This window comes from Stegostoma tigrinum, chromosome 29 (assembly GCF_030684315.1).
Source record: "Stegostoma tigrinum isolate sSteTig4 chromosome 29, sSteTig4.hap1, whole genome shotgun sequence".
Classification (NCBI taxonomy): Eukaryota; Metazoa; Chordata; class Chondrichthyes; order Orectolobiformes; family Stegostomatidae; genus Stegostoma; species Stegostoma tigrinum.
The window spans coordinates 32926702-33070880 of record NC_081382.1 but is presented as its reverse complement, the minus strand read 5'-3'; the positions used below and the strand labels follow the sequence as shown (position 1 = coordinate 33070880).

The 144179-nt window shown below is 43.1% G+C and overlaps 1 protein-coding gene across 26 annotated transcripts; it reads left to right on the top strand.

Annotated features, from left to right (window-relative positions):
* The first annotated feature begins 24988 nt into the window (after positions 1-24988).
* On the top strand, positions 24989-130116 carry LOC125465462 (netrin-G2-like). Of its 26 annotated transcripts, none has more exons than XM_048559026.2 (14): positions 24994-25238; positions 25535-26108; positions 39734-40377; positions 96824-96996; positions 99875-99901; positions 102951-103019; positions 107133-107183; positions 107523-107558; positions 108965-109000; positions 109903-109989; positions 119464-119535; positions 121900-122067; positions 127419-127553; positions 129263-130116. In XM_048559026.2, exons 2-14 carry the CDS (start codon positions 25881-25883, stop codon positions 129487-129489), a joined length of 1953 nt encoding a protein of 650 aa, XP_048414983.1. In that variant the 5' UTR covers positions 24994-25238; positions 25535-25880; the 3' UTR covers positions 129490-130116. The 26 variants fall into 26 exon arrangements, with proteins under 26 accessions (XP_059494147.1, XP_059494148.1, XP_048414983.1 ...); XM_048559024.2 differs by having other exon boundaries at positions 108962-109000; XM_059638154.1 differs by having other exon boundaries at positions 107520-107558; positions 108962-109000.
* Positions 130117-144179: the final 14063 nt, after the last annotated feature.

The following is a 144179-nucleotide window of genomic DNA, read 5'->3' as shown; positions in this document are numbered from 1 at the left end:
ACTCAGCTGGAACTGTTGAGATGCAGCAGTAGGAAGAGCAAGATTAAAGAATATTGAAGTCACTCTGGGTGCATGGACATCAATCTTTTGTACAATCTGACACTATTTACTTACAAAAAATGGTAAACAAATTTAAGAGGTACAAAGCATACTGAGGGCAGGAATACCCCTGCACAATAATCGACATATGTTAAGGCAAAGTCATTCACCTCCAAATCTAGTCAGTATCTGATGCTTTTGGACTTGTCTTCATTTTTCTATTGCCTGGATTCTTTGACATCCTCATTTCAGCATTTATTCCTCATCATCTCCATCTGTTTCCCCTTCTTCCTTATCTGAGGAGACAGGTAGCTTGCACATTTCAGCCTCTTTTAATTTATCACCCCATCATTGAATGAGGTTGTACAGGGCACTGCAAATGGCCACCCTCCTGGTGACCCTGTCCTCTCAGTGCTGGAGTGTTCCTTATGAGTCGTCCAGGCAATAGAAGCCCATTTTCAGCAGAATGATTTTTTTGTTCAGTGATCCTGGTGGATGCACAGGTGGTGTTGTTATACTGTTTAGCATCAGTTTGCAGGTTAAGCACTGAATCATTAACCATCCCTTCTGGAGGTACCCTTTGTCTAATACAAGGGGTTCCTGGGTCCATGCTGAACTGGACAAAGTGTATTGCTTTCTGTAAAAGCTATCAGTGAATTCACAAATGCACCCAGTTTTGACTGAGGGATGCCACATGTGTCCTCATTTGAGGTTTTTGAAAGCAGCTAGTGCCCACAACGTCAATGTCAATGTGATCTTCAATGCAATAGCATAGCGTTGTCTCTTCCCCACCTCTTCCTCCATTACATTGATGACTGTATCGGCAGCTATGCCTGCCTCTTTGTAGGTTACGTGGAACAGTCCCTCTTCCGCACCTACACAGGCCCCAAACCCCACCTCTTCCTCCGTTACATTGATGACTGTATCGGCGCCGCCTCTTGCTCCCCAGAGGAGCTCGAACAGTTCATCCACTTCACCAACACCTTCCACCCCAACCTTCAGTTCACCTGGGCCATCTCCAGCACATCCCTCACCTTCCTGGATTTCTCAGTCTCCATCTCAGGCAACCAGCTTGTAACTGATGTCCATTTCAAGCCCACCGACTCCCACAGCTACCTAGAATACACCTCCTCCCACCCACCCTCCTGCAAAAATTCCATCCCCTATTCCCAATTCCTCCACCTCCGCCGCATCTGCTCCCACGATGAGGCATTCCACTCCCGCACATCCCAGATGTCCAAGTACTTCAAAGACCGCAACTTTCCCCCCACAGTGATCGAGAATGCCCTTGACCGCGTCTCCCGCAGTTCCCGCCACACATCCCTCACACCCCGCCCCCACCACAACCGCCCAAAGAGGATCCCCCTCGTTCTCACACACCACCCCACCAACCTCCGGATACAACACATCATCCTCCAACACTTCCGCCATCTACAATCCGACCCCACCACCCAAGACATTTTTCCATCCCCACCCTTGTCTGCTTTCCGGAGAGACCACTCTCTCCGCGACTCCCTTGTTTGCTCCACACTGCCCTCCAACCCCACCACACCCGGCACCTTCCCCTGCAACCGCAGGAAATGCTACACTTGCCCCCACACCTCCTCCCTCACCCCTATCCCAGGCCCCAAGATGACTTTCCATATAAAGCAGAGGCTCACCTGCACATCTGCCAATGTGGTATACTGCATCCACTGTACCCGGTGTGGCTTCCTCTACATTGGGGAAACCAAGCGGAGGCTTGGGGACCGCTTTGCAGAACACCTCCGCTCGGTTCGCAATAAACAACCGCACCTCCCAGTCGCAAACCATTTCCACTCCCCCTCCCATTCTTTAGATGACATGTCCATCATGGGCCTCCTGCAGTGCTACAATGATGCCACCCAAAGGTTGCAGGAACAGCAACTCATATTCCACTTGGGAATCCTGCAGCCTAATGGTATCAATGTGGACACCAGCTTCAAAATCTCCCCTTCCCCCACCGCATCCCAAAATCAGCCCAGTTCGTCCCCTCCCCCCACTGCACCACACAACCAACCCAGCTCTTCCCCTCCATCCACTGCATCCCAAAACCAGTCCAACCTGTCTCTGCTTCCCTAACCTGTTCTTCCTCTCACCCATCCCTTCCTCCCACCCCAAGCCGCTTCTCCATCTCCTACCTACTAACCTAATCCCACCTCCTTGACCTGTCCGTCTTCCCTGGACTTACCTATCCCCTCCCTACCTCCCCACCTATACTCTCCTCTCCACCTATCTTCTTTTCTCTCCATCTTCGGTCCGCCTCCCCCTCTCTCCCTATTCATTCCAGAACCCTCACCCCATCCCCCTCTCTAATGAAGGGTCCAGGCCCGAAACGTCAGCTTTTGTGCTCCTGAGAAGCTGCTGGGCCTGCTGTGTTCATCCAGCCTCACATTTTATTAGCATAGCGCTGTCTCCCAGTTTATACGGCTGCAGATCTGCCTGCAGGGATTGGCAGATGTAGGTGAATAGTTCCTCTACTCATGTGAACGTGACTCTAGCTCTAGTCCGAAATGTCAGCTTTGGTGCTCCTGAGATGCTGCTTGGCCTGCTGTGTTCATCCAGCTTCACACTTTGTTATCTTGGATTCTGCAGCATCTGCCGTTCCCATTATCAATGACTCTAGCTCTGCCTTTCACGCATCTGCAGGTAGCTGCTTGCCTTCAGTACATCCAGTCTTGGTACACTGTTCAACAGTGCTGAAGGTTGGGGATCCCCTGTTCAGGCACTGCTTTTACATCGACAGATAGAGCCTCTTGATCTTCATGTTCTGTTCTGTTGGTTCTGGACATTACCTTAGCCTTAGCTATGCTGTTCAGTAGCAATGTTAAATTAGCCAAACATCTGGCTGTACTGATTGTGAAGAAATATTAGATATGAGATGTTAGTTTTCCATCTGAGATTTTGACATAGTCAGGCTACCCTATGGCCTCTTATCAAGCTGCCACATGTTGGGGGGAAACCTACCGTACAGCCACCCCTACCAGATGAGTTTCATCCTCCACGACCAATGACTTGTTTTCATTTTCCTCATTCCACCACAGCTAAGATCTTTGTTTCCTTGAACTTTACACTACGTGCAACAATTAATTCAATCTAACTCGAATGTCCGGGAGAGGGGGCCTTCAACATCCTTTGTGAAACAGCCCTACAGCCTGGAAATCTGCAGCCTGCATAATGCTTTCACCTCTATTTCCTTAATGTTGCGATACACAGGGTTGGGATCCCTCCTGCCCTGCTGAATCTGGGATTAATCCACTCACCAGCATCACCACCTGTTGGTGAGTTTTATGAGCTGTTTGTTTTGGAGTGAAATGAATTCTGGGATATAATGTGGATATTGGTGTTGGGAACTGATAGCGTTTACTCAGCTTTATTCCGAAGAGTCTGCTTCCCTGCAGTGCAAACACTTAACTGAACACTCATGCAAATGTATGTTTTATTTCTGCTTTGATTCTCTCCGTCAGGTGAGCAGGGGCTGTACAGGAACATGTGAAAACAGATCTTATTCCCCTCCCACTTGTACTGTGTGCTTTTTTGAGTGGCTATTTTTTGAGGATAGTGATGGAGATTGCATTTTTTTTAGTTATGACCTCTCTCTACCATCTTCCTTTGTAGTTCATCCATCTATCCAGTCACTGAAAGTAGCCATTTTATTTTCTCTAGCCATTTTTTCCTTCCTCAATCTCCCCCGTCTTTTCACTATCTCCCTTGATATCCTTGCTCTGTTCTCCGATGTAGATCCAGATCGCCATGCCCACTCATAACCTTACATTGTTGCTTCTTCTTCTTCTTCTTCTTCTTCTTCTTCTTCTTCTTCTTCTTCTTCTTCTCCTTCTTCTTCTCCTTCTTCTCCTTCTCCATCCACAGCACACCTAATCACCTACTGCATTTCCCAAACTAATATAGAGCTCCCACCCTTTCTTGTCCCTTTGCCCTGTCACTGTGCTTCTCCCCTCGGCATACCAGTCTCCTTCCTCCATTACCCAGGACCTTTCCAGTGCTGCCAACAACCACGCCTTTTAAATTCCATTCCTTATGTTGAGCTTCCTTTTCAGATGAGTCCTCTTTTGAATTCAGCCCTGCTTGCCTGCCCCAGTCAATTCTGACAACATCAACCAATTGCTTCACTTGGGCAGGCTTGTTGATCCAATGAGGCTTCATGCCTTAAAGGTTTTTTTGCAAAAAATATACGTTATTGATTTTTTAAAAAAATCTTTCCATCAAACACAGTTACTAAAGCAATTAAATTCTTGACATTCTTTGCATATTGAGAGCAAACAAACATTGGGATTTGACTTTCTCTAGAGTCACAACAAACCAAAAGGCATTTCTTAAAATGCAAAGTGTTGTTTACATACACTTGAGGCACTGGGAGGGTCCAATAACAAAATGGCCCTCATTAGACTCTGTTTGAAAAGCTTTACATGGTGGCCTTTCCCTACTGTGCCTTGGTGGCAGCTTTAGTCCATCCCTTAGCACTTAGTCCTGGATCTTGAAGTGTGCCAGTCTGTAACACTTGGTCGAGGTCAACTCCTTGCTCTGGAAGATTAACAAGTCTTGGGCAGACCAAAGAGTGTCTTTCATTGAATTGAAGGTCCTCCAGGCACAGTAAATGTTTGTCTTGGTGCACATCCCAGGGAACAGATTGTATAGCACAGAGTCCTATGTTACGGAACTGCTCGGGATGAATCTCAACAAAAACCATTGCATTTTCCTTCAGACTTCCTTTGCAAAGGCATATTCCAGCAGCAGATGTGTGATAGTCTCAATACCCAAAGCCCACTGCAGCCACTTTGAAGACAGCATGCAGTGGCGCAGACTGACCGGGCATACATGAAGGATCTCACAGATGGTGCCCTCCTCACCACCAGCTAAGCAATATCTTGGTGCTTGTTGGAAAGTTCTGGTGATGAGGCATTCTGCCAAATGACTTTGACAGTCCGCTCAGGGAACCATGTAACAGGATCCATCCTCTCCTTTTCCATCAGGGTCTCAAGGATGCTATGTGCTGACCACTTCCTGGTGGACTTTGTGGTCAAAAGGTGTTTTTCTTTATGAATTTCTCCATGAAGGAAACGTGATACGACATGGTCCAACTACCTGAAGCATTCCATGCAACGAGGCCAGTCCCATCCTTCGCAACACCGGGGACAGATAGAAACTCAGCATCTAGTGACACTTAGTGTTTGCGTACTGAGAGTATATGCACAGTTTGGTGCAACCACACACAAAGGTGGCCATCTGGGTGAGGGCAATGTTGGGTACATTCTTTACCCCCTTATCCAGAGGTTTGTACATGGTTTCCCTGCAGATATGGTCCATCTTAGAGCTCCAGGTGAAGTGGAAGATGGCTCATGTGACTTCAATGGGAAAGGGAACAGGCCAGACCTGCATCATGTAAAACAGCAGAGAGAGTACCTCACACCTGATGATATTTTTACTCGCAATGGAGACAGGATAGTGCACACAAAAGCCCAGTTTCTGTCTCAACTTGGCAATATGCTCATCCCAAGTTTTTGCACATGCTCCAGCCCCTCTGAACCATATTACCAGCATCTTCAGGTGAAGGAGATAAAGGATCATTCAGCCAAATTCCCAAAGAACACAGCCTTGCTCGATTTACCTTGGCTGTCAAGGCCAGTTCAAACTGGTTGCAGATGCTCATGAGTCTGTGCACAGACAGCGAATTGGATCAGAAAATGGTGACATCATCCATGGACAGGGAGACTTTTACCTGCAGGGCTCCACTGCCTGGAACAGTGACCCCTCTCAGGCTCCCATCCTTCCTGATGGACTCAGCAAGAGGCTCTATACAATACTCAGACAGTACTCAGAAAATGGGCAGCCCTGCCTGACTCCAGAGCTGATCAGGAAGTTTTCTGATTCTCACCCATTGATTCAGACTGCACGAACCATGGTGCTGTAGAGCAGTCAGATCCAAATGTAGATTCCCTCCCCAGAGCCCATTTTACAGAGCGCATCCCACATGCAAGTGTACAATATCCTGTTAAAGGCCTTCTCTTGGTCCAGGCTGATGAGGCAGGAGTCTACCCCCCTGTCCAGTAGGTGATCATATGCCTGAGGAGCGCAAGGCTCTCAGAGATCATCCTGTCTGGTATAGCACAGGTTTAGGCAGGGTGAATCACCGATCCCAGAACAGGCCTGGCCCAGTCAACGATGACCTTAAAACAGGATTTTGTAATCTACATTCAGCAATAAAATTGGTCTCCAATTTCTAAATTTCCTCCCTCTTCCCCACTTCTGCTTGTAGATTAGAGTGATGACACCTTTCCTCCTGGATTGGCACATGCTACCTGTGAGTAGCATACTGTTGTACCCCTCCAGCAGGTCCTGGCCAATCAAGTCCCACAGAGCTAAATACAACTCGGCCACAAGCCATTGTTTCCAGGAGTTTTACTCTTTTCTAAAGACTCGGGGGCCTCAGTCAGCTAAACCAAAGATAACAGCTGGTCCAGCCTCACCCATGTGCTGTCACCCAAGACCTCCATGATAACAGACAGGAATGACTGGGAGGCCAAACTCTCTGTGGGCTTCATGTCACACAGCCTGGTATAAAGGGATTCGCTGATCCTCCGTACATCAGGCTACTGATCACAGAGCTCTCCTTATGCATCTTATAGAAGAAGAAATGCGAGCACGTTTCATCTTGCTCCACGGAGCAGACCCAGGATTGGAAGATTACCTCGGAGACCTCCAAGGCAATTCACTCCATGGAATATTTCCACCCTGAACAGTAATCAGAGGATTATTTGAGCTGTGAGTAAAGATGTTTAGACACACAAATACAAAATTATATTTCTCTCACACTCCTGAAAGCACAGTAGGAATGCAGCATTGACCAAACTGTGTTCTCTGCATTGCTTGAACCTCATTATAAAGGCTACCTTCAACTTAATCAATAATACAAAAGAATACTTTATTAACACAATGCCACAGAATACAAATCACAACTGGACTTCAGATTTAATTTTGGTTGACTGAAGATTAATACTTAGGTTCCCTTTGTTGGTGAAAATTGTAACATGCCTAAGCATGGACTACATACATATCTATTTCAGATAGGGCTGGGCTATATAAAAAGACATGAACTTCATTAACGAATCAAGCTGATGAGAAATTGCCTATCAGTGGTCTTATGATGGCCATCAAGATCTGATGACCTGATTTGAATATTTTCTTTGGAAAGTAACATAAATCCACAAAATCTAAAGTTTACATTCAAATCTACTTTCCAACCTCATGCATTTTAAAATAGTTGGGCGAATTATTTTCTATCTGCAACTTTGTCACTATTTCAATGCTAGTATGCAGGTGAGGGAAGTCTTTCTCTCAGTTTTTGTTCCCCCTTATGAAACACAGCCTATAACCCTGACCTCAACAAGGATGTGTAAAGGCAGCTGATGGACATTCCCTATATCTACAGAAATAAACCAAGTGCTGATGATAGTTATGAATAAAATTTGCACATTCAGCCCTACTCATACACTCCGATCAGGGAATATAATTAAGTACGTAAGCGATGGCATTTCAGTTTATTTATTTAGAGTGCTATTTAGTTGATATTATCCCAAATTTATAAACGGGAGTAAGTGGTATATTTCCCACATAAATTTTCATAAACCGGACCCTAACCATTTATGACTGGAGTACAGTCTGCCCTCCGTCAAAAAGAACAAAATGTCCCAAGAGATGCTATTATTATTACATCTCCAGCATTGATACACAACATGGGAAGGGAATTTGGTATGAAACCATTTCATGTTTGAAATGATTATGAGCCTGATTTCTTTAATGCCAACTCAAGACTGATTTGAATTGTGCAGAGAATCCTTGGCTTGATTTCGTCATTTCCTTCCAACTCATAGATGCTGTCAATTATATTTTAACAGAAACTTACCAATTTCTCAACCTTTTCAAATAGCAATGACCTTTGAGAGCAGAGTCATGGAAAATATTTTGTTACAATGTTATTGCTTTCCTTAATGAATGAGTGTATTTTTCCAATTTTCCACCCATTCCAAAGACAATGATTCCTCCAAGGGTGGAGCTCCGCAGGACCAGCTGCATGTAGTATCCTCTCCAAATGCCTATACTTTTTAAGTGAGATTGTTAAGCTATATTTCCATGTGTTAGGAACACAGGAGCACAGAAGAAGCAGAATATCATTCACCCACTCAACACAGTTCTGCTATTCTGGATCATGACTGATCATTGACCTCAATGACATTTTTCTGCAATACTCCCATATCCCTTGATGCCAATAGTTTCTAGAAATCTGTCCATTTCTTTCTGAACTTACTCACCGGCTGAGCCACCAGAGCCCTCTGGGATAGAGAATTTCAAAGATTTACTACTTTCTGAGTGCAGAAATCTTTCCTCAACTCAGTCCTAAATTGCTTGTCTCTTATTCTGAGACTGTGTTCCCTGGCACTAGACCTAAAACAAGGGAAAAATTAATTTTTGCATCTAACCTGTCTAGCCTTCTAGGAATTTTGTAAGTTTGAATAAGATTTCCTCTCATTCTTCTAAACTCCTGGATATATAGGAAAATCAGAGAAATCAGGGCAGGACTTGTACATTATGTAAGGTCCTGGGGAATGTTGCTGAGCAAAGAGACCTTGGAGTTCAGGTTCATAGATCCATGAAAGTCGAGTCCCAGATAGTCAGGGTAGTGAAGAAGGTGTTGGATATGCTTTCCTTCATGGGTCAGAGCATTGAATATAGGAGTTGAGAGATCATTTTGCAGCTGTACATGACACTGGTTAAGCCACTTTTGGAATACTGCATTCAGTTCTGGTCTCCCTGCTATAGGAAAGATATTGTGAAACTTGAAAGAGTTCAGAAAAGATTTACAAGAATGTTGCTAGGGTTGGAGGTTTGCATTCTAGAGAAAGGCTGAATAGACTGGGGCTGTTTTCCCTGGAGTGTCGGAGGCTGAGGGGCAACCTGATAGAGGTTTATAAAATCATGAGGGGCATGGATAGAGTGAATAGCCAAGGTCTTACCTCTGGAGTAGGGGAATCCAAAGCTGGAGGGCATAGGTTTAAGGTGAAAGGGGGTGATTTTAAAGGGACCTAACGGACAGCTTTTTCAAACAGAGAATGGTGTGTGTATGGAATGAGCTGCCAGAGGAGGTGATGGAGACTGGTACAATTACAATATTTAAAAGGCATCTGGATGGATAAATGAATAGGAAGGGTTTAGAGGGATATGGACCAAATGCTGGCAAATGGGACTAGATTAATTTAGCATATCTGGTTGGAATGAGCGAGTTCAACTGAAGGGTCTGTTTCGGTGCTGTACATCTCTGTGACTCTGGCTCTAATACAGACCCAGTTTCTTCAGTCTGTCCTCAGAGAACAGTCTGACCATCCCAGGAATTAGACTGGAGAACATCCACTTCAATTCTTCCACTGAAAATATATCCTTCTTTAATCAGGGGGATTAAAAATGCACAAAATACTCCACATGTGGTCTCACAAAAGTTCTATATAATTGGCACAATGCATCTTTACTCAAATCCTTTGTGATAAAGGTCAACATATGATATGTCTGCACCTGCATGTTAGCTTTCAATACTCATGAGCAAGGAATTCTTTAGACAGCTGCATTTCCTAATGTCTCAACTTTTAAGAAATACTCTGCTCCTTTACTCCCACTGAAGCGCACAACTTCATATATATCCACATATCACAGCGACACTCATACTTAACAATAAATATCATTTTGTGCTCTGTAGTCCAAGGACACTTATCCAAATAAGGCAGCCCTACTGACACAGGCTATAATCAGTCAGCTCAGCACATAACTGCAGTTGAATTGGGGACTTTTTGGATTGTATAGCTCACTTACATGCTGTTATGCCAACTAAGCTATCTAGAGTGCCCTGACAACACTTTTTGTGTAATTCTAACTAGAGCATTTCCTTCAAATTTCACAGCAGCATCATCTCCACTTTCTTTTCATATTCAAGAAAGAGACAAGCTTTAGCATTGGGAATTGAAGCATTTTCTGTGGGAGGTATCAAGCATTCCTAGGTGGAGTGTGAAATTGACAGCCACAGAGTGAGCCTCTCTCTGCTTTGCCCAGCAATGCACCATAAAATTAAAACTAGGAAGAGCATTTCCTATGATATCAGTATTCCACAGACATCAAGCCAGTTCACAATTGTGTTAAACAGTCTTTCCACCATTAAGATATCAACGTGTGGATGAGATGATACCTGCACTAATCAGATTCACTTTTGCAGTTTCTGCAAAAAAAAAGTTACACCTGGCCAACCCTAATTTTGTCTCAGTAGCAAATTTTGCTATCATTTTATGGCTAATATCTAAACCATACAATTATTATGGTCATGGCCTTATGTGGTAAATCAGAACTGGTTCTCAATCCTTCTCAAAGTTAAATGAGTTCCATGGATTCCATGGAATGAGTTCTTTATAATGCCTTGTACTATTTAATTTCTTTTCCATCTGGACTCCCAACATTAAAATCTCATGTATTTGCACCTATTGATCTCTCTGTTCTTCCACCTTTTACAAGATACAATGTTTGTAGTATACTTTTTTCGCTTTTTCACAAAATATGCTATCTCACGGTCTTTGGCTTCGAATTGCATCTGTCACCAAATTGTCTCCTTTGCTAATTTGCGTATATCCTGCAATCGTCCTCAAAGCTGTCATGTTTCTAATTATACATCGTCAGGAAATATCAATCCCATTTCCCTATGGTTGAAATCACTCCTACAAAAGGCAAACATGGCCCATCACAGATCCCTAGGATGTATCATTATCAAACCAACATTCTGGCAATCCAAATAACTCGCACTTACCACATGTTCTCTGTTTTCTCTGCCCTTGCTCTATCTTGACTAATCACCTATTCTTCATATCATGCATCTTTGTTTTCATGCGTCTTTTGCACATCTTATGAAACACTTCTGAAAATTCACTTGCATAATACATTCACAATTTTCCCATCAGTAGTAATTTCCTATGGAAAAAGAATCAATTGTATTTGTCAATCACAACGTGTCTTGATGGTGATGGATAAATAACAGCCACTCTAACATCAGGAATCCATAACCGTTTAACTGGGAGTAAAGTACTTCGAAGGCCATTAGAATGGGATAGAGATCTACTCTTTTAAAAATGCTTGAAATTTTTATTTGAACTTATCATGGTGAAGGAAACCATTGCTGGCTAATGAAGTATATTTCTAATATTTCATGTCCTGTATTAATGTCACTCTCTCCCAGTTCAGATGTAAAGCACATAAAATCCCAATTAAAGCTCATCCTAGTCTACATAATTCTCACTATCATAATATCAACCCAGAACGACAATTTTGATATTTACTCATAACCTATCCATTTTGATTATGATTATCATTGTGTTAATTAATGTTAAACAGGAACACACCTTCATTAATAAATGCATTGTTTGGTGTGGTACTGAGTGCATTGAAAAGGCTATGAGACCCAGCATTGTTTCTTTATACTCATGCAGGTCAGAAGCACATTCTTCTCTTCCCAATCACTAAGTGGGATGCGCCTTAAATAGACCATAAATTCCCAGTTAAAGGGGGGATTGAAAACAAGTAGGTGCTTGAGGAATTACATTTCCATATGGGACTACCAAGATGAGGGAATATTTGACAGAATTTAATGGAACATATTTCATTTACAAAAAGGCTGCCTTGAGAGTGCCTGACTTATTCACAGGTGTAAAATTCCAATAAAAACAAAAGCATTATGTTGCCTCCATGTCTTCCATTAAATTGCCATTTTTTTTCCACTGTCACTAGGTGATCATCCAGAAATTCTCTCCTTAACAGCGCAATGAGTGTACATACATCACAAAGTCTATACCAGTTCAAAAAGGGCAGCTCATTACCTCTTTTCCAAGGGCTATTAGGGATGGGCATGGAATGCAGATCTTGCCAATGACACTATCACAAACTTTTTTTTAAATTGCCTGTTTAATAGAGCATTGCATAAGAACGGCCAAATGTATGATGAAATCCAATTTTTCACCTTTGTGGCCAATGTCCTAACTCAGTCCCATTTGAAATGTATGTAAGCAATCTCTATTTAATTCCAAATTGCACATGTCTAGACTACAAGTCCGTAGAATAACTGACTTTGGAAATGGAACATGTCACACAAATGCACTAGAGAATGTTTTTCTAGGGTTGGTGCTGAAGTCTCAGTTCAATCACTGTTGACCTATAATGCTGTGTTTGACCTTAAAGTGCATACATCTGATGTCAAGCAGCCAAAATGATAACTGTTCCATTCACAACATCAATATCCTTCTGGAAGCTGAACACAGAACTAAACAATTATTTTTTAAGATGTTGTTTTAATAAAGCATGCTTCTGATGTCATGCACGTTTTACTGTTGCTTTACAATGCAAGTGACCTATGCATAGGAGAGGTTGAGCAAAAAATCTCTTGGTTAAATTTATACTGTACACTAATTGTACTTAGACAATTTAAAGCTTCTAACTTGATCAACATGAAGTATGGAAGGTTAATATGAAAGGTATTGTTCCGATGGAATCATGATTAACATCTGACTGGTACCCAGGTAACTCTTTGTGTAGCCTCTTCCATTATTCATCTCATAGTTCAATTGAATAAAACCAAAAGACAACACAATTTACACAGAAGTGATCATTCTTGTAAACCATACTTGATGCAATGTTTAATTTAGTGAGGTGAGAATGGCTGGGGAGAATTTTATACAATCACTGATAAGGCTTTCCACAATGCACCATGGGAAAGATGTCTTGTTCCAGAGGGCTGCATATGTCAGCAATGACTTACTGAGAAAACCTGAACCTCCTGAGGCATCGGTGCTCACACGCATGAAGAAAGCTGACCCTGTGCCTATAGATTGTGTCTTGGAGATTGCTCAGGTTCCAGCGGGATTCAGTATTCATTTTCTCTGTTCTCTGCAGGTAAGGAGTGGACTAGCAGCTAGTGCTACAGCTAATGTTTCTCTGATTGCTTGTGTTGCTTCTGCTCTTGCTCCTCATCAAAGATGCAAGCTGCAGAAGAATAACAGGTTCCCAGATTGAGATGAAGGCTGATAGCAGGGCAAAGAGGCTGACAGTAAGTAAAATGCCAATGGGTAAATACTTCTGAAAATATAATAAACAAGCAGTGATAACAATCTCTGAGAGAAGTGTTTTGAGTAGGAGTCTTTCAACTGCCTATGGATGGAACTCTTCAGTTTTGCGGATTAAGGTGTTCCTGGTTGGTCAGTTTCAGTGAAGAAACTCCTCACATTGTGCACTTGGTGATCTAGCAGTCAGCCGACAGATTGAAAAGTATCTGCCCTGACTTCCTAGAGCTTTATTTACATGCCTGGCAGATCCAAGGTGATTTCCCATTCCCCTTCAATGCCACTTCAGTTGACCCTGGAAGAGAGCAGGATGAAGTTGGAATCCTATTCTGAAATCAGGATCAGAAGATTTAATTCCTTCTGTACACTAAAAGATTGTTTGCAAATACTTTCCCTGAAGTCCAAAGTTTGAACATTTGTCTCATCCAATTAAAAACACCGAAACACTGTAAAAGTAATGTTAAGTGCTGTTAATATAAATTGTGTACAAGATAAGTTCTGCTAAAGATTTATAAGTTATAAGAAATAGAAACAGGGAGAGGCCAATTAGCCCCTCATGCCAGCTTTGCCTTTAATTTTTTATTGTAATTCTAAATAATGTACCTTCACCACCTTGCACATTCTACAAAGTACCATTGTTAAAGGACCTGTTGTTCATCACATTGCATGTTATCTTACCTATGCCATTCATAAGGACCGATGTTTCTGTTCAGATGACATTATCTACTCATGGAAATCTCTTTTTCACATTTGGGCACAGTGAAAAAGAGTTCAGAAAACTCCAAGTTGTAAGAATGCATGATGCACAATTGTAGTCTTCTTCAAGGATTAAAATTATAAAGTAAAGTTCATAATCTCCTTTTAATGATCCTATTTATCCACAATGATACAAAGAACATACTATATCCTGAGGAGATCCCAGCTACACTATTAAAGATCTTTGCATCAGAAATAGCTGACCCCTATTGAAATATTGTGTACTGTAATTGGGGTGGGATTGTTCATCACATTGCACATGTTCCCACGAAGCCTCATGCATCTTTTGAAAGGAGGTTTGGTCCAGTCATTAAGTAACTATGGCATTAGTATTTTTTTGAGAATGTGGAAAATTGCCAAGGCACACCTTAAACGTATACAGGTCCATTCCAGCTAATTACTGATGACCATCTTTCATCAACAGAAAAATGGACAAAAATGACATTTAGGTGACCTGCTAACAAATAACATTTCTACTGAAGCTCACTTCAAGCTCTACCAGAATTATTCATCTCCATGTGTATGTCTTCACTGTCTTGATCCAGACATAGGCACAAGGGCTGAATATCAAAGAAGAAGTGAGAATATATTTCCTCACCATCAAAGCAGCAATCACAAACTCAAGCAGAAAAATGTCCTATTAAAAGGTAGGTGAATGTCAAGCAATTCATGTGAGTGAAGCCATGCCAAACTGTCAGGTAGAATGGTGCTGTGGCTGGTGGAGGCTATAGCAGGATCCACATGTCACCCAAGCACAGATTGGTAAGAGGCCAGTAACACGTCAGCTTAATGACAAGCAATTATCACTCTGAATATGAGAATATCTGAACTGTTCCTTATAGCCACCATTAGTACCACTAGCAAAACTAGTATTTATTTAACACCTTTAATATGATAAACCATCCCAAGGCACTACACAGGAGTGTATTAAAAAAAGACTTTGACAGCAAGCCACAAAAGGAGATATTCAGACATAAGTCTAAAAGTTCCATCAAAGAGAAAGGTTTTAAGGAGCATTTTCAATGAGGAGAATGAAGTAGAGATGCAAAGAAGTTTAGCAGTGGAATTCCTGAGTTTAGCGGTACTGATGAACGAAAATTTTAATGGGACCACCCAAAAAACAGACTGGTAACAAAAGCAGGGCAGATTCTGGGTAATGTGCAAAAAGTGGCTCATTGAGCTCAGTGGCAAAATTACTCAATGTAAAGCACTTTCCTTGACTGGTACCTGCAGTTTTGGACTCAATATCCATCCTAAATATGTTAGCTACAGGATAGAATGCAGCAGTCACAAAGTTTGCCAGACAAGTATTTCAGAAGAGCTTTTCTCATATTTTTAGGGTTCTTTCTGTTGTTGCAATGTCAAGAATGTCTTAATTTATCTGATGGTGTGTACATGGAAGTTTTCGTGTAAGTCTTACAATTCATATTTCAAAGGCCTCTAATGTCTTCAAAGATCTTTAGTTATCACCTAAGCTTCTGAGGCATATATGAAAATCGGCAGACTGCAGCATAGTACGGTTTTTTCTGTAACCCTCTTGAATTTTCTTATAGTTACCACATTCTTCAACTTCACAAAAGTATTTCTGCTACCTTTATCCTTCTTTTAACTCTTGCATCACATCGTCCATTTACTGTTATCGTTTGTCTTCAATGGACGTACTTATTGACTTGTTTCATTGTGGCACCATCCACTTCAATCTTCACTCTAGTTTCTTCTATTATAGTTCTCCTAATTACCATAATTTCTTTGATGTCCATACTTAATCCATGTACTAATCTTCTAGATTTCTCTTATCTACAATATTTTGTATAGCCTCTTTTGATTCTTTAAGTAACAGCATATAATCAGCGTAGGTTTGTTAAATTCTTACTGCTGATTTTTACCTCAGAAGTACTTCTAATTCTCTGAATATTCATTGTGTATATACATTGAATAATTTCGGTGAGAGGACACAGCTTTGTTGTACTCCTTATTTCTCTTGAAACATGTCTGGTTGTTCCTCTTCCAGTCTGATGCTTATTACTGTCACATGCAGCTAAATGTCTATCAGCTTTTGATGATAAACTCAATTGAATGAATTTTAAGAATTGTTTACGAAGGATAGGCAACCGCTCTTGTTTACTTCTACATGTTTATAGAAGATTGATCTTGGGTTTAACATTCCTTCTTCTATTCTTACTTCAGGTCAAAATCCAATCTGCATTTCACTAACCTCATCTTCAGTAATGTTATTCTTTCTATCCATTATGACTTTCAATGACACTTTATTGAGATTATCATTAAGCTTAAGTTTCTAAAATGATTGCACAAATAATCTCACAAGAGAGGTAACCTTTTGAACCCATTGTTTTCAATGGAATGAGAACTCATGAGAATAGTAATATGGAATATAATGACACTGTATCAGGCAGGAAAGTTTGATAACATTGACTTACTAGGATAGTTACAGTTTGATTAGACTCTTGGAAGTTGAGAAACATAGGAATGTAGCAGGAATCGTAGCAAGTATAAGATACAAGAGATCAGTTCAAGGTTACTGGCCAATCTCGGATATAGTGATCATGAATAAAATTGAAAGAAAGCCTTTTGAACTTGGTTTTTATACACATTCACACCCAAGACAAGATCAGTGAACAGGAAATAGATGTATTTTATGGTGACATCCTGAAGTGTTATGATCAAGGTAAATATCAACCAGTGTGGTAATTGTAATTGGCAACATAAACAGTAAAATCAGTGGATGAACATCAGCGTTACATGTCAGTCAATAAGGCCTTGGATCAAGAAATGAAAGAGAAGAGAATGTTACAAGTTTGTCAAGAAAATAATCTGATGATAGCAAACACTTCCATTAAGCAATCAAAAAGATGACTATACACTTGGAGAAGTTCAGGTGAGGTATTTAGAAATCAATAGATAATGTAATGGTGAAACAACGTTATAGAAACAGTGTAAAGAAATTACTTATCAGCATGGATATAACTTTAAATCATATCTCCTTGAAGCAAAGTAAATAATTTAAATGTACAAATATAAATAAGGTAAGAAGAAAGATGTACATTTATACAGAACCCTTTATAAACATGAAACCTTCCAAAGTATTTTAAAAGCAAAACAGCATTTTTGAAGTTTAGTCACTCTTGTAATGTGAAATATGGAACATCTAATCTGTGCACAGCAAGGTTCCATAAACAGTAAAATGGTCAGATTATGTGCTTTTGTGATGTTTATTGAGAAATTATTATTGGTCAGAATAGCACCATTAACTTTTAAGGTCTTCTTGGGAATAACATCTGGTTGTTAAAAATCTAATTGAAATTTGGCATCTCTGAAAATGCAGCACTCCTTCAGCACAGCGTTAGTGTGTCAATCTAGCTTGTGGTGCTCAAGTCAAAGAGTCATACAACATGGAAACAAACCCTTCAGTCCAGCCAGTCCATGAAGAACATTATCCCAAACTAAACTAGTCCCCCTGCCTGCCCCAGGCCCTTAACTCTCCAATACCTGTCCTATTCGTGTACTGATCCAATTGTCTTCAAAATATTGTAATTGTATCCACACACATCACTTGCTCTGGAAGCGCATTCAACACGCGAACCACCCTGTGCGTAAAAAGAAAGCCCCTCATATCTTTTTTAAACTTTCTCCTCTCGCCTGAAAAAGGTGCCCTGTAGTTTTGAAATTCCCTATCCTAGGGAGAAAGACAACTACCATTAATTCCATCTCCACCCCTCATTGTTTGACACAACCCTATGAAGTAGCCTGTCAAACTGCTACGCCCCGGTGAACAAACTCCCTGCCTATCCAGCCTTTCTTCACTTGGGGTAAAACTTGAACAAACTTCCCGACTACAGGTCACGTTCCTGTTACCGGACATGTAACAGTGTTAGCGTCAGACTGCGGAACACGGACATCTCAGCTTAAAGAAATTATAATATTAGGACAAATTCGAACCCTACAGCAACAGCAGTACCGGGGATTTTTTAAAAAACTATCCTCGCCCTTGGGGGTTAGCGGATTCCCGTTGGTTTTCTGTGGGGCGTTGGTTGCCACGAGTATAATACATGCCAGTCAGACTAACATGCAACAGATCAGAAGCATTGTACCACGGGCTTCGTTGTCTTTCGATGGTATGGACTCAGAACAAGGATATAAACGGCTCTAATGCTTTTCGTCTTTTTTTGTTCGTTATTGTCCACGTCCCCTCCACCTGACAGTGAATGACTGTGACCATCTCCCGTCCTGGAAAAAGCCGCTCCTTCTAACTCTCCAGAACTATAGCTGAGGCCTCTCCTTTACGCTCCACTTCTACCACCACCAACCACATTCGGTTTGCCTCTTGGGCTGCTCCCCGCTCACACCTTTCCGAAGGTGACCCTGTGAAAGGATAGACACTTCTGTACCTGCGGTTTGCTGGAGGTTTCGAACAAGGTGATAAACCAGGAAGGATTTTGACTGGCATAAGACAAAAATAATTATTCGTCCCTTCAAGGCAGTACTAAAAGTAAAATACAACGAAGAAGCTAAACAGCTTCAGATGGATGAGAACCGAATAAAAAATAGACACTATTCAGAAATTGGGTCGAGCGAAGTAAAGAGTCGTGGGAAATGACAATGAAATAATGGATAATTATTGGAAGCTGCTCGGTGAAATAGCTCTTGGACACGTTTAAGATACACAAAATAACTATAACGATCAGAACAGCTACAGCACATTATATCCGAGCAGTCATCACTCATACATTTTAAATCAATCGAGGTGACATTTTACTGCAGGTTTCAGTGGATCTGTTGGAATTAAATGCCTTATACCCAGTGACCTTGAAGGTCTCTTGCCAGGAAACCACAAAAAATACGATTGAACAAATAGTACAACATCCAAGCTGCAAACCACCTGAGGTCCCCACCCTCTGTATTGATTTATTCTGTGTTACCAGGGTGTCAGTTGTAAGGGACGCTGTTTTATCTGTAACCGTCTTTCAGACATATTATGCTTTTAAAAATACCCCAGCAAGATCCCGACAAGTGTAAATTCCGAGCCCATTAAATGGTGAATGACATGCCTATTCTTCTCTTTATTAAAGTTAATGTTTGTGACTTGTTTGCTCCAACCTGACTACAGATTTTGCAAAGTGTTGATGACTAACATGATGCTCTTTGGCTAACTGCACCTCAACAGCAGTCGGATCTCACATTTATCACAGATGCAATCAAATATGAACTTTACAATCAGAAATAAAACTCGTGAGACCACACCGTCGGAGCCAGAATGAAGTCTCAGAAGTTCAGGTTAATTTGTCAGGATCAGATGAAGAGATCGGTGACACTGCAATTATTTGAAATTCCAATCTCTAAGTGGAACAGTCATCCAGAAATCAGCCACACGGCAGTTACAGAAACAACCATTCCAATAGTGACCATAATATGAACAGTCACCATAACGACAAAAACAAAGCGCCCGGTACTGTTATGGGGCGGGGGGTGGGGATGTATTGAAGCGATCTCTTTAGAGGAAATACTTAGTTATCTTTCGAAATATTGTCTCAAAGCAACACGAGAATCTCGAACGAAAGACACGCCAGCGAACCCCTATTGGAAAGATTGTAAGAACAATGAAAATGATCAGCATAATTTTTGGAGTAGAAAGTATAACTAAAACCAGATTATGATATCGCTGATACAGTTGAAATTGTGGGTACCCCACACAGACACAGATTACACTGGAGGACTGGTTGGATAGATTAATTTGCAGTCAAGTAAATTACTAGATTAGAAAGATAGATAGATGGATAGATAGATAGAATCTGTGAAACATATGTTGAAGATAAAAGATTTTCTATGATATGATGCAAAGGGACAATAGCATATCTCATGTAATACAGTAATAAATGTTAGTCTGTATATTTTTGATAAGAACATAAAATCCAACAAGATAAGAGGCAATTCTTCTCCTGTCCCTAACTCATCCATCCTGAACCCCAACCTGCTGAAATCCCTATCTCCTTCCTGCAAGGATAATAGAGATAAGAACTTAAAGTGTTTTAAAATACTTAATGTAGTCATCCATTTTTGAAAGTGGAAATTTATTCTGACATAGTTGTAATTAATTTTTACTTATTTATATTTCTGACCTTTCAATCAACTAGGCAGCCCTATGTTAAAGCAAGATTTTGATTTTACTTAACTAAGGCACGTGGAATTTGCATACTCTAGTGAAACAATATTCTTTTTCATCCCTTCAAAATATAAAACTGTTTTATATAAAACTGTATTTTCCAAAACCCCCCTAGTAACAGCTCATTCGCACTGGAATAATTCTTACTGATCTTCTTGCCCCTTCTCCAGTCCTTGCTCACTTTGACCTTGTTCCCCAATGGTGACCAGAATTGTACACAATGAATATTCAAACAAAGCCTTCCACCGCCTACTATGTACAAGTCAGAAATGCATTAATATTCTTAGAAAGCAAGGTGTAGAGCTGGATGAACATGGCAGGCCAAGCAGCATCAGAGAAGCAAGAAAGCTGATGTTTCGGGTTTCAGCTGACATTTCAGAAGTAGGGTCCAGACCCGAAATGTCAGCTTTCCTGCTCCTCTAATGCTGCTTGGCCTGCTGTGTTCATCCAGCTCTACACCTTGTTATCTCAGATTCCCCAGCATCTGCAGTTCCTACTGTCTCTGCATTAATACTCTTCACCCGTTTGGAGAAGTGCAACTCCAATGAAATTCAAAAGAACTCAAAATCATTCATGGCAAAGCAGCCTGTCACATTGGCACACCATTCATCATTTTCAACATCCATCCCCTTAAACATGGGTTCACAGTTAAAGCAAGTGTCTACAATCTGTAAAATGCAATTCAGCAACTCTCCAAGGCTCCTTCAACAGTATCTTCCAAACATATTACCTATATCACCTAGATGGATAAGATTAAGAAGCATGGGGTAAATTCTCCTCCAATTTATCACCTAACTTAGACAAATATCATTATTCCTTCATCATCACTGAGTCAACATCACCTAACTCCATTTCTTACAGCACTAAGTAACTCCATCATGCAGACTGAAATGGCTCAAAAAGACATCATATCTGCATCTACTCAAAGTTAGGGATGGATAATAAATGTTGGCCTAGTAGAAAAACCCACAGCTGACAAATGAATAGAAAACCATATAATTTCAGTCAATGCGTTGTAAGCTTCTACATGTCCTTGGTATTTGTATTTCACTGTATGGGTCACTTTGTTATTTCTTGAATTTTATGTGATACAAACCACAATATATGTGGACTGTGAAGGAGGTCTCAAGTCTGAGCACAAGTTGGGAGCTAAATTATATCTTGACTTCATAAAGTGGCTGTAGAATCTGATTAACATCCCAGACTCATTGTGCTAAAAGGGAGGCTTCTAGAAAGATTTGGTGAATGCTACCCTCTGCCTCCTTCAGTTTCCATGCTTCTTCTGTGCCTCACCCATTTGCTACAGTGTCCTCCCACACTCGGCAAGTGCCCACTCCAAGACAACCAGTAGCCCTTAATATGCAAATATTGCCTGATAATGAAGGCATCTTTCTCCATACATGTAATGAATCAGATACATGAGCCAATAAGTTATACCAAAGCCTTGACTTCACATTTCCATAATTTAGGCCCATTTTAGAAGCTTTCTGTGACAAACCTGTTCCAGTTGTGTGCTTCTTACTCAATTTGTATATATATTATATTTGTTTTGTTTAAGTAAAACTGCTATTTTTACAGCATTGCCTATTTGGACAAATGATCCAAGTCCCCCTTGATGACAACCTCCCTGTTATCAACAAATATAATCATATCCTAATGTTTGACAGAATGTGGAAAAGATTGTATGTGGTCTGAGAATTAGGTCTTCAATCCCAGTGCGTATGGCCCAACTCATAGGAGATAACAAAGTTTGGAGCTGGATGAACACGGCAGGCTAAGCAGCATCTCATGAGCACAAAAGCCGACGTTTCGGGCCTAGACCCTTCTCTGATGAAGGCCCGAAATGTCAGCTTTTGTGCTCCTGAGATGCTGCTTGGCCTGCCGTGTTCATCCAGCTCCACACTTTGTTATCTTGGCTTCTCCAGCATCTGCAGTTCCCATTATCATCAACTCAGGGGAGGTAAGCTTTAACAAGACGATGGCAAGTCTGCTAACTTTAATGGAATGTGGGTGGCACTGGCAGGGCCAGCGGTTGTTGAGAAGATAGTGGGAAGCAGTCTTCTTGAGCTGCTGCCGTACCACCCACAGTACTCACTGAGATCTACTCTCTGGTGCACATTATCCCCTACCACCAATCCCTCTTCCTCAAATCTGCATTTTCTGAATCCTTTCCCTGAATATGTAATTGCTGGAAATATACTATCAAAATGGAAAATATTGAAAATTGGCAGCAAGTTAATGGAACGTTAATGAAGGTTTTAGGACAAAAATCTTTATCAAAACTGGTACATAAGCTACACGACGTTTCTTTATAGCTCCAGGGCACCGTGAGAAAGGGTGGAAAGAAGAAGTGTTGCCATGTTGACGTTTGATTGATCGATCTTATGCGATAAATGGCCCCGACCAAATCGTTAACCTGTCAGTTGATCATCCACCGACTCTGCCCAACCGACGTGTTAAATTTCCTCGGCAGACCTAACTGAAGCGTTAGAAACATGACAAAATGCTGTTTTTGCCCTTGTCTGCTTATTTGCTGGACAGCAAGCTCCTCATTAGCGCTACCTCCCAAATAAATTGTTCTGATATTTCATTAATTTATCCAGCTCAGAGACTCAGCACAGAACCCAAGTAGAGTAAAGGACAGCATTGAACTGGGTTATAAGTGAATCAAGCCCAATTGACACCTCCTTCAGCACCAACAGGATATTTTGCGTTGGTTGCTATTTTAAAAAAGCATGTGATAGGCGGGTGGGCAGATTGTTTATGTGGTTCAAGGACTGAAGCTCCGTAGAATTGATCGCCCATCCATCTTTCTGGTGGATTTGACTGCAGTAAGAGCGGTGCAAACTGCTTTAATCTATGATTTCTCCCGTCGGTTTGCATGCTTCAGATTGGACGGCACCGCGCCGGGGCCCATATTTGCAATAAAAGCGTCCAGCACATTACTGCGACACTCCACTGAGCCCCTCCAGACCTTCCTATGAGACTGACCTGACCGGAGGGGTCGGGGTGGGGAGAGATAGGAGAGTCACCAGCAGTATCACAGTAGAAATAAAGACTGGAGGGCTTTTGTGGGGCAATAGTAGGGCGGCACGGTGGTTCAATGGGGACAGGGGCCCGGGTTCCGTTCACACTCTCTGGCGACTGTCTCCGTGGAGTTTGTGCGTACTCCCGGTGTCTGCGGGAGTTTCCTCCCCGTGCTCCTGAAAATTGGCCATGGTAAATTGTCCCGAACTGTCCGGGCATGTGCAGCCCAGGTGGATTAGCCATGGGAAATGAAGGGTTACGGGGATTGGGTGGGATGCCCTTCTGAGGGTTGGTGTAGACTCCATACTGCGGGGATTCTATGATTATAGTATCTATATCTCTCAGCCAGGAGGCCTGGGTTCCAGTCCGTCTCTGCTCCAGAGTTGTGTCATGACAGGTTGTCTGAGCAGGTTGCTTAAAAAAATGTGGAAATAAAGTTTGCAAACATAAATTTAGTTGGCTTGAATTTTCCAACATGGTTTCACAAAGGCAAATCTTGCTTAACAAATTTGTTGTGGTTCTTTGAGGATATAACGGGCAAGATGGATAATGGGAATCCAGTGGATGTGGAATATTTAGACTTCCAGAAAGCATTTGAGAGTACTGCAAAAAAGATTGATCCAGAACTTTAGATCCCAGGGGGTTGGGGTTAGGGATAGAGTATTGACTTGGTTAGAGCTTTCACTGACTGACTGAAAACAGAGTATTGGGATAAATTGGCCCTTCTCTGGATGGCCAACCGTAACTAGTGGGGTACCGCAGGGTTCAGTTCTCAGACTATTTACTATATATATAAATGATCTGCAAGCAATGTGAATGCAACATAGCAAAAGTCGAAAATAATATTAAAATAGATGAGAAATCAGGCTGTGATGAGGAGATAAAGAGTTTACAGAGGGATATTGATAGGCTAGGAGAATGGGCCAGAATCTGGCAGATGGAGTTTAATGTGGATAAGTCCAAGCTTATCCGTTTTGGCCAGAAAAATAAAACAGCAAGTTATTATTTAAATGGGAGGCAGTTTCAAAGAGTGCAGAGGGATCTGGGTGTACTTGTGCCTGAATCACAGAAAGTGGGTATGCAGGTGCAGCATATAATAAGAAAGGCAAATGGAATCCTGGCATATATTGCAAAAGAATTGGATTATAAAAGCAAAGAAGCTCTGTTACAATTAATGTGAGGAGTTGGTGAGTCCACACCGAGAGTATTCCCTCCCGTTTTGGTCTCTTTACTTGAGGAAGGATGTGGCTACACTGGGGGAAATTCATAGGAGGCTCACCAGGTTGACTCCTGGGATGAAAGGGCTGTCAGGCAGACTGGAAGGGCCGAATGGCCTCCTTCTGCTCCTATCTTCTATGTAAGATTAACTATGACCGTGTTCAATCGCGTAGCAGGTTCTTGCAAGAACCTGCTCCTAATTCCCATGTTCCTATGAATGTGCTCAATCCAGTTTTTTTTACTGGTGCATTGATCTTCAGGAATCCATTAAAATTGTTCCTTTCTGTTTTTTTTAAATGAGGGTATTTATCAGGACTTCCGGCGTCTCCCTATAAATTGAGTAAAAGCTTCACACCATCCCCCACCCCCTTCCCCATCCCATGTGGGTGGCCCACCCCTGCTCTCTCTCTCCTCCCTCCCAGCTGGCATGAAGCTGCCTGAAATAAATTGACAATGAATCGTTGGCGTCCTTCAAATCGGTAAAGACAGAAAAGAGAGAGGATTCTCAGGAGGTGAACTCAGGAGACCTGTACCTTTAAGAGTGCATGGGAGCCCTGTGCTTCGCCTTTAAGCTGATTGGGGAAAGCGGTGCCTGAGACTATGCAGGAGGAAGTTGCGCAGACTTGAGGCAGTTCTGACATAAAAGCACAGATTGTGATTGAAAGTGATGTTAAAAAGGATTTAGCCTCCGCATTAAGTTGGACCAGAGCATTAACCCAAAGTCCTGGCCATCTGCCCTTGAAGGTGCGAGTGGGGGGAGGTCAGAAACAGGGAAAGCCTTCAAGGCAAAACACACACAGGCTGCCGCAAGCGTTAGTTTCAGAATCCGGATCGCATCTTGGCTGCAGGTTTGTTCTCTCTGTTAGTCATTCTCGCAGTGTTTCTGTGACCCCCAAGCCGTCATCCTCCCCGCAGTAAATTTCTGTGTGTGTGTCTGTTTGTGTGGGAGGTGGGGAGGGGTGGGTTTCTGTTTTGTGGGTGGGGTGTAGTGTTGCTGGGTAAACCTCTGGGAGATGGCAGTAACGGGAGGTGGGTGGGGTGGGTGTGAGAGCGCGCTGGAGTCGCTTTGCTTGTGGGTGATCTTTGCGTTTTGTATGTTCTCTGGTCATTTCAATTACCTCCTTTTTATCTCCGTTTCCATCAGCTCTTGGTCATGATAAAGCCCCCAGTGTGGAGAGGACGGGACAGCGGGAAGAGATCGGATACCTCGCCGCAGAGCCCCGGTTGGATTTAGGAGGATTTCGAGCGGTCGGTTTGAAGTTGAGGCGAGTGAGTGAGACACAGAGAGAGAGAGAGAGAGAGAGAAAGAGTCGGACAGAGGGAGGGAACTGAGTGCCCGTGGCCGGACAGGAGCCATGGAGCTGCTGGGATGGTCCGCTGCCCGGCTCAGGTGCCAGCTGTGCCCATGCTGAGTGCGGCGCCGTGCCCGCTGCGCCCCCGCCAGCCGCCCGCCCCGGGGCTGTGTGTGTGTGCGCTCCGCCCGGGGCACCATGCGCTCCGGCCCAATGCTGCAACTCGCCGCCCTAGTCTACTCGTTGCTGCCGGCCCGGAGCCAGTACGACAGCTGCAAGTCGCTGGTGAACACCGATGAGGCCGGCCCTTCCTGGGAGTTTTACGCCTGTCAACCCCGAGCCATGGCCATGAAGCGGTACCTGAGGGTGAAGGTGGAGCCTCCAGGGGTGACCTGCGGAAACCCTCCGGAGCGGTTCTGTGCGCTGGTAAGGAGAGCCACGGGGAGGCGCTGCCGCTCGCTCCGCCAACAAAACCCGAGCCGTCACCTCACGAATCCGACCCAGGGGCGAAACTTCCACCCGGATAGCTGTGTCAGTAACTGTGGAGGTTTCAGCTCGACCCGGTCAGGATCAGAAACAGGGACAGCAGGGAAGTTCACTCAGCAAGGATCAGACACTCAACCGGGACGTGTGTCGGGGTGGGGGTGGCGGGGAGAGAGAATCTGGGGAAGGGGAGGGAGGAATATAGACAGAGAGCGGGAGACGAGGAGAGAGACAGAGACGAGAGAGAGGGAGTCGGGGAGAGAAAGGGGAGATAGGGACGGGGGGAAGCAAAAAGAGGACGGGGGGAGCGAGAGACAGAGGGCGAGCCTTGTTGACTGACCTGCCGGTTCCTTCACCAGGTGGGGAGTGCGGGAGTCAATAAATGTGGAGCTGGAAAAGCAGAGCAGGTCAGGCAGCATCCGAAGAGCAAGGAGGTCCTGAAGAAGGGTCCCGACCCGAAACGATGCTGTCTGCCCTGCGATAACAAGGCGTGCAGCTGGATGAACACAGCACGCCAAGCACCATCAGAGGAGCAGGAAGGCTGACCTTTCGGGTCGGGACCTTGCTGTGCTCTTCCAGTTCCACATTTCTTTTTGACTCTCTCTTCCAGCATCTGCAGTCCGTACTATCTCCAGGGAGAATTGGGGGGCGGGGGGGGGGGGGGGGGCGGAGGGATGCAGTTTGTAAGAGAGCAATTCGGGATATTTCGGTGTCCTGCCGCCGCGCAGCGAGCTTCCACTTCATCTATAATTTTTAATTTTTATTTCTCTGTCGGCGCATTTTCTCTTCGGATTCCAGCAACTTAAAAGTTGTTTTTAAAAAATTACACTTAGAAAAGGCAACTCCAGAGAAACTACACACACACACACACACACACACACACACACACACACACACAGGGATTAGAAAGCCCCTGAGAGGAGCTCAAGCTTCGCTGAGCCGACCCCGACAGAACATTACTAACACTATCTCTGCTCAAGCTTCCTACACTCCGGACAGCTGTGGGTTTTACTAAACTGGGACACACTTAGTTGCCCAGCCGAAATGAATGAATAAATGCACTTTGCAACATTAATAATTCAGTTACGGGCGAGTGTCGCTGGTTTGGGTTAATACAGCCTGGACTAATAGGCAGGCAGTTATTCAGAATGGATTTGGAGAGACTAATGCATTTCACTGGCGCTGTAGTTACACCATAAGCACTGTGTCCCGGATTAAAGACATAGCAGATTGTTAAAATCCCCGAATGTTATTTTTGATTTAATATATTCTGATTTAGATAATGACCGTCGCGCACTGTAATGCCAGGCGATGGGAGGGAAATGGAAACATTTGGACTAAAGCCGTGTGCTCGGATCCAGGGGCAGGTCAGGCAGCACTGCAGCTGAACTTTGCTTTGACAGTCTCAAAGAGACGGTAGAGGTGGGAGCGGTGAACATGAACTAAACCTTCTGATAAAATTCCTCAAAAATGGAATTCCTGACATCCCTCTCGGACTCACCCTTTTTGATCGAGGCCCCCGTTTTTAACCGACGGGGTAACGGCACTCATTTTGGTTCCATTTCAATTCAAAGCCCACTCTCCCCCGCTGCTTGTCTGGTTCAAACCATGCATCGATTGGATGTAACTGGAGGGAAACTCTCACACTGACATTACATTTGAGACGGTGTAAGCTGGGTAAAGTGTGACCAGCGTCCAGGTGCCATTTATCGGTCTCGCTGAGCTACCCAAATCGCCCAACAGTCACCAAACGTACTACTTTTCGTTGTTGTTGCGGTAAGAGCCCTGTTGAAGCACAGGTCTCTGGAGAATCAGGGACCGCACCCGCTGGGTGTAAAATTACGGAACTGAAAACTGGAAAGATTTTTTTTCAACTCCTCAAGCTAACATCGATCCTGCAAACAGGATTGGTGTCAGATTAATGCTGAATTTGGAGGATGGGTATAATGTGGCCGACACGGGGTCAAGATTAAACCGATTTTAATGCATTGTGTCTCCCACCCTGCTGGTCTCGCATTCATTAAGCCCCTCAGCGCGCTGATTGTAAGGGCCCCTCTGTTAAAATTCTAACGATGATGATTGTAATAATTCTCGTGATGTTTCGGAAGCTCAAGGAAGTAGTATCGGGATAGAAAAAACTCGGCTTTTAGACAGCCTGATAGAGAGGGAGCTGTAGCTTTAAGCCATTTGATGCGGTCGGTGGGGGACTGACTCTGAATGTTAGCCTGTCTCAGGAGGCGCCTGGAGGATACGGATTTGAAACTTTGTTTTGTTTGTTGATGGCTAGCCGCTTGGCCATAAACAGATAACCTGAGGAAGCATGGATTAACTCACGCAGTCAGGATGAAATATAAACTCCTGCAAATCGGCGAAATAAACCCCAGCCCCTCCAAAAGCAAAAAAGAGTGGATCGGTACATAGTGCCAAATTGTAGTTTAATTTTACAGATGTCGCCGGGTTAAATTCTTGTTTCTTTCCCCCCCGCACACACGAGCTCCCACCAGATCGGTGCAAATTACAGGAACTAACGTGTAAAGTAGTGGTTACATTTCAATAATTTGGGAGCCGGGACGCAATGTTCCCGATGGGTGGGGAATAAGAAACTGGTCCCCAGCCCCAGCTACGTGTTCACGGTCAATGCTCAAGGGAAGGGAAGACATAAACACACATCTGTGTGTGTGTGTGTGTGTGTGTGTGTGTGTGTGTGTCTGTGTCTGTGTGTGTGTGCCTGTGTGTGTGTCTGTGTGTGTGTGTGTGTGTGTCTGTGTGTCCGTGTCTGTGTCTGTGTGTGTGTGTGTGTGTGTGTCTGTGTCTGTGTGTGTGTGTGTGTGTGTCTGTGTGTGTGTGTGTGTGTGTGTGTTTCTGTGTGAATTTGTTCTTTGTTTTGTCTCTGATTGAGTTATTTTCCGAGGGACGAGTGGAAGCCCTCAGACCTGACATCTGTCCTTGAGCCAGACTGGCTCAGGGCATCTCTAATTTCTTCCTCTTGCCTCACCCGCATCCTCATGGCCCAGGCGCCAGGAGTTGAACATCTCTCGAACTATTTCCCGTGTGAACTACGAAGTGATGCGAGGTTTTACAACCAGGCCGAACCGATCTTCGCAAATTCTAAATTTCTAAAACGTCTTTTAGCGTCTTTATAAGAATCAGGGTCAGCGGTTGTAGGTCTCCCGGGAATCTTTGTTCATTGATTTTGTCTGCTGAGTTATTTGTCAACTATTCGATGTTCTAAACTGTTTGGGAATGACCTGAGTGGTGAAAGGCACTATCCTACAGACCAATGCTATAAATAAACATGACATGATTCCGTAATCCCACACTGTTCGGTGAAAAAATAGATTCATTTTTATCAAACAAAGAACTTCTGCTGCTGGAAATCTGAAACAAAACCAGAAGCTCAGCAGGTCTGACAGAACGTTAACTCTGTTTCTCTCTTCACAGATGCAGCTAGACCTGCCGAGTTTTTCTAGCAATTTCTGCTTTTGTTTCAGATTTCCAGCTGCAGTAGCTCTTTGTTTGATAAAAATGAATCTTTTTCCCAGCAGTGTAGGGTTCAGAGGCGATCACGTGGATTGGACTGTCTGCCTGGAAACTCAGCACGTCTGGCAGAACGTTGACTCTGTTTCTCTCTCCAAAGATGCTGCCAGGCCTGCTGAGTTTCTCCAGCACTATCAGTTTTCCTTGCATTTTGATGAACTCTCGGAAATTTCGGCTGGGTACAATAGAATTCACAAGACTTGGGGCACAACAATGAAACCCCAAAGCTCCAGCCAACGGTTGGCACAAGGTTGCTCACCGTTCTGCTACAAATCCTGCTTCTGCAGGGTAAGGTACCCTTTCTGGCGTGCCCACAGTACCCGGTGGCACCGACTGAGGTCGCGAGAAACACAATCCCGCAGCCAACTCCCTATACTGACGAAGAAATGCACGTTGCGCCAGTCCGACCTGACCTAGTCCATGGGCAGGAGCATTTGCACAGAGTGAACGCCCTGTTACGGTCCAGGCGAGCCCAGCAAACGGGGATCTAGCACCGAGCTGGACTAACCCCTTTCCGTGCCTCATACTATCCCATTGGAGGAGGTGACCAGTTAGGGCAGAATCGCCGCAAGGTGCTCGCTCACGATTCAGTACTCTCAGGGCATCGGAAAATCCCGCCTATAGTGAGAGTTAGAGTGTGTGGGATTGTTCATTTTGGAGAGAATTGATCGGGGTGTTAAAACTCAATGAAATGGTCAAGGTCAGACAGTTGGTTCGCACAGAGACGGTCAGGCAGAATCCAGCCTCACATTTTATTATCTTGGAATCTCCAGCATCTGCAGTTCCCATTATCTCTGATAGCTTTTGTGCTCCTGAGATGCTGCTTGGCCTGCTGTGTTCATCCAGCCTCACATTTTATTATCTTCGAATCCGCCACTTTCTGTTTTTAGAGAGTTTGCTGCGGTTATTGGTAATACTCAGCGATGCTCGGTAGAAGGAGTTTAGGGGGCCTGTCACCTCGGCTTTAGGGGTGGGGCGGGGGCGCCGTTTGCCTCCTCATGTCCTTTCGTCGCCGCCGGTTCCAGTCTCGCCCCGCTTACCGCCCTACCCGGCAGATTGCTCGATAGGCGGTGAACGTCTGAAAATTCCGGCCGTTTAGCGCCTCTGACAAACAAATGAAATGGCCCCATTTGTACTCTGTGACTGAGAGGTTGTACTGCACAAGCTGTGTGTGAATGATAGAGGGAGTTACAGGGAGGGTAAAGGTGAGTTACACTGTGGGTGAGTTACAGGATAGGTGAAGGGTGAGAGACAGAGTGAGTTTCAGAGTGAGTAAAAGTTTGTGTGTGAGAATTATTTTCTAATTCATACAGAGGTTTTTTTTCTGTTTTTACAAAGTAATACATGGAAACTGGCTGTTGCTCAGAGGGGGAGACATGATGATCCTCACGGAATCGGTCAGGCTGACGACAGATGGGTCTGGGAAAGGTTTGTGTTTAGTATTAGACAGGATTTGAAGTGTCAATAAAACTCATTGATTTGAAGCACGTTGACTGGACCGTGAGCGGGAACAGCCCTGATTTGAGAGGGGAGGGGAAGTGGAGGCAGGATGGTGTGGTGGGTGGCCCATTGGGAAATTGAATTTGAAATGATCGCCCGTGTTGCGAACGGCGGAGGTGTTGATAGTATTGGAGCACTCCCCTCACTGTGAAACAGTTTCAATAGTTTCCCATGTTCCTCCCGACGGAAAATATATTTTCCCACCACTCCCTCTCTGAAACGAAATAGTCTGTCAACTTATGAAGAGCTGGGAAGGGGTTCTAAAGGGGCTGGGGATCTAGCAGCTCGAAGCAGCAACACAGCACAATGCGAGTGCCGGGGTCCTAATGTGTTTCCCACAACATTTCTGGTCAGTAATTGAAGGAGCGCCGACTGATTCTAGAGCATTGCTGGCTGTGATTTGCTTTAGCTTAAAGTCCAGAACACGGTGAAGGAGAGACACTCGAGCAAGTGTTCCCCTGTTCAGTCAGGGACTGATGTCCATTCTGGATTGTACCCGGGGATCAAACTAATCATACGCAGTTGGGACGAGATGTTAAGATGGTGAGAGGGGAACATAGCTGCCCACTGGTGAAGGTGCCGTTCTGATGCTGCATACCCTTTCTCAAAATGCAACCTTCCGGTTAGATGAGCCCTGGCCCTGCTCCTTTGGGGGACGCGCGACCAACCCCTCTCTCCTCCTGAGACCGACCATTCTGTCTCGCTCTCAATTTGCTCCCTCCGTCCTCTGTCCCGCCCGCTGCTAAACTCAGGGAATGATGTTAGGGAAGGGAAACTCAGACACGGTCCAGGTCGGCATCTGAATCCAGTTTGTCCCGATCTAACTTCCCAAGAAACAGCTACTATTTCCCGGTGGTTTTCCAGAGCTCCCTGTTAAATCTGAAGTCTCTCCGCTCGGAGAGGGGTGCGGGAAAGCACCCTACAGCTTGGGGCTAGCTCACAGAGAGGAGCATTTCTGCGGCTCCCTGTTGAATGGTGACCTTGGATTCAAACGACAGAATAGCAAAAAAAAACGATGAAATTTGAGTGTGAGGCGTTAGCAGCGCCTGAATTAGTAACTGGCTGTCCTGCTCAGGAGGCGCTTGCGGAATGTTTAATATTTAATCAAGGTGCGGAATCTCATTCCATAAAGGCACACGTACTGAGGGCAGGACAAGGAGAGTGGGAGACACAGACTTCCAGCCGAGAGAACCCATTTCAGTCAGAAATACTAATTTACTAGGGCTTATATTGTCTACGAAGTGCATTCACGTGGCGCCCTTTAAATCATAAAATTTTTGGTTAATTGTATACAATCGCTTTTGTATTTAATAACGAGATAGCTGGAAGTAAAGGACACAGTTAAGTTTTTACAAATCCAACAGCACTGAGGATGTTGGAAATCAGGGACAAAGCAGAAATTGTAGCGAAAATTCTGTATGCCTGGCAGAATCTCGGAGAGAAAGCAAAGTTAATGGGTCCTTCTTCAGAACTGTATGTTAACACAGTTCTGTATCCATTCGGATTGCCTGATATTTGAGCTGGAAGTGGAGAACTCGTTTAATTTTGTTACCAGAGACTCTTCAGACATGAGAAAGGTGGGCGGCAGCGCGAACAGTGTTCATAAACATTCCCGGGAATTCTGTGTGTGAGCAGGCCGTGCTTTTTGCGATCATTAAACCCAAATCCGTGTAACGTGCAGCTGCCTGGCGTTAACCTTCGATTCCCCATCACACTGTCTCCCGCCTCCGATGTCAATCTTCCCAAGAGTCCAGAACCATCGAGATTTATACTGTGGGGGTGGAGGAACACAGCAGGCCAGGCAGCATCAGAGGAGCCGGAAATCTGCCGTTTCTGGTCGGCGCCCTTCTTCAGAAATGGGGGACGGGGGGGAGAGAGCTCTGAAATAAATAAAGGGAAGAGGGGCGGACTTGGGGTAAGATAGGTGCGATGGCGAAAGGTAGATGTGAGTGAGGTAGTGGGGATTGGTCAGTAGCGATGGTGGACCGGATAGGTGGGGAAGGAGATGGACAGACAGCTCTTGTTATCAGCATCTAGAATTACTCCTGGTTACGGTCAGGTTGCCCGCTTTCTGACCCATTCAGCACCGCAGCTCCTTTACGTCCAGTCATTTAGTAAAACTCAGCGAACTCAATATGTGAATGTGAATACTATTCCATAAATATTTAACCATATTGTATTCCCAACCCCCCTCCCCGAGCGAATGCACAGCGTTACAACAGACCATTGCGAACAGATTAGCAAAATCCACGAACCGATGATAACGTTGCTGAAGTTCCCCATATTCCCAAATCAAACTAAAATACTGCGGATGTTGGAAATCTGAAGTAAAAACCGAAAGTGCTGGAGAATCCCAGCAGATCTGGCAGCATCTGCCGAGAGAGACTCAGAGTTAGTTTCCCCAGCTCCTTCTGTTCTTATTCCCCCAAATTCTCTGCCCCAGGGAGTGATCTGCTGTAGCTCAGACAAAAACTGCCGATGCTGAAAATCAGAAAAAACAAACGTAGAAATTGTTGAGAAAACTCAGCAGGTTTGGCAACAGTCGTGTCTCCGTTTTCTCTCTCCACAAATGCTCCCAGACCTGTTGAGTTTCTCCAGCAATTTCTGGTTTCCTTGCAGTAACTCAACACCTTTGTTAGAACAACGACTTTAAAAGCATTGGGTTTTTTCTTATTAATTGGATTCAGCGGGTGTTCATTTAAACATATTCTCCAACAAATCCGTTGGAAGGAGATTTTTTTTAGGTTATTAATACGGCGAAACTCTGTATACAGTTTTATTTTACCGGATTTGTCATTTTCTCGGTACATCTCTAAAGACATTGTTCGGAGTTTTCCAACTTCATGTTATCTAACTCCCCCTTTTTTGTGATTTATTAGTGAGTGTCACTGGCTGGGCGAGCGTTTATTGCCTGTCTCCATCTGCCCGACAGGAGGCGATGGTGAGCTCTCTTCTTGAACCTCTGCAGCCCACTTGGTTCGATAAATCCCCAATGACAATGGGGAAGGAGTTTCTCAACGCACTATTCCAATTCAAGAGCCTTAGTTTCCCATTATTCCAGAGACAGCTTCAAAGTCTCAGTCATCACTGCTCAGGAACAAATTAAGAGTAGAAGTAGGCCATTCTGCCCATCTAACCTGATCCACCATTGGGTAAGATCATGGCTGATCAATGCAATGGTAACTACCCTCCCCTCTGACTTCCTTGTTGGTCAAGAATCCATGCCCCAACATTCAAACAAGGATCAGTTCCTCTTACATGGTAAATGCTACATTTCAAATGCCTGGCCCACTCCTCCTCATTTCCATCAGATTAATTAGTTTCATGGCCACATCCATGATTTCCTTCCAACTCGACCTAACCAATAAGTATGCCTTTTTTTTACAGTTGCAGGTTGTCTTACATCAACAATTGTTGATTTGATTTGATTTATTATTCTCACATGTACCGAATTGTGGTGAGAAATTTTGTTTTGCTTGCAGTGCAGGCAGACCGTGCCATATAAAGTGTAAAAGGGTAATAGGACCCAGCGAGGAATACAATGTTCCTGCTGTATAGAAGGTGCACAAACAGCAAGGTGAACATTAAATTTGAAATTTGAGAGGTCCATTCAGAAGAATAACAGCAGGGAAGAAGCTGTTCTTGAATCTGTTGGTATATGTTTTTAAGCTTTTGAATCTTCTGCCCAATGGAAGAGGGATTGTAACAGGGGTGGGAGGGCTCTTTGATTATGGTGGCTGCCTTTCCAGGTTGTTCACCTTTTTACACCACTATGTATTCACTCGGCAGAACTCAGGCTTCACAGCAAACTACAAAGTATATAAAATGGTGCAAACAAGCTTGGGAGAAGAAGAGATTTTACTTGACAGATAGTTAGTATGTTGTGTGGTAAAAATGAGACAATGTTCCTCTACATAAATATCTTTTCATATTTTCTTCAAATCAATATGCTATTTTTGTACTTTGAATCCTTCCACATACTTTCAGATTTAGGATTTTTTTAATGAGCCTAAAATGATGTTAAAAATGCATCCTGCATACCATTTCTAAACTTCAAAGTTGTCAGATCTAAGAGAGTAACTTATGCTAATCATTGCTCTGTCAACTTCCCAAGAGAATTTCCATTTTGTTTGAAGTCCATTGTAAAAAAAATTGTCTTCATTTTTGTTTGTATCCAGTTAAAATATCCATAATTTGCTGTAGCACATTTGTAAACTGAAATCAAAAATTTCCAATCCAAAGTGTAAATGTTGAGAGGAACTCTTGAAATATTTGACTTGCAAATGGGAAATACTAATGACACAAATAGAGAATTGCAGAAATAATGGCAGTAGTACAAATCTATCATCGATGTGTCACAAAAACCTCAGCTTCTCTCTTTTTTAATAAAACCATAATTCCTGTGACCATCAAGTGATTCCAGCATCTGTTACCCTCCTAATATACCTGCCAAATTTACTTTTCCTAATATGCATGTATTCCATAATGTTTCAAATGCCATAATTAATCTGCAAAAACAGAACACCAGTAATAGCAATGGAAGGGAGGAAATAATTCAAAAATATAAAGGTAACAACAATTGGAAATTTCAAAAATAATCAGCGGCTATTATTTCATATCTATTCTCAACTATGGAATAAGTTGATTCTTTCAAGAATGCAGTCCCAAATTGTGCTAACCTTGCTTGTAGGTGCTTTGAATAAATGCAAATGCTACCTTTTTCAGTGTATTTCATGAATGCAAAACACAGCCAGTCCAGTTTAAATTACCCGCTATGATATTAGTAAGGATTTTCTCTGGGTTTTTGGAATTCCATCAGTTCATAATAGGATAAAACATCTCTACAGTGAAGTTTAGTTCTTCTGTTAACCACCCATTAATGGAATTGCTTCTCCAACTCTTCTTCACTCGCTACAGTCATGCTGATAGATTACCCTCCAGATGCAGTCCATTCATACTGAGGCCTACTCACCGCAAAATCATATTCATAAAAGAATAATGGCTTATGTGTTCAATAGATCGTAGCTGGAGTAGTTTTATACTATCAGGTTTCCTCTTAGTGTGTGACATTTAGGTAGAAAGTAATAAGTTGGTCTGTTGCCAATCCACAATAATGACTGCTGCCAAATGGGAATATAATATAAACTATCCTTACAAAGCATTCTCTGTTGCTAGCAATGTCAGTCAGGCTCCTGTTTAGAAGTATCAACCGATTTCTAGCCACAATTTGCAGCACGAGCTTTTCTTTTCATTTGACTAACAGTTCAATCAATTTAATTTTTGATATGCTGGGAATTAAGTGAAAATCATTTTTCCACTTGAATATATGCAAATAGTTCTTAGCGTTTTCACTCCTTATGTCACACTGAATTTCCACCACCTCACATTTTAACATGCACATTGTCTCCTCAACCGTAAGTATTGATGAAGTATGAAGTGTGTAAATTCCATGTGTTTGACATCATCTAAAGTATGATTGTAGCAAAGTTTCAGTTTGACCCCTCTGTCAGATCCCACAAGAATTTGCCTACATAATCTTGGTTCGCACTGTAGTATAACCAGAGATGCCATGATTGGGATGAAATGTTAAATAAGTGCAAAGTGCTGTTTAAAAAAAAAATTGGAAATGATTCCCTTCTCAGACAGACCTTCCTTTCATTGAGATGCTGTTAAATTTGCGCAGCCAGCTTACTAAGGAATAGGATGTTGGATTGTATGCAGAAAGTCAAAATTGTTTTACTAAATCATTGAAGGCTGATAGCAGCAGAGGTGCTTTCCAGAGCTGTACATACTGAGATCCATAACATACCGCGATAAAGTGGAGAACAAGTCCAAAATTCCCCACATGGTGAGAGTATCAAATATCTTGATCAGATGGCCATGACAAGTGCCTTGAAGCGCTGAGGTGTTTCCACAGGAGAAAGAAGAGAAAAGAAGGGTACATTATAAAATTATTGGAATAGAGAAAACTGACCCAGTTGTTGTATTTTGTAATTGTAATTTTTGGAATTGTAATTTTTGGAATTGAAATCTTCCTTATCAAAATTTTCCTTTTCTCTTCCTGCTGCCTGACTGAGTTAACCCATATTGAGCTACAGTTCACCACTTTAGCAGCTCTCCAGGCCCTCACCCAAGTATTCCTTTGAAAATCTGTCTTATGTTTTAGTATCACAAGTCAAATCTGATCCTGGGGCCACCTTCTACTTGCACTTATGCAAATCTTCTACTTCATATCAGACAATTACGATGCAGACTGATTTCCACCTTTTGCTCCTCTCTTCGTAGATATTAAGGCCCATTTTAGCTTCGCCACAGGTCCAAAAGGAAGCCCAAACCTTTGACCTTCTCAGCTTGCATATCACACTGCTACACACAAAGTGCTATATTTCGCCATTAAACTACTGGTAAAGAGATGAATAAGGAATTTAAACCAAAGCTGCTGTCATTTAAAACCAATGCTGAGATCAGATTTCAGATATTAAAAAAGTACCAGTTTCCTTGCTTTGCATTTTTGTATTCCATGCATTTTGATTTTATTTGTTACACTTCATTTGTTATTTCGGAAAGAGTCACAGATAGCCCACATCAACACATGGAATTGAGCCATACCGAATTGGAAATTTTAAAGGATGAGAGGTGATCTCATTGAAACAACTGACCTGAAAAATATACCCCCTAGTTTTAAACTCCCCTACCCTGGGGAAAGACCTTTTTCATTCACCTTATCTATGCCCTTCATGATTTTATAAACCTCAATAAGATCACCCCTCAACCTCCTATGGTCTTGTGAAAAAAGTCCCAGCCTTTCCAGTCTTTTCTTTATCTCTCAACCCTCCATTTTCAGCAACGTCCAGTAAATCTTTTCTGAACCCAGTCTGGTGTAATAACATCCTACCTATAATAAAGCCAAAGAAAGAAAGAGAAAAGCGAAGGGAGAACTTCTCCCAGGCTGGTATAGTATAGGGATGAATAAATTGCGAATAAATTAATAAAAATGCATATTTATCTAATTCAGCATCAACCAAATAGCACAGAAGTAAAGGGAGAGGCCTCCTTAATACTACCTAGAGCCAGCAACTACACTCCTCTCCTCCAAGTGTTCACAGACCAAGGGACCTTTGAATTAGTAATTTTAGCCCAAAGTCTCTAGATTCCTTCAAAAACAACCATGCATCACCTCCATTACCCCAGCATGGTCTAACAGCCTTCATCTTCATACAGACCCAGGCCACCAAAATATGGGAGGTCCTTTAGTTTTCTGTGCACCTGCCCAACCCCCTCTTTGCCTTATCCTTGACAGCAATGTAATCAACTACTTAAGCACCACATTGCAATGCCCTCTCTCCCATGGGATCTTCAGCATCCACCTGAACAGGCAAGCAGGATCTTGATTTGAAGTTTCATATGTAACATGGCTCCTTTAACAATGCAACACTTCTTCGGTCCTGCACTGAACGTATTGAGTTTCTAGGGAGTTGAACCCGCAACTTTCTGGCCACCTCAGATTTACTAAAACAACGTCAATTGGATAAAAACCAGGGAGTAACAATATCAGGGAAGCAGCTGGTTTATGTCTAGCTCAGTACTACAAGAGGACATTGATGGTTTAGCAGAATTTAATAAAGAAGTACAAAGTGATGTGCTTTGATGACAGGGCAAAATAAATGGCACTCTTCTTACAATATGTATAGAAATAAAGGGTGCTGGGGATGTCCAGGCATAAATTTCTGAAGGAAGTTCTGAGGAAGGGGCACTCAACCAGAAACATTAACTCTGATTTCTCACCCCAGATGGTGCCAGAGCTGCTGACTTTCCAGCAATTTCTGTTTTTGTTTCTCATTTACACTGTCCACAGTTCTTTCAGGAGTTATGGTGAACTTGTATAAGACTCTGCCTGGGCCCTTGCTGGAGTACTGCATCCAGTTCTGGTCACCACTGTTTGTGAAGGTTCTTAAGGGAATGCAGAGGAGATTTAGTAGATGGCTGCAGAGATTGGGAGTGGGTTGGGGTGGTATTGACAAGTTTAGTTTGTGGTGCTTGAATAGGGTAGTAAGGATAGACTATTACTGTTTGCTTGTGGTGAAAGACTAAGGGATACAGGTTTCTGGTTTTGCGTAAGTGCTGCAGACAAAGGCATTTGATGAAGAACGTTTTTATGCAAAGTAGTATTGACCTGACAAGGGTAGAAGTAGAGACCATCAATGATGTCAAAATAAGACTGTAGGAGTGCTTCAAGGAAATAATTGAGAAGGACTGTGAGGATAAGATTAGAGGAATGGGTCATAGAATCCCTACAGCTCAGAAAGAGGCCAATCAGCCACTGTAGAATTCATATTCTGAGGCAAAGCCTGTAAGGCAACAGGCTAGAAAAGACAATATCACATTCTCAGGCCACATCCAAGGAACTACAAACTACTTTATATAATAAAGTTTCTGTCCTGTTTATAAAAAATGTCACTGATACATTGGTAGATAAGCTTTAAAAAGAAACCTCAAAATTAAACAATGTTTTTTCAATGTTCTCATTTCAGGGCAATCCCTACATGTGCTTTAGTGAATGTGATGCTTCGAACCCAGACCTGGCTCACCCACCCAAACTAATGTTTGATCAGGAGAATAATGGACCTGTAACTTATTGGCAAAGTGTCACTTGGAGCAAGTACCCTGAACCTCTCCTGGCCAACATCACGCTCTCCTGGAATAAGAGCATACAACTCACTGAGAATATAGTTATTACTTTTGAGGCAGGTCGACCCACTACCATGATATTGGAGAAGTCCCTAAACTATGGAAGGACATGGCAGCCTTACCAGTACTATGCAGAGGATTGCATGGAGGCTTTCAGAATGGAGGCGAAAAATGTCCGTGATCTCTCACCCGTCACTGCCCTACAGATTATCTGCACAGAAGACTACTCCAAGTGGGTGGGCTTTGAAAATGAGAAGAATTTGCACTTTGAGGTCAAGGAACGCTTTGCCATTTTTGCAGGCCCACTCCTCCGGAACATGGAGGCTCTGTACAAGAGGATGGACATTAACAAGGGGCTAAGAGACTTCTTCACTTTAACAGACCTTCGAATTAGGCTGATCAAACCTGCAACTGGAGGGACATTCGTTCAGAGGAAATATCTAAATAAATACTTCTATGCTATTTCAAATGTTGAAATCGTGGGCAGGTAAGATTATTGTTGGAATAGTATTTTTTTTATTTCTCATTTGCTTTTTTATCAGAGTAGATTGTATGAAACATCAGTGAAATTGATGTTACTAATTCTGGAGTGTTGCAGTCTTCAGGCTCTGGGGCAAAAGCAAACAAAAAAGATGAAGCTTTTGGATGTAAGCCAGAGCTAGCCAGTCCACTGACATATGGACAAGTTGGGACTGGACTGTCTTAGTGTGGTTCATTACAGATCTAAATGCCCCAGTTAGCACAAAAAAGAGCCAACAGGTTCAAAGGTTGGTTTTTGGTCTTGTCTCCGTGAACTGTGAGGAGGATCTAAATGAATCAAATTTGGGAAAAAAAAGTTTACTTCCACTAAGGTAATAAACCCAGGAAAGTTGGACAGGTGAGGAACTGAAAGTAATCTATTTCAAAGATAATTTCTGGTGTGCAAACACTATTTTTAAAAGCATCCTTTGCTCTCTTTCTACTCTCTTCATTCCGATCTTCGAATGTGCCTTTTGTTTCTGTTCAAAAGATGGACTGTTCTAGCCACAGCTAACTTCAATATCATAGTGTTTTTTTTAGTGCAGAAAGAGACCTTTCATCCCGTCATGTCTGTACTGGTCATCAAGAATCAATCAATTCTTATCCCATTTTCCAACAATTGGCCCATCAACTTGTATGCTGAGGCATTTCAGGTGCTTACCTCAATACTTCACAAATGTCCTGAAGGATCCTCCCTCTGCCACCCTTTTAGGCAGAGAGTTCCATACACTCACCACTTTCCGGGTGAAACAAATTTTCCTCAAATCCACTCCAAACCTCCCATTCCTTATCTCAAAACTGTTTTTCCTGGCAATTGGCCTTCTGCTGAGGGGGAAATTTCACTCTCATCAACCAATCTGTGCCATGAATATATTAATTACTGGACAGGAAGCGTTCAGTCTTTATTGAAATTATTACATAAAGCAATGTGCCGATCTTGCCATCATCTGCTGACTTTTAAGATGGTTAGCCTGCCACCCAGTCTGTATCAGTAATGAGCAGGATTGTCTTGGACTCTTCAAAAGTACAGTAGGAGTTTTGCATTGAGACCCTATCAGGGCCATCCAGGTGCCCAAGCCTGTCCTAAACCTATTGAGCAAGGACCTATCTCAATGTGATAACTCATCCAAATAATTCAAATTCAGCAGATGGGGTTTTCACGGGAAACCTGTCAGTGACTTCATATTTCCATTCCTTGATCCAAAGGATGTGTGCTGGTGGATCTGGCTCAGGACAGTTGCTCTGTATGGTGTGCCACACGGTAGGTTGAATAGGTTTTCATCAATTGGCTAATTTGTGGCAGAGCAAATTTTGCAAGGACTGGACGATGGAGGACAGGAGTTGATGAAAAGTTCTAGTTACAAAACACGTTGCACATTGTTGCATTCACTAGAGTGATGTGATCATTTGTACCAGACAGGCACACAGAATTTTGCTGCAGAATAGTACAGGACAAATGCTGAGGTCCAGAGCGCTGTGGCAGCAGCACCCATGCTGATCCGACGAGTTTGTTTCCTGGGATTCTTTGTAGTTTCAACTTTGTTGCAGTATTCTTCAGAAGTTCTCGGAAGAATAAAATCCCATCAAGAGTCATTCTCATTGTGTTAGGTTGGGATCAAACTGCAGACTGTAGCCGTCACTTTTACATAGGCACTTCTTATTTGGCAGCTGGCATTGTGAAGTTTATTTACATGAGAGAATATTTTAGGGGGATTCAACATGAGGTGCAATTAGGTGCAGTAGCCTATCAGCTTTAATAGGGTGATTTAATCAGCTGGGGATAGCGTGGCACAACAGACCTCATTAACACAGATGAACCTGTGGCTCATGGTTGTTGCCACATTGTTTGAATATAAGGTGAATGGAAATCAGCCTAGCACAGAGCCCTGTGGCAGCCCATGACCAGTCTACTCCAAGTTTACGGTAGACAAACAGGAGGCTGGAAGATCACAGCAGGCGGGCAGCATCTGGAGGAAAGGAGCAGTCATACCCAAAATGCAAACTGGTCCTTTCCTTTGGATGCAGCCTGGCCTGCTGGGATCTTCCAGCCTCCTGTTTGTCTACCTTGGATTCCAGCATCTGCAGTTTTCAGCTCTACGCTCCTCACCTGAGACAGACTCAGAATTGATTTCTTTATTTGTTTGCCACGTGTACTAAGTTTAGGAATACGTAAGTACTGCGAAAAGTGCACAAAGTCACTATTTGCTGGCACTCGCTTCGTTACAAAAAACAGAATTAAAAGATTTAACAGAGCCAAAAGGTAAATAAGAAAAAAAACCTCCAGATCTCAGAGACCCAAGTCCCATCTCCATGATGTGCATGTCCCAATCCAATCGCTAGGATACCCAGGAGGCTAACCCCCTCACAGACCCCGCTCTCACTGTCCACTGCCCCCTCACCGAACCCGCTCTCATCGCCCACTGCACCCTCACCAACCCCACTCTCACTCCCCACTTACCCCTCACCGACCCCGCTCTCACTGCCCACTGCCCCCTCGCAGACCCTGCTCTCACCGTCCACTGACCCCTCACCAACCCCACTCTCACTCCCCACTTACCCGTCACCGACCCCACACTCACTGCCCACTGCCCCCTCACAGAACCGCTCTCACTGCCCACTGCCCCCTCGCAGACCCCGCTCTCACCGCCCACTGCCCCCTCACAGAACCGCTCTCACCGCCCACTGCCCCCTCGCAGACCCCGCTCTCACCGCCCACTGCCCCCTCGCAGACCCCGCTCTCACCGTCCACTGCCCCCTTGCAGACCCCGCTCTCACCGTCCACTGCCCCCTTGCAGACCCCGCTCTCACCGCCCACTGCCCCCTCGCAGACCCCGCTCTCATCGCCCACTGCACCCTTGCAGACCCCGCTCTCACCGTCCACTGCCCCCTCGCAGACCCCGCTCTCACCGTCCACTGCCCCCTCGCAGACCCCGCTCTCACCGCCCACTGCCCCCTCGCAGACCCCGCTCTCATCGCCCACTGCACCCTTGCAGACCCCGCTCTCACCGTCCACTGCCCCCTCGCAGACCCCGCTCTCACCGTCCACTGCCCCCTCACCGAACCCGCTCTCATCGCCCACTGCACCCTCACCAACCCAACTCTCACCGTCCACTGCCCCCTCGCAGACCCCGCTCTCACCGTCCACTGCCCCCTCACCGAACCCGCTCTCATCGCCCACTGCACCCTCACCAACCCCCCTCTCACTGCCCACTGCCCCCTCGCAGACCCCGCTCTCACTGCCCACTGCACCCTCGCAGACCCCGTCCTCACTGCCCACTGGCCCCAACCAACCCCCCTCTCACTGCCCACTGCCCCCTCGCAGACCCCGCTCTCACTGCCCACTGCCCCCTCGCAGACCCCGTCCTCACTGCCCACTGCCCCCAACCGAACCCCCCCTCCCACTGCCCACTGCACCCTCGCAGACCCCGCTCTCACTGCCCACTGCAACCGACCGACCCCGCTCTCACTGCACACTGCCCCCAACGGACCCCCCTCTCACTGCCCACTGTCCCCTCGCAGACCCCGCTCTCAATGCCCACTGCCCCCGACCGACCGCGCTCACACTGCCCACTGCACCCTCACTGGGCTCCGCTCTCACCGCCCACTGCCCCCTCGCAGACCCTGCTCTCACCGCCCACTGCCCCCACCCCGGCCCCGCTCTCACTGCCCACTGCCCCCTCACTGGGCCCCGCTCTCACCGCCCACTGCCCCCTCACCGGCCCCGCTCTCACCCCCCACTGCCCCCTCGCAGACCGTGCTCTCACCGCCCACTGCCCCCACACTGGCCCTACTCTCACCGCCCACTGCCCCCTCACCGAACCCGCTCTCACTGCCCACTGCCCCCTCACTGGGCCCTGCTCTCACCGCCCACGCCCCCACACTGGCCCCGCTCTCACCGCCCACTGCCCCCTCACTGGGACCTGCTCTCACCACCCATTGCCCCCTCACTGGGCCCTGCTCTCGCCGCCCACTGCCCACTCACAGAACCCGCTCCCAGTGCCCACTTCCCCCACACTGGCCCTGCTCTCACCGCCCACTGCCCCCCTCACTGGACCCTGCTCTCACCGCCCACTGCCCCCTCACTGGGCCCCGCTCTTACCGCCCACTGCCCCATCACTGGGCCCTGCTCTCACCGCCCACTGCCCCCTCACTGGGCCCTGCGCTCACCGCCCACTGCCCCCTCACTGGGCCCTGCTCTCACCGCCCACTGCCCCCTCACTGGGCCCTGCTCTCACCGCCCACTGTCCCCTCACTGGGCCCGCTCTCACCGCCCACTGCCCCCTCACTGGGGCCTGCTCTCACCACCCACTGCCCCCACACTGGGCCTGCTCTCAAAGCCCACTGCCCCCTCACTGGGCCCTGCTCTCACCGCCCACTGCCCCCTCACTGGGCCCTGAGCTCACCGCCCACTGCCCCCTCACTGGGCCCTGCTCTCACCGCCCACTGCCCCCTCACTGGGCCCTGCTCTCACCGCCCACTGTCCCCTCACTGGGCCCGCTCTCACCGCCCACTGCCCCCTCACTGGGGCCTGCTCTCACCACCCACTGCCCCCACACTGGGCCCACTCTCACCGCCCACTGCCCCCTCACTGGGCCCTGCTCTCACTGCCCACTGCCCCATCGCAGACCCTCCTCTCACCGCCCACTGCCCCCTCACTGGGGCCTGCTCTCACCACCCACTGCCCCCTCACTGGGCCCTGCTCTCACCGCCCACTGCCCACTCGCAGAACCCGCTCCCACTGCCCACTGCCCCCACACTGGCCCCGCTCTCACCGCCCACTGCCCCCTCACTGGACCCTGCTCTCACCGCCCACTGCCCCCTCACTGGGCCCTGCTCTCACCGCCCACTGCCCCCTCACTGGGCCCTGCTCTCACCGCCCACTGCCCCCTCACTGGGCCCTGCTCTCACCGCCCACTGCCCCCTCACTGGGCCCGCTCTCACCGCCCACTGCCCCCTCACTGGGCCCTGCTCTCACCGCCCACTGCCCCCTCACTGGGCCCTGCTCTCACCGCCCACTGCCCCCTCACTGGGCCCGCTCTCACTGCCCACTGCCCCCTCACTGGGCCCTGCTCTCACCGCCCATTGCCCCCTCACTGGGCCCTGCTCTCACCGCCCACTGCCCCCTCACTGGGCCTGCTCTCACCGCCCACTGCCCCGTCACTGGGCCCTGCTCTCACCGCCCACTGCCCCCTCACTGGGCCCACTCTCACCGCCCACTGCCCCCACACTGGCCCCTGCTCTCACCGCCCACTGTGCCCTCACCAGCCCCACTCTCATCGCCATTTTCTCACCAGCCCCACTCTCACTGCCACTGTCTCACTGGTGCCACTCTCACCACCCACTGTCTCACAGGCCCCGATCTCACCACCGAACTGGCCCCACCCTTTGATCCGTTGCCATCACCCCGGCCCACCCTCGATTCACCATCGCTGCAGGACATTGCCTGTGTGCTCAGCCCCTACCGCGTGGTTCTTGGTTGCGACCCGCCTCCTTAGGTAGGTAGGTAAGAGGGCTGAAATTGGGGGGATGGAATTACTACACAGAGGAGAGTGAAGACGAAGAGAAAAAGAAAGGAAAAGGCAAGCCAACGGGAGAGCAGAGTGAAGGTCCGAATGAAGTGAATTACCCTGCCACCATCTTGCTGAGTGGATCCTTTCTTTGCTTGTTGCAAATATGTTTTAACAATTGAGCCTGCTTAGATCAATTTGGGATAGTTTTAGGAGCAGGCTCATGTGCAGCAATGAGGTTCAGTAGTGCAATGCCTGCCTTTAGGTTCTTCTGGGTACCATTAGATCGGCGCGGGGCAGGTATGTGGTCAGTGATAGTGGATTAAACATTGGCCTCTGATAAAGCAAAGTATTTTTTGCAAAACATTTAAGAATCTTTAGATATTCGTAAAATCAGAATGGGGAGCCAGTGAATGTGGTGTATTTGGATTTTCAGAAGGCTTTTTATAAAATTCCAAATAGTAAATTAGTAGGTAAAAATTGGAGTAATTGGGGCACATATTGTGGATACTTTTACAGGCAGAAAGTAGAATGTGGGTCATTTTCTGGTTGGAGGCTGTGACCAGTGGCACACTGTGAGGACATTGTTTGAGCTCCTCTGTCAATGATTTGGATGTGGGAACCCATTTTATTAGTTCCTAGTTTGCCCTTGGTATAACATTGGGTGGGAAAGCGTGTTGTGAGGAGAATGCAAAGAGATACACAGGATTTCAGACAATCTGAGTGAAAAGACAAGAACAAGGCAGACAGAATATTACGTGGAGATTATATTTAAATGGTGAAATAATAAATCTGGAATTACAATCAAGCCTAACGGAGACTGTGTAACCATTGTCAGTTATCACAAAAACCCACCTGATTCACTTATCCTTTTAAGGAAGGAAATCTGACTTTCTTTCTGGGCCTGGTCTACATGTGACTCTAGACCCACAACAATGTGATTGACTCTTCATGGCTGTCTGGGTGACTAAGGATTGGCAGTAAATGTTGGCCTGGCCAGTGTCGCCAACACCTGTGAATGAATTAAAGTAAGGAGTTAGATGCCCTTGCAGTTGCTGAATCTTTTACTCTGTAACATGCAATGACTTTTGCATCATGCGTTTCTTGTGAAATGAAGCCTACCTTCTGGCAGAGAAAGAAAGTCATAAAGGTGTCACTAAATATGGGCCTTTCTGCTTGAGCAGTTTGACTGAAATTCCATCCCTCTGTTTGCTGAGCAGTCTGTGGCTTTCTCAAGCTCCGGTAATGAGATGTTGTTCACTGAACACATCATGGCAGTAATCTGCAGGTCATGCTCAAAAATGGGCTGAGAAATGTCTGACTCACACTAGTACAGCTCAAAGCGGTGCCCAGCCCAATGGGAAATCTGTTTATGTCTCTGGTGACCATACCACTGTCTGCCAGTTTCAGGAGCCAGCATCTTTGATGATTGTCAGACCTAGCCCCCTTGATCTGTTAATGCATAGCTCATAGATTTCCATTGTCACAGGCAGAATGGATTTCTTGACAGAAGTTGATGCATTGTTTATTTTCACTGTATCCCCTTGTCTTTTGCACAGCTGTCTTAGCAACTGTCAGGTCCTGTAGTGTCTTAGCTGTTGCATTCATGTTACGCATCACGTAGGCTTTATATTTTGCATCAATGATGGATGTCACCTCAGCTCAGTAGGTCTTAAGCCAGTCCTTGCTGTGGTTTCACCATTACCAAATTATTCTTCTTCTGCTTCACAGATGATTGAACTGAGTGACTAGCAAGCTTCATTAGAACCAACATCAGCACTTCCTGGCAAAACTTTGGGAAGAGCACTCTGCTGACAGAGCAAAGTGCTGGTATTTGGCATCATTACTTGTGTACGGAATATTACCGCATGGTATGCCATCCCGTTTGGAACTGTGGAACGTTTGGAGTCTATTTGCCTGCTGCTGCTGCCGAGATAAGAGTGGTTGTTGGTGCAATCTACCACTTCAGTAGATGTAGGTGTGGATAGCACTGGGCAGATCATGCCTCTCAAGATGATCTGGTCTTGTTGGTGCCAATGTCCAGACCTTGGGTGATTCTATGATACATTATGGTGGTGTATGCTCTGAAAGAAGATACGGATGATGCAGAGGTCACTCAGGGCATAAACCTCAAGAAAGCACTGTCCAATATTGTTGATCTTGCCTTGTTGACTGAGGTACATTGGCCTTAAATCACTCTTGGCCCTAGTGTGTTATTGCTGTCACCCAGAATGCCCTTTGATAATCGAATCACCGAAACGCTCTTTGAGCTGCTGATGTACGGAGTTGGCGCACAGACACGTGCGAAGTTGACTGCTCTTATGTCAGATGAGCACCACAGGGAAATCAAGCACTCTGTCATTGATGCTGGTGACTCAATTGATTGTATTAGCTGGTAGTTCACTACAAAGCCTCTGCCTTATTCACTGTGGTTTTCACTGTTCACTCCATGCTAGCAGAAAATATGATTAGGCTCACAAATAGAACCCGTGTTAGCTAATCCAGCTTCTTGTGGACCAGTGAGGTGGCCACCAACATCATATATCTCAACACTGAGTCAAAGCCATCTTGCCCACACTGGTTGTGGAGTGTCAGTTATTGCTCTTGCTCATAGTCTTCACCCTACAGCTTCTGAGCCAAAAGGTTACCTTCTTTTGCTGGACTAACAATTAATAAGAATCATTGGAAGATAGAAAGCATCACAAAACTGAAAACGTTTTGTCCAGGCAATTGTTGTCCAGGTTCATTTACACCCGATTTATGGAAACAGAGACATAGGTACAAGACTACACACCATGATCAGTAACACACCTGACGTACAGTTAGGTTCGCTGTTTCAATATGTCTTTACTCTTCTGGTATGCAGTTAGAAAGATAGTCTCTAATTACATCGTTAAGACTCACTCATGCACATACAGCAACTTCCGTACAATCAATTGAAATTAATCAGCTTTGAAATACTTTACGTTACAGAGATATTTGCTTTCTTCAAATCCAAACATTTTTCAATCAGGCAATCCATCCAGCTTGATTACATCAAAGAAAGAAACAATGGCATGCCAGCCAATGGCAATACCTATCTTAAACCACAATTTATTAGCAACACATAACTGTTGACATAAAATTCAAAGCACATCCATTCACAGATTAACGTGACAAGATTACAGTTGGATGAATTCAATCGCCAGAGGGCTCAGATGAATATTCACAACAAAATATCCTTAATCAATCCAGCATTGAAGAGGACTATGTGCATTGCAGGCAGTTGTGTAGATTCACTTTCCACAGAACAGAAGAGATTTCATACAAAGGCACAATGGACACAGCAGGCTTGTGCTAATTTTTAAACAATGACTTAGCCTAACTATTTAAAAGTAGACACAAACCAGTTTATTTCAAAATCTCCCCTTCCCCCACCGCATCCCTAAACCAGCCCAGTTCGTCCCCTCCCCCCACTGCACCACACAACCAGCCCAGCTCTTCCCCTCCACCCACTGCATCCCAAAACCAGTCCAACCTGTCTCTGCCTCCCTAACCTGTTCTTCCTCTCACCCATCCCTTCCTCCCACCCCAAGCCGCACCCCCATCTACCTACTAACCTCATCCCACCTCCTTGACCTGTCCGTCTTCCCTGGACTGACCTATCCCCTCCCTACCTCCCCACCTATACTCTCTCCACCTATCTTCTTTTCTCTCCATCTTCGGTCCGCCTCCCCCTCTCTCCCTATTTATTCCAGAACCCTCACCCCATCCCCCTCTCTGATGAGGGGTCTCGGCCCGAAGCGTTAGCTTTTGTGCTCCTGAGATGCTGCTTGGCCTGCTGTGTTCATCCAGCCTCACATTTTATTATCTTGGATTCTCCAGCATCTGCAGTTCCCATTATCACTAATGTGCCACATCTTGGTAAGCCAACACATTTTAAAAATATGCTTTGTTTTTATTCACAAGACATAGAAATAGAGAATGGAGTTCGTGTCAAAATGCATCACATCACTTACTCTTGACATCACCATGGTGAAGAGACACATGGCTGTTCTTCACTCCTGTAACAACTGCTATGCTCCTTTTAAAATCAGAATCAAAGGACTGCGATGACTTTGCAATGGATCTCTATCACTGACCCTGATGTTAGTATAAGTCTGAATCTTGGTAGGTGTCACATTTATAAAGCATTGATTTGATATCTACAATAATTATACCCGTCATCCTGTCATTGCTTCTGTCCTTGGTAAATTTTGCTCCTTTGAAATTTGCTGCAAGCACCGTATATTCCAGCAATCAGAATATTTTGAGACGTGGAATTGGTGCAGATGCAGAGAATATGTAGGCTGTGATTGGAATCATTGTCTGTGCCTACACTGAACAGGGAGATGAGAGAAGAGAAGAAAGGGGAGAAGAGGTGGCCGATGACTGGAAGGGGAACCTGACCTTTGTCTTCACATGCAAAGGGACCATGTGATTGAGAGGCAAGAGAGAACCAGTGGTGGAGGTGGAAGGAGCCTTCAGGAAGGGAAAGAGTGAACATTGAGGAGTGAGCTGGTGATATAGGCAAGAGTAGGTTGAGGGGAATGGGTAAGAAAGAAAGCTGGCACAGAAATAAATCATGGAGTTAAGCAAGGAAAGATGAAAAAAACCAAATTGCTGGAAAAGTTCAGAGATAATGGGAACTGCAGATGCTGGAGATTCCAAGATAATAAAATGTGAGGCTGGATGAACACAGCAGGCCAAGCAGCATCTCAGGAGCACAAAAGCTGACGTTTCGGGCCTAGACCCTTCATCAGAGAGCCCGTAGGCAGGTGCTGAGAAAGGTGATGTGGCTGTGGTACCTGGTTTGCTTCAGGACATGGTCGAGCAGTTTCAAGGCCGAAGAGATTACAAGAGAGTTGCAATGGGAGAGAGATTCCCTGAGGTTGGTCCGGAGGGAGGAGGGTAACTTCTTCAGGTTAGGCATCCCTGGAAGAGGCTTCGCAGTGAGGTTAAAATAGTATCAGAGATAATGGGAACTGCAGATGCTGGAGATTCCAAGATAATAAAATGTGAGGCTGGATGAACACAGCAGGCCAAGCAGCATCTCAGGAGCACAAAAGCTGACGTTTCGGGCCTAGACCCTTCTCTAGGCCCGAAACGTCAGCTTTTGTGCTCCTGAGATGCTGCTTGGCCTGCTGTGTTCATCCAGCCTCACATTTTATTATGCTGGAAAAGTTCAGTGGGTCTGACAGCATCTGTGAAGGATTAAAACAGAGTTAGTGTTTCGGGTCTGGTGACCCTTTCTCAGAACCAGTCCCGAAACGTTAACTGTGTTTTCCTTCACCAATGCTGCCAGACATGTCGAGCTTTTTCAGCAACTTTGTTTTTGCTGATTTACAGCATCCGCAATTCTTTTGGTTTTATTTAAGGATGGATGAAATTTCAGCTTTTAAGTAGAGACTTACTATATTCCATTGCAGATCTGCAAAAAATGACCATGAGAAAGAAAGATTTCATCTGGTTCATTATATTCTGACAGACTGTATAGTATTATTTTAAGTAACATCTCTATAATCCTGGGGGACGCAATGACCTAGTGGCATTATCGCTGTACTGTAATCCAGAGACCCAGGTAATGATCTGGGGACCTGAATTCGAATCCCACCATGGCAGATGGTGGAATTTGAATTCAATAAAAATATCTGGAATTAAGAATCTGATGAGTCGATTGTCAGGAAAAACCCATCTGGTTCACAAATACTCTTTAGGGAAGGAAACTGCCATTCTTACCTGGTCTGGCTTACATGTGACTCCAGACACACACAGCAATATGGCTGACTCTTAACTGCGTTGTGGGCAATTACAGATGGGCAATAAATGCTGCCTGGCCAGCAATGCTCTCATCCCATGGATGAATAAAGAACAAAGGATAGAAGGAGTCACCGGTTGTCCACAAGTGATGGGGGGTATCTCTCTCTATTCGAGCGAGATAGATGGTTAATTCATTTGAGAGGAACATACAACATCAAGTATGGGACAGGAAAGGTGGGAGGTTCCCAGTCCAAAATAAAACTGCTGTGGATGCTGGAAATCTGAAACAGAATCCTAAAGAGTTGGGGAAACTCAGCAGGTCTAGCGGCATCTGTGGAGAGAGAAACAGAGTTAATAGTTCGAGTCCAGTGATCAGTTTGTGTTGGTTTGGTGGATTTCAGGAGAAAAGCTAGCAAAACCTCATTAAAAAAAACTCCATGACTTGAGTAAAATGTATGGGACAGGCCTTGCGATGGTTGTCACAGCAGAATTGACAGAGCTTACAGGAAGATGCACAAGTGCTAGCCCATGGGATTTGCCTGGGAAAACGGAATTTCTGATGGACAATTACACAGCATCTGCAACTGTCCAAAGAGAACCCCAAGTCAAAGTTACAGTTGGAGATTTCCAATCATTCCGACTGTCCTGCCTGACTGTTTACTAGCAGTAGTTGCGGTTTTGTAACTTGCTCTAACATCTGGCTAAAACAATAAAAATGAGCACTGCCCAACTCCTACTCATTGGCCCACCACAGACTCTCCATCCTGATCCAGTAACTATGCCATACCCTTGACCTGACCCCTGCTTCCCTCCAGATCTAACACCCTGACCCCCTCCCCCCAAGCTGCCCTGAATCCAATGGTCCTCTTAATGGTCTGTGACTCTCCAGCGCCCTCCAGATTCGACACCCTCCAGATATTCAGATTGGATCTGACACCCTCTGACTGCTCTCCGCTAATGACCCAACACTCACCTGACCTGACCCTGACACTGTTGGACTTGACACACACTCCACTCCAATTCTCCACGGGATGTGAGCCCCACCCCACATGGACCTGACATGAGCCACACCCACCCTTAGCACTGACTTGACCCCTGAAGCAGCCCCAACTTCCCTTGACCTCTCCCAAGTTCTCATCCACTTTCCTGCCATCCCCGCCCACTCTCCTGCCCCGCCTTCACCCACCTGGCACCTGTAAACTTTCACCCAGCTGACCCCATGACCCCAACTGTGCTGACAGTCATTAACCTCCTACTACCCACCTGGCACCAGTACCCGTCAACCACCACTATATCCTCTAAAAAGGCCTGCCAGTCTCCACGCCCCCTCCCCATCAGCCATCTATACTACTTCCCCTCCTGGAAACATATCCCCTGACTGTACCGCCTGCTGGAGAAAGAGTGTGGTTGTGGCACCAGTTCTTTCTGCAGCTGGCCGTAAGGGCTCATGGCAAGCAATTTCTAGTCTGATCTGGGTTAAAATATAGATTCGAATGCGGACCAGTAGGTTTGGGTCAGTATATTTAAAGTGACTCAGCTGTTGGAATAGAGCCAACTGAAGACAACCAAATCTAAAATGGTCACCTATGTTGGTGGGTTATTTTGTGGTCAGTTATCTGAGTTTGGGTGGCACCTGGCATTACAGGCTGCTGTCTCACTCAGCCTTGATGCTGCACAGTGAAGTGAAGGCATGTTTTCATAACTTCAAAGGGCTTTAGAATGTCCTTGCAGGCAGTAGCAAACACCATTGAGATGAGCATAGACTGGTAAATGTGATGAAACTTCTGTAGATATAGCATCGGCTTTTATTATTCTTTCTGTTTATAATGATTCCAGCTGATATTATCACTGGATAGGTCAGATCCTTGATCTATCAAACCTGGGTTGATAGATCAAATTTTGTTCTGTTTTGGTTTTAGCAGAGAGGTCTCTCACTCAAACATAAGCTGCAGGTTTTGCCCGAGCAACAAAAGAATTCAAAAGCGAGTCAACAAATATCGCATCTGCTGGGGGGGGGGGGGTCAGTAAGTGGGGAGGGTGTTGCATGGATTTTACGTTTTAGGGTGGTGGAAGTCATTTTAATACTTACCTATGAATTACAGCAGGTTTTAATTCCTCTAACTTTTTCTGGCTAACTATTAAGTGAAGTATGGTGGAACCATCAGAAGTCTCTGACTCTTAACTCAGAATTGGCGACATTTTGCAGGGTTCCAGATGCTGGGCAGTTAACCATTTGAACATTTCAACTTCCAGAGGAATTCATCGGGAGTTAGTTGCATCAGGAACTCTGCACAGTCCTGACATACACCACGTCACAATGCTGCCAGGACAGCTATCTTCCAATTCAATGGACCATAACACCTGTGCTCATCATCTTGTATAAACAATGTTTACCTGCTGGAAGCTGCTTCGGATGACAAAGGTTTTAATATCAGACAGTCATAGAGGCATAGAGATGTACAGCACTGAATCAGACCCTTCAGTCCAACTCATCCATGCTGACCAGATATCCTAAATTAATCTAGTCCGATTTGCCAGCATTTGGCCCATATCCCTCCAAACTTTTTCTGTTCATATACCCATCCAGATGCTTTTTACATATGGTAATCGTACCAGCCTCCACCACTTCCTTTGGTAGCTCGTTCCATGCATGTATCACCCTCTGCATGAAGAAGTTGCCCCTTAGGTCTCTTTTACACCTTTCCCCTCTCACCTTACGCCTATGCCCTCTAGTTTTGGACTCCCCATCCTGAGGAAAAGATCTTGTGCATTTACCCTGTCCATGCCCCTCATGATTTTATAAACCTCTATAATGTCACCGCTCAGCCTCCACTGCTCCTGAGCCCCAGCCTATTCAGCCTCTCTCTATAGCTCAAACCCTCCGAACCTGGCAATATTCTCATAGATCTTTCCCGAACCCTTTTAAGTTTCACAACATCCTTCCTTTAGCAGGGAGACCAGAATTGCATACAGTATTCCAAAAGTGGCTTAACCAACGACCTGTACTCTCTTCATGTCTCTTTGATCATTCATTTTCCTGTCCAGTAAATGCTTGGGATCAATCATCTGTAACGTAAATTCAATTAGGCTGAGGATTCCTAACCCAAGGTGTCAAAATATATATTCTTTCAAGCATTCATTTTGAAATTTGGGGAGCTTCCTTTTGGCTTAAGTACCGACTTTGATATACTCACAGATTCATTAATTAGGAGATGCAACCACATCGGAACAATATTTTTGTATTTGTGTTGACAAATGGGGTATTTATACTCTCACAGAAACAGAATTAGAATCATACATCAACATCCTCAATAATAATCCAATCACTATTAAATCCCCATTCCTTGTTTCCACCATATTTAAATTGGCACAGAACAACAGCATAAGTTAGCAACGAAAAAACATTGTTTTCAAAATAACTGACACGCTTCAACATACAAAAAGCCATTACCCTGTACAAACTTCCATAAATTGGTGAGGCCTCAGCTAATGTGGCTCTATTGTATATGCAAAAACCTGGAACATTTTAATCATTCACTTGCTACCCTTTTAACTCCATTTCAGTTCTCAATCTCAGATTTAAATTTAACCATTAACACAATGGTCATTACCGTAGGATTCGCTACATTATATCCACGTATAATAGTTCCTGATCTTGCGCAGCCTTATAATAGAAATCTCCAAGGAATATTTTACCTCACTGTTTTCAGTATTCTCAGATCCCAATTGGCTGTGTGACCCTTTTTGATTGGCTTAAACTTGTTTTCTTGCCCCTTGCAGCTTCCTTCTCCCCTTATGGCCTTATTCCTTCCCCAGAGCCCTCTTAGAACCCTTTACTGCCCCACAAGGCTGTTACAGCTGCCTCTTTCCCTCCCCCCACACCCGTTCTCCACAGCAGCCTCCCATTAGACTGAGCTTGCAGCATAGACCAAATGCGAACCTTGATCATAGTGTCAGCACAAAAGGCTCCCCTGATCCTTGCATTGGCTAAAGATGGTCCCCTGGTGACTCCCTCACTGCTATCACTTGCTTTCCTAATTCTCATTGCTCCTATATTTACAGGTATCTTCTCTCCTCTCTTTGCTATTGATAGGTTTACTGACAAGCCTGTCAAGAGCAAGCATGGGATAGAATTGGCCTATGATTTGAGCAGTGGGTCCTCATCATTTCCTTCCATTCTGTGTTCTCTGACTGGATTCCCCATGAGTGAACTTTCCTGGGACATTTAGGGATGGATGAGCTCTCTGCTCCTGTGTATTTTGAGCATGAGCCCCATCTCATGCTTCCTATTGTTCAAGTTACTTAAATTAGCAGTTTTGCAAAGTTTTCTTTTCGTCTAGCTTCTTAATTTTAATCTACTGAATACCATGGTATTAGTAGCCTTCTGTTCTGACAGGTTGGTGCATTTCAATTCCATTCCCAAAACGATGTTAGAGTCTATCTTGGCAAAGCTTACTATCTGCTGAAGCCCCACACAGAGAGCTGTGGAGAGAAATGTCATTTTTTCTGATTAGCAGAAAATGTTATTGGAAATATTTCCACCTCCCACTCCTTTCTTATTCATAGGGTTCCACCATGGACACAATAATCTTTCCACAACCCTTATTTCACCAATCAGAAAGTGACACCTTCTAATCTGCCAGCATCATGTTTAAAAATTCAAAATTCTGATGTCAGAAATATTCGCCGTGCTGGACTATGTCAGTGCAGCTTGGCTCACTGCAAGGCACACCCTGAGAAAAAAGGGCAGTCAATCGCCTCCCAGGCTTTATCCAATCAACCAACACCAATGGGCACAACACAGTGGAAGAAAGAACGAGTTACTTGTGAAAAGCAAAGTCTAATCTATCACTCACTCTGTACTCTGTAACATTGGTTTGTCTGTTGACCTACACCAGATGCCAGACATTCGATATTTTTAGCATTCTTCAAGATGTGTGCACCACAGGTAAAACTGCCATGTATTGTCTGTCCCTAGATACCCTTGAAAAGGTAATTCTGGACAGCCTTCTCATTCTGGTGTTGTCCCCATGATGGTAGTACTCAGATTGCTATTATATAGTGAGTTTCAGTGTACTGATGCAGCCACAAGGAATCTTAGCACTAATGCACTAATAGGTAACATAATAATCCAGGGTTTGTTAGAACCAAAGCCACTGAAATCCACTAATAGAACAATCTGCAGAATATCTGATAGCAAAAAGGTGTGAAACAGTGGTACAGACTTTGGGCAACCCCTGACAAGTTTACATAATTACTTTTACACAACAGAATAATGGAATAGAGAGCACCAGACATCAGTGCAAAAGCTATTCAAAAGTAACTGGTTGTGGAACACTTTGGGACATGTTAAGGCCCTATAAAAATGCAAGATCATTCTATAAAGACATACCCATAGCTTTACCAGGTTTATTTTGTGTGTTGATACTAGAACACATTTGCAGATATATTTTAATAGTTTATTGTGCTCAGTTTGTCACCTTAAATTTGTGAACTGCTTTTGACCTGCAACTATTTGTATGTCAACCTTGTGGTGTACAAATCCTATTAGAAATAAGCATGACCTGGTCAACATCCTGGTTATGGACCAGTAAGTGGCAGGTAGCTTTCGTGCTAGACAACGGTCATCTCCAAACAGGGAGAATCTAACCATCAGCCCTGACATTCAATGGCGTTATCACCACTGGATCCTGCACTATGAACATTCTGAGAGTTATCATTGACTAGAAACTGAGCTGGATAAGTCAAAACAATTAGTGTAGCTATAAGAGCAAATCAGAGACTAGGAGTTCTACAATGGGTAATTCATCTCCTGTATCCCCAAAGCTGTCCACCACTAACAAGGCACAAGTAAGGAGTGTGAGAGTATTTTCCACTTGCCTGGGTGAATGCAGCTCCAGCATCATTCAAGAAGCTGGAGCCCATGCAGTGCGTTTGATTGGCACCTCTTTAACATGTTCACTTTCACTTTCTCTGCTATTGGTGCACAGCAGCAGCATTGCAGAATATCTGCAGAAATACACTGCAGAAATTCACCAAAGCTTCTTAGAAATCTTCTCCATCTTCACCACCCAGACAGACAAGGACAGTACATAGATACTTGACACCTGCAAGATCCTCTGCAAGTCACACACCATCAGAAGTCTGAAATATTCATTCACTATTGCTGGGTCAAAATCCTGGAACTCTTGCCTTAGTGTTGTGACTGTTCTTATACCCAAAGAACTAGAGCTATTCAGGATCATCACCTTCTGAAGGGCAATTAGGGATGGGCAATAAATGCTGGAATAAAAGCACAGCATCCTCATGTGGGAGATGAATTAGGAAAGCATACGTCGTGATTGTATCGGTTTTTGCTGGTGTTGGCAATTCTAATAGCCCTTCCGCATTTCATTATTTCTTATTTTGAGTCCATGTCAAAAGAACAAATTGCAAGCAAGAATAACAAAAAATTCTGGCTAAAACCTTCCAGAATCATTTGTTTATATTGTCCTCATGATGTAGCTGTATGGAAACAAAGTGCTTTTCTCAAAGAAACTAGCAATAGCTGAAAGACAATTTTACTCAAGCAAGGGCTGTGTTCTCGTGGTTGAATAGAAGTGCTGCCCAGATTGCCACATAATGAAAGATCATGTGGACAAGACACTGGGAAACTGTTACCTCGTGAAGCCAGCATGAATAGTTCTGAAAGAGAGGGGCAAAGGGAGAAAGTTGCTGTGATAAATGAACATCTTTTTTAGCATTACGTATTTGGATGTGAGTTTGCTCGCTGAGCTGGAAGGTTAGTTTTCAGACGTTTTCAGACCATTCTAGGTAACATCATCAGTGAGCCTCCAACGAAGCACTGGTGTTATGTCCCGCTTTCTATTTATCTGGTTAGGTTTCCCTGGGTTAGTGATGTCATTTCCTGCATTGGTGATGTCATTTCCTGTTCTTTTTCTCAGGGGATGGTAGATTGGCTCCAAATCAATGTGTTTGTTGATGGAATTCCGGTTGGAATGCCATGCTTCTAGGAATTCTCGTGTGTGTCTCTGTTTGGCTTGGCCTAGGATGGATGTGTTGTCCCAATCAAAGTGGTGTCCTTCCTCATCTGTGTGTAAGGATACGAGTGATAGTGGGTCATGTCATTTTGTGGCTAGTTGATGTTCATGTATTCTGGTGGCTAGCTTTCTGCCAGTTTGTCCAATGTAGTGTTTGTCACAGTTCTTGCAAGGTATTTTGTAGATGACGTTTGTTACAGTTTTACAGAGAAGAAATACTAATTGAATCAAAGTTTAGGAATTGTAATGAGCAAACTAGCTCATTTTATCTAGATGGTTATTACCTGCAGTGTGAATTGTATGTGCAATACATGAGGATCTGAATGGAGGCCATTTAAAACCCATACCATGTGCGTGAAGACATTTTCATGCTGTCAGTCTTAGTTAGAATCAATCCCTGGTCCCAGCAATGTGCAAAAATCTTTTGAAGGTGTTAACAAGTTAACAAAGCCATTAATAAAACATATGGATTTCTGGGGCTTTTGAAGTTATTGCGAAGTGTACAGTACAGGAGCCAGGAAGTTATAATCAACCAACATAAATTAATAGTTCAGCCTGGGTTAGACTATCATATCCAATTCCCAGCATTGTCGTGATCCTAGGTGAAAGTACTGTTAGACAAGTCAGATCCCAGAATTAAATCTCGCTTGATAGATTTTTAAAAATTGCAGTTATTCACTGAAACATAACACAGGCTACAGGGTCTCTTTAATAACAGAACACAATTTATTACACAAAAGATGTAAACAAAAATAATGCAACATATCCAGATATAACACACATTTAGAAGTATCTTAAAAGGCCCAATAAAGCAAAGTTTCAACCAATTCACCAACATCATCATTCTCCACAGTGATTTAAATCTAGGAAAAAACTACCGCTATATCAAATATTTAAGTTCAACTTAACAGATTCTTTCCATTTTCTACCTTATGAAATTGCACACAATCCTCACAGAACTGAAGAGTTGAGACTTTACCAGCTTCTAATAACCTGCAGATTTCTAACAAAACACTCTTGGTCTAGAAGCTGCGTAAAGTAATCTACTGAAGTAACTCATTCCCTTAACTGCTCTGAAAAATCTCCTTTCTACGAGATAGACTATCCTTGCTGCTGACTCCAGTCAGGTCTACTCCAAGATACTCGAAAAACATTCTGCATTTCCAAATGAGTTGTCGATCTTAGCTGAAAACAAGCTAATGGCCTTCAATGTTTATTGAGCCTGTCGTAAACTGCCATGGTATAAACAATTTCCAGTAATACTCCGACACTTCTAATCCCCTGCTCTCTGACAAGTACTGGATTTGGCACTGTTCTGGCAGGACCATTCACAAAAGTAACCAAAACCCACATGTCACTATTTTAAAATGCAAACTCTAGCAAGAATATCTGTATACTATGTATATATGTGTGTATAAATGACATACATTTTATCACAGCACTGCACTTTAAGAATCTTTTGAAAGCTTTAGAGATGGTAGAGAAGACATTCACAGGGATGGTTTCAGAGATCAATTACATAGATGGACTGGAGAAAGAGGTGATGCTGTCCTTGAAGTAGAGAAGGCAAAAGTGGGAAACAATAAAGGTGTCTAAAATTCTGAGCCGTTTGGATGGAACGTATCAATATTCCTTACAATAGGATTGGTCCGATGTTATCAAAACCATTAGATTTAATTTAATTGGCTTTTGGTACCTGGGTGCCCAGCTCAAATTAATTGTGTAAATTCAGAACTTGTTGTCTTGATAATAAACAGTTGTTCCTCTTAATTGAAGAGTCAACTTCAAGGGGACATGCTTGTGAGATGAAATTATCAGGAATTTGAGGAAAAACATTTTCACCTAAACTGTGGTGGAGATCTGAGATGGACTACCTGGCAGGTTAGTTGATGTGGGAAACCTTCAATAAAATGTACTTGGATGAGCCCTTGAAGTGCCATAATACACAAGGCTATGGGCTTAGTGCAGGAAAGTGGGACAGGTGCAGGTGGTAATATGTTTTTGTCAGTACTGAATTGATGAATCGAAGGGCCTTCTCTGTACTGTGTGATTCTATGATTCTTAATTTGTGTATAATTAGATTTTAGTGATTTTACATCTCAGAAAGAGGCCATTCAGCCCACTGAATCCATGTACTGATCAACCATTCATCTATTCAAATCCATTTTCCAGCAGTTAGCCCACACACAGCCTCGTGTACTGTAGCCTTTCTAGTGCACATTTCAGTATTTCTTAAAGTATTTATTTATCATCTCAATACTTCTTAAATGTCTTGAGGGTTACTGCCTCTAGGTTTCCCTCAAGGCAGTGGGTTCCAGATACCCATAGCTCTCTGGGTGAGAAAAGAAATGGACAAATACTTGCTAAACTTTATGCGCCTTCCCTTAAAAATGTGCCCTGTCCCCTCAGTTACTGAAACCACTACTAAAGGGGAAACATTTCTCCCTCTCTACTCTGTTTATGCCCCTCAGAACTTTGTACTCCTCAATCAAATTCCTCCTCAGCCTTCTCTGCTTAAACAAAAACAACCTCATCCTATTTAGAGATCGTAAGGAGTGCCGATGCTGGTGTCAGAGATAACACAGTATGGAGCTGGAGAAACACAGCAGGCCAGGTACCATCACAGGGGTAGGAAAGTTGACACTTCAGGTCAGGGCAGGACACTTCAAGAATCGTCAGCTTTTCTGCTCCTCTGGCACTGCCTGGCCTGCTGTGTTCTGCCAGCACCATACTGTGTTATCTCATCCTAGCTAGTCTTCTTTCATATGTAGTTATTGCTCCAACGATAAACACACCTTTACCATTCCTTCCATACTGGCACTTCATAGACACAAATTGAATTGATGCTAATCAAAAGCAGAATCTGCCATTCAGCAATGGAGTGAATGGTTGTCGTTAAGGTTATTGTCAACTCAACTACTCATTTTAAACTTATACTTTTTAAGTGTCTTTAACCTTTCTGCAACTTTTGTTTTTCAAAAGATTTGAACAACAGCTTATCTTCAGTTTGTATAGATTTTCTGGTGGTATCTGACAAGTTTCCATTTAAAAGACAACTTCTAAGAGATTCCAAGGTAGAGCTGAAGTTGGTTTAAGGGTAGGAAACGGAGACAAGCATAATGAAGAATTACAGAAAGAAAGCAGAATTCCACAGGGGTTAATGCTTAATATCTGCACTTTCTTGTACACATACCTGATTAAATGCATACGCAATGATGTGAACTTTATGGATGTCATTAGAATGGGCAGGATAATAGAAAATAAGATACACCTGAGCATTGACAGGAGGATTTGCATAATTTGTTCAAGTATATTGCCAAGTGGAAAGCAAAAACTACGGACAGATGTGAAGGAGTGAACATTACACAGAATAAGGTATGATCCAATAGATGGAATTAGCAAACGGGGACCCTAAGTGGGAGTAATAATAGACTTTTGCTTACTAAATGTCTAGTTAATAAGACAGAATAATTAAAGTGTTGATATATATTACCAGTGTAGTGGAATGAGGTCCAGTGAGACTTTCTAAAAATTCATTCAGGGGATGCAGTGTTCACTCGATGAGCCAGCACTTATTGCCCATCCCTGATTGCCCCTGATAAGCTGGTGGTGAGCTGTCACTGCAGGTATAGGTAACCAACAATGCTGTTAGGGAGGGATACCCAGGATTTTAATGTGGAAGGAAGAGCAATATATTTCCAAGTCAGGATAGTGAGTATCTTGGTGGGGAATGTGCAGATGGTGGGGTTCCCATGTGTCTGCTGTCCCTGTCTTTCTAGATGGTAGTGATGGTGAGTTTCAAAAATGTTGTCTAATGAGCTTTGGTGAATTTCTGCAGTGCATTATGCCAATGCAACTCAATAATCTCAAATATAATGAGGCATGGAGTTGTGGGGAATGATATACCTTTTTTTAAAAAAGGCCCTCAGTCTTGATACAATAAAAAAAATTTAAGATGAAACCTTTTAGAAGCCTGTATAATTTCAAGTGACATTCCAATAAAGATAGCATAAGTATGAACATGAAAATAAAAGATCAATTATCAAGAAGTGCTTCTTCACCCAAGGAAGAATAAATGCTTTCAATTGTCGATTCTGTAGTGTGGTTAAATTTCCAATGTTAGAGATGTGTCATATGCAGTGAATGCTCGACTGGGGGTATTAGGAAGAAGATGAAGGATATTTATCTGTCAACATCCTGTTGTATACTTATTTAAGAACAAAGGGCCTACAAACACCCTCATCACACTGATCAAATTACGCTTGTAATTTCAGGTTTGATGCTGACAAAGCCAATTAATATAATGTTTTTTCTGCCAGTTTGTGATGACAACTATAACCTTCATTTACAAAGCATCTTTAACATAGGAAGCCATCTCAAGACATTTCATAGGGGTGTTGGCAATTAACATTTAACACTGAACCATCTAAGGAGCTATTGGTCCAGATTATAGCTTGGTCAAAACAAAATAGGAATAAACAAAGGTTTGGTGAGGGAATTCTGAAGCTTAGGGTCTTGGCAGCTGGAGTTAAACTGAAGGTAAGTCTCTAGAGCCATTGATTTGAAAGGATTGTTTATCATTTGTACTCCACATCTTTGATGAATGCAGCTGTTATTCTTGGTGGAGTGTGTTATGCAAATAAACCTCCTTGCAAAAGATAACCAGCACTTCTGCTCTTCTAACATGACATTTGTGCAACATCTGAATTCCTCTATAGCTTCTGTTCTTCGGCAGGGTTGTTATTTTTTCTCTTTAATAAACCATTTAATGCTGCAATATGGTCAAATCTCAGGACTGGGATGCAGGTGTCACTGTTGTGGCACTTGATACTGACAATTTGAATACAACTATGACTGAATAGAATCCTTACAGTGTGGAAACAGGCCATTCAAACCAACAAGTTTACACCAACCCGCTGAAGGGCATTCCACCCAGACCTTTCTCCCTACCCTACCCCTGTAACCCTGCATTCCCCGTGGCCAACGCACCTAAACTACACATCCCTGGACACCATGGGCAATTTAGCACGGCCAATCCACCTACCCTGCACACCTTCGGACTGTGGCAGGAATCCGGGGCACCCAGTGGAAACCCACACAGACACAGGGAGAATGTGCAAACTCCATATGGACAGTCACCTGGGGATGGAATCAAACCCAGGTCCCTGGTGCTGTGTGGCAGCAGTGCTAACCACTGAGCCACCGTGCCTGGTTCAGGTCTGTGCCTGGACAGTGGACAATACAAGAAGTCAGACTTCAATGAGGTGAACAAAATAACCAATGGGCACGCATTGTATGGGCTCACTGGTAGAAAAGTGACCAGCTCACCTGAGGAACCTGACCTTGGGAGGAGACACTGCCTTTAGAAAGAGAATGAGAGGGGAAGTTTGAGGAAAAACTGAGATGGGAAAGATTCTTCCCTTAGGTTAATTCTTACGTGAGTGTATATCCTAACATATCCTTGGATTTGAATTAAATGTTGAATCTTTTATAGACTGCATTATATATGCAGAACAAACTCTGCAAGAACAATTCCCTGAAGGGTTACAGCTGTGCTGAGACTGCAGGTTCTGAGCTGGCTTGGTTCCGGACAATGGACAGCAGCATTTGTTTTTCAATAAACGTCCTGTTCCTATTGATCTGGTGTGTAAGACGAGACAGATGGAACTTATTAGAAGTGGAGCCCGAGTATGAAGATGATAGAATGTGGCCTTTCTGTCTAAACCTAGAACTACATTTTCACCCGATTTTAGTAACTAAATAAATTTAAACACTGATAAAGTAGACCCAGTTGGTTTATCCCTGCCCTTTGTAACATGAAACCCAATCGATAGCCGGAAAAGTAGATAGCTGAACTCTCACTCTGGTGTCATATACACTTTCTGCTCACTGATACAATATGCCTGTCCCCTAACTTCTGGGAGGAAGACAAAGGATGAATTGAGCTCAGGACACAGCTGCTATCTGGTGTCAGCAAGCTAATAACTGAATGGAATCATATTGCAGACATAATGAGTGAATGAGCTGGCAATTCTAAAGTTACAATGTAGTCAAGGGTAAGTATTTTATTTTGAAAAGAAAATTCCTACTTCCTCTCCGTCTTTTCTCAGCAGCAGGAAGAAGACTGCTGAATTTCTCTTGCACTTGTTTTTTGTATCAGATTTTCAGCATCCATGGTATTTTGCTTTTCTATGAAGAAGGTGTGGAACTAGAGTGTCCATCTTTTTGGGGACCAGGTAGATGACTATCAGTTCCACTTTGTATCTGATTGACAAAAGGTATAAGTGTGCGTGTAGTAGTGAGAACAGATTATCACATTTTCTCTAATCTAATACGTAACTATTGAAGACAAGATGCAAGAGCATTAGTGACCAGTTCAGATACCCAGAGATGGGATCCTTGGTGACATAAGGCATTAGCCAACTATGACATTTTCAGCAACTTTCACATTTAGACATTTGGACCATTGTCAATGACAGAACATTACTGACGTCTTCCCATCTCGCCTCAGGAGCAATGATTTGCTCCTGGATTTTGCCAGAACCACGTCGTCTTTTGTTCAGCTCAATGACAAAGACAAAAGTAACAAAGAGCAAGTCTGCATTGCTACAGTACAGCCCACTTTTACAATTTCAAGTGTTTTAGTGCAAATCTGTTTCTAAATTCTGAATGTGGTCGGTCTTACGCCTTCAATAGCAGACATTATAGAATAAATGAATGACACACAAAGTACGCAAAGAATATATTCACAAAAATATATTTTACACCTGCCCCATTTAATATAGCAAGCAATTAAGCAGGTGCTGTGGGTTAATGAATTGAGTGGGTAGATATTAACGGAGAACAGGAGACACTGGTTTGTGGAAGGAGCTATAAGACTGAATAGTCAATAAACTCTAGCCACAAAGAAAGGTACCTTGGTTCCAGTCTTACTGACTGGCTTAGAACTAAATTAGTATCAGAGACTGGCTGCCTAAAGATGAAAATTGACAATTAAGAGTTCTTTTCAGACACAAGTTTGAGCTACTTTTGAGAAGAGTGGGTAAAACCAAATGTTAAGTGTTGGCATGCGACTTCAATATTTTGTGAAGATGAACCTTATAACGAACAGAAAAATGAAGTGTGTACGTGGACATGAGTTAGATATTTATTAAGAAAGAAAGGTCTGGCCTTGGTGCTGTTGCTTCCTACAAGAAGCAAGATCAGGTGTAATGTCATCTCAGAACTATGTGTTCAACGAATTGGACACCGAGGAAGAATTGGAATTTCTACTAACATTTATGGCCAAAATTTATTAGAAAAATAGCCTGTCAATTACATGTGAGGTAGGATCAGACTTTGATGAATTCAGAAAGCAGGATGGAATTTAACAGACTATATGCAAGACTGCAGAAATCCCAGTTGAATATTCCTAATTTTGTGTATGCCTTTAAATTATTGGACTGTATTAAGGCATTGAACGTGTACAGATTCCTAGTATTAACTGGAATTAGATTTTGAGAAAGAAGCATGCTTTTAGAACAGGTATCAGAAGCTTTAAAAAAAATTCTTGGGAAAACATTCATTCGCAGCAGCCTACATGCTTCAAGTGGGACAGTCAGCAGTAACACAAAGATTGGAGGATTCAACGGTAGCAAAATCGTGAGACTTTGCAGATGCAGGCCACAAGTATTAGCACAAAACAAGAATCACGATGAAAAGGAGTGAGAATAGAGATGCCTCTGGCAATTTTAGCAGACGCTAGAAACTGGGGAATAAAATAGGACGAATGAACTCCGGGAATGCCTAGGGAATTATCACTGCATGTTTTAGATGTGACTTGAAATACCATTCTTCAATGAATTGGCCTAAATGGAATGACAAGACTTTTGAAATTACACACCAGACAGAAGGGTCGGGAAGAGAAGATAGTGGTACTGATCAGGCAGGGGCCATTGTACTGATTACAAGAAGCTTCAGCCCAGTTAATGAGATAAAGGGAACTGCAGATGCTGGAGAATCCAAGATAATAAAATGTGAGGCTGGATGAACACAGCAGGCTAAGCAGCATCTCAGGAGCACAAAAGCTAACGCTTCGGGCCTAGACCCTTCATCAGAGAGGGGGATGGGGTGAGTGTTCTAGAATAAATAGGGAGAGAGGGGGAGGCGGACCGAAGATGGAGAGAAAAGAAGATAGGTGGAGAGAGTATAGGTGGGGAGGTAGGGAGCGGATAGGTCAGTCCAGGGAAGACGGACAGGTCAAGGCGGTGGGATGAGGTTAGTAGGTAGCTGGGGGTGCGGCTTGGGGTGGGAGGAAGGGATGGGTGAGAGGAAGAACAGGTTAGGGAGGCAGAGACAGGTTGAACTGGTTTTGGGATGCAGTGGGTGGAGGGGAAGAGCTGGGCTGGTTGTGTGGTGCAGTGAGGGGAGGGGATGAACTGGGCTGGTTTAGGAATGCGGTGGAGGAAGGGGAGATTTTGAAACTGGTGAAGTCCACATTGATACCATTAGGCTGCAGGGTACCCAGGCGGAATATGAGTTGCTGTTCCTGCAACCTACAGACTAAGGGGGTGGCCATGGGCACCTGCATGGGCCCCAGCTATGCCTGCCTCTTTGTAGGTTACGTGGAACAGTCCCTCTTCCGCACCTACACAGGCCCCAAACCCCACCTCTTCCTCCGGTACATTGATGACTGTATCGGCGCCGCCTCTTGCTCCCCAGAGGAGCTCGAACAGTTCATCCACTTCACCAACACCTTCCACCCCAACCTTCAGTCCACCTGGGCCATCTCCAGCACATCCCTCACCTTCCTGGATTTCTCAGTCTGCATCTCAGGCAACCAGCTTGTAACTGATGTCCATTTCAAGCCCACCGACTCCCACAGCTACCTAGAATACACCTCCTCCCACCCACCCTCCTGCAAAAATTCCATCCCCTATTCCCAATTCCTCCGCCTCCGCCGCATCTGCTCCCACGATAAGACATACCACTCCCGCACATCCCAGATGTCCAAGTTCTTCAAGGACCGCAACTTTTCCCCCCACAGTGATCAAGAACGCCCTTGACCGCGTCTCCCGTATTTCCCGCAACACATCCCTCACACCCCGCCCCCGCCACAACCGCCCAAAGAGGATCCCCCTCATTCTCACACACCACCCCACCAACCTCCGGATACAACACATCATCCTCCAACACTTCCGCCATCTACAATCCGACCCCACCACCCAAGACATTTTTCCATCCCCACCCCTGTCTGCTTTCCGGAGAGACCACTCTCTCCGTGACTCCCTTGTTTGCTCCACACTGCCTTCCAACCCCACCACACCCGGCACCTTCCCCTGCAACCGCAGGAAATGCTACACTTGCCTCCGCACCTCCTCCCTCACCCCTATCCCAGGCCCCAAGATGACATTCCACATTAAGCAGAGGTTCACCTGCACATCTGCCAATGTGGTATACTGCATCCACTGTACCCGGTGTGGCTTCCTCTACATTGGGGAAACCAAGCGGAGGCTTGGGGACCACTTTGCAGAACACCTCTGCTCAGTTCGCAACAAACAACTGCACCTCCCAGTCGCAAACCATTTCCACTCCCCCTCCCATTCTCTTGATGACATGTCCATCATGGGCCTCCTGCAGCGCCACAATGATGCCACCCGAAGGTTGCAGGAACAGCAACTCATATTCCGCCCGGGAACCCTGCAGCCTAATGGTATCAATGTGGACTTCACCAGTTTCAAAATCTCCCCTTCCCCCACCGCATCCCTAAACCAGCCCAGTTCGTCGCCTCACCCCACTGCACCACACAACCAGCCCAGCTCTTCCCCCCCACCCACTGCATCCCAAAACCAGTCCAACCTGTCTCTGCCTCCCTAACCTGTTCTTCCCCTCACCCATCCCTTCCTCCCACCCCAAGCCGCACCCCCATCTACCTACTAACCTCATCCCACCTCCTTGACCTGTCCGTCTTCCCTGGACTGACCTATCCCCTCCCTACCTCCTCACCTATACTCTCTCCACCTATCTTCTTTTCTCTCCATCTTCAGTCCGCCTCCCCCTCTCTCCCTATTTATTCCAGAACCCTCACCCCATCCCCCTCTCTGATGAAGGGTCTGGGCCCGAAGCGTTAGCTTTTGTGCTCCTGAGATGCTGCTTGGCCTGCTGTGTTCATCCAGCCTCACATTTTATTATCTCAGCCCAGTTAATGCTTGTTTTACTAAAACACTCATTCAATTGCTATGTGTCAGACTATGTTCAATGTGTGAAGTGAATTGGTTAACACATTACCTAGATTCTTTTAATTATACAGACCAAAGTTAGATTAATTAATTTGAGGGTTCTCCCTACTTCAAGTTGTGGCTGCCATGGCGCTGAAATCACAAATAAAAGATGGTGATTTCTCCATAATGTAGTTGGGGTAAATCATTTTATCAACAAAGTTGCAGTGTCACCTTCATGTTAAGTGACTATCTGTGAAAAAGTCTCAAGTAAAACTTGACATGCAACATGACAAGGCAATTGGTTTTGGGAAGAGAGTGGATTTACAGTTTACACAATCAGGACATTATTGTATTCCATTAACAAGGCCCAACTTGACTAATCAAAATGTTAAGCAGTTGTTATTGGCATTAGGTGATAGGAGTTTAAAGGAAAAGACTAATTGTTTTAAAGCAACATCAACAGTTTGCCCATCCATCTTCTCACTGGCTACTAAACGTTGCAAGAGTGTGGAAAGACAAGTACACTAAAATTACAGAAGACGTCAACAATAAATGCGACAAATGTAAACAAAATGCAGGAGGATACCACAACGGTCCACATGAGTCTCCTATTATCAAGAGACTTTTAAAAAGTTGTAGTAACTTGAAAGAATGGAAAAGAGAAAATATTTTTCATCTTGCACTTCATAAACGTAGCAACTAGATTTGGCTAGTCTAAGGTAATATATAGTAAGAGCAAAGAGTAATGGTTTAAAAGTTAATGGAGAAGTGGATAGGAACAAGACGGTGGGGTAATGACTAAATCCTAACTGGCAATGGAGGGGGCAGTGGAATTCACCAATGATCAGTTTAGGGATATTTGTACAAATATGAACATTGAAGTAAAAAGCAGGGCAGCAGAAATTTCCTTGAGTGACTAGTGTGTAAAAGAGGTCATGCGGTAATAGTCTTGTAAATGACATAAATGGCTTCATTGTGCATTGGTGGTGGAGATTGTGAATGTCTAAGGAGGTGGAGAGCATGCCAGGTGCTGTATTGTCTTCACTTATGTGGTTGGATTCTCTCTTGTTGGAGATGGCTGTTGCCTGCTACGTGTCGCAGGGATGTTATTTGCCATTTATTAATACCACCGCGGACTTTGCCCATACGGGTGTTGATTGCATGTTGGTATTAATTGATTCAGCATCTGAGGAGTTCAAAATGCTGAGACTGCACCCAATCTCAGTGACAAGGAGCCAGGAGTGGATTCCAGGAGGTTACTGGAGGCTTTCTGTCTGACCAGAGCAAGAATCCCAATGTGAGGGGATGGGGATTGGGCAGCAGATGTGGCCAAAAGGCTCCAGAGAGGGAAAGGAAACACTGGGGATGTGTAGGAGGGCAGGGTAGACCTTGGAGTGCCCCAATTACAAAAGGTAGCTTCTTAAAGCCCTCAAATCAGGGCAAATTTGGGCGGAGGGCCTCACCCAACACCTACAGGGAGGTCAAGGCGAGTGTTTACACAGTGGGGAAGTTAGCCATGGAAGTTTATGGACTCCCGCTACCTGAAAACCTATCTAAAGGGGATCATGAAATTTTACACATGGAAGGAAACAGCTTCCTTTTATCCACCTATCAACTCCTTTGATCATTCAAAACACTTCATTTAGACAACTCCATGATCTTCTATGTTCAATGGAACTGTAATCTGGCTTGTGCTAGCTGTCCTTGTCATTTTGCACTTTAACATCACTCATGAGTGATCAAAGAACAAAACAAAAATCTGGAAAAAAATCTTTACACAGTACGTGGTAAGAATTTGAAATCCCATGCCAAGCAATTGTTGAAGCAGAGTTTGCAAGTTATTATATAAAGGGAACTGCTTGATAACAGCAATATTAAAGATGCAATGGTTGGGCAGAAGAGTGAGACTAGACTCACATGATTTTCAGCTTTTCATCCAAAGCCAGCTGGCACTGAGCTACCACTTTATCGACCCCCAGTAACAGAGGGTCGAGGCAATCAATATTTACCCTAGAGCAGCACCTGATCCATCACCATGTGAAACAGCTTGGATTCTTGCAAGTTATAAATTTCAATGTACCTCATTGGCAGTTACATTTTTCATAGTTTTGTTAAAATATTTATTGCATCTGCTTCACATGCTCCCCAAGCACAGAATAAGCCAGTTATCAAACTGAAAAAAAATAGCAGGGAGATGGTACTTGGAGTTCAGGGAAAGGACAAAATGAGTTAAAATGAATTGGAGGAGGAATGAGAGCAATTGTCAACATCAGAATAATGTTGGGCTGTTTGGATATTTTTCAGAATACTGAAAAACAGGGAAAAAAATCAACTGCTTTTCCCAGACTTTTTAAAAAATCATTGAACACCTCCACGGCTCAATAAACATTAATTATTGTGGAGAATATTTTGCTCAGATCGAGTATCCCCTGCCAAACATCACAAGCAAAGCTGTACTCTGCTGTACCAGGTGCTTCAGTTTGTTGCCCAGATAATTCTATGGACAGAGTGCCAGCTCTTTGCAGTGGAGTTTTTACTTCTTTATTTTAAACGGACAGCACATCATTTGATTGAGTGTGGCATCAATAAGTGCCTGAAAACTGAACTCAGTGGGAAATGGGGAGGTGTTGGAAAATCTCCCCAACATTTGCAGTCAAATATGGCACAAAAGATGATGATTGTGGTTGCAGGAGCAAATTACAGCACATGCTGGAATTTGCACTGAAAACAAAAAGTGCTGGAAATCACAGCACGTCAGGCAGCATCCATGGAGAGAGAGCAAGCTAACATTTTGAGTCTAGATGAGTCTTCATCAGAGCTGATGTGAGGTGTGGAGGGGGCAGCAGTTATGCAGTAATGCGGGAAGGTGGGTGGTGGTGAAATGCTGGGGAAGATAGGATGTTGATAGTGCAGGTTTAATGATCAGAAGGTGAGAATGACAGAACAATGGTGTGTCTAACTGTCCTACGGACACAGTCCCAAGTAGGCCCTCAGAGACAGTAAGAATTGCCGATGCTGGAGTCAGAGATAACACAGGTGGATAAAAGGAAGCTGTTTCCTTCCATGTGTAAAATTTCATGATTCCCTTTAGATAGGTTTTCAGGTAGCGGGAGTCCATAAACTTCCATGGCTAACTTCCCCACTGTGTAAACACTCGCCTTGACCTCCCTGTAGGTGTTGGGTGAGGCTCTCTGCCCAAATTTGCCCTGATTTGAGGGCTTTAAGAAGCTACCTTTTGTAATTGGGGTTGCCACTCCAAGGTCTACCCTGCCCTCCTACACATCCCCAATGTTCCCTTTCCCTCTCTGGATCCTTTTGGCCACATCTGCTGCCCAATCCCCATCCCCTCACATTGGGATTCTTGCTCTGGTCAGACTGAAAGCCTCCAGTAACCTCCTGGAATCCACTCCTGGCTCCTCGTCACTGAGATTGTGTGCAGTCTCAGCTCTGGCCACTGCACCTGAGGCGCTGTTGAGATTATTTAGATGGCCAGCCAACTAATCAGATGATTGACAACTTTTGGGAGGTCACCTTCTGTCAGATGAAGGCTGAAGACTTGCCTCTGAACACCTAAGTCTCCTCAAAGTGTTCAATAGCTGCAGGCACACTGTCTAGCAGTGGGGCACACAGAGTTGTGTGAGAGTTTTACAGTGGTGGGGTGGGATACACTGTTACTTGTTCCATTCCACCCCATCATTTCTTTCATAAATTAACTCACTACTTTTTGATAAAAGGATTGTGAAGGAATCTGAAGACGAGGCAGTGGAATAGGATTAATTAGACCACTCATTTTTCAATGAGAATGGGACTTCATCTTAAACTAGAACCAGGCTATTCAAGAGTGATACTAAGAAGCACATCTTCACATCAAGGTTAATCGATATCTGGAATGATCTTCTCCAAAATAACTGAGGACTGGAGGATCAATTGAAAATTCTAAAATTGTGTTTGATGGGTTTGATTGAGCAGGAAATTGGAGGTTATGGAACCAAGTTGGGTCAATACAGCTGGTCATGATGAAACGAAACAGCATGGCTCAAGGAGCTGAATGTCCTGCTCAAATTTATGTTTCTTAAAGTTGAGCCCTTTGATTATCATTTCGCTGACCACTCAGGCCACTGCCATTATTTAGCACCTCATATGCTCTAAGAATCTTGAACAACTCCATATTAGGTCAACATTTAACGTTCTCAGCTTTAGAGACACAGAGCACGACTTCTCAAATCTCAGTGTAATTGGTAAGATTATACTGAAATTTATACCACTCTTCCTTTTAAATCCTTCCTATCGCAGGGAGCCAACGCTGTACACAGTACTCTAAACACCATTCAGCTACGGTCTAGTACAAGGTCAGTGTTACCTGTTGGCATTTTTTATGCTTTTAGATACAAAAGTAAGGATTCCAATTGCATTTTTAGGGCCTAATCCACTTGCATGTCACCTTTAATCGCCAACATATATACATCGCTATTCTAATTTGTAAAATGCACCCTTTTTTAAAGATTTGCTGCAATGCAATGATAGCTCTGTTCTTCTGCAGGGGAGATGGTGATGCAGTGGTAATGAAGTAGAGAGACTGAGCAACCTAAATGTAGGGGAACGCTCAGAAAGTAGTTGGGGATTTATTTAATGTTGGGGATATGTGGTGAGGTGAGAACATTACAAGCCACACACATTCTAGCAAGCAAACAAAGTAAATATACCTGTAGCTGAGGTTCTGTGGCTGAACATACAATTCAGATCAAATTGAAGTTAAAAAAGGGAGGCATTTGGTCATTATGAGACATATAATGAATTTTAGGAACAAAACATGGGGATCAAAGCAGACTGCAGACTACGAGTCTTTATAGACTCATTAGTAGAAAGAGCAAATCAAAGTAGTGCTGGAGGCATGAAGGGATGAAAAAGATAAGTTTGGAATGGAATCTAGGGAAACATTTGAATAACACATTAGGGATTAAAAATGTAAAAGTACAGAAACCTTTAGGCTCAAAACTTGTAAAATAGGGTGGTGGTAACAGTGTTACATTTGTGGATTAGTAATCCAGAAGCCTGGGTTAATACTCTGGGGACCTAAATTGATCCCTCCACAACAGCTGATGGAATTTAAATTCAATTAATTGAACACTAGCCATTCAGTTTGTCTTCTCTCTCCACCTTGTAATCCTGTGATATTGTCCTAGCAATATTACCTTCAAGCCCATTCGTCCTCTCTCCATTCTCTATCCATCGCTAAACATTTATACCCATGTTCATGACACTGTCAATCCTATCGATGCTGCAGTGATGCTCATAACGTCCTGACTTTCTGTTATGTTCAATGACTCCAATAAACAATCAAGCAATGATATACTTCTTACCCAAATATTTTGGGACATTGGCAATGCTTCAACAAAAAGACAGTGGTCACCTAATCCACATTTGCCGCTCTTCTCTGCATTTTACCTCAGTATTTTGATGAATAGCATTAAGCCACAAATTGCCCTCATCAGTTGGCATGAAGAGAAAGCCATAATGGTGTTAAAATGCATTGCAGTGTCAACATCAAGAAGAAACTTCGTTGACTTCATATCTCCCATTGTAGAAATTCTTACCTTGCTTCAGTTTCAATGTCTTATAAAAATGTCAACGCTCAAAAGGTTTTGTCCAATTGTCTCTTGTTCTCTACAAATTTAACTGCGGTGCTTCCTCATGCGGAGATAATGACCCTCTGATTTTGGCTCCAGCCTCTCTTTAGCTGTTTAGTGGGTTTGAAGTTTGTTAGAGAGGCCACTGTTTTGTTCACAGCTATCAGTTGCTCAGTCTAGGGCACCATCAACAAGCTCTCTGAATATAAATAGCACTTTGTCAATACAGTCTGTGTTAGATGTAAAAATTCAACCATTACTCAAAAAAGTTAATGCTGTTCAGTCAATAAAATGGAAAATGATATCTCTGGGCATGTTGAGTGCATGAAAGCTTCTTGGTAATGGTATTTTGCCATTGATTAAAAAAAAATTAACCTTGTTATATATTTAGCAACTGAACAGAAAAATGCTTTCCCTGTGCTCAGGGGAATGGCTAGTACCCTGTCAGTAAATTGGATTTCTGCTGCTTATATGGCAATATAATACCGCATAGCCACCCTGAGCCAACCCGGGTGCTAATGTTAGTTTCAGTGCCCCAAAGCAGGTGCTTGGTTGTGAGGACAAACATCTCCCAGGGCTCTTACCCACAGTCTGAGCTAATGCATTGGAATGGTTGCTAGATTATATGAAGGAGTGGGTTTTACTTTTTATCCCTTCTTCTGCTCAAATGGTTTGCCAAGGTTAAGTGTTTAATTCTCAAAAAAAATGGGAAGAGGAAAGGACAGGAGGTGACCATAGAGAGGGCATTAAAATTATGAAGGGTTTTGACAGAGTAGGATTAGAGAGAAGTGGAAGTCCAAAGCCAGTGCACTTTCTATTTTGTAAATACCGTGTAAGTAAAGATAACTCTATCTATCAGCTTGCAGGATCAATACTTCACTTAGCCTTTCTTTCTTCTCTTCAATACTTTTCGCACTAATTTTCTTTGCTCCGGAGAGTATTGATGCTATGCCAGTCTGCAGTTCTGCAGGCATCTGTTCCACTCTAATATCCTGATCAAGTGGCATTAATTAGTTCCATGCCTAGACCATGGGCAGAACCTTCACCAAAAAGTGTGACGAAAATCCCGGTAACACCATAAACAGACATTCTGCTGCTCTTCTCCTGATGCCCTGATGGCTGAATGGATCAGTTCTGCTCTCTCCTGAGGCTCATGTGCTCATACCAGTCATTGTGTAGGTGCGGGAAGCCTACCGGATCTTTCTCTCTTTTTCTCTCTTTCTCTCTCTCTCTCTCTCTCTCTCGGTGCTAGTGAGACAGAAGCCAACTATAGGGTGCCTATATTTTTTTTTCTGATATCACTCACCACGCAGCGTCTAGGCGTGGTTTTGAATTGGCATCGCTCACATCATTAACAGAGAAGTGTGGGATTTGAGGTACATTGATCTTAAGTCATTCAATATGTTCCATTCTGAAAATAGGAAGCACTTAAGCAGCCAATGGGGTTAATTAATTGACTGGGTGGCTATGAAGGGATTCCGGGCTTTGTAGCACAGCAGTAGCATCCCTACCACTGGGCCAGGTGCCTGGGTTCAACTCCCACCACCTCCAGAGGTGTGTCAGGACAGTTCTACATATGTCTAAAGGGAGAACTGGTGTGACTGGTGAGACTGAGCATTCAATAAAGTCGATCCACACACGATGGTGATTTAGTTTTCATGTTTCACTGACGACAGGATCTCGCCTCCCGAATGCGCGTGAAAGGTGGCGTGCTTCCCAGCTGGAAAGCAGTGTGACCCACTAGCCCATTGAACATTACCACCACCACCCGCTTCCCCCCCACCACCCCCACCCCCCCACACACCCGCAACAAACCTTTTCCATGATTCGCATCCTGTGAGGAGAAGAACAATAATTACCTTCTCCATGCTGGATTCCCTTTAGAGTAGATCTTGTTCACTGGGCCTTACGACCCAGATGCTGCTGTCCTCCACCCGGCTGACAGCTCTGGCCAACATCCCAGCATCAAGGCCCTTGTAAATCTTGTTGCCTTTCAGCACTCAATGAGTTAATTGATCCAGTGTGGGGGAAGAGTCAAGGTTGGGGGTTTGGGTGCATGACAACACCTCACACTTTAACAAAAAGGGGGAAAATCATCAGCCTCTGAATTCTTTTCAGACAGGAGAATATAACGGAAGCTAGTCTGAAGAAAAATGGCTGAAACCAAATGTAAATCATTGGGCTATGGCTTATCAAGATGTTGTGTGAAGCTGACTCTTATGGTCAACGGAAAAGTGAGGTGAATGTATGAAAATGGGTTACGTCCAAACCAGGAAAAAAAATGACCTTGTCATTATTGCTTCCTCCTAGAGGTAAGATCAGGTGTAAATTCTTGGAACTAGAGGCTCAACAAATCCATCATTGAAGAAGGCTTGGAAATTCTTTTAAAATTTATGGACAAAATTTATAAGGAATGTGACCTAATAAATACACACGAAGCCTGGTGATGCTTTAATAAATTTAGAAAGTGGGATTGATATTTTATAGAAGAGTGTTTAATAGAATTTAACAGAATACAAAATTGCAAAAACTGCTGCTTTGAAATTCCTAATTCAATACATGCTTTTGAATTGTTGGTTTGTCTTAATGTGCTAAATGTAGATAGATTCCTAGTATAAACTGGAATTAGATTTTCTGAAAGAAGCAGAAAGAAGTCATTTTTGGAGGCCATGACTGAAACGTTTTAAAAAAAACCCTGGGAAGATATTTCTGATTTCTGAAGAAGGGTCCAGAGCTGAAATGTCAGCTTTCCTGCTCCTCTGATGCTGCTTGGTCTCCTGTGTTCATCCAGCTCTACACCTTGTTATCTCAGATTCTCCAGCATCGACAGTTCCCACTATATCTGGGAAGATATTCATTCCTAACAAACTTCATGGTTGAAGTGAGACATAGAGCAGCAACACAAAGGTGGAGGATTCAATAATAGCAGCACAGTGAGACTGCCCAGATATGATGACATGGAGTGAGGATAGAGATGCCTCTAGTAATGGTAATAGATGATAGGAATTGGCGAATAAAATAGAACATTGAACTTCAGGAATGCCTGGGGAATGTTCACTAATTTCAGATGTGTCTTAAAAACCATTCTACAATGAACTGTTCTAAAGGGAATGAAATTATGGAGAGCACAGAATTTCGGAAGAAGAAGATGGCGATGATGGTCAGGCAGAAAGCATTGTGTTAATTACAAGAAGCTTCAACCCAGTATTGAATATTTAAATCACAGAGTCATTGAAATAAACTGTGCTGGACAGTGAATACATGTCTGCAGTGTGTGGAATAGAGTGGTTAAAAGATTACGTAGATTCTTTCAGTAACAAATGTCTGAAGTAAGATAAAGAATTTGAGAGTTCTACCTGCTTCAGGATTGATGATCACAATGTATTGAAATCACATAAAAGAAAACCCTGTAACGTAGCTGGGGTAAACCATTTTCTTAGCATAGATGCAGAGTTGTGGATAGTGAGGAAGGTTGTCAAAGGATAGAGCAGTATATACATCAGCTGGAAAGTTGGGCAGAGAAATGGCAGATGGAGTTTAATTGGGGCAGGTGAGGTCGTGCATTTTGGGAGATCGAATGTGAGAGGAAAGTATACAGTAAATGGCAGGATCTTTAGCAGCAGTGATAAAAGAGAGGGATCTTGGGGTGCAAGTTCATAACTCCCCGAAAGTGACAACACAAGTGGATAGGATGGTAAAGAAGGTGTATGGCTTGCTTGCCTTCATTGGCACTCGGTATAAAAGTTAGCAAGTCATGTTGAAGCTGTATAAAACTTTAGTTGGGCCACATTTGGAATATTGTATGCAATTCTTGCCCCAACACAGTGGCAAGGATGTGCAGGCCTTGGAGGAGATGAAAAAGAGGTTTATCAAGATGTTATCTGTATTGGAGTGTGTCAGCAATCAGGAGAGGATGGACAAACTTGGATTGTTTTCATTGGACCACCAGAGGCTGTATGAAGATGCATGTGACTGATAGAATCATAGAATTCCTACAGTGTGGAAACAAGCCCTTTGGCCCAACAAGTCCACACTGACCATCAGGGCATCCCACCCAGACCCATCCCCCTATTACCCACCTAATCTACACATTCCTCAACACTATGGGCAATTTAGCTTGGCCAATCCACATAGCCTGCACATCTTTGGACTGTGCGAGAAATCCAGAGCAAACTCCACACAGAGGGTGGAATCGAAACTGGGTCCCTGGCACTGTGAGGCAGCGGTGCTAACTACTGAGCCACCGTGCCGCCCACAAAGGATATAAAATTGTGACAGGTGTGGATAGGGTGGATAGTCCGAGCCTTTTTCCCAGGGTGGAAATGTGAAATAGCAGGGGGCATAGGTTTAAGGTGCAAGGGGGAAAGTTTAATGGAGTTGTGCATGGCAAGTTTTTTTAACAACAAGGGTGGTAGGTGCCTGGAATGAGCTGCCAGGGGAAGTGGTAGAAGCAGATACAATAAGAACATTAAGAAACATTTATACAGCCACATGAACAGGCAGAGAATAGAGGGATCAGACCATTCCCAGGCAGATGGGATTCGTTTAGAGTGGCATCATGGTTGGCACACACATAGTGGGCCAAAGGTCCAGTTCCTGTGCTGTACTGTTCAATGTTCTCTCATTAAAAATTAAAAGCAGATGTTATTGGTATCATGTGATTGGAGTTTAAAGGAAGAAAGGGCTTATTATCTTGAAGGAACATCAGCAGTTACAAATCCACCTGAAAGATGTGGGTGTAAGGTATGACAAATACACTAAACTAACAAAAAACATCAGTGAAAATGTAATCTCTGTTTTAAAAAAAGGAGGGCACCACCACAGCCTGTCGTGTGTTTCCCAGTCATTAGAGACTTTAACAAAGTTGCAGCAATAAGCTTTCAGCTATAGGATAAGGAAAACAACATTTTCATCTGGCATTTTTTATAGACATGGCAATGAGATTTGGTAAGTCTACAATAATATATGGAAACAGAGGAGAGTGATAATGAACCAGCAAATGGAGAAATCCACAGGAACCAGACTGGAGTCATCAGGAAAACCCTAACTGCGAATGGCGGTGGAGTGTGTCACTGAAAAAGTTAAGGATGTGTGTGAAAACAGGAAGTTTGTGGTAATGAATATGTCAGTAGCAAGTTCCGTTTAGTAATGGAGCATACCACGAGAGAAATCACGTGGTAATAGATTAGGTGTTTCATAAATTTCCAAAAGACTGACCCAAGTTGTTGCAGATAGTCCATGTGAAGAGCTCGCTGCAATGATTAGGGGTTTGATCCATGTCAATTGATTTTTGAGAGAAATCTGAAAATTCCTTTGGTGATAAGTGGGTCCTCTTCTCATTTGAGAAGGAACTACAATTAGCTTCACTTTTTCTGAGTGATTGACTGCCCTCCACGCAGCAAGTAGGACACTGAGCTTGCAGGGAAAATTCATGAAGACTCACAGCATCATGTAAGGCATCAGAAATAAATTATAATCCAGGGGACATGGTATATGACAAAAGAGCAGAGCAGAGATTGTGGAAAGGTCTGGGAATGGTACAGGTAGTGATGGAGAACCAGTAACTGAGAACCAAACTGTTAGGGTGCCTTCATTCAGATTCATTGGTACCAGATTATACACTTACAGAATTAAGGTCGTAGAAAGTGATGTGGCACCATCCACTTTGTATACACATAAATTGGACACTTATGAGGACCAGATTCTGGCAGATGATGGGCTGTTAGAAAATGGACAAAGCAATCCTGAGACTAAGCTATTTGCCTCAGAGGAAAGCATATGGAAGTTGACACCAATGTCACATACATGTCAGAAGGGGCCAGTGAATGAAGATCGCCATCATTGTAGGGAGACCAGGGGAAACCACCAGCAAATAGAAAGATTGGTTAAATGGGCAAAATGTGGGATAGCAAGTAAGATCACTGATTAGCAAAACGAGGTAGAGAGGTGGAAAGCCAGAGAACATAGTATGAGTTCTGAAAATGGATCTAGAAGTGGACATGGTCTTCGGAAAAGATCACAAACTTGTGAAAGGAATTCTGATCAAATGAGGGGAAGCTCTTACCGCAGTAGTCCCAGATCATGGCGGAAGAGAGAGTTGAAGTCGTAGTCTGACAAAGAGAATGGACTATAGAACAATCTGTGAATTACCAAAAGAAGTAGAAGCCCTTATGATTATGACTATATAATTGTATGTAGTTGCTATATACAATTAGAAAATAAGTTGATAAAGGATCAAAAAATGACTAAGTTTCAAAAGGAAATATTTTGAAACCACCTAAAGAAGCAAGTGATACAGAAAGGAAGCCATGGAAATTAAACAGATGTTTCGTGGATAGACCGATGTAACAAGAGTATGATATTTCTCAGTTCAGTCCATCTTGGTGAAGTGAGCTGAACTCAGCTCAAAGCAGACCCAACAATGTTCTGCTGAGATCGTAGGGAGAAATTGACGGGCATCTTTATGGTGTGTGTTGATAATTTTCTGTGGGGAGCTAGTAAGGAATTTGAAAGCTCAGTGACAGATAAAATAGAAACAGAATGTAAAATTAGAAGCTTGGCTCTTTAAATTTATAGGGCCAGACGTTAAGCAGAATAAACCAGGAGTAAATCTGGATTAATAGTTTTACTTAGAAAGTGTGCATCACATCCTGATAAATTGGGCCATGTCCTCATAGAATGATGATTTTGCAACCAAGGAATAAAGAGACTAATTAAGTAATTTGACTGGACATTGTCTTTGGTTGTGCACACAGACAAGTGTTACACTTCGTTGAGGTTACATAGTGGAAATGAAGCCTCACTATTCCCAGCCTAACCAGCAAAGTTAAAGACTTTAAAATCTATTCAAAACACCTCAATTTATCTGTCTGCTAGGTTGACGAAAAGCATATTTCTGTACTTAACGAGAATTATTAGATATTTCAAATAAATATACTTTAGCTACATGTGAGCAATTATGAACCTTCAAACTGTAACTCCACTAGTTAAAACTCTAATCACCTTATAAACTCTCCCAACACACACATACAGATTGGCAAAGACAGGAAACAAAATGTGTTATGGTGGACGGAAAATCTGGGAATTTAGTTAAACATTCCCAGGGTTTGCTGAAATGATCCTTTTGGCTTGACAGAACTTGCTGCTCCTTGATCCTCCCTCTCCCATTACTTTCACTTACTATCAGGTGGTACAGAGGGGCTGGTTTATACCTGTAAAGTCTTTGACTTGTTAAAAAGGTGCACCCTACAGCAACCGATGAGGGAAAAATAAACTGGCTTTCTCAGACTTGAAGAGGGCTTTACAGCAGAGAGAAGGACAGTTCCTTCCCTTGTGGAGATCCAATGGCTTCTGCCTCGTCATTCACATCCTCAAGCTGTTCAGCCACCTGAGAGCCAATCACATAATCACATAGTTGTTGTCAGGCAGAAGACTTTTGTCATTGACAACTAGTCTCCATGCGACAACTAATCAGCTTCTTGTTCGCCAAAGCTTCATTCATTCTCCCCTCCCGGTTCCTGCTTGTCTGGAGTAACCTTCCCCACTAGTTGACGAAATACTGTGTAAGCAACATTTGCAATGTCTATCAGACGACATTTTAAAAGGTGCAGTAATCCTTTAAACTGTTTACTGACAGTGATGGAAAAATACCATGGGTAATTTGGTGATGGAAAAAAAGACATTCAGTTATGTTTAAGAGCACTTCTGGATATGCGGAAAGCTCTGAATCCCATTTCGTAGACTAGAGTTTTCAGTGTGCTCTGGAGTGCTGGCGGTGGCTGGGAACCATTCTGCAAGAATTCACTCTGGTGGTATGAGGGGATTCAGTCTTTCACCAAATGGATTCCTTACTTGCCTGCAAGGCACAAGTATCATAAAATAATTAAAGATCATTTTAATTTGAATACAGACAGTGTTGTGCAAAGGATGATTCCTCACCACAGAATCCATTTATCCTCTTGCTGCTCAGAAATGCTGTTTTAAGATCCAATATTCATCACTAAATAATGCATCCCCATTGATTTGCTCAGCATTCTGAAGAGTATCTGTATAATTGGGTCCAGGCATTCAGCTAATATTTTTGCTGCGGATTGATAACCCTCAAAGGCTGAAATCAGAAAGCAATTCCCAGCAAAATTGATCTCTTAGTCCCAACTTCAAAATGTGGATCACCAGAAGAGATGTGCTTTGTAATTAGAAGTGCTGGTTTATGCAGTTCTAGTAATTGGGAATATTAAGAGTACATTTCAATATCAGAATATTTAATAAAGTTGAGGAATACTAATCTCAAGTTAATCAGTTTTTGTGTTTGATTCTTGTTCAATTTCAAATAATGACCAGTCTTTAGGAAGAGTTCTGACTAATTGTAGAATTTCGAAAAATACTTTGTCCCCCAACTTGTTCGCCTTCTTTTCCCTGGAGTGTGACCTCACACATGCTTGCAGCTCTGGGTACGAAAACATAGTGTTTTATCATATTTATTCATTCACAGGATGTGGCTAGACCAGCATTTATTGCCCATCTTTAATTGCCCAGAGGGCAGTTAACAGTCAACCACCGTGCTGTGGGTCTGGTTGTTTTAAGAGCAATATACTGCAGATGCTGAAAATCTGAAATCAACGCTGAAAATGCTGGAGAAACTCAGTAGGTCTCACCATATCTATAGAGAGAAAAATAGAATTAGCATTTTGAGTCAGTATGATTCTTCTTTGTAATTCTGAAGAAGTCATTTCAAACTAGAAACATTAACTCAGTTTCTGTTTCCACAGACACTGCCAGATCTGCTGAGTTTCTCCTGCATTCCCTGTGTATATTACCCTGGTTGCTTAAGTTGTTTTTTAAAAGAAATTAGGGCAGCACAGTGGCTCAGTGGTTAGCACTGCTGCCTCACAGCACCAGGGGCCTGGGTTCAGTTCCACCTTCAGGCACCTGCCTATGCTGAGTTTGTATGTTTTTCTCCGGGTGCTCTGGTTTCCTCCCACAGTGTGCAGGTTAGGTGGATTGGCCATGTTAAATTGCCCATAGTGTCCAGAGATGTGCAGGCTAGGTGGCCTCGCTATGGGAAATGCAGGATTACAGGGCTGGGGGCGGGGGGTACTCTGGGTGGAATGTTTGTTGGAGGGTCAGTGTGGATTCGGTGGGCTGAGTGGCCTGCTTTCACGCCGTAGGGACTCTATGATTCTAAGTGAAGTTCTGAACAGCTGGTGACTTCATGTCATCTGACTGAGGAAGGGGCTCAGCCAACTCAATCCTGTTCTTTAACCAGTTTTCACATATGTCCTAAGGTCCAGGGTCATTTAACATCTCATTTTGAAGTTGAGCAATTCAGCTCAGAACTACAGGATTTCCTTGCTCAGTTCCACTCACCCACTGAGCTCTTTGAAGTGTCAGTGCCCTAATTTCTGACTTTCTTCCTTTTCCTACTTTGCAGCATTCTCATTGTTAGAACAAATCAGCAGGCCAGGCAGCAACTGTGCAGTGAAGGAAACAGGGTTAATGTTTTAGGTCTGTGACCTTTCATTAGCGCTGAGAAGAGAAAGAAAATAAGTTGTTTTGAGTGAGTAGAAAGCGGAGGTGCAGGTGAAAGAACAAAATAAAATTCTGTGATTTGGTGGAAGGCAATAAAGATTAAATAACAAAAATCTTGGACAGAGCAGGAGGATTGGACAAACAGAAAAGCAAATGATGTGCAAAGCGATGGTGTGAACAGCAGGATCAAAAAGAAAACAGAAAAAGAGAGAAAGAAGAGAGGAAGAAAATCAAGCCAGCCAAGAAAAAGGGAACAAAACGGGGGCAGAGGGGATGATTCTAAATTATTGAATTAACGTTCAGTCTGGAAAATAGTAGATTTTAGATTTGCAAATTTTAGATTTTACTGTCATGTGCACTCATTACAGAAGTACAGTGAAAAGTGTCAGTGAATAATAGGTACAAAAATAGCTTAGGTACAAGGTTGTAAGGGAAAGAAATGTTAAAGGGTTAAGCATTACCTCATGGAATAGTAGAAAAATAAAGAAATAAGTAATAGTTTACATAAAAGTCTTTCAAAGTTTAAACGAGGAAAATTAAGGAATAAAAGTTCTACAGTCTTTGGTGAATCCTCCTCTTATGTCACTCTCCTGTCTGTTCTCGATGTCGTTGCCATAGATAGTGTTACTGCTGCTGAAACTCCCACCTCTCTGATCTACCCCTGTGCCTCAGGAACATGCCTGGGCAGGCTCCACTCACATGTCAAGCCGAGACACTGTCATGAGACCAGCCAACATACCACTCAGAGACCAGGCTGAGAGCCACCGAGAGACTAGGCCTGACCTGCCATGAGCCACCTGGAGACCAGGCTGAGAGCCACTGAGAGACTAGGCCTGACCTGCCATGAGCCACCGGGAGACCAGCCTGAGAGCTTCTGATAGACAAAAATGCATAAGAAAGAGAAGAAAAGAGATAAAAAGAGAAGAAAACGAAGGAGTGGAGGAGTCCCATTGAAGCGATCAACTCTGCCACCATTTTGACCAGGATGATCACTCAGTGTGAGTGTACAGTATTCAGGACAAGTTTCAGTGTGAGCATCCTCCATTCAGACCCAGGAGCAGTGCCAAGTTAGAAGATGAGATACTGTTCCTTAGGCCTATGTTGAGCTTTATTGGAACACAACAATAGGCCAAGAATGTAAAGCTCAGAGTGGGAGCCAGGTAGAGAATTAAAATGACTCAGGAGCGGTAATTTGTGGGTCACTTTTTCAGATTATACAGGAATGTCCTGCAAGGTATTTGGACAGAAAGCATTTGGCTCCAACAATGTAGAGGAGGCCACACTGTGAGCAGCGAATATATGTTACTAAATCGAAAATTTACAGAGTAAATGACTACTTCACTCCTGGACAGTAGCGTGTTTGGGCACGAGATGGGGTGAAGGAAAGATGCTGCATTTCCTGTGCTTGCAGGGAAAGACGCTGTGGGTGATGAAGGTATGGCCGAGGGGTGGGAGGAGCTGTTCTGTCAGACCACTGAACGGGGAGTGGGTGGGTGTGTTTGGTTGTGGAATCATGCAGGACATGGCAGAAATAGGAAAATCCTTTGAATACAGTATGTAGTAGAGTGGAAAGTGGGACAAAGTAAATGTTCGTGGATAGGGACAGAGGGGAAGAGGTGGGAGCTGAAATACTTCACAGCATTCGATTTCCGTTTGTTTTCTGCAGGTCGGGTAGCGCTAACCGTGTTTCTCCCAAAATCCCAGTCGAGTTGGAAAGTTCAAATTTGTCAAAGATGGACTGTTGCTGAATATTCTTGGTTTCAATGAGTAAACAATTGTACCGATTTAATCAGATTAATTTGACAGGAAAGCAAGGCTGTTGAATAAATAAATTCACAAAAGAAATGGAGAGACTGAGAGTTCAGAAATGACACATGCACCTGCAAATAAGGGGACCTTGTGGCATAGTGGTAGTGTCCCTGCCTGTAGGCAACAAGGTCTGCTTTCAGAGGTGTGTAATAGTGTGGCTGAACAGGTTGATTAAAATGACTAAAAGAAACCAAATCCTGCAATTTCTTACAAGGATCCAGATGCTTTAGGGCTCTTGTCAGTGATAGCATTCCCACCTCAGGACCAGAAGCCCTGGGTTCAACCCCCCCCAGCTGCCCCAGAAAGGTGTTGTCATAGGCAATGTAGGTTGATTTTTAAAAAATCTATATCAGCAAACAATTATCTGTTAACAAATACGTGCAAGACCAATTATCTCAGTGGCAGCAACACGTAGTGGATTAACAGTATACTTGAACTCCCTGTGAACAGCATTTATTCCAGCCTTGATTCGGTACAGCCTATTTCAAAATCTCAACACTGTCCACATTTGGCCTGCATATCCAGCAGGGCAATACAAGCTAAACTGATGGAAATACAAACAATGCTTGGAAAACAGAGCTGAGAGCCAGTTAGCTAGTGCCAGTGCACTAGAAAGGAATAAGCTGCATTAGTCATATCTTCAGTACCTTCTTTTCTGCATTTCATGGTTGTCAGCTGCATTTTTTTTTAAAAAGTGTAATTTAATACCCCTGCTCCTCCACCGCTTCCCCTGTCAAGTTGTGTGCTGTTCCTGGGAAAAAGAGACTGAATAGGCAATTTGTTCTCAGTTTTCCTGCGTTGTATAGTTAAGGAACTATCCTCTGATCTCCCCTCAATCTCTCCTGCTGGAGTGACTGGCTTTTGATCGGTGCTGTCCAACTGAGACAGTGATGTACATACTGCACAGATCACAGTCTTAAACGTGTTCTGTGAGCCACATGTATCTGTGCACCATTTTCTTTCAAATGCCTCTCTTAGTTTTAACAGTATGCTAATTTGTGCAGAGCAGGCTTGTGGCTAGCGTCCCGCAGGACAGTCTGACTGAATCAAACCACATAATCATCACTGTTTCTGTGAAAAGTATCATTATTCAAGTTACCACTTGAATGTAGGCACAGAATGATCATACATGTTAGTCTATACAGCAGCAGTGGCTGTTTTCACAGTAATTATTGTGTCAATGCATTGTCAAATGTAACCATTTTAGGATGTTTCACTCATTAGAGTACTCTGATGATTCCTGGACAAACACCACTACAGACATGTGGGTGCATAGCCTAGATACATGCTTCAGCACTTGAGGAAATGCAGAAGATTTACTTTTCGGTACAATGTAAAAGTAATCTTCCTGATAGGTGGACATAAAATATTGTATTTTGATGTTTTGAACATGCGTTGGGGAGTTCCACTGGATTTCTGGTTGATTTTTATCCCAAATCAACATTAATGAAGCAGAAGATCTGGCCACAGATCTCCTTGATGATTGTGGGGCCTTGCTGTGAGCAAATCGGCTGCTGCTGTGTTTTCATACGTGACAACATTGACTACACTTCAGCAGTCGTTCCTTGGCTCCAATATTCTCTGGGAAGTCCTGTGATTATGAATGGATCATTCCTTCAGTTCCATGGGATTTAAAGGGGAATTGAAAGACAGAAAAAATAAATGTGAATGACAAATGAATGCACAAGGGGAGCATGAAGCCTTATAGCCCGCTATTTTTACGCTGCTGCTGATGGCTTTAGTGCATTTCTTTCAGGTATGTTTAAGTTACTTTGGCATAATTACTGGTTAACCTAGTTAATGGCACTGATAGTATGTGATCTAGTTTGATGTAAATGAAGTTTCAATTCTCCATTCAAACACTTTGACTGAGTACAGCCGATAACCTCTCTCTGAGGTCTCCCTTCAGAAAGTGAAGCTAAACTGGCCCTACAGGAATCCACAGTGTCTTGTGCAGGCTAAGAACCTGTTCTTACAAATACTCCACATGTTGGTTATTTTTGAGGGTTACGTAGGAAGACAGTCCCTTTGAGGCAGGCTATGATTTCTATGCCTTGTTAGAACACTGGGATTTGGCCCAACCATCCAACTGAAGCAATATCATGCATGTGAGGTCGTTCATTTCGAACTTGGCTGCATGGTGAACATCATCAGCATTGCCGCTGAGGGTGCATCTGAAATGTTTAGAATTCTGAAGCTTTCACAGCATGTCACAGGGTATGATTACTAAGAAACTGTAATCTGTGAAGGGTCTTGGGGCAACTTGGTGCAAGCAGACCCCTAGGGTTCTGAGAAAAGACCACCCTTTGTGGGCTCTGATTCCCATCCTGACTTGATCGTATATTGCCATCCCTTCATTGTAACTCAGTCAGGATTCAGGAAACCTCTAATTAAAGGCGCTTAGACAGTACCCTCACCACACGGTTCACGATGAAGACCTATGATCGCTTTCACAAGGGCAACCTAAAGATGGGCAATAGTGGCCAACTTTGCCAATGATAACTGTGTTCTCAGAGTGAGTAGTAAAATAATCAAAACCAAACACAGACACACACATATTAACACATACAGACACAGACACATTCAAACGCATACACATGCATACACGCACATGCACACACACATGCACACCCCATACACATGCACACACACGCACACACAGACACATACACATGCTAACACACACATTCAGATACACACACACATACCCACAATTTTAAGACCACAGCCAATATGAGCGTGGTTTACCTAGAAGCAGTTCACTCTAATGAGCACATTGTTGTGGGGGTTACTTGTGAATGGAGACAGACAAGAGCAACAATCATCCCACCTCTTTAAAAAAAACTTCAAATGCTGTCAATAGGAATGAGATACATTTGCTGCACCAGATATTCATCCATTCTGCTACAATGTGATGGCTAATAGTGAATGGCTTTTCCAAAAGCACATTTTTAAGCAGCATTGCCCATTATGGGAAACAGCAGCTTCGATCTGTGTCTGATCAATGCATAGACTCAATCCTTGTTTAAACAGGAAAAATAACATTGGCTATACTGTATTTCTGCTGCAGTGCATCTCTGCAGATTGGAGACCTCGTAACCTTTGCCCTCTTTCATGCGCCAATCGTCAATTAATAAGCCATTTTCATGTAACCAAAACCTCAGAGCGCATTAATAGACTCTGTAAAAGGAGAAAATGCACGGATATGTCACATCAACAGCAAATAGGCTCTTTCTAATGGACTATCTATGGACTAGCGACCGCCAAGGTTTGCTTTAAATAAAAGATTAAGAGAAAACTCAAGGATAACTAAGGGCCTTTTCTAGTAATTCATCCAGCTGACAATCATTAGTTGCATTTTGAAAGCTTCTAACATGCTTCTTTTACATTACCTGGAAATGCAATCTGATCACTTATCACCCTTTGAATAAAAACAATTGATCAAAAATCTGTTTTGAGGTAATTTTTGACTAGTGTTGTTTCAAAGTAAGACTTTTCTATGAAAGCTGCCATTTCCTCCTTCTATTTTATTTATTCATGGCACGTGTGTGTCACTGTTTAAACCAGTATTTATTTTTATTCACTGATGGGATATGGGCGTTGCTGGCTGGCCAGCATTTCTTGCTTGACAATAATTGCCTTGGTGCAGGTGATGGTGGACTGTTCTTTTGAGCCATTGTGAAGTCCATGTGCATAGGGACACCCAGGATGCCTTCAGGATGGGAGTATCAGGTTTTAAACCAGCAGTAACAAAGAAACAGCGATGTATATCCAAGTCAGGCACTTGTGTGGCTTGGAGAGGAACTTGCAGGTGCTGGTGTTCCCATTCATCTGCTGCCTTTGTCTTTTTAGCTGGTAGAGGTTATGAGTTGAGAAGGTGCTGAGGAATCTTCTTGAGCTGTTGTGCATCTTGTAGACAGTACCCACTGCTGCTACAATGCGTTGGTAGTGGAAGGAGTGAATATTTGTGGATGTCCCAACAATCAAATCGGCCATTTTGTCTGGATGGTATCTAACTTCTTGAGTGTTGGCAGAGCTGCACCCATTCAGGAAATTTTCCATCACACTCCTAACTTGTAGATGGTGGACAGAATTTGGGGATACAGGGAGTGAATTATTAGCCAAAGAATTCTGACTCTATTGATCTACTCTATAGTCACTGTAGTTATATGGTCATTCAGTTCTGTTTCTGGTGAATGGTAACCTCCAGGATGTGCTAGTAGGGGATTTAATGTTAATGCCATTGGACTTCCACAGGTAGTGGTTGGATTCTCTTTTGTTAGAGATGGGCCTGGCAATTGTATGGCACAGATGGCATTTGGATAGCAGTACGTTTTATGAAATAATCTCAAAGCCATTTTAAGCATTGTTTGACATATCCCAATTTAAATCTGTATTGCTCTGGCATTTGGATTCAGGTGAGATTCAACCAGAATCTAAACTTTAGATGAGTTACAAAGGCCAAAATAGATCTGCTTTAACATGAGCAACCAGTGACAAAAGCTAAATGGACAAATAATGAAGACTAGAGGCACAACTCGTCATTACTGAGTGTCTGTGCCATTGCATTCCTGTCTCAGGGTCAGATGTTGTTGACCTGACCCTACTGTATGACTTTAGTGAATAATCAGGCAGTGAAATTGGTGCAGTATTTGGTCTAAGGTGTGAATCCAAGGTACAGTCTGCCTGTTGCAGTGGCAAAAGTGGATGGTTTATCGCCTGTGAGTATGAAGTAGCTCTGTCTACAAGTATCTCGTAGTTCCAAGTTAATTGCTGGGGGTGGATTCAAAGTCATTCACTGCTTCATCTTATGATGATAACTGGTAGGTCAAGCATTTCAAAGGCTGGTATAGATAACAGATTGAGCTGAAGACACCTTGGGTTGGTGCTATGTACTTCCACAAGCAAGGAAGGAGAAAGAGCAGGCCGATGTCGGCAGTCCGTTCTAAGACATCCTGATGACATGTTGTGAAGCTTACCCTGCACTTGTAGGAGCCTATGTCCACTTCCACCTTTGCTGGAGACTGGGAGGCACAGGAGATGTTTTCATAAAGGCAGAGGATGCCATGAGGAATGGCTTTGCTTACTCTCTGAGTTCAAGTAGCACATCGACATCCACCAACCTCGCCACCTCGGTCCAATAACAATGGGCACAAAACCCATGATCAGTCTCCGGGTACAAACTTGTCAAAAGTGAACAGTCACCACAGCAACACACTGGCTGCAGAGATTGATCATGAAGACAACAGATGGCATCTCAAATTATAAGATCCAACCCTCCCTGGAGATGCCAAATGGTGCCACTGTAATTGTACAGATGGAGAAATGCTTGGCTGGTGTAGATAGGCAGCAAGTGTGGCTCAGGTGCAGAATTTGAATATCTTGTGAGGTATGTTTCCATAAAAAGAACTTGAAAAGAACAATCTGTTTACACTTTGCACAAACTAATTTGGTGTCTGTGAGGCAGTTTTGTATAATTGGGAGTATTAGTGCACCAGATGTGCACAACACAACTTTGAAAACTTTGCGAGTATTTCTTGGCATCAGAATATGTTGGGATTAGAGCTGTCATTTTTTATATTTTCATTTTTCTTCTTGACTTGTGTTCAGTTAGACTTCCCAAGGTGTGCAGACTACCTTTCAGAAGCCCAGCCAAGTGGTCATTTTACATGGGTCTGACAGGAGAGGGGAATGGGGCAAATTATTTAGTTTTGAAAGGCACTCATCTTGTTTTGAACTAATTTCTACACTTTGCAGCATGAGATTACTGATCAAAGGAGGGATTTGGAGATCCACTGTAGCATTCCAGTTACAATCCAGGTTGCTTTCCCTTAGTATAAAACCAACTGGAGTTCAGACAGAGAGCTGGGGCAGAGCTGCCTGGAGTACACAGCTCAGTATCCCAGATGTATCCAGAAAACAGCTGGAAACAGTAATGACCAACCTGATATCTACCATGGTGTCTACATTTAGTAGACCTGTTCAAAACCTAAGATGCGTTTTAATATGGTAAACAGGGGAAACTTATTTCAGCTGAATATTGATAGCCCATGACCTAGAATTTTAAGATCATCACCAAAGGAAGGAGGGTTGTAGAAGAAACTGCATTTGTATAAAGAGCCATTAGGATGTGAGTATACTGCAAGGGAAGTGACTTAGTGGGACTTTCACTGAGTGCGCCCAAGCACACAGCAGCTTTTCCCGAGCCTGTAAATGTAGGGCTGCGTTCTAAATGTGGAACTGTGTGCAGCTCACTCTCTCATACACACACTCACATACACACACACAGACACACTCACACACAGACACACACACTCACACACACTCTCACACACACTCTCACACTCTCATACACTGCCTCACACAAACACACACACACACTCACACAAACATACACTCTTTCGCTTTCTGTCTCTCACTCTCTCTCGCTCTCATACACACACACACACACACACACACACACACACACACACACACACACTCACTCACACACACTTGCGCGCGCGCGCACACACACACACATTCACAAGTACACCCTCTCACACACTCACACAAACACACACACTCACACAAACATACACTCTCTCGCTCTCTCACACATATACACACACACACAAACACACACTCTCTCTCTCTCTCTCTCTCTCTCTCCCTCTCTCTTTCTCTCCTTTCTCTCTCTCTCTCACTCACTCACTCACTCCCCTGACGTGTTTCCCCTCCGTTAGTGGTCAGAGAGCCGACTCACTGCCAAATGAAGGAGGATAAGTGGGAGCTCTCAAAGAGGGAGAGTTAACCCAGAGCCTTTCAGGAGCAGCAGGTTTGTCAGGTTAGTGAGGAGCATGGGTTGGGGGATGGGAGGGGGAGCGACTTCAACATGGAGGCATACGTCGCTCCAATTTTTCAAAAGTTGCAATTAATAAAATAACTTCTGCTGGCAGGCCATCGTTCTGAGGACACAGGAGGGAGCAAAGTGGGGAATCTTTGACAGTACTGCCTACCCCACTGCCCAAGGCCAGTGCCCTGGGGCGCTCTGCCAACTTTCCCCTACCTATCACATCACCACCTCCCCCCACTTCCCACCCCACCCCATCCCACACATGGCCAATCCACCCCACACCCCTTCTGTCAAGCTGCTTTGCAATGCCTTCTGGGTTCCATTGAATAATGCAGCATTGAACGGACCAATCGGCCCATCTAATGTGTGTCAGTCCTTTCCTGTTCATTTCCTTCACGTATTTATTCAATTTCCTTTGTGAATCAGTATCAACTTCAATATCAGGAACTGAGTGCGTTCCAAATCCTCATTCTGTTTGTGTAAAATCATTTTCTTGTGTCAGCCACTGGTTCTTTTTGACAATCTATTTAAATTAAGTTAAATATGGGACAATCGATCCTGCAGCCATTGGCAACAGTTTCTGTTTCGTCTGTCTTTTTTCCCCCCTTGCCCTCTTGCAACATACCCCTTCCTCTCCTCCCCCTCTTTTCCTGTCCATCTCTCTCCCATCCTCATCTCTATCACTTCCCCCTTTCTCTCTCTCTCTCTCTCTCTCCTCCTCTCTCTCCCTCCCCAACTCTCTCTCCATACCTGCTCTTTCTCCCCTCCTTTCCCTCCTCCCCTGTGGGAGTGCTGCCTGAGCTTGGCATCTCCATGGCTCCCCCCCCCAATCCCCGGGGCATGGGCCCCTTTCCTGGACCATACAGTGGCATCATCCAGAAAGGCAGTCACACATGGAAGTGAACGTTCAGGTTATACTGGGGCTCCATTTTGAAATGTACAAATCGCCAGTTTCACTGTTTTTTACCTTCGGTCACGTGTCATGCAGAGAGGGCCGTCAGGCCCATTTGGAGCATGCACCAACCCCCACTGCCCCCATCCTCAGGGCACCTTTCCCACCCAACTCTGTCCGCAGGAATTTGGAGGTCAATTGGAAAATCCCAGCTGCTCTTCCTTGATTGACCCTAACAAGCTGAAGGGTTCTGGATGGGGCTGCTGGTGGTTTTGCCTTTCACCCATCTCCAATCCTGGGCCCACTGAGGCCTAATAATCAAGCCCCAATTCTCTGACATTTCCCAGTGAGGATTTTAGATCAAACCTGTGTCTGCTCTGCTGGCCTATTATGTAGTGTGATTGTTGAGTTGTCCACAGACTCAGTCCTCGCTCATCCTCAAGTTGGCCATTTATGCCACAGAAAAAAGAGGTCGCCTGCTGTCAGTCTGAACCCCCACCCCATTGCAGGCGATTATGAGAGAGTGTGCTCCAGGTGGAGCCTGACCTTCTGTGAGTGCCTATTGAGAAATGAAGCACATGGCACTCACCAATTCCCCACCAATAACAGCCCACTGCCCATTGAAATGATGGTCTCATTGTAAAACCCTGCTGTGGCTTTACAGGAAATTGCTGCAAATAAATGACAGTGCAGGCACAGAGGGTGTCACGTGGAGACAGTGTGGTGAGCATTCCTTATGTGTCAGTGGCACCATGGTGCATATTGATGATGTCATTGTTGCCAACTTCCTCTGCCAGTGAGGAATATAAAATAACTCTGTTATTTTATATCTTCAGTACAATCCTGTTCCCTCACAGAGCAAAACCAGCAAAACACCTTGGAGATATACATAGCTTGAACAAAGTTAGGGTCACTACCTTTTTAAAGTCTAACAGTGAAAGTGGAGTCTGGTATGAGGTGGTGGTGGGGGGGGGGGATGCGCGCTGGGCAGGAGTTGGGATTTTGGCTTGATTCCTGGACGTTGGATTAGCTCATGTTTAAAATATTTGACAGCAGTGGTCCTTGCAAAGGCACTTCTTTGGCTATGAAACACTTTGTGTTCTCCTGAGCCTGTGATTTGTACATTATACAAATGCTACCTCTTCCTTTACTCTAATTTTTAAAAAATTAATGGTTGTTAATCTGTACGTTAGGAAAAGGTGTTTAGGAGAAATGGAGAGAGATAGTGGGAACTGCAGATGCTGGAGAATTCCAAGATAATAAAATGTGAGGTTGGATGAACACAGCAGGCCAAGCAGCATCTCAGGAGCACAAAAGCTGACGTTTCGGGCCTAGACCCTTCATCAGAGAGGGGGATGGGGTGAGGGATCTGGAATAAATAGGGAGAGAGGGGGAGGCGGACTGAAGATGGAGAGAAAAGAAGATAGGTGGAGAGAGTGTAGGTGGGGACGTAGGGAGGGGATAGGTCAGTCCAGGGAAGACGGACAGGTCAAGGAGGTGGGATGAGGTTAGTAGGTAGCTGGGGGTGCGGCTTGGGGTGGGAGGAAGGGATGGGTGAGAGGAAGAACCGGTTAGGGAGGCAGAGACAGGTTGGACTGGTTTTGGGATGCAGTGGGTGGGGGGGGAAGAGCTGGGCTGGTTGTGTGGTGCAGTGGGGGGAGGGGACGAACTGGGCTGGTTTAGGGATGCAGTAGGGGAAGGGGAGATTTTGAAACTGGTGAAGTCCACATTGATACCATATGGCTGCAGGGTTCCCAGGCGGAATATGAGTTGCTGTTCCTGCAACCTTCGGGTGGCATCATTGTGGCACTGCAGGAGGCCCATGATGGACATGTCATCTAGAGAATGGGAGGGGGAGTGGAAATGGTTTGCGACTGGGAGGTGCAGTTGTTTGTTGCGAACTGAGCGGAGGTGTTCTGCAAAGCGGTCCCCAAGCCTCCGCTTGGTTTCCCCAATGTAGAGGAAGCCGCACCGGGTACAGTGGATGCAGTATACTACATTGGCAGATGTGCAGGTGAACCTCTGCTTAATGTGGAATGTCATCTTGGGGCCTGGGATGGGGGTGAGGGAGGAGGTGTGGGGACAAGTGTAGCATTTCCTGCGGTTGCAGGGGAAGGTGCCGGGTGTGGTGGGGTTGGAGGGCAGTGTGGAGCGAACAAGGGAGTCACGGAGAGAGTGGTCTCTCCGGAAATCTGACAGGGGAGGGGATGGAAAAATGTCTTGGGTGGTGGGGTCGGATTGTAAATGGCGGAAGTGTCGGAGGATAATGCGTTGTATCCGGAGGTTGGTAGGGTGGTGTGTGAGAACGAGGGGAATCCTCTTCGGGCGGTTGTGGCGGGGGCGGGGTGTGAGGGATGTGTTGCGGGAAATACGGGAGATGCGGTCAAGGGTGTTCTCGATCACTGTGGGGGGAAAGTTGCGGTCCTTGAAGAACTTGGACATCTGGGATGTGCGGGAGTGGAATGTCTTATCGTGGGAGCAGATGCGGCGGAGGCGGAGGAATTGGGAATAGGGGATGGAATTTTTGCAGGAGGGTGGGTGGGAGGAGGTGTATTCTAGGTAGCTGTGGGAGTCGGTGGGCTTGAAATGGACATCAGTTACAAGCAGGTTGCCTGAGATGGAGACTGAGAGGTCCAGGAAGGTGAGGGATGTGCTGGAGATGGCCCAGGTGAACTGAAGGTTGGGGTGGAAGGACTGGACTTTTATTCTAAAAGAATCTGACTTTGTGTCCTGTTTTGCATTGAACTTCTGGACTGACTATTTAATGAATTATATAAGGAACAAACTGGCCTTGTTTACCTGAAGGATTGATTGTGTGTGATTGAGGAAGCTCACTAGAAAGTGATTGGGAGAGAAAGAAGTCTGTCCAAATTACTACTTAGTTATTTAGATTTCAAATAACTGCGCCAATTAGAAGTTGATGAATACCAGAATCTAGCAATACAGCTGGTATTTTAATTCTGGGGAATTCTGGCTGGTTGCTCTGAATCACGGCAGTTGGCAGATGCTGTGACTATAAATGAAGTTGCAGATCACAGGGCTGGATTTCTCAAGGTGTGCAGCACACACCAATCCCAACTATTCCTAACAGTGATGGATTCTACACAGGCAGAGCTCGCGATTCCAACTAAAATCAGCAAGTAGTTGCCATTCCATTTCCTCACTTAGCCTGTAACAATCTCTCTCTTTCTTATTCCAGGTGTAAGTGCAACATGCATGCAAACAGCTGTTATTTCAAAGATGGGAATCTGATGTGCGAGTGTGAGCACAACACAACAGGTCAAGACTGTGGAAAGTGCAGGAAGAATTATAAAGCCAAGTCATGGCGACCAGGCAGCTACAGCCCCTACCCGATGGGAACAGCCAACAGCTGTATGTATACGCTTCCTATTTTCCAGGGCATGTCACATTTAAACTGCATTGACCAAAGTAGAATCAATGGAAAGTATTGAGAGTGATTCTGTTCTGTAGTTCTGCCACTGTGGTTTTGTAACAGTCCTTTGCTCTGAAGGCTTGAGAGTTTGTGAAATAACTCGACAAAGGCCAGTATGCTATTGCGGTCATCCTTTAATGACACATTGAGTCATACAGATGTATAGCACAGAAACAGACGCTTTGGTCTACTCATCCATGCTGACCAGTTCTCTTAGGTAGGTCTAGTCCCATTTGCCAGTATTTATCCTGTATCCCTCTAAACGCTTCCTAATCATATACCCAACTGGATGCCTTTTAAATGTTGTAATTTTACCACCCTCCACCACTTCCTCTGGCAGCTTGTTCCATATGTACTCCACACTCTGGGGGAAGAAGTTGCCCCTAAGGTCCCTTTTAAATCTTTGCCCTCTCACCTTAAACCTATGCCCTCTAGTTTTGGACTCCCCTACCCCAGAGAAAAGACATTGTCTATTTACTCTAGCCATTCCCCTCATGAGAGCCCTTGACACTGATCCATCTCCCTCAGTGTCAGCTCTCAGAGTGAACTGAACCTCTGACACTCTGTCAGCCAGGGCTCCTTGATTGGACCAGATTAACAACCCCAGTCAGGGAACTCATATTCTCTGAGATCCACCTCGCAGACCTCGTTACAACCACGACAGTTTGTCGAGTTTTCAAAAGTTCCACAAGTCCCAAACAGCCTCACAGATCTGATCAAAAATGTGACCTTGAAGCCCAAGTTTTGGGACAGCCCAAGAAGAGTTTGTCATCATTCACATCCTTTAGTAAAAGAACGGATTTGGGTAAGAGCTTACAGCATGCCTAAAATAATTAGAGCAGTTTGGCAAATGTCTTGCCTAGCAATGAGGAGTGTTTTTTATGAAAACAAAAGAATCCCTCCATTTATAGTAGACCGATTGAAAACTAGATATAAATCTTATCATTTAGTCAAATTGAGGTATAAAGACACCAATCGATAGATTGTTTACTGCCAGACAATTACAAGTGTAATATAGATATTATACATTATATATAATACAGTACAAATGTATAAGTGTAAACATCAAATTTATACTCAATTTCAGAGCACTGTGTGGGATCTAACGCAGAAAACAACTCAATAATCCAATGGAAAGGCAGGTCAGAGGAGGATACATACTGGGGGACTGTTCAGCAACTTTGTCGCTGCAAGTTAAAAATTATCTCAATGTTCAGCTCAATTTCAGTAGGGGCTGGAGGTTGGGATATCCATGCGTTGCCCATTTTTCATTGACAAACAAATAAAAAGCTGTGAAGAAGCTGCATCACATCCATTTTAGTTTGATCTGAGTGCAGTAGAACTCCAACACATGCTTTCCACGTGTCATTGCATTCCTGGGAGGCCAGTCTTTAGAAAGCACGTACTCCCTTTGGACATATAGGAGCCTTTAAACTGGGTGTTTCTCAAAAATGCTCATGGTTGGCTGGTTAAGTGGCCACTAGGTTGAATGGAACACGTTGAATGGGGTTGGTGTTTTTGCAGCATTGAGCACAAACCATCACTAGAAAATCTCTCATATCTGAAGTTTTTAAGATGTGTTTTCTCTCCTTTACCAATTCTCAACTGGGGAGAGCTCTGGATTGGTGACCATTCTGTAGTTACAGCTGGCGCTGATCTCCCCATGTACAGTCCAATCACAAAGATTCTCTGGTAGCAAATGGACATATTTGTAGATCTACTGGAGGAGCAAACATTCTGGGGCAATTTTTAATTAAAAGCTAACAGGACAGCTCAGGATTGTTAACCCTCTGATTGTTAAAAATCAGATTAAAAATCAGTTGGCTAAATCACCTAACTTTTGTGAGAGTGAAACATTATATCTCGTATTTGCTTGAAATGTAGAACAGACTGCAGCAGGTGGAATGCCCAAGCTCTGGGACACTTTATTGACTGGAATTGGGATTTTGTTCTTCTCTGGTGTATATCCAGTGCTACTCAACCAGGAAGAGCACCTCCAACCCAATGTTGGACCTTAGCTTGCACGTCATAACTGTATTTGCAGAGAAGTTTGGCAGCACATCTGCCTCATCCCTTCCACTCCTGCTTCACTGCCCCCCCCTCCCACTCCACTCCAACCTTGTCCCTCCCACTCCTCCCTCTGCAGGGATGATCTTTTAAAAATTTGCTAAAATTTAAAATTACTTCTTGTTGTTGGCAACAGTTGTTGCTGAAACAGTACACAGCAAAGTATATTTATCTAGCACCTTTAATGTAACCAAACGTCTCAAAGTGCTTCGTCACAAAATAACTGAGACGTAGGGCACATCATTCAAAGTTTAGTCCAAGAGAGAGATTTTAAGGAGTGGCTGAACAGAGCAGAGATTTGTGGAGGGAATTCCTGAGTTTAGAATGGAACACAATTCAGGGTAAGGGAGCGAAGAGAGAAATCAGGCCCCTCATTTAGCAGTGTCTGTAAAACAGGCAGGGATTGGGTGTGAGGTCTGCTCTAGGAATGGTCTTCTCTGCCCTGGGAAAGTGAACACAAAGAGAACTGGTTTCATCGTCACTTCCTCATATCAAAGGGCATCAGCAGTTTTTACAGAAGTCCGAGTCTATTAATAACAGATATAAGACTGGACTCTAAGATGTGAAATGCAACATTGTGCAGCCAGTGAGTGCTGGCTGTATTTTCCTCCATCTGTCAGAACACACAATGCCTAATTCACACTGGGTGAGAGGGTGGCCCCAGAAGCTGGAGGAGGAAGTTACAAAGTCTGCATGAAGTCTCTATCACTGTTGGTGCTCCTCTAACACCATCCTTTGCTTCCATTCCAGGTGTGGCTGCCAGCTCTGCTTATGGTAGTAAGTAAAACCAGGACATCTTCCCACACCCCCACCCCCAAACTCCACTTCTCCCTTTCTCATTCCCATTTACATCTCTCTTTCCCCCGGGTGTCATGTTCAATGTGTTTTTTTTAAACCCGAGTTTGTTCTGGTCTGCATGTTGTTTTCTTTGTTTGCCACAGTTTTGAAAAAGAAAAGTTTTTCCACAGTTTTTAAACCTAAATTGACGTTTAAATAAAAAAGAGGGGCTGTCCAGGGTCTACAAGTGACATTTTGGAATGTCTCTACACCAGGGTACACCTCTGTTTCAGAAGGTCGTGGATTTTCAGCTATTTTTGATGCATCTTAATCTGTTTTAGTTTATTGCTGTCCCCTGCGGGGGTTTGCCAGCAGATTGAGTTCCAGTCACACCAGAAGTTCAGGTTCACAGTCTTGACGCCATGACTCCATTTCACATCAACAACTCCATTTGGATTTGTTTCCTGAGTTACACAATGTAGATGTCACATGACACTAAGAAACCAGCATTTGCTGCCCTTTCCTAATTGCCCTTGAATTCAATGACTTGCTAAGACCAAGGGTCTTAGCAAAGAGTCAATCACACCGCTGTGGGTCTGGAGTCCCGTGTAGGACCAGACCAGGTAAGGACAGCACATTCCTTAGAGGATTTTGGTGAATCAATGCAGAGACTGCCATTTGGTTAAACATCCTAAGGCATGTTGCTGCAAGAAATGGGACGCCAATCAGGAAATAAGGAGAAAGTGTGGGAAATGGAATGCCGATCAGGAAGTAGGGAGACAGCGTAGGGAGGGCACATGAAGGAACTGGTAAAGAACACAAGCTTTAAAGAGGTTTTGGAGGGTTGAGAGAGCTTACTGATAGGATCCCAGACTACAGGAGCCACGGAGTGTAAAGGGTTTGTCACAGCTAGTGGAGCAGGGAAATATGGACTATGATCCTACAACTAATTGGGCTGTGTAAAAGAGGGAGTTCCCTGTGTTTTGTTTTGTCATTTTATCAAGCATCCACGCTCACTGCTGCCGATATGTGATCTGAAAAAACATGAAACCAGCATTTGTTGCCCTCTCCTATATTTGTAGGCCATTCAACCCCTCGATCCAGCCAATTCAGTAATTTCCTGACTGTTGTTCTCTTTTTGAATCCCTGCTGCCTACTTTGGATTTCTAGGTTTGCAAAACATGCAGTTTTAGGTTTTGATGAGGTGTGTTTACAAAGCAAGGGGCAAAGAAAAGCTTTCAAGGATTCATCGCCATGACTCCCTGATCATTGTGGCATTCATTAGTTGCAATGATCCAAGATGCTGATATTTTCTTTGACCAATCCGCTGTTTCTACATCTGTGATCAACTGGGAGCCTGTTACTGACTGTCCTGAGAGCCGTCCCTAGCCAGCAATCCAAGTACAGCACACAAAGCAATTACTGCTTTCAGTATAAGACCTTAAAGAGTGATAGTGTCCCTCCTGTGCATCAAGGAGATAAAAGCAGATGCCATAGGTAGGTTGGATCACTGTTTAAAAAAAAAGTGGATGGTTAGGATCCCTTAGGTCCCTTAGCAGACAGATCAGAGAGCTGTTAGGGACATAGATTTAATGAAATTAGCAAAAGTCTTAGAGGGTAGTCGAGAGACTTTTTTTTTAATCCAGAGGGCAGTGGAGATTTGGAAGCCACTACCTGAAGGTCAAGGCAGAAATACGTATCACATTTAGAAAATTCTTGGATGCACCCTTTAAGTGCAGTAACTTACAGACACCGAGAAAGCAGTCTTAGACCCTTTTCTGTGGCGCAGACATGATGGGACAAATGAACGTGCTTTGTGCTATAAAATTTCAATGCTTCTTGCATGCAGTGGTGGAACAGGGTATAAGGGGATAATAAAATGTGAGGCTGGATGAACACAGCAGGCCAAGTAGCATCTCAGGAGCACAAAAGCTGACGTTTCGGGCCTAGACCCTTCATCAGAGAGAGGGTCTAGGCCTGAAACGTCAGCTTTTGTGCTCCTGAGATGCTGCTTGGCCTGCTGTGTTCATCCAGCTTCACATTTTATTATCTTGGATTCTCCAGCATCTGCAGTTCCCATTATCTCTAGGGTATAAGGGGAGATGACTAGGATGGGAGGTCGAGAAAGAATGTTTGAAGCAGGACAGGGAAGAGGTTCTGCTGGGTTAGGAAACACATTACAGAGTCTGGACCAATAGACAGATACACACGCACACATAGACACACAGACATATACAGATGCCCACGCACAAAAACACACACAGACATATATAGATACAGGCACACATACACACACAGACACACAAAGACATATACAGATATAAAAACATACACACACAGACATATACAGATACATGCACACACACATACACACAGGGACATACACAGATACACACACACATATACACACAGACATATACAGATACATGCACACACATACACAGACATATACAAATTCATGCACAGACATATACAGATATACACACACACAGACATATACAGATATACGTGCACATATAGACACACAGAATATACAGATACATGCACACACACAGACATGTACAGATGCACGCGAGCATGCACACACATATGCGCACAGACATATGCAGATACATGCATACAAATATGTACAGACATATATAGATACACGCACATACGCACAGAGACAGATACAGATATAGACACACACATACACACAGACATATAAGGATACAAGCACATATATACACACACACACACATACTCTGGGGCTGCATGGTGGCAGGTTGAGTGGAAATTGCCCATAGCGTTCAGGGATGTGCAGGGTTACAGAAGTAGGTCTGGGTGGGATGCTCTTTGGAGGGTCAGTGTGGACTCAATGGGCCAAATGGCCTGTTACCCCACTGTAGGGATTCTATGATATACAGACACACATGAGCACATATAGATGCATGCATGTCCACACACTTTTGGTGGAAACAATATCTAATCCTTTCAGACTGATTACAGACAGTATTGCCCAGGAGATTGTGTGTAGCTAAATGTTTCCTTTGTTTTTGTACATGCACAGTCGTCCAGAAATCACGAGCAGTGTTTCCACACTTGGCAGCTGCCTCACAGAAGCCACAGAAAGTACCAGGTACTATCACCTTCTCCTAGCTTCCCATCAGACAGTAGCTCAGTTAGAGAATAAAAAACAAGAATGAGATTTCTGGGCTGCTGTTTGAATGGCCACAAAATGGATGTTTGCATTGTGATTTTCAATTTATTTTTTAAATAAAATGTGACATTGGTGACAATATCTGGATGTAGATTAAAATCCCACTTTAAGGCTATCATCCACTGGAGCGAAGAAAGATCTCACCATTGCTGAGATCTTCCAAGCTGCTTTAACAATGATACTCCACAATGGATCACATTCCCCTAATTGTAAAGATTTGAATATTCAGGGAAATATCTCATATGTTAAGATCAAGGAACATGCTTAGCTCAGAATTTCTGGGTGGAGCAGGGATTTATCATGAGTTTGTGAAAGCAAGAGATACTTTAGCCTCTTTCATAACTCAACCTTCACACATTATACAACATCAAGACTGTGAGTTACTTTAACACTGGACTACCTACGTCATCACATAAGCAAGTAGCTCTTGGGTTTCAGTGAATGATCATCACTAGTATCTGTATTCAGGCAATGAGCCTTTGTGTAGAGATCTGTCTGTGCACAACAGTGTATAACTGAACCTCTGTATACATGGCTGAAGTGTACAAGTGTTATAGATTGAACAGGAAGTGCCTTTGCCTTCAGAGATTATAGAACATTTACCAAGTGAAGTTTTAGAATATAAGTATCAAAGAAATAGGAGCTGGAATGGACAGCCACCTGATCATGGCTGACATTCAGCCTCAATTCCACCTCCCTCAATATCCCCAGAGACCAAACACTTCCCTGTTATAACCTTAAACCTACTTAGTGACGGAGCGTCCTCATCTCTCCGGGGAGAGAATTCCAAAGAGTCACAACCTTTTAAGTGAAGAATCTTCTGCTCATCTCCATCCGAAATGATCAAGCTCTTATTCCAAGCTTGTGCTCCTGTGTTTTACATTCCCCACCCTGTCCCTTTTTCCTATTATTCACTCACAGATCATGGTCTTTGCTGGCTAGGGAAACTTTAATGCCCGGCTCCAACTGCCCTGGAGAAGATGGTGGTGACTGCCTTCTTATTTGCTCTGCCTGAGGTGTAGGAAATACCCTGGTGTTGTTACTTTGTAACACCAACCTGTTGCTATCAGTTTAAAACGGACTGTGTTTATGGAGCAAAACCTTTTAAATCCCCTTCAGAATCCTCTGGGTTTCAATGAGATCACCTCTCATTCTTCTAACCTACAGTCAGAACAGGCCCAATAAACTCAATATCTCACCAAATGGCATCCTACTCATCCCAGGAATCATCTAAAGAGCCTTCACTGCACTGCCTCCAATTCAAGTTCAGAGACTGAAACTGTGCACACTATTCCCATGTGGTCTCACCAAAGCCCTGTACAATTGTAGTAACACTTCCTAATTATAGATCCACAAACCCTCACAATAAAGACCACGGGCATCAGAAGGGGCTTTAAATATATCCAGAATCCACGAATAACCACCAAAACTTGTCAGATCTTCTCTTGTCACAATCATACTATAGTGCGGGAGACCAAACAGCTTGTTTTGTCATGCCAGTGCTTTGAAAGAGGTGTTAGTGTTTCAAGTACTGTGACCATTATATACTAGAAACATTAATTCTGCTTTCTCTCCACAGATGCTGCTAGCTCTGCTGAGTTTCTCCAGCAGTTTCTGTTTTTGTTTTAGACTTCCAGCATCCTCAGTTCGTTATTTTGTCTTTGAACAAGGTGCTCACTTAATCCTAATCTCGTGTCACGGAGCCATGTGATACAATCCATTTTAAAGTGATGGTAACATGTTGGCAGTTCACAAACATTTCTGACACTTCACTCAAATTATGACATTGAAAGGGTTTTAAATCTCAAAAATCTGGTTTCAGCTTTGCAGCGGAATTTGTAGCAAAAGAGGTGATTGCTTCCGGACTGACCAGAAATCAGAAATGTCAGCAATGAAATAAGTCAAGAAGAGTCAGATCTGAAAATAAAAAGATTTACAGATACAGTACCTACTCCTAATAATTGGTGTTAAATCAACTCAGAGGAACTACATTCTGGAGTATGATGTGCACGACAGCATAGTTTATTGTACCAGAAAATACTAACAGAACAAAAAAAGGGTTGAGATTTATGAACAAGGTGGATTGCAAATAATATTTCTGAAGCAAAAATGAATGCGGTTTGGACAAGTTACATCCCATTGGAAAACATTGAGTATGTGGGAATCAAAATCAGACATGCACAGGAATTAGCTGTGGTATTAGTAAGGATCACTCTCTAAGTCAGATTACTTGTCAGAGCCAGAGTTAGTGATGAATGTCAGCTTCTATTATGCTAATGTGAATCACAAAAGCACCACATTAAGATTTGGAAAAATTGTCAGCTGAAGCCCAGCTCAGCTGTTCGGCCTGAATTTCTGGTCGGTTTGCCTGAGAAAGATATCAAGTAGCCGTCTTCTGTTAACATAACATGTTAACAATCTGATGCAGACCTTATTATTTCAAGAAGTTACTCAAAAGCTTGTCCTCTTTGTTCTGCAATAAATTTACAAATCTTTTGTGAAGATCCATGTCACTGAGATGTAACTCTGAATAGAATTGTGAAGCAGTTGTAATCTTGAATGTAAAGTGGCAGTTTTGGTGACATTAGAGAAATCAATAGCATTGATTGTTTTTAAAAGGAATGACCTAAATAATTTTTCTTAATGCAGATTGATTCACGAGGACCGATGAAAGAAAGTTCTAATGGTGGTGTACAGTTCCTCTCACTTAGAACGGGGACTGATCATTCCTTTAACATGTGCTGTAGATTCTGTACAATAGTTCAGAAAAGGCAGATTGTGCTAAACAACAAAAAACTGGTAATAGTGGTTAATGCGTGTTTTCCACATTTGAATTAAGACTTAGTCAGTGTTGAGGCTATTGTTATTCTCTCTCTCTGTAGTGAAAACATTATTAATTTTGAAATGAGATATAAATTGTGGTCAATTATGGTCAAAAGTAACTTCAGAAGTATGTAGATTATTAAATAGATTGGGCAGATACTCCAGAAAACTGTGAGGTGGCTCATTTTAGCAGGAAGAATGAACTCAAGGAAATGACAATGAATGGTAACAGGTAGATTGATTTGGACTTTTCGAGCTCTTAAAAGTGAGGGAATGAACTGATGACACTCTATTCTTTAACAATACATCACATTAGGTTTTACAACATTGGGGAATTGAGTTAAAAATTATAGGGACAATGTTAAGCCAATGAAATTCATTGCTGAGGTGGCCAGTAGAGTAGTGAGCCATGCTTTATACAAAGTTATGTTATGGAGAAAATGCAGAAGGAAGTCACTAAGATGGTGCCTGGGCTGAGGAATTTCTCTTTATGAAGGAGAATAGAGAAACAGAGTTCTTTAGAATAGAACAGAGAAGGTGAAGAGGAGATCCGGAAACGCCAAATGATGAGTGATTTTGACAAAATAAACTTCCACTGATTGGTGAATTGATGACTCAAGAGCAGAAATTTAAGCTAAACAGCAAAAGATCAAAATACAAGACAATTTTGTTTATGTTGAAGGTTGTTTGGAGATAGAAACAGTGATAGGAGGAGAACTCGCAACATCACTTTGCAAAGCAAAAAGGATATAAATAGTTCAGAAAAGATAAATATTGAGGAATAAGTAAGGACAAGAGAAAGGTGATGAGGAAACTGGAGGATGCCCAGAACCAGTGGATGTAAGAGACCGAGGGAACACTTTGAGAAGCTTTATCTACTTTTTCCTGCTTTAGACTAGGGATAGAAACATGAGTAAAGGACATTGATTTTCCTACCACTTGAGTCAATCACTATCGTTACTCCGACCAGTTTCCCCTTGTATAGTATCACTGAAGCGTGCACAACCCACTACTGACCCATTTACTGTAGTGTTTGATGTGTGTGGTGAAATTTATGTGTTAAATAGTTAAGCATTGTTCCTTTAATTCCACTGAATAGTACAATTCTTCCTACAAAACTAAAAACCCTCAGAAATAAGCATGTAAGTTAGCAGATTCTTTAATTGAATTTTCTCAAGTCGTTCAGCTCATTAATCTGTTGTTTTCCAGCTTTAGTAAAAGGAGAAACCAATCTACGTCTTGAAAAAGAAGTTAAGAACAGTAAGTCTTTAAGACTTGGTTTAAAAACTAGCAGGGGTATTTGTTTAGACCAACAGCCAGAACAGCAATAACTAGCAGACTGGGAGTATGGGTTACAGTTGTCTCTTGCACCAACCTGAATTGGTTTTTTAAAACAAAACCATCAGACTATACTTCTCTCTTCAAGGCTAATTACATTCCTCTCTCCATAGATACCAGTATTCCCTCCCCTTTCACTTCAGTCATTCTTTTATGAATATAGTCTGTTTTTCTATAGCTGGATAACTGAAACAAATTAGTTTGCAATGTACATTCTGTAATCGAAAGCAACCTCATATTGTGCTTGTGTTCCTGTTGAAGGCCCTATACCAACTGCTGAGCGAAAAGTTAAGAAAGGTGAGTTTATAATTGTAGTTAGTTACTATTAGACTCTGAAACCCTATAGCAGTAGTTGTTAGTTTATGAACAAACATCTGGTGATAGCTGTGCTTATTTATTCAATGTAAAGGTCAGCTGAGATCCCTTCATGTCGAGCTGCTTGTCTGTGCAGATCATAACCACTTGTCACAATTTATTTTCTGACCATATTTCCCCTCCTTCCTGAAGGTGGTGATCAGTCCTACACTTGCTGTCAGTCCTGGTCAGCCCAGTGCCTATTCAGGCAATTCTACAATGGATGCCATCACAGCCAAGCTCAATTCTCTCCTTACCTGACGCTGTCTCTTAAGGGTATTTTCCCAGCATTAAAACACTGGCTACATTCAGCAGGCCACATTCCACATGCAGACACACAGCTTGTAAAATAAGCTCTATACTCTGAGCTTCATCACAGCCAGCAGTTACCAGGAGAGCAGAGGATGTCCTTAAAGCCTACCTGAAAAACTGTAGCACCCCCACCGACTTGTGGAAATCCCTTCCCCAAGACTAACAAAACTGGGAAGGAAGCATCAGCAAAGGTGCCAACCATCTTGGGCATATCAGGTAGGCCCAGGTGGAGACCAAGCACAAACAGGGAAGGACCGAGCAAAGATGTGAGCATCCCACCCATTGGCCTCTTCAAACACCTTCCCCGTTCCTGGCAGTTTAGAAGTGGAACTCTACTTCCTGTTAGAAGGCTAGAGCAATAAATGCAGCTCAGTTACAATTCTGCAAGTGAAGTAACTTCGCAAAATGGCAGGTAGTTCAGCATCCTGCACTCTTTGTTAGCTTCGTGCTAGCAACTTATACATCCAAGATTAAGTTCAGTGTGTAATGCTGAAATAGCCTCTGTGTTCTCAGCAAACCATTAACATGGTAGTACAAAGGCCCTTCTGGTCCCCTTTACAGCATGGTGGCAGATCATTTTGGCATCAGCTAGTGTTAGTAACGTAATCATGTAGCGAAGTGTGTGCTATCAGACTTGCCATTAATTAACTTGACAACACAGATAGTGCTAATTCCTAATTGCACTGGTGATCCATAGTTAGTGCTGGTTAGTGGTAAGGTTTACTTTCTGAGACACTGAACCCTTGCAAAATACTAATCTGATAATATCTGATTAAAATGAAGTCTACCACTCACACAAATTATTTGATTGGGTATCCTTACTATGAATAATTGATCTTGTGGCGATATAGTAACGTACACAAACAAGACTACTTGTGTAATTTAACTGGACTGGACTTTTCTATTGTTGGTTCACCTTTACAAGTTTGAAAAGAAAAGCATTTTTTGGATGTAAAAGTTAAATGTTAGAGCCTTCAGCCTGACACCTGTCTGTCCCATTGTACCTGTATGATGGTTCACTGCTTGCTGACAAGGAGGACCCACCTCAATGCAAGGACAAGGAATCAAGAAAGGTACGTTTACAACTTGAGTTACTAGCAATGACATGTGATAATTGCACTGATTACTAGTTCAGAATTACAAGTTGTTTAATAGTCTAGAACACTCCCTAAAGTATCAAGCCCTAACAGAGTTGGAACTGTTAAAAATAGAGGCACAGACACTCAAATATAAACCTGATAACAGATGTTTAAATTACTTGAATGGGAATGGGAGATGTGCTTGTTATGACTATTAATGGATTCATTTCCTTTTGAAATCCCTTTAAGTGAATATTTTATTGGCAAATTGCAATATTCAGCAGATTTTCTACCACACTGTACTCCTCCTCTGGGCATATGTCTCACGACTTTCTATTACTTCCAATCACTTTGTATTCAGCTGGTAGGATGTGTACACACATTTTAACACACCGATTTCTCACTCTCCCAGAGGAATGTTTATCTTCTACACAATATCCCACCTAATGATCTGATTCTGAACAGTTACTGTGTACACTGCCACAGGGAATCTCGGCAGACTCACAGCCCGCCTGGGTGATGAAGACCGCTGACAGTAAACATGGAAAAACATAGATAGACACCCTTCTCCACTAAACCCCGAGTCCGACAATACCAGCCCCCCACCCCCAACCTGCTAACAGGAAGCAAGTTTACTATTCTTGCTCATTCTTTGTGTTCAGTCATCTTGCTTGTCTGTGAGCGAAGCAAGAAATTCCCCCCAACCTTGCTCTCATATCTGCACAGGCTTCTCTCCACAGAGACAGTTGTTCTGGCTTGTTGAATGATCAACATTGATATGCGACATGAGAAGGTCAGGGCTTACACTATGAGTAATGAAGGGAGTGGATGCACTGCATTGCTGTACGTTGTCCCTGGAGACATGCTCATTGACAAATTAATCCTTCGCCTCTCAGATTCTGCCCTGCCTCAAGCCGTTGCTGACAATATGAATGCCTTGTACGAGCTCTGGTTCTCTCATAATGAGCAGCGATTTACCTCAGGTAGACAGTCGGACTAATCCTATGTTTTAAAACCTAACATGATGAGTCATTGTTACTGGGCAGGCTGTGAGCATTTTCCAAGACAGCCTTGGTTATCTTCATAGATAGGTTAATGCAACATTTTAAATTAAATATGCAAACTACTTCAATGGGGAGACTAGCTCTGGAATATGGGGAGCCTGTGTTATCAAGCTGAGTTTTTTTCAATTGATTTGAATGAGGAAAATCACAATGATAGCATTTGGGTCAACAACATTAAAATTATGACTGCACTTCTTGTGAAGGTTAAAATTAAAGCTGTTTCTAGGACCAAAGGCACTAATCCAGAACATTTCAAGTCCATTCCGGTTGCTAAACTGTCTGCCTTGTGAAGTTCTTGTAGCCTTACTGTTGAATTCTTGGAGCTCCTACTCAAACCAGCCCAGTTCGTCCAGACACACACTTCATTGTCCACATTTAAGAGTCATTACACTGTCTGATTTAATGAAGGATAATAGGGAACAACACATTCTGGAGGATAATAGTAAGAGCTTCCATTTATAAACCACCTATAACATAAATAAACATCCCAAAGAGCTTCACAAGAGAGTTACCAACAAAATATGACAGATTCATGTGAGGAGATGTTGGATCAGATGTCTGAAATGCTTGACCAAAGAGAGAGATTTTAAGGAGCATGCAAACAAAGAAGAGGCAGAGAGGTGCAGTGATTTAGGGACTGGATTTCACGTCAATGTTGGAAAAAGTAGAAGAAAAAACAGAGAAATCAAGAAGGGTCTAAGTGATTCCATGCTTGTGGAATGTCTGACCAAGTCTTGCTGCTGGAGTACCTGGGAAATATAAAATATTCCATCACAAATGGACTTCCTGCATTCACTAAGTTGCCTGATGATGAGCATTCATCTTGAGTGTTAAAAACTCGAGATTTGTTTTGACTTCAGGGGCAATTGCATTTTGTGGTAAGTCATGACGTGCAGTGGTGTATTCTTCATCAGTGTTTGAGAATCCCATAAAGGATGACAGAGTGGACAGTACATTAATGTAAAGTTCACGTACAGAAATGAAATTGCCCAATGCCATGTCAAAGCCCAGAAGCTGATTGTGTGATTGCAAATACTTTGTGTTTTATTATACAAGATTCTCTAGCTTTCCTAGTAGGTACATGGGAACACTACCACCCGTAAGTTCCTCTCCAAACCATCAGCATTGTGACTTGGAAATATATCACCACTCCTCCACTGCCTAAATCCTCGAACTTCCTTTGAACACCAGCATGGGTCTACCTGCAACACTTGGGCAGTAGTTCAAAAATGCAGCTCACCATCACCTTCTCAAGGGCACTGGGGACCGGCCACCGAGGCACACATCCCAAGGAAGGATTACAAAAGCTTTAGAGAACTATTGCCTATCGAGCCTAGCTACCCAATACCCATGTAGACATGGGACAAGGTGGTGACTGGGCTCCTCGCTCATACCCTCCAAATGGTACCACCATTGACCATCACCATCAGGGTTCCTGCTGTCAGCTCATTTTGACTTTTGGTGATTGGTTTGAAAACAACAATTCATTGAAGTCAACTGAAAATCGGAAGCAACGAATAATGGGCAGCTGGCTCAACGTCACTCACTATACTCCAACAAAAATCGGGATTATCCACAAAGAAAAGCAGGAAGGGAGAAAGAGATAGAAAATAAAGCAAATACACAGAAAAAGTCAGGCTCATATTCACAATAATATGTGACTGTTAGAGCAGCTTAAGCATTCTTGACATTTACTGCAGCTCATATCGAGCAGATCCATGAATAATAAGGTATTAAGTGGATGTAACTTGATAAACAAATCAATAGATTAACATTTGGAAAGGTGAAAACAAAGGATATTTAATCCCCTTCCTCAGGTTATTTTCTGCAGAGATATAGTTAAAGGATAATTCCACTCATTAATTAATTAAAAAGATCAAGCCTTCATTGAAATAAATGGGAGCATCCAGACTTCTTAAAAAGCTGCATCTTAGATATTAAATGGAACATTGTTTGCAGGGTAAATAAAGGCACTAACCTCTGCCAAATGTTAATGAACCCAAAAGCAATTTATAGTTTGGAGTACAGAATATTTTTGTGCACAGATTTGTTCTGCAATGACCTGAGAGGCCATTTGGACTTTGTTAATTAAGATTTAAAACCAAACTGCAAACACTGTAAAATCTGAAACAGAAAACACAGAAATATATAATCCCACTGACAACTTTTTAAGTCAAAAAATATTGGGAGCCTTTTGTTTGGATCGGGCTTTGTTGTACCTTCCCCATCAGTTCTAATGGATGATCCAAGCACAGGCACTATCCTGATTGGCCATTTGAAATCCTGTCTGACTTCTTGTTTGTATTTCATATTTTCTTCTTTTTCTTAAAAATCCCTTGCAAGTGCAGAATGAACACCACTGCAGAATTATTTGGGCATCGAATTTTGCAAGAGCCACATAAAATGATCTGTTGTAAATAGATTAATTCTGATGCCTATGGAATAACATTCACCTTCATATTTCCAGCAAGACAAGGACCCAGACATTTTCCTGTTAACCGGAGAAGCTCCAAAATTTGTAACGTTTAACGAAATGCGGACAGAAAAGTATACTGAAATAATTTAATAATTTATAAACAGTTGCAAATTAAGAATATTGGAATCTAATTAAATTTGGGATGTAAATTCTGAAATGTACTTTCAATGCTACAGCTTTCTTTTTGAAATAGAAACAATTCTTCTTAATTTTTAAATTTATGCCTTATTTGCTGACCCCAGACTTTGTCCAGGAGATCACTCTATCCCTGATATTTCTAAGTAATGCCTACCCATGCTTCAATACCTTCTTTCCTGTTGACATGGGCAATGCTGGAAAAGTCAGCATGTAAATTTTTGTTTTAAAATATTTATTGAACCTCTTTTCCCTATGAACCTGTTCAGAGATATTATTGCACACCTCTGGAATGGGTTTTGACTGGAACCCAGGCCTCATTATCTAGGGATAGTGACACTACCACTGCACCGCAAGAGGGTCCCTCAAGGTCAGCATTTATTGTCTGTCCCTATTTGCCCTTGAGCTAAGTGGCACCACTAGGTCATTAGGGAGGGCAGTGAGGATTTGCTGGGGTCTGGAATCACATTCCCTGGAGAAGGTGGCAAATATCCTTCCCTGAAGGACATTAGTGAATCTAATGGGCTAATGCACTACTCAATGATAGTTTCATGGTCCCTTTACTGATTGCCAATATCAATTCCAGATTCATTAACAGAATTCAAATAGATAGGATTTGAATCGATATCCACTGGGCATTGTCCTAGGCCTCTGGATTCTAACCTAGTGACATTGCCACTCCATTCTTTTCATTGCATCTAGCTTCGTCTCTGAAATACATCAAGTATCTTTTTTTTCCAACAAAGCATACATTACTGACATTATCAAAATTTGTAGCACTTCTCACATTTACATAGAAATATTTTAAAGGTCCTTAAGAAAGAATGAATGCAGGGCTGATTGAAAAATCACATCTTCTGTCCCAAATAAAGGAAACTCCAATTTTTTTCATCCACTCATGAGTCATGAGTGTCACTGGCGTGATCAGTATTTACTACTCAGAAGGCAGTTAACAGTCAACCACATTGCTGACGGTCTAGAGATATATAGAAGAGACCAGTGTATGAACTGAATGTCCATTCCCTCAGGGACATTAATAAACTGGATGGTTCTTGATGACAATAGGTTACATGGTCATCATTAAGCTAGCCTTTTGTTGCATTTCGTGAGGTACCATGCAAGAGTTGAACCCATACTTCCTATCATTGCCAATAAGACCACAACACCATAGGAAATTGGAATAGGAGTAGGCCATTTGGCCCCTTGAGCATGGCTGATCCCTTACATCCACTTCCCTGCCCTTTTCCCATAACCCTAGATGCTCAATCTGATCAAGAATCAATTCATCTCAGCCTGAAACATACATGAGGACTCTACACTTTTAAACAAAAGATAGAAAAGAAAAAAAACCAAGCCCCCTCCTGCCAACACTGCCCTAATTAGACACTCCTGGTACAAGGACAGCACTGGGTAAAATTCAGAGTAAAGCACACTCTACTCAATTGAAACTGAAAGTGAGGTTCTGCTATTCTTAAGCAAAACTAAAGTCCCTGTTACTCTGGGGAAGAACAAAAACAAGGACTGTACACCCATAGCTCTGTGTGGCAAAGAGTTCCAAAGACTTGCAATGCTCTGAGAGAAGAAATTCCTCTTCATCTCAGTCTGCAATTGGTGCCACTTTATTCTAAGGCTATGCCTTCTTGTTGTAGATTTTCCCATGAGGGAACAGCTTCTCAGCATTTACCCCAGCATTTGACATCATGTTCTGCACAACATCATGGGCTGAAGGGCCCATTCCTGTGCTGTACAGTTCTATGTTCTATATTCTAAGCTCTTTAAGGATCCTATATGTTTCAATGACATCACCTTTCATTCTTCTAAACTCCAATGAATATAGTCTCAACCTGTTTAGCTTTTGCCTATAAGACAATCCCTCAATACCTGGGATCGTCCTAGATAACTTTGTCTGAATGGCCTCCAAAAAACTGCTCACAGCACTCCAGATATGATATCATCAGTGCCTTATACAGTTGCAGTAAGGTTCCCTACTCTTATATTCAACCGGCCCTTGAAATAAGGGGCCAACATTCCATGAGATGTCCTGATGACCTGCTGCACTTGTGCGCTAGCTTTCTGTGTTTTGTGCACAAGTACCCCCAACTCCCCTTCTGCAGCTTTCCTCCATTTAAATAATCTTCTGTTCTTTTGTTCTGCCTTCCCAAATGAAAAACTTTGCCAGTTTCCCACATTATGCTCCATTTGCTATTTTTGTTGCCCACTTACTGAACCTATCAGCTCCTATTATCTCTTTAACTGTTTGTATCCCTCCCTCAACCTACTTTTCCACCTATTTTTTGTGTCGCCTGCAAATTTAGCTACAGTGCATTTGCTTCCTTCCTTCAAGTCATCAATATATATCATAAAGAGTTGTGGTCCCAACACTGTTCCCTGCGGAATCCAACTGGTCACAGGTTCCCCACTCGCTGTTTTCGGTCCATGAGCCAATTCTCTATTCATGTCAGTATGCTATCTCCAACACCATGGGTTCTCGTGTTATGATAACTTGCCATGAGTTACCTTTTCAAACACCTTTGTAACTCCAAATCCAACACAGCTATTAGCTCCAGTCAATCCACTCTGGTTGAGACTTCCTTGAAAATAAATTAGGCAGACATGATTATGATTTTCCAAATGTTCTGCTATTACTTCCTTAATAATGAATTTCAGTTCTTTTCCAATGATAATGTTAAGCTAATTGGCCTACAGTTACCAGATTTTTGCCTTCCTCCATTTTTGAACAGGGGTGTAATATTAGCAATTTTCTAATCCTCTGGTACTTCTCCAGAATACAAGAATTTTTGGAAAATTACAAACAATGCATCCAATTCTGTGTAGTTTCTTCTGTTAGGATCCTAGGACGAAAGTTATCAAGGCCAAGGGATTTATCTGCCTTTAGGCCCTTAGGCTATCTAAATACTAATTCTTCAGTGATGGTATTGGTAATTAATTCTTCCCCTGTATTCTTTAGTATTAATGGAATGTTCAAATTCTCTTCCACTGCAAAGACTGGTGAGAAATCTGTTTTTTTAAAAATTCCCTCTTGGGATCTGGCTGTCTCTGGCTGGACCAGCGTTGATTGCCCATCTCTAATTGCACAGAGCCCAGTTAAGACTCAACCACATTGCTGTGGGTCTGGAGTCACATGTAGACTGGACCAGGGAAAGACAAGAGATTTCCTTTCCTGAAGGAGACTATTATCTCTGAGTGAATCAGATGGGTGTTTCCCCCAACAATTGGCAATGGTTTCATGGTCATCATTAGGCTCTCAATTCCAGATTATTTTATTGAATTTAAATTCCATCATCTGCAATGGTGGGATTTGAACCTGAGTTCCCAGAACATTAGCTGAGTTTCTGAATTAATAGTCTAGTGAAAGTACACTGGGCCAGTGCCTCCTTATTGTTTAATGTGATATATAAAATACCCATATAGCAACTGCAAGAAACACTGCATAGGACAGATGGGCAGGAAACTCATCACCAGGATACATGAACACAACTCACAGCAAAACAGCACGACCAACACTCCCTTGTTTCAATACACTCTGACATAGAAGGACATCAGTTTAACTGGGACAAAGTTACAGTACTAGGACAAGCAAAGCAAAGACAAGCGCAAGAATTGCTGGAGAGCTGATTTTCAACTACCAATGCAATTAACAAACATGTTGAAATAGACCCCATCTACATACTGCTACAATACAAAACCAGAAACAACACTGCCCACCATGACAGGCCAGACCATATAAATTTGGAGCAGGACAGAACAACAGTGCTTCAACAGAGGCTACACAGCACTGACAATATCACCTAGAAGGGAGAGGAAAAATTGCATGAAAACCAGCCAGCTTGGTGAACCAACCAACAACTCCATCCTTCCTGTCTCTCCAAAAGGTCCTTGAATGTTAAGTTCCCAATTTTGATCTCCTTGAAACCATGTTTCTATAAATGTTATTAAATCATATTCATTTATCTCAATTTATGCCATCAGTTTGTCTCCCTTATGCTGAAAGCTTCATGCATTAAGATACAAGCCTCGAATATTGTTCTATTATAAAATTGCCCTATACTTTTATGGTTCCTTGGTACAATATGACTGGTCCAATGACATAACCATTATAATACCATCTCCTCTTGTAGGTACACAGGATGAGACAAACTAAAAATGCTCGACATATTTGAATTGGATGTAGTTAAGAGGGAGGAGTGCAGAAATGTTAATAGGTTTGATGTGCAGCAGAATATTCTGGATAATTTTCAGTTGTACACTGGAGTGGAGCTCATTCCTAGGAAGGTGAAACAGGGACAAGTTTGGAAAGTTTCTTGTTACCAACCTGGTTTCTGATGTATGCAATTATCCCAAACAGAAAGTCTGGGTATGGAATGCCCTCTAGTGGAGGACAATTATAGAGACAGAGAATCGCAGAATCCCTACATGGTGGAAACAGACGATTTGGCCCAACAAGCCCACAGTGACCCTCTGAAGAGTATCTCAGCCAGACTCATCTCCCCACCCTTTCCCTGTAATCCTACATTTTGCATGGCCAATCCACTTAACCTGCACATTTTTGGATGGTAGGAGGAAACTGCTGCACCCAGTGGAAGCCCACGCAGACACAGGGAGAATGTGCAAAGTCCACACAAGGGTGGAATTGAACCTGGGTCCCTAGGTCTGTGAGGCAGCAGTGCTAACCACTGAGCCACCAAGCTGCCCCTAGACCACAAGATATTAACTCAAGGTAAATGGTGCAGCCAATTTGCAAACTATTCAGATTTGTGGTGAAGGTAAATGACTTAACAGGTGACAAGTATGTTGACATTTTCAGCAACTTTGTATAAAATTACATATTTACAGTAAAAATAGAGACAATTTTGCACAAATTTTCAAATCTAAACAGTTTGTTTATCCTCAGTAGATTGTACCATATTGATTTCATATCTTAAAACTTAAAGAAAGGAATACTTCCATTTATGAAGTAACTATTCTGTCCCCAGGCTGTTGCAAAATGCTCTATAGAAATTCTTATCCGTATGCTGGGTTTAACTTTCCCTACTGTCTGTGCCAGTCGCCCAGGGTTCACTTTATCTGAATTCCATTCTGCCCATATCCCTGACAGCATGACATTCTGTTAACCATTACCTGGTCAGTCCCTGTGCTCTCCCACCTCAATCTGAAATCTTCACAAGTTATTTTTGGGCTCTGGTGCATGATTGTCCCACCCTGCAATTTTGGACTTGTGTAGACTGTCCACCTATACCTTTCACCTCAGCAATATCTGGATTTGTTTAATCACATCACAGATTGCTAGGCAGTGTTGAGGACCATACAGAATAGGAGTAGGAGTCGGCCATTTGGCCCCTCGAACCTGCTGTCCCATTCAATAAGACCAAGGTTGATCCGGTTGTGGCTTAATTTCACATTCCTACCTGCACCCAAAAACGTTTGACTATGAACCATATCTACTTTTCCCTTCCCCTCTTTGAGAGGCAAATGTCCAACTGCAGCAAGCTTATTGCTCCCAGGGGCAATATTACTTAATTCAACATGGAGGAAACATTTCTGATCCATGCGTTCAATCTTTCATTATGCTGTATTTTTACCATCTGTATAAAGATACAATCCTGTTAAAGGACACATAGGTTTGATGTAGCAGTCAGTGTCACAATCAGATAAAGAAGGGAAAATCTGCTTCCCTCTTTTTAACCTCATCTATTGGCCACAACAAAGATTAAAATTTTTTTTTGCAAACAGTTATGTCACCTTTCAATTAAAACGTCATACAAATCAAAGCAAAGGAGCCAATAACATGGTTTATTTCAGTGAAAGAAAGAGGAATATTACTCAGCCTGAGAGAAGTAATAGAACACAGCTTCAAAACACAGACACAAACACCAGAAAATTTGCAAAGAAGTCCCTCACATTCTTGAGGTATTGGATTTTGAACTGAGACCATAGTTGTCCAAGAAATATCCTGTACCTTCAGCAGTGGCAAAATTTCTAAATATCCTTGAGATTTGAGTGAATAGATGTTTCTGTCACTGTTTGGAGAGGTTGAAATAGCCAAGGAAAGAGAGAACATTTTCAATTCTGTGTTACAAATCTATTTTCCATCTCAGCTCTGCCCAAAAGCTGTTTCCCATGTCGATTTTTATTTTTTCAAACTGGATAATTTGCAAGCACCTTTTGTCCCAATATTTGAAACTTTTCAAAAGGTCTACAGCAAACATTGGACATGAGGGCTATTTTACACTTAATTACATTTCACTGCCTTTTGATAAAAAAGTTAATTTGGTTCAGACTATTTTTGTTTATCTCTCTTAGATTTCATGAGTTTGGCTCAACATGGTCAGATAACCACTTCACTTATCTTGACTCAGTGATCTTGCTCTTTTTATGTTAAAAAAATTCATTCCAGATATTTACCTGATCAAGCTGTTCAGCGATGTTATTACACACCTATGTGACAGGTGTGACTTGAAACTGGGCCTCCTGGCTCAGAAATAGGGACACTACTACTATGCTATGGAGTTCCACAGCTATTTTATTTTGTCAAAGATGCAGATATTAAAATCAGATGACGGAAGTTAAAATTGATTGTCCATACTTAACCTTTATCACAATAACTTCTCGTTTCTACCATTAATTTCATTTCTTACCCAGCTGCACTGCTATCACACTCAAACGTAACACATTCTGTCTCAGCTTGTTCACATCCCTGATTTTTCTAAAACCTTATGCGTGGCAATACCAATAAAACGATTTTTGTTTTTAACTTTTTCAAGCACCAGAGAAAAGACCAAAACCACCTCAAACACAGCCCAGGTTTAAACCAAGAGAACAGGGGAATATTGAAGGTAGGGACATAATTAGAATAGATGGTGAACCTCTAGTTTAGCATTTAGATTGTTTCAGAGCTATTCTGTGTTTAGATTTTGTTTATTTTCTATCCTTGTCCACATTTCTCTGCTCCACACCCCTCAGAAAGTTAACACTCTGAAATAAAATTCTGAGGAAAATTTCTGAAGATGGGTCCTGATCCGAAATGGCAGCTTTCCTGCTCCTCTGATGCTGCCTGGCCTGCTGTATTCCACACTGTGTTATCCAATTCTGAAAGTCCAGTTTCATTCCATGATTAAGACAATGAGGACCTCTCAACAAGTTAGGAGATGTGTATTATCTTTGTGCTGAGTTTGTGCCATCATTCCTAAACCAACAACTTCTCATTTGGCTAGGTTTAAACTTGAAAGACTGCTTGTGGAGAGGATTTTTCATACCTGACCATTCATGAACTGCACCACAGATTGGTCACAGGATTCTTCCCTCTCCAACAGCACTATTCAAAAATGAATATCTGGAACTTTGACTAATATACACCTGGACCCCAGCTGGAGAAGATTAAAATGACAATGGCTCAGTACATTGACAATGGCAGTGAAACAGGCCGCGAAATCTAACATCAGCTTTTCTGCAAAATCTGTGCTGTTTCATTCAAAATTATCAGATAAACTCAAACTTGCCTTAACCATTGGTTTTGTGACAAGAGTCCATCTCTGAATCAGAACTTAATGAAATAGCTGATAAGAGTGTGCCTTTATGGCTGTCAGCAGTATAACTGAGAGCTAACAAGGTGTAGAGTTGGATGAACACAGCAGGTCAGGCAGCATTATAGGAGCAGGAAGGCTGATGTTTTGGGCCTAGATCCTTCATCCAAAGGGTCTAGGCCCGAAACGTCAGCCTTCCTTCTCCTGTGATGCTGCTTGACCTGCTGTGTTCCTCCAGCTCTACATCTTGTTATCTCGGATTCTCCAGCGTCTGCAGTTCCTATTACCTCTATAACTGAGAGCTGTTGAGATCATGGTGCCTGCAGTGTTACTGCCTGTGATTTGGAATATTACACTCCGAATATACATCCCAAAGAACTTGGCTCTTGAAGGAATCGTTGGGGATTTTACATCTCATTCCTCAGTTAGTTCAAATATTTTGCTTTCTTTTTAAGAAATAAAGGAATATTTTCAGGCTTAACCATTTAAATCCAAACCAGCGGGGAGCCCGCTCTCAGGCTCAATCGAGTGTTTATTTTATTGAACAAGATATGGAGCTAAGAGGAACTATAATCTGGTTCTCTGTAACAATAGTATCCAGAATACAGGTAAGACTTTGCAGCTTAGAAGTATTCTACAGACATAAATAGATTCTAAACTTATTTAGAGCTTAAAGTATTCCATCTATAATACTGTTTATAAAATGATAGCCAAAATAAACCACAATGGACTACATTATGTTTCAGGAGTCTTTTGATCATTACAAAGCCTTTTGTTTATTTTGTTTGATGCAAAATGGACTAATGAACCAAGAAATGAGATAAATGCCTGCAGTTAATAAATGGAGCTAACTATTTATTAAGAAAGATGAGCAGGAACACATGGAATGGGATACTCATTTAAGTGAAAGTAAGTACTTCACTGCCTGTCCATGGTTTAAACATAATTCTGAATTATTTTCCTCAAAGATTATAATAGAAAGCCTGGGGATGGCAAAATGATCCAATGATACAGAAATCACCTTTTTAGCCTGGTTTGACGGATGCCTACAAACTACCTTTCACTGCCTTTGCGAGGGATATAGTCTGTTGTCTTCCTCCTCCCAGCCGACCAAAGGCAATACCTATCTGTTTTAGCCTTCCATTGAAACCTCCAATGGCCCTGAAATCCATCTCAGGCATTAATCACAACATGGAGTGGTACTTCCAAACATTGGTCCTGATCTCGACTAATATAGGTTTCGAGTTAAGTTTGTACTGCAAAAAATTTTATTCTGCTCATCGTACTGGATTCAGTACTCTTCATTTTACTGATTCTAAGGAGAATTAAAACAGTGCACTGTGGAAAAATTTAGAGTCTGTTTTCTACATTTTTCTGTTTAACCCTTCAAGCCAATGAAAATATCTCATCTTTCTGTCACTTCTGTTTCAATCTTTTCATCACATGTCTTCATGAATTCCTCCAACTGATTCTGTCAAATATGAAAAAAAATCAATTTGTTAAATGAGAAATTAATATCGTTCCTGAAATTATATATTGATTTTTTTTTGAAAACTAAGTTTTTAGCCTGAAAATTGTTTCCTCCCGTTCAAGAACTTTTATCTTGATGTTTGCACTGATGTTTCTGTTGAATTTTCCTCACCTCCTACCCCCCAAACACATCCACTCTCCCTCCAGACTGTGAATGCTATGGGCACTCCAATCGCTGCAGTTACATTGACTATCTCAAGATTGTGACTTGTGTCAGTTGTAAGCACAATACTCGAGGCCAGCACTGCCAACACTGCAGATTGGGCTACTACCGCAATGCCTCAGCAGAACTCGACGATGAGAACGTCTGTATTGGTCAGTAAGAGCAGTCTTAACTCTGAGCGGGTTGCGCAGTTTTGTTTTAACATTCACTCTCACAGAAGGCCAGCTTTTCATCTTAGATTAGTAGCCCTACGATCTCCAGTTTATTTTCAACTTTAGAACAAGTAGGTTCTTCCCTTTCCAATAGATAAGATTGTGAAACCGGAGCAGGACAGATACCTGCTGCAGAAACCCGGCAGACGTGGCAGCATCTGTGGAGAGAAAGCGGAGTTAATGTTTCAAATCCAGTGACCTTCTTCAGACCGTGAATTGACTGATGGGATTTGACGTGCCAGGCAATCTCACTTCTGGAAGGATTTGTCTTGAATTTGGCAGAATATTTGAAGCAGTAAAATAAGGTCAGAGTGGAGAGTGCAGGTGGGTTAAAGTTTCAGGTGAGGAGCCTTCAGAGTTAGAAATGTGACAGACAATGGAACAAAAGAAAGGTAAAGGAGAGGTTAAAAAAAAACAGACACAACATCTGGCAAAGAACCCACATCTGAACTGCCCAAGCCACTCCACTCCCGGTATTTTCTTTTTTTGTTTCAGACATCCCACTCAATCTTTTACATTTTTGTTTTGCTTTTGGAATATCTAATATTCTGTTAGCTGTGTTGCAGCTATCATCCTGCTTCTGATGGACAGTGTAGGGCTGTTGGGAGGAGGAGCAAGGGAATTGCTTTGCAAACATTAAGCAGTTACTGCTCTTACTGGGCTCAGGCAAGTTATGAAGATGGTATTACTACCCCCAAAGCCTGGCACCGCCTCAACAAGGGGCTATGTGTGACAGTGCAACATTTTAATTACTTTTTTTTTTAGCAGAACCTCCACAATCATAGATCTTCATTGACAATGTCGTGGTCTGTGAACTTCTCAGGAGGACTATCAATGACACACCAGGACATGGTGTGTTCAGCAACATTAGGAGTTCCTCCTTCTCATTGAATGGTTACAGCACAGAAGAAGGCCAACAGTCCAGTGTGCCTATGCTGGCTCTCTGCAAGAGTAATTTACCTGGCACCATTTCTCCTCGTGAGACTGCACCTTCAGATAATTATCCATGTCCTTTTTGAATGCCTTGATTGAACTTGCCACTATAACAGCCTGTGGCAGTGCATTCCAGACCCTAATCACTCAATACACGAGACAGATTCTCCCCACATTGCCATTGCTTGTCAGTTTCTTATGTGTGTCCTCTCCTTCTCAATCCTTCCACCAAATGGGAATAGTTTCCTGCCATCCACTTTTATCAAGTCTCCTCTCAACGTTCCTCTCTCCATGGAAAAAAGTCTCACCTTCTCCAATCTATCAATATAACTCAATTAAGTGTCAAGGCAGATCAATAATGTAGACAAATTGTAGGGAGGGAAATTTGACTTTGTGAGACAATCAGCAGCCTGAGATACACACTGCTCGATTTTAATTTGATTCATTGAGTGTAAAAACAGTCAGATGGCAAAACAACTCCCCCCTGCCTCCATATCAATGTCAAAAGTCTCCCTCCCAAGTGTTTGGATTTCTGCAGTACATTTGAAAGACCAGGCAACCCTTACAATTGAATGTTTTCCATCAGTGATGGCATTGTCTCGCGGATAGTTTATTTCTGGCTGTCTTTTGCAATGTACTGCAAGTCGTAGAATCCATACAGTGCAGAAACAGGCCCTTCGGCCCAACAGGTCCACACCAACCCTTGGAGCATCCCACCCAGACCCATCCCCCTATAACCCACCTAAGCATCTCTGGACACCACAGGCAATTTTAGCCTGGTCAATCCACCTAGCCTGCACACCTTTGGACTGTGGGAGGAAACCAGAGCACCTGGAGGAAACCCGCACAGACACGGGGAGAATTTGCAAAGTCCACACAGACAGTCAGCTGAGGGTGGAATTGAACCTGGGTCCCTGGCACCATGAGGCTGTAGTGCGAACCACTGACCCACGGTTTGGGAAAATTAGGATCAGTTTCTGGAGTGGTTAAGGATCCATACTGATCAATTTCAGACTTTACCCAACTGTAAAATTGGAGGAGAATAAAAATTATATAGTAAAATTCAAGGCTAAAATTCTCTCAAATAAGGTGCAGAGCTGGATGAACACAGCAGGCCAAGCAGCATCGGAGGAGCAGGAAAGCTGACATTTTGGGCCTAGACCATTCTTCAGAAGAGAAAAGCTGATGTTTTGGGTCGAGACCCTTCTTCAGAAGAAGGGTCTCAACCCAAAACATCAGCTTTCCCACTCCTCCAATGCTGCTTGGCCTGCTGTGTTCATCCAGATCTACATCTTGTTGTCTCAGATTCTCCAGCATTTGCAGTTCCTACTCTCTCTAAAATTCTCTCAAGTTGAGTTGTGTTTTTTACCACAAGCTCAGTGAACTATTCAGAAATTGCTGTAATTGAAATGTGTCAGTGATAATGGGAACTGCAGATGCTGGAGAATCCAAGATAATAAAATGTGAGGCTGGATGAACACAGCATGCTCCTGAGATGCTGCTGGGCCTGCTGTGTTCATCCAGCCTCACATTTTATTATCTTGTAATTGAAATGTGCTTAGGTTAAGCTTTTTAGACAGTTATACAGATCTGTTCTAAATGGTCCTTCTCTCCTTTTCAAAAGCAGAGTCATTGCTCCCCTTATATCAAAACATCTCTACCCCTTGGTTTTCAGAAACTCTTGCTCCATCTCCAACTTCCATTTCCTCCCTGAAGTTCTTGAACCTACTGTCAACTCCCAGATTCTTGTCCACCACTCCCATTACTGCCCCATTCAGATCTCCACCCTCTCATAAACCTGGATAGTCTTGTCTGAAGGAATGAATTACTTTCTGTATGAGATACAGTGGCCTCATTGTCTATTCAACCTTAAATACACTCGATTACACTACTCTGCTCTACCCTGGTCCAGTGGATTTGCCTCGCTTGGGTCCAGTCCATAAACCATAGACAAATTGTCTTGACAAATGGTTTATCTTCCCACTCCTTCACTGAGCTCCAATTATCTTCTTAATAATATCTTGGTAGCATTGGATCAGCTTCCATTACGTATGCAGATGAAACCCAGCTCTACTTCTTGACCCACTCTCAACCTGCCTATCTGTCATTTCTGTGTTACCAGACTTTCTTGTTTGATATCCAGTGCTCAAAAGGCCAATTTTTTTTTCTGGTAAGTACTGAGAAGACTGAAGCCATTCTCTTCAGACTTACCTTCCTCACTGACCTTGTTCATCAGTTCCACCCCACCCACCAACCCCCTACCCTTCCCCCACCAACCCCCTCCCCAACCCTCTGACCTGAACCAGAGAATGTCCACATCCATGGTGGAGCACAAGTTGACTTTTTGACCCTACATCCTCTTCATCTTCAGAACGCATACCATGGGATCACCTAGTTTTCTCATTTCTCAAGCATCTGCTTTATGAATTCCACACTCATTGCCACTTTGATCACACGACCTCTCCCATCCTCCAGCTTCAGTGAACCCTTGCCATTCTAAAACCTTGTTGCCTATATCCCAAGATTTTCTTACATAATTTCTGTCCTTTATTAATTCACAAACACCCAGAGCCTCAAATTCTACTCCTATATTTAAATCCCTTCATGGCTCTCCCCACCTCCTCCCTGTTATCTTCTCCAGTGTAACAAACCCTAGAAATTGGTTCTTCTCTTCCTTGGGACAGACTAGAGTGAGCGGTCATAATTTTAGGATAAGGGGTAGTAAAGTTACAACAGAGATAAGGAGGAATTACATGTTGAATCTGTGGAATTCACTTCCCCAGAGTATGATGAATGCTGGAAGTCCGAATAAATTTAAGGAATAGATAGGCAGGTTTAATGATGGGTTAATTAGTACCTGGTTAAGGGAACAGGCCAGGAAAATGGAATTGGGGCCAGGATGAGGTCAGTCACGACCTTATTAAATTGTGGAGCAGGCTCAAGGTGCTAAATTATCAACTCCTGTTCTGAGTTCTTGTGTTCTTATGTATTTATAAAATGTACCTTAAAACTCGATTATTAAGCCAACCTTTTCTTGGCACAGAGACGCTTGACATCATTAGTTTGGAACATTTTTTTTGACAATGATAGGGTGAAAGAGACAGAGCAAGGAGAAGCTGCTAACACAACATGTGCACTTTAACAGGATAACCACACAGCAAAGTAACACTGCAGAATTCTGGCTGAGACACTGTCACTAGGGACTCAGTGGGCTCCTCATTATTTTTGGATACTGCAGAATCTAAACTGGTGCTGTCCGTTTAATCTTCATAAGCTTTACTTTTACATTTGCCTCCATATGTCTCCAACCTTCAGCCCAGACAACAAAGAAACCTGGTCACTCTGTATCCCTCAGAAGGTGCTTAGTCTTTTGTCCTGTTGTCTTATGCCTACATCTAAGAGTTCAAATTTAAGGCAAATTGGCTGAAGAGAAGACAATACACAAGGACTGTCTTCAGATTTAGGCTTATTTAGAACTCTTTTTACTGCAGATTAGTACTAACTATTACTACTTATGGTAATCTGAGATTTACTAGGCTCTAATCTTACTGTTACATTCTTGAAAAACTATTCTTGACATGTGCTACTTTTCTTAAAGCTAATTAACTCTGCCCACACTGTGCTATTTATACCCAGTGGGAAGTATCTCTGTGATTTAATCACAAGGTTACTGCGGAGTCCTAAAGCCCTTACACAACAAGCCTTGTACCTACATGATTTAGTTTGGCAAGAAAAACTTTTTTCTGAAAATGATGTTCTCCCAAACATGCCCCACCCAGTGGTCCAGGTGCAAAACTTGCATTTCCCAGGAGATTGGACTGACTGGCAGTGCAGCGATGCTATTCCTTCACGATGCACTCAATTGAAGTGTGTATTGACGATTCTTATTGCCCTTGCCAAATGCTAGAATGGGTCATCCATTTGGCTTCAACTGAAAGCTTGTGAGTTTGAAGCATTCATACCCAGTGGGTATTTGACTTCTTTCCTGTGAGGCTGATGGAGAGGGAATAGAATTTAAGTGAATTCTACATCTTCTTCCGATAGCTGTATCCCAGGTCAAAGGAAGCAATAAACAAGTAATCAAAGGAGAAGGTCCAAAAGTAGCAGGATGGAGACATTAACCAGATTATATAGAACCGATCACTTCTATGGATCAGTGAGGAACTGTCTTGCGAGCGCAAGATTGCATACTTGTGCTGCTCAACATGTTAAAGTTTTCATGGAAACAGGCTAATAAAACACACTGTACTCAGAACAGCATGTGTAATTTGGGCTGGTAGCATGTCAGGAGCTGGTGAATGTCAAGGCACCACAATCCCTCCATTCACCATCATGTAAAATGTGTCTTTATTTCACAGAATGTAACTGCAACCATCTCGGATCAAGACATGACCGCTGCAATGAGACGGGGCACTGTGAGTGTAAACCAGGAGCCACAGGCCTCAAGTGTGAGGATTGTAAACCAGGATATTACTGGAGACTAGGCTGTTTCCGTAAGTATATATAGGACATTAACAGTGAGTTAAGAGACATACAACAGACCATTAGCATTAATCTCATTACGGTATAAAGTTTACCTCAGACCTGGCTACTGTTCTGCAGAAGTACCTTTCCTGTGTCCAGTGTCAGTGAGGTTAGTGAGGAGCCCCTGCCAACAGCCTCCTCAATAATAAATTTTAAAAAGACCAAAGAATGGCTGATAGCACAGAGTGCTCCAGAGAAAGAGTGGAAATCTAATGTACATTAGATGCTGAAAGAAAGAAACTGAGCTGCAGCTCTCTGACTGCAGAGTGGAGTGGGCTGTAGTCATCTGGATTTCACATTCTCTGCTATTGTAGCTGGCAACATCATGAGGTCAGACAAGATAGCTGCTGAAAGGTTTCAGAAAGCAGCAGAAAGCACAGGTCTAGATTCACATTCATATAGTGCCTTTGTGGGCAGTGCAATGGCTCAGTGTTTAGTATTACTGCCTCACGGCACCAGGGACCTGGGTCTAATTCCAGCCTTAGATTACTACTTGTGTGGAGTTTGCACATTGTCCCCGTTAATGTGTGGACATCCTCCCACAATCCAAAGATGTGCAAGTTAGGTGGATTAGCCATGGGAAATGCAGGATTACAGGGATAGGGTAGGAGGGTGGGTCTGGGTGAGGTGTTCTTTGGAGGGTCAGTGTGGACTTGATGGGCTGAATGGCCTGCTTCCACACTGTAGGGATTCTATAGCTATAGCATTTCACAACCACCATGATTAATAGTTTATGAAGTCACTGTTCCAAAAAGCCTCAAGTTCCAACAAATAAATGGCCAGCTCCCCTGATCTTCTTCCGGTAAGGACCATCTGATGGGGTAGTGGGGACCTTGTTTCAATGTCTTCCTGAGAGACACATTACTCTGTAGTGCCAGGCTGGATTGTGTATTCATATTTGGAGCAGGACTTCAATCACCTGATTTAAGCAAACGTTGGAGGTGAAATTGACAAAGTGGAAGCCCTCTCGTGGTGCAGTGGCAGTATCCCTGCCTCTGTACTGAGACCCAGGTTCAAGTCCCACCAATTCCAGAGGTATGTAATAACATCTCTGAACAGGTTGGTTAGGGGAAAAATGGGTTGAATAAAAAACTGACAAAGTGACCCTATCCTGATTAGGGGTCCTGCCAATTTTTCAGTGGGAGTAATGGTAGTACATTCATGGGTGGGGATCCTGTTGATTTTAGGAAAGACAAAATATTGGATAGTCAGAGGCATTTTCCCAGGGCGGAAATGACTGTTATGAGGGGGCATAATTTTAAGGTGATAGGAGGAAGGTATAGGGGAGATGCCAGAGGTAGGGTCGTCACACAGAGAGTGGTGGGCGTGTGGAATGCACTGCTGGCAGTGGTAGTGGAGTCAGATACTTTAGATACTTTTAAGCGACTCTTGGAAAGGCACATGGAGGATAGTAAAATGTGGAGTATGCAGCGTAGATTGATCTTAGTAGGATAATAGGTCTGCACAATATCGTGGGCCAAAGGGCCTGTACAGTACTGTACTGTTCTATGTTCTGGGCAACCACTGGACATCTAAAACTTCTTTTCAAAAAGAGTGTTATTAACACACAAGCCAGTCAAGAATGCTATAAACTGTCAGCGTGTACTGTGAAAGTATCAGATTTTCCCTTTTGCTTCTGACTTTCCTCTGTATCCTCTTGTGAATGTACTCCCTGCAGCAAACGTTTGTGACAACGAGCTTCTGTTGTGTCAGAACGGCGGGACCTGTCACCAGAAGCAGCGCTGTATCTGCCCCAAAGGCTTCACCGGTATCCTGTGTGAAGGGGGCAGTTGCGACCCTGAAGGCGGCAACTGCAACGCGTCCTGCACCTCACTCCTGAGCCATTGGGCAGCCCTGCTCTCCGCCCTAACATTGCTTCTGCTGCTGGCCTCTCCCTGTGAATAATCGGCGGGCAACTGGGCAAATCTACACCCGGGAGCTGCAGCAGCGTCCGAAGGGGCTTTCAGGAGCCGGAAGCTCTTGGCGATGACACGGTGCCGCCGGCGTGGCGTGAACCAATGGAAGTGTCGCTTTGTAGGTTCCATGTATCTAACAAAATGAGGTGATGATGACAGACTGTATAAGTTGACACGTGTTGTACCGTATCCCACAGTGAACGTTGCTCATAATCAGTTTAGGGAGGGGGGGGAGAGACATTTAAGGAAGTAATTCCATCACTAAAGCCAACGGAACATTTAGGAACTATCGTGGCGAGTAACTGCAAATTGAACTGTTCGCATTTTGCTACATAATCCAATGTCATCTGTTGCCTAGATGTATTGATGCCTCAAACTCTAGTGGCTGCTTTTTATTTCTGCGAAATACCAGCTTGATGGGAGAGAAAATGGTTCAGTTTGTGGTAAGGTAGTTTCCAGAGGGTGGTATATAACATGACAAACAGTATTATTCTACCAGATTCGATACCTTTTATTTTGTAGAAATGGTTATTTTTGCTCTACATACATGTAAACATATTATGGGCATTTTATTATACACTGACAGCACACAGTAAAAAGACTGGTTACATCATTACTCTGGAATTGCTCATAGTATTTTTGATTTTCTTTTCCTGAAAGGATTGACCTTTGGCATCTGGGTCATCAGGAGCTATTTCAGGATTTGGAAAGCTTTTTAAAATTAATTTACTTTTTCATGGGATGTGGGCATCAATTGACATGGCCAGTATTTGCTGCCCATTGCATATTGTCCCACAATGGAATGTTTGTGAGACTAATACAGAGCCACACATTGCTGTGGGTTTAGAGTCACATGTGGGCCAGGCCAGGTAAAGACAGCAGACTGCTTTCCCTAAAGGAATCAACTAGCTCTCAATTTGGATTTTGTTGGTTGAGTTTAAATATCACCATCTGCCCTGGTAGGATTTGAACCCACATCTGAATTATTAGTGATATTATCAGTATCCCACCATCTTCACCCGAAAAAACTGCTGGTGGCTGCATATAAATAATAGATGGACTGTGAATATTGAAGTCTGATTGTCTGACCTCCTCAAAAATATCCCATCGGGCAGGGGGACAGTGATTTCTTGTGCCTGAGGGGGTGGACCATCTTGTATTGTCCCAGTATAACTACTTTTAAATCCAATTGTTCAGACGTATTATGACATATCTCTGGAGCAGGTGGGATTTGAACCTTAAACCCATCCGCCTCAAAGGTAGGGACACTATCATTGTGCGACAAGACCCTACTTGTGCAGTTTATCCAAACCCATTTTTCCTAGTTCCGGGCTTAAGGCAGTTATCAGAAAATGCGATTGCAGCCTTGATTCACTCAGTGACTGAAATCATTAATTCAGGCCAGTGATCTATCATACAGCATATTCCTGAACTGATTTGCATCACCTTTCTGTAGAATATTTTATATACAGATGGCTTCAGCCATTCTATAACAGGAGACTATCCCTTATCTTTCACAGTACAAGTGAGCTGATTGATTTCTACAGTAATTAGCCAAATGGACTGTCGTGATTCATTGAGGCAGCTCACCACCATCCCTGGATCCCCTGGAGAAGGATAGTAAATGCTGACCCAGCCAGTGACATCCACATCCCATGGGTGGCCTTGTCTCCAACATACAGAACTGCATGTGAGCAAATAGACACACATCTCACGGGCAACCAGCCAGTTTAAATCTGTAACCTGGAAAAGGGGAAGCTGAAGGGGAGTCTTACTGCAGTTCATCCCATATCCTGGCATATTCAATTAGACTGCTCTGACAGCACATTGGAAACGGCTGGAATAATGTGAATGAATGGCAATAACTTCAGTTAGGTTCCTGTGTTAGAGATACCACACACACAGCTGAATAAGGATTTTTAAAAACACACTTTCAGCTTCAAGGGATTATTGACCAGATCATTGACAACCAGGTCCTCTGCAATGAACAGCATTCAAATAAACTGTGATCTAAGAACGATACGTCTTTGTGCAATCACTTGCGACCACTTATTTGTACATTTAGAGATCACCAAGACGTCACTTCCCTGACGGACCCACCATCTGATCTGATCCCCAATGAAGTTTAAACAGTTTGCAGTGTCAGGCATGCAGTTTCTTCATGGCATGGGGCAGTGGAATGAATAATTACCCTGGTCTCTGTTTAAATATTTAATGAATGCACCTATCTTTGCTAAACATTGCAGGCAGATCCACCTAGCACCATATTTCTTGGGGGGAAAGAACTGAATAGCAGTGGCCCTAGTTTATGTTGTCAGCATGTCCTCCTGTGTAACAGATTCTGTACTTTCCACACTGTGCAACAGTAGCATTCGGTTTTAATCACTGAAACACACAGATGTAGGAATCTCCAGAACAAAGCACTGAGATAGATTAACTGCAAAAATAATCCCTACTCTATAAATGCACCTTTAATTTTGACTTTAAACCTTTTTAATCTCCTTAACCGGCCTAAAACGTTAAACTGAGATCTTGTAGAAAAAATAGCAGTAATTGCTTCTGGGAGATGAAGGGACTAATTTGATTAATTTCTACTGTGTGGAGGACAGTAAGAAAAACAACCAACACTATTCCAGTCTCCTGCTGCACATTTTACAGCTGCACCCTACCATTCCCTGTGTAAGTCCTGCCCCTGGTTTGCCTTACCAAAATGCAATATCTCACATTTATCTGAATTAAAATCTATCGGCCAATCCTTGATCCACTAGTCCCAGTTGATTAAGGCCACTCTGCTGTAGGATGTTATTAAACAGGATAGGGTGCAAAGAAGGATTTTACTGAGACTGGAAAGTCCCAAGTTATGAGGAGAGGCTGAATAGGCTGGGACATTATTTCCCTGGAGTGTAGGAGGCTGAGGAATGACCTAATAGAGATTTTAAAATCACGAGTGGCACCAATGAGGTGGACAAAGTCACACAGTACCAGGTTATAGTACAACAGGTTTATGTGAAATCACAAGCTTTCGAAGCGCTGCTTTTTGTTAGATGAAGTGGAGGGAAGCATGCAGGCACAGAATTTATAGGTGGAGACACTAATGCAATATAGTTCTAGGTAAGTAAGAGTGCCGAAAAATAGTACAAATGATGTGCGTGGACTGTCGACAGGCCGAATAACAAGTCTCTGCAGGTGATCAAAAGTGTCAAATGGTAAAAGGTGTCTCCAGCTGAATAACACGTAAAGGGATGACCCATGATCCAATTAATTGAGGCAGAGAGATCATTTCAAAACAAAATCAATCTATAACCTGGTGTCATTGGTTTCTGACTTTGTCCACCCCAGTACCTCCACATCGTAGATAGCCAAGGTCTTTTCCCCAGGGTAAGGGAGTCTAAAACTAGAGGGCAGAAGTTTAAGTTGAGAGGGAAATGATTTAAAAGGGATTGAGGGGCATCTTTTTCACACAGAGGGTGGTGCATACATGAAATGAACTGCCAAAGGAGTGATAGAGGCAGATACGATTACAACATTTAGACAGGTACATGGATTGGAAAAAATTAGAGGTATATGGACCAAATGCCAGCAAATGGGACAGGAAGCCTCGTCAACATGGACAAGTTGTGTCAAAGGGCCTGTTTCTGTGTTATGTGAGTGAATGACTCCTTAACAAACATTTTGCAATATGACACAGTGTTTCTCGCACAAACTCACATGCCCTGTGCTTAGGCAAAGTCTTACACCAAGACACAAGGATCAAGTGCCCTTCAAATTGTGTGTGGCCCAAGGACGGTGAAGGTGGTCATGATAGAGTAGCCAAATTTGAAGTGAAAAAATGGATTGTAAAACTGTTATAATGTGGATGGTGTCAGCCATGTCTCAGCTGGTAGCACTCCCACTGCAATCAGAGACCATGGGTTCCAAGTCTCGCCTCACAGGCTTAAAAACATTGTCTGCACTCACCCTTTAATGCAGTAGTGAGCAAGTATTGAGATAATGAGATATTAAATGGAAGCCCTTTTAGCCATCTTGGGTCCTGAAAAGATCCCAGGATATTATTCAATGACTAGGGTCATTCTCCTGGTGCCCTGGCCAATATTTGAGTTTCAGCGAAAGAGTGAATGAATCTGATGATAATTGCATTCAGAATGAAACTGGCTCAAATTACCCAATAATTATCTTCTTTATTTACACATAGAAGGGTTAGAGCAAAGGAGATCACTCAGCCAGTCATATTTGTGCTAGCCCTCTACAAGGGCAATTCAGAGTACCACTCTCTACAGCTCTGCTTATTTCTCCTAGTTAGATATTCATCCCAGTCCATTTTAAAATCATGATTGAATCTACTGCCTCCAATCTCAGGCAATAACTGCCAGATCCTGACCATTTCCCTCAGGCCATCATTATTTGTTTTACCAATTACTTTAAACCTGGGCTGTCTGGTTTAGATTATTTTTCTAAAGGGAACAGTTTCTTGCTATCTACTCCCTCCAGTCACCACAGGACTTCGAAGACCTTAATCAAATATCTCTTCAAGTGTTCCTAAGCCGAGAACAGTCCCAGCTTCTCCAATCTTACGGCAGTATTGTCAAATCAGTGACCAACCCCAGCGCTGAATTAAGATCTTGGCACTCGGCAGCTGTTCGAGACGGGCTGAGCTGATCAGAAGTACAACAACACAAAACCTGCCAATGCTGGAGATCTGAAACAAGCTAAAACAAAAATACTGGGAAAGACTCAGCAGGTTTTTCCACATCTGTGGACAGAAAAACAATTGCCATTTTGTGCCCTTTTGAAAGCAGCTAGGAAATGGTGGTATTTCTGCGGACACTGGGGAGTGGAAGCAGGAGAGACCACTTTGCAAGCAATGAATACAGTATGGGCAAAACACAGACTGGGTAGGGACTCTGCTCTATCTGTAAAAACAAACCTGAGCTTTCATTTGACTGCCACTTCAACACGCTGCTATGTTCCCATGCTAACTCAGGCCTGCTGCAATGCTCCAGCAAGGCTGAATGCAAGCTGGAGGAGCAACATCCTCACCTTCCACCAATGTACCTTGTAGACCTCAGGGCTCGATACTGAGTTTAATTATTTCAGAATGTGAACACCATCCTCCATGTCTGTTACCCGACCCCACACACTCAGCTCCTGTTTCATAAGGGCTGCTCCCACCACAACCAACCCTCGTCCAACTATTAATAGCCCTCATTCCCAACAATTCAGCATTAATGTCTGCCCTAACTTACTGTCAGCAATCTCTTTCTCTGCGTCCCTTTTTTATTCGCTCTCAGTGCACCAACTCCACGCATTTGTCGCACTACTTTCCCCACAATGATCCAACCCCACAGCCACGTCATCAGCAAAAATACCACCTTTTCTCAGCTGCCTTGAACTCTGATGAAAAGCAACTGGACTCAAAACATTAATTCTGTATCTCTCTCCACGGATGCTGCCCAGATTTGCCGAGTTTCTCCAGCTCTTACCATTTTTGTTTTGAAATACCTGATGTGTGATGGAACAAAAGAAACCCTGAAGCCAAAACTTGACACACCAATAGAGATACTTATCGAAGTCTCTCCCACTACCATTTGGTTGTGTATCTTACACAATCAGTACTAGGGTGCTCAAATAAGACACTTCTGTCTAATGTACAGATATAGGGCCAAATTTAGAACGGACATTACACTGGTCTGTCTTTGTGCCCCATGCTCTGCTCTGCATCGCCTACTCTTGTTAGAACACCTTAATTTCCACAGGACAGTTGAGGTCTGCAAAACTACAGTAACTCTCACACCCAGCAACATTTGTACCACACACTATAGCTGATATGAGATAAAGACGTCCGATACAAATACCATTATAAGAACCATTGATACTAAACTTTGATTTGAATGTCTCTGCTATTGTCACAATTTCAAGCATCTTTAATTTTCAGCGATGCTTGTAAAACTATTTGCTTCAGTGTAGTGTTGCTGTCATGACTGAAGGGTTAAAGTTTTATTGCAGTTAATAAAAAAAATTGCATTTACTCAATCAGGAGCCAACAAAAACAAAAGAAATACAATATAATTTGTCTTGCTAACACTGACTCAGGCCTGCAGAGTTGAAATCATTATAATTTTAATCAGTAAATCCGGAGCTTGAAAGCAAAGATTTTCAAAGAAGCCAGACTGGCATTTTTAGTTAAAGTGTTTGGTTAATATCTGCTTGTCATGTTACTGTTCTGTTTAAATGTATAGCCAGTACAGTAAATCAGAGAGTTTGGCAGAGGCTGTGGTTTCCTGGTCAGCCTACACCTTGGCTTGTCTCAGATGTGGCCATTGGACCAGGAGGAACATTAAATATCTGGAAGCAATAAACAGCAGTGGCACATAATTGATCCCCAGTGTCAAAGCACTGAGCCATAAGGGAAAAATTGAGACAGAAGAACACTGAATTGACTGCCTTGTAAGATTAATACACCCCAAAATGTGGAATCTTCAGAGTACATATTATTAAACAATAAATTAAATTCTCAGTCTTTTCAAGCTAAGCTAAGATAGAGGCAGAAGGATACAGGAGACTACACAAATGGAAGGTAACCTTAAGACAGTTGTCGGAAAGAACATCAACTTAAGTGGTATTCATTACTTGAAATACTGGCAATAGAACCTCAAGATAAAATGTCAACTTATAGAATTATAGAATCCCTAAGTTGTGGAAGCAGGCCATTCAGCTCGTCGAGTCGCATCCTACTCGGACTACCTCCCCCTCCCCCACCGCCCAGCCCCCCCACAATCCCTGTAACCCTGTGTTTAGCATGGCCGATCCACCTGACCTGTACATGTTTGGACAGTGGGAGGAAACCTGCGCAGACACTGGGAGAATGTGCAAGCACTGCACAGACAGCTATCGAGCCTGGTTCCCTGGCACTGTGAGACAACAGTGGTAACTACTTCATCATTTAAGAGCCATGTAATAGGATGGGAAGAAAATACTAAAATTTTCTTGCTTTTCTTACCGCTATTTATCATTTTATTAAAAACTCTTTCCACTAATAAGTAACCATCGCTGGTGCACTTGGAAATGTTTCTTGTTCAGTCACTCCATCAGTCCACATCCAGTTCTAGACCCACATCCCTAACCTTCTAGTGGGACAGTGAGTGCTGAGGAGACAAAGGGCACCAAAGAAGACAACAGATGACTTAACCCCAGTTTCAGATATTAGGAAGGCAATTCACCAGCAAGGGCCCTTGATGCAAAGTAGTACCATGAGAGATGCTATACTTGACAGAAAATATTATTTACCCTTCATTACTGTTTGCAGCCAAGCACTTTAACACAAAAGGACCAAATCAAAAATATCCACTAGGCCAGAAAATAAATTTTAAAACGATGAGAATTGGAACACAAATTTCTCTGGCATTTATTATTATTATTGAACACATGCCATCAAAAGTCAAAAATATAATATATTAAATGTGAAAAGAAATTTTTAAAATGCAGACAAGAACTTTACCAAAGAAACATGAAACGTTAGAATGGAGTCTAGAAATGTTACATTTGGAGGAATTTGCTTCATCGAGGGCGCAAATACAGCCCAGGTTTGGAAATTCAATCCACAGATCGCAATTCAACCTATTGCAGTTTTCAAGCAGAGCTGCATGATGCATTAATAAGCTAAACCTGGTTCTCCATGGGAGACGTCAAATGTAACCTTTGTGATATTATCAATAGCAAATGTGTATTAACCATTAAACCTCAGAGATCCAGAGGTGGCTGAGTGACAGGAAGCAGGGGGTGATGATTGAAGGGTGTTTTTGTGACTGGATACTTGTGTCCAGTGGGGTTCCACAGGGATTATTGTTGGACACCTTTGCTGTTTGTGGTTTATATAAATGATCAAGAGTTGAATGTAGGAGGGTTAATTAGTAAGTGTGTGGGAGAAAATGAGTGGTGTGGCAAATAGTGAGGACAGCCTTAGACTACTGGAGGATATAGAGGGGCTGATCAGTAACGGGTGGAATTCAATCTTGATCAGTGTGAGGTAATGCACGTGGACAAGACAAACGCAGCAAGGAATATAGAAACACTAGGTCCCCGTGAAGCACTAAAAACCAGAGAGACCTTGGTACACATGTCCACCAGTGCCTTAAGGTGTCAAACCAGGTGAATGAAGTGGTTAAGAAGGGTTTATTAGCCAAGACAATAGAGTTTCAGAGCAAGGAGAGGATGCTGGAACAGTACAAAACATTGGCTAGGACTCAGTTTGTGCATTGTATGCCATTCTGAAATCCACATTGTAGGAGGGAAGTGAAAGCATTTCAGAGGGTGTGGAGGAGATTTAACAGGATGTTGTCTGGGCTGGGGAGTTTCAGTTATGAAGAGACATTGGACAGATTGAGCTGTTATCTTTGGAGCAGTGGAGACTGAGGGTTGGAGGTGGGAGTGGGGGTGAGAAATATGATTGAGATGTACAGAAGTAGGGAGGCATAGATAGGGTAGACCGCAAGGAATTTTGTCCCTTGGCAGAGAGATCAGTGCCCAAGGGATGTAGATTTAAAGTGGGGGGATAGGAGGTTTAGGGAGCTTCTGAAGGAAAGTCCCCTCACCAAGCTTAGTGAGAATATGGGTTACCTGAAAGGGTGGTAGGAGTAGAAACCCTCTTAACATATAGGAAGTATTTATACATGCATCAGGCAGTGAAGAAAGCTAATAGCATGCTGGCCTTCATAACAAGAGGAATTGAGTATAGGAGCAAAGAGGTCCTTCTGCAGCTGTGCAGGGCCCTGGAGACCGCACCTGGAGTATTGTGTGCAGTTTTGGTCTCCAAATTTGAGGAAGGACATGCTTGCTATTGAGGGAGTGCAGCCGGAATTCCCGGAATGGCGGGACTATGATATGTTGAAAGATTGGAGCGACTGGGCTTGTATACACTTGGGTTTAGAAGGATGAGAGGGGATCTGATTGAGACGTATAAGATTATTAAGGGATTGGACACTCTGGAGGCAGGAAGCATGTTTCCGCTGATGGGTGAGTCCAGAACCAGAGGACACAGTTTAAAAATAAGGGGTAGGCCATTTAGAACAGAGTTGAGGAAAAACTTCTTCACCCAGAGAGTGGTGGATATGTGGAATGCTGTGCCCCAGAAGGCAGTGGAGGCCAAGTCTCTGCATACTTTCAAGAAAGAGATGGATAGAGCTGTTAAAGATAGTGAAATCAAGGGTTATGGAGATAAGGCAGGAACAGGATACTGATTGTGAATGATCAGCCACGATCATAATAAATGGTGGTGCTGGCTCGAAGGACTGAATGGCCTTCTCCAGCACCTATTGTCTATCGTCTATTGTAATTTGAATGCATATAAGATTAAGGGCCAAGATCTGGAAAATGGGATTAGAATAGGTAGGTGCTTGCTTTTGACTGGTGTAGACTCAATGGGCTGAAGGGTCTTTTTCTGTGCTGTAGACCTCTGACTCCAAAAAGTTTAACCTTTCCAAATCACTGACTACAGCCAAACTAGGGGAAGTTGAACATTTACTAATGTTGTTAATTTATATCACCATCTTCAAATGGTTGAAATAATGAAATAGTACACAAAAGAGTCAAATATAAAAAGAACAGCTTTCGTAGAAGTGTACAGCCTGCTCTGATCATGATTCTAATTTCCTGATGTAAGGTTAAAAATTAATTTCTCCCTGATTGTTCCAGGGTAAAATAAATGAGCTCCAGACTGTTAACTGGCTTTGCATTATTTATCTAAGTGGTTGTTGTTGTTGAAATTTAATTTCATGGTCAACACAGTCCTGGTGTAGTTTGCATTACTAGCCTAAAAAAAATGTAGAAGGTGCTCAGTCTCATGCATACCCCTACTAACTACATTGACTCAATATTATTACAATTTTGTAGCTCTTCCCTGAGGCTTTTTCCTGCCTGGTTGATGTTCTAGAACTACAAACAAGAATTTTATTGCCAGCTTCCATTCACTGAGGAAGCTTCAGGCCAAACAATTTGCTCTGAAGACTCTGCTCACATTTTGACACCTGTGATAAATTCCCTGCTAGAGAAGCTGCTACGTAACTTTCTAAGGAACAAAGTCAGTTTGTGAAATCTCCCAATGTTAATTGATCCTTCAAAATAAATCCATAATCCAAATCTATACCCCTCCCAAAACTAATCAGTCTTTCTTTGGGTCATACACAATGTACCAAGTTTAATTGAAACATCACATTGACAGGAGTAACAAGTAGATGTATTTGATTTGATTTATTCTTGTCACGTACTGAAATACAGTGAAAAGTATTGTTTTGTATGCTATCCAGACAAATTATACCTTATATAAGTACATTACTTGACTACCTTATCTGAGCAGATTCAGGAACAGCTTTTCCCCAGCCATTATTAGACTCATGAATAGACTCTCTAGCCTCAAATAATGACGATCTTGCTAACATTGATCTTGCCAAAGTTGATCTCGCCAAGTGCACACCCTGTGCAATGTAACCTGTATGTCTCTAAGTATTTTTGATCTGTACATCCTTGCTTACTATGATCTGCCTGCACTGCTCGTAAACAAAACTCTCCATTGTTCTCTGGTACACATGTCAATAAATCAATCACATCAGGGTAATTGAACAGAATGCAAAATATAGTGTAACTGCTACAGAGAAGGCGCAGAGAAAGATCAACTCTACTATATGAAAGGTCCATTCCTAAGTCTGATAACAGTAGGGAAGATGCTGCTCTTTAATCTGTTGGTGCGTTTTCATAACTGCGCATCATCTACCTGATGGTAGAGGGTGGAAGAGAGCATAACCGGGATGGGAGGGATCTTTGATTATGTTGGCTCCTTTCCTGAGGCAGCACTAAGTATAGATGGAGCCAATGGAAGGAAGACTAGTTTTTATGATGGACTGGGCTGCGCTCACAACTCTCCTGTATATTACATGCCCTACCAAGCTTTTAAATAAACATGATAAAGGTGCACTTGTTTCTGTGACATTGAAAAGTGCTGCTGTACTATACCACACAGCCACATCTCACAAACTATCAGAAACTTTTATCATGCAGTTGGCAGAGGGAAAAGCCAATTGCTTCTCTCCAGATTGTTCCAATAAAAAACTTCTTTATTCAGCTGAATGAAGAAATGGTGTGGTAATTTAACAATTTACTACAAAAGACATGCTGCACTCCCTCAGCAGTGAGGAGATGCGCAGTCCCAGCTGATAGAGATCAACACTTGAGTTTATCCACCAAAAAAATGGAATGCAAATTGATAGGGATGAATGGCCTCTTATCATATTATTATTTCCATGTTATGCTTCGTACTGCACTACATTGTCAGCTTGAATTCTTTATCCAAATCCAGGTGAGGCTTGATGGACAGAGATAATGGGAATTGCAGATGCTGGAGAATCCAAGATAACAAAGTGTGGAGCTGGATGAACACAGCAGGCCAAGCAGCATCTTAGAAGCACAAAAGCTGACGTGTCGGGCCTAGACCCTTCGTCAGAAAAAATGGTGATGGACAACTTATTGTTAATCACTAATAGTCCCCATTAACAGCTATTCACCCTCCTAGCCAGATCGTTATCAACTACTTTTTCTATCCAACTCCTGTTCTCTCTCAGACAGTTGAATCTACTGTCACCCAAGTTAATGACAATAAACATATTAACACAAATAGCAGTGAGAGCTGTGTAGCTTGGCTTCAATCTGAACTATAACTAAAGATAACAAAGTGTGAAGCTGGATGAACCCAGCAGCAGCATCTCAGGAGCACAAAAATTGATGTTTCAGGCCTAGACCCTTCATCAGAGAGGGGGATGGGGAGAGGATTCTGAAATAAATAGGGAGAGAGGGGGAGGCGGACTGAAGATAAATAGAGGAGAAGATAGGTGGAGAGGACCGAAACGTCAGCTTTTGTGCTCCTGAGATACTGCTTGGCCTGCTGTGTTCATCCAGCCTCACATTTTATTATCTTGGATTCTCCAGCATCTGCAGTTCCCATTATCTCTGAACTGTATTAACCCTTCGAATGCTGAATAAATTCTATAGTGGATAGGAACAACCCTGCCTTAAAATGATAGTGCTGGGCACGGACAAAGTAGAAGTGATGAGAATCCAAAGACTTGTGCGAAGATTTGGAGTAGAGATATTGAAGGTTGTGAGAGCGTGTTTGTCAGTGTGTGGCAGAAAGGTTTGAGACAACTCAGACACATGGGTGTGTGCTGTAGTGGACGTGGTCGGTGATATCCAGGTCAGGAACAAAAACAAAATTGCTGGAAAAGTTCAGCAGGTCTGGCAGCATCTGTGGAGGAGTAAACTGAGTTAACATTTTGGGTCTGGTGACCCTTCCTCAGAACTGACGGTGGCTGGAAAAACACCAATTTTCTAGGCCCGAAATGTCAGCTTTCCTGCTCCTATGATGCAGCTTGGCCTGTTGTATTCATCCAGCTCTACACCTTGAAACAAGGTGCAATGCCTTTATAAACAGAGAAGCACCAGAAAACTGGAATCTTTACTACATAATTAATGTTCTTTTGCTCTCTCTGGCTTCAAGTATTGCTTGCAGCTTGATTTTCTTTGGTTATTGTCATTATCCCCATGCTTTCTGACTAAATTAGATGTTTTAGTTTCATCAATATTAATTTTCTTTTGGTTCAAGCAGTTTAGCTTGATTTGTTAGGTCAAGCCTTATTGAAGGAATTCTCAGCAGAATTCTACTGAAATTCTGGGTGTTGGCAAGGAATTAAAAACTCCATTAATAGATTTCAATTATCAAGTATTACAATCCCATTATGGCCAAACGGAGGACAGAAGAGGGTGAGAAGTGGAAAAGGAGAGTTGACAGAGAAAGTCTGAGAGAGCGACACACAGAGAGATGGAGAGAGAAAAAGAGAAAGAGGAGGCGGTAGAAAGCAATGGGTGGAGATGGGAACAGCAGGGCTGTAGGACACAGGGCATGAGGAGAAGGTTAAAAAACTAAAGAGAGGGGGCACAAGTGGTTGAAAGAGACATGCAAATACAGACTGTGTTTTAGAAACAAAACTGCATTCCAGTAAAATCGCAAACCCCTCCCCCGCCCACCATTCCGACTCCTAACAATCCAATTTTCTCAAGGATGTCAGATACACTGATGGAAGTTTGGAACCTTCTATTTGGAGGATATTCAAGAGGACAATGTTTTCAGAAGTAAACTGAAAGTTTGAGAATCCTGAGCCCTCATAAAAATCATTGGCATTCTACCCAGACAAAGCAGTTAATCTTCTAAGTTTTAATAAGTATCTGACTCTAGGGGTTTGCAGTACATATTCAGTGGGTGAAGAAGAAAAGTTGAGTTACAGTATTTAGTGTGGAGTATGTCACTGCATTTATTGTATTTTCATTATTCTTAATGTAACTACTATTGAATGCTATCATAGTTCATGTTCGTTGACTTCTGTTTAGGAAATATCTTTTGTTTAAAATGTCAAATTTGTGACTTCTTTAAGTAAATCTGAGTCTTCAGGTTTTTTTTAAAAAAAATGGAAAAACAATATAGTTCTCTAACACACGTTTAACAGCAAAACTAAAATGTGGAGTTAAAGTGGTGTTTGTAATGAAAATACGGATTTGGCCAAGAGACAGAAAGCAGAGAATAGCGGCGCACAATGGTCTAACAGGCTAGGAGGAAATTTACAATTGTGCTTCAGAGGGGTGAGTATTAGGGCCACTGATCCTTTTGATATATATTAGTGGCCTGAACTTTGGAATGGGTGCATCAGGTGTACATTTGCAGATGACACCAAGTATGGCAACAGAGCAAACAATCAAAAGAAAAATAGCAAACATCAGGAGACTATTTAAAATCCCATCAGATGTCAGGATGGAATGTTTTACAGAGAAAGGTGGATCAGTCTACTTTGGACGGTTGAAATCTAATTTAACCCATTGTCATTTCCAAAGTTGATTAAGCCAGCAGTTTCCTTGCTGACCTCAAATCCTCCAAACATTAGGGCATCCAAATCTTTGCTGGAATAAAAACAGAAGCTGCTGGAAAAGCTCAGCAGGCCTGGCAGCATCTATGAAGAAAAAAACAGTCAGTGTAAACATTTTGGGTCCAGTGAGCCTTCCTCAGCACTGATGGTAGCTAGGAAAAAGTCGGTTTATATGCAGAAGACAGGGAAGAGGATGGGGTAAGGAGTAAATGATAGGATAAAGAAGAGAGGACAGCAGTTGGATAGGCAAAGGAGTTGATAATGATCTGGCTAAGATGGTGAATAGTTGATAATAGGGACTGTTAGTAACTGACAATAGGTAGTGTGTCATGGCAGGTTATGTGATAATAAGGCCTGGTGTGTGGTGTAGGACAAGGAAGAATTTAGGCCCTAAAATTATTGAACTCAAATCTTTGCTGCCTTTTTTCTAGCCCAAAGTAACGTTTTGCAATCACTGCAGTCTTTTGCTGATCTATATTGGCTTCCTAGACTTCCCATCTTAACCTCAAATTCAGCATTCTTCTCCTCCCCTGGTTCATTTCCCCCCTTTCTCTGCAATTTCCCATTCAGTCCTAAAAATGTTTGAAACTCTCCAATGCACCTGCTATGACCTTGTGCATTCTTCTCTCCTTTAGCTCTGTTAGCTACCGTGCCTCCAATACTTTGGTCACACACTCTGGAACTTCCTCCCGAAATAATTTATTTTTGCTTTCCATGTTCCTCG

Bases quoted from the DNA above. Each gene is read 5' to 3' on its own strand.
- LOC125465462 (XM_059638154.1), top strand. From the start codon at position 25,881: ATGCGCTCCGGCCCAATGCTGCAACTCGCCGCCCTAGTCTACTCGTTG. The intron at 99,902-102,950 runs GTAAGTAAAACC...GTACATGCACAG, and splicing joins TGCCAGCTCTGCTTATGGTA to TCGTCCAGAAATCACGAGCA. The intron at 103,020-107,132 runs GTACTATCACCT...GTTGTTTTCCAG, and splicing joins GAAGCCACAGAAAGTACCAG to CTTTAGTAAAAGGAGAAACC.